At 41.0% G+C, this 144,179-nt stretch overlaps 7 protein-coding genes and 2 pseudogenes across 9 annotated transcripts; 6 read left to right on the top strand and 3 right to left on the bottom strand.

The window, feature by feature from the left end:
* The first annotated feature begins 28,720 nt into the window (after nucleotides 1-28,720).
* LOC113105261 (E-selectin-like) lies at nucleotides 28,721-31,397 on the top strand. Its single transcript, XM_026266316.1, has 5 exons — nucleotides 28,721-28,880; nucleotides 29,762-29,864; nucleotides 30,313-30,684; nucleotides 30,983-31,067; nucleotides 31,159-31,397. Exons 2-4 carry the CDS (start codon nucleotides 29,831-29,833, stop codon nucleotides 30,997-30,999), a joined length of 423 nt encoding a protein of 140 aa, XP_026122101.1. The 5' UTR covers nucleotides 28,721-28,880; nucleotides 29,762-29,830; the 3' UTR covers nucleotides 31,000-31,067; nucleotides 31,159-31,397.
* A 5,063-nt stretch (nucleotides 31,398-36,460) lies between these two features.
* Nucleotides 36,461-71,509, bottom strand: LOC113105345 (butyrophilin subfamily 1 member A1-like; annotated as a pseudogene).
* Nucleotides 56,898-59,806, bottom strand: LOC113105399 (E3 ubiquitin-protein ligase TRIM39-like). Its single transcript, XM_026266438.1, has 3 exons — nucleotides 58,250-59,806; nucleotides 57,888-57,929; nucleotides 56,898-57,771 (listed from the first exon to the last, which is right to left on the bottom strand). The coding sequence occupies exons 1-3, from the start codon at nucleotides 58,269-58,271 to the stop codon at nucleotides 57,179-57,181; spliced, it is 657 nt and encodes a 218-aa protein (XP_026122223.1). The 5' UTR covers nucleotides 58,272-59,806; the 3' UTR covers nucleotides 56,898-57,178.
* A 4,990-nt stretch (nucleotides 71,510-76,499) lies between the features above and the next one.
* Nucleotides 76,500-78,246, top strand: LOC113105344 (zinc finger BED domain-containing protein 4-like). Its single transcript, XM_026266384.1, has 5 exons — nucleotides 76,500-76,531; nucleotides 76,901-77,631; nucleotides 77,725-77,863; nucleotides 77,966-78,157; nucleotides 78,242-78,246. Exons 2-5 carry the CDS (start codon nucleotides 76,936-76,938, stop codon nucleotides 78,244-78,246), a joined length of 1,032 nt encoding a protein of 343 aa, XP_026122169.1. The 5' UTR covers nucleotides 76,500-76,531; nucleotides 76,901-76,935.
* Nucleotides 78,247-79,547: 1,301 nt separating this feature from the next.
* LOC113105398 (erythroid membrane-associated protein-like) lies at nucleotides 79,548-87,455 on the bottom strand (annotated as a pseudogene).
* A 1,121-nt stretch (nucleotides 87,456-88,576) lies between these two features.
* LOC113105397 (calcium-binding protein 2) lies at nucleotides 88,577-93,474 on the top strand. Of its 2 annotated transcripts, XM_026266437.1 has the most exons (8): nucleotides 88,619-88,752; nucleotides 89,411-89,455; nucleotides 89,613-89,757; nucleotides 91,225-91,255; nucleotides 92,046-92,189; nucleotides 92,273-92,382; nucleotides 92,852-92,999; nucleotides 93,104-93,464. In XM_026266437.1, exons 2-8 carry the CDS (start codon nucleotides 89,418-89,420, stop codon nucleotides 93,130-93,132), a joined length of 645 nt encoding a protein of 214 aa, XP_026122222.1. In that variant the 5' UTR covers nucleotides 88,619-88,752; nucleotides 89,411-89,417; the 3' UTR covers nucleotides 93,133-93,464. The 2 variants fall into 2 exon arrangements, with proteins under 2 accessions (XP_026122220.1, XP_026122222.1); XM_026266435.1 differs by having other exon boundaries at nucleotides 88,577-88,752; nucleotides 92,273-93,474.
* Nucleotides 93,475-94,626: 1,152 nt separating this feature from the next.
* Nucleotides 94,627-106,968, top strand: LOC113105396 (transcription factor p65-like). Its single transcript, XM_026266434.1, has 11 exons — nucleotides 94,627-94,771; nucleotides 97,069-97,107; nucleotides 97,449-97,585; nucleotides 97,673-97,818; nucleotides 98,731-98,822; nucleotides 98,912-99,046; nucleotides 99,854-99,958; nucleotides 102,772-102,987; nucleotides 103,268-103,345; nucleotides 103,516-103,608; nucleotides 105,434-106,968. The coding sequence occupies exons 1-11, from the start codon at nucleotides 94,765-94,767 to the stop codon at nucleotides 106,000-106,002; spliced, it is 1,617 nt and encodes a 538-aa protein (XP_026122219.1). The 5' UTR covers nucleotides 94,627-94,764; the 3' UTR covers nucleotides 106,003-106,968.
* Nucleotides 106,969-108,322: 1,354 nt separating this feature from the next.
* Nucleotides 108,323-112,284, top strand: drap1 (DR1-associated protein 1 (negative cofactor 2 alpha)). Of its 2 annotated transcripts, none has more exons than XM_026266433.1 (7): nucleotides 108,323-108,583; nucleotides 109,068-109,192; nucleotides 109,519-109,612; nucleotides 109,713-109,832; nucleotides 110,217-110,307; nucleotides 110,833-110,924; nucleotides 111,580-112,284. In XM_026266433.1, the coding sequence occupies exons 2-7, from the start codon at nucleotides 109,087-109,089 to the stop codon at nucleotides 111,671-111,673; spliced, it is 597 nt and encodes a 198-aa protein (XP_026122218.1). In that variant the 5' UTR covers nucleotides 108,323-108,583; nucleotides 109,068-109,086; the 3' UTR covers nucleotides 111,674-112,284. The 2 variants fall into 2 exon arrangements, with proteins under 2 accessions (XP_026122218.1, XP_026122217.1); XM_026266432.1 differs by having other exon boundaries at nucleotides 108,325-108,583; nucleotides 109,120-109,192.
* Nucleotides 112,285-114,745: 2,461 nt separating this feature from the next.
* LOC113105394 (mitogen-activated protein kinase kinase kinase 11-like) lies at nucleotides 114,746-140,203 on the top strand. Its single transcript, XM_026266431.1, has 10 exons — nucleotides 114,746-116,158; nucleotides 128,815-128,995; nucleotides 129,767-129,915; nucleotides 134,434-134,609; nucleotides 136,387-136,630; nucleotides 137,206-137,313; nucleotides 137,424-137,574; nucleotides 137,655-137,761; nucleotides 138,860-139,237; nucleotides 139,580-140,203. The coding sequence occupies exons 1-10, from the start codon at nucleotides 115,357-115,359 to the stop codon at nucleotides 140,179-140,181; spliced, it is 2,898 nt and encodes a 965-aa protein (XP_026122216.1). The 5' UTR covers nucleotides 114,746-115,356; the 3' UTR covers nucleotides 140,182-140,203.
* The last annotated feature ends 3,976 nt before the right edge of the window (nucleotides 140,204-144,179 follow it).

Below are 144,179 nucleotides of genomic sequence, written 5' to 3'. Positions count from 1 at the left end.
TTAAAATATATAGTTGAGCATTATCCGCATAACAATGAAAACTAATATAGTATGTTCTAAGAATATTACCAAGGTATAACATGTTTATTGAAAACAGCAGAAGACCTAGGACAGATCCTTGTGGCACTCCATACATTACTTGCGATAATTGAGATGCCTTCAATTCATCATAGATGTCATATTTTTCCTGGAAGGAGCACAATTGAGCAGACACAACTTTTTATAAAATTGTAGACATAAACTGAAGATTTGTAATTTCAGTAAATTTGCCAGTTCACTAGGGTAAAAATCCCAGGATGTTATTAGAAAAGAGTAGAGGTGTGACCTCGGTATCCTGGTCAAATTTGCCCATTGTCTGCCGTTGCATCATCCAGAAAATAAAGTGTAATTTCATTATTATTATGGTCTAGTTGTGGTTTCTTAATAAGTGGCTTAATCACCATCAGCTTGAATGGTTTTGGGATGTGACCTATAACGATGAGTTAATAATGTTGAGAAGCAGTTCCCTATCTGTCGGTCACTACGAGTTATGTCGAACGACATATAGGGTCTCACTTGGGAGGCCAATCATCTCTGAGTTTAAGAAAAAATGGCAATGAAAATTGGCTAGTGGATTTAACATACCTGAGCCACTCCCCGTTCCAACGGGTATAAATACGGCGACAGGTGCATCCACTCATTAGATTTTTGCTTCGGAGCAGAGTGGTTGTATTAAAGTTGTTATACTCCACAAAGCCATTCATCTGCTGTGTCGGGAAGCTTTTCTGGTTGCCGGTATGGCACAAACAGTTGTGTCCCTTTCAGGGTTTCAACTAAGAGAGCAGATTTCATAAAAGAGCAAATCACGTACGATTCACGCCTTTTTAAAGACAATGTTTCGTCAGCGTCCTTCTGGATGCGGTTGTTTCCTGTTCTCTGACAACGGCCACGATCGTTGTCTTCCATGTCTGGGCATTCAGCACACTGAAGGCGCGTTCGTGGATGGTTCATGCACGCACTGCGTGTGTGACCATGGCAATGCTGTGATCGCGTCTCCCCTTTCTTAAAGGGAAAGGAGCAGACCCCTCTGTTACTACCCATTCCGGTTTCTCTGCCACGAGCAGGGGACCGCTGGCTAGTGCTCTGGGAGATTTGAAGGTGACAGTGAGAGCATCTCCGCCGGGCCACACCCCACGGACCTCTTACCCCTTTCGCAGTGTTTGTCCTGTGTGGCTGCTGGGTGATTTTGCTGGGCTGTCTTATGGCAGTCTCAACGGGTCATTCAGTTTGCCGCCGGGGATCAGATGTTGATTGCAGCATCAGGGATGGGCTGTTGACCTCTGTGGATGAAGATTCGGCTGGGATGCCCCCCTCGGTTGTTGTCGCCACTGCCAAATTGGACCCAGAGTTGACAGCCATGCTTGCCCGGGCAGCTGTGAGCATCAGGATGGAGGTGAATGCAGCGCCCAGCCCTGAGTGCTCATGGCTGTTCGATTGGTTTGCGGTGTAGAGTGCGGCTCACAAACACGTTTTGCTCTGGTCTTTCTTCACGGATGTGCATGGGCAAGTGATGTAGTCGTGGATGGCCCCTTTTTACGGCTGGAAGCAGCACATTTCGTTCCTCCGTCCTCACTACCCTCGATGGCGGGGCAACTAGGGATGCGTCGACATTCCCCAGCAGGAGAGTGCGATTGCTGTGCACTTGTGTCCGCAAAACGCCCGCCACTGGGAGGAATAGTCTGCGCCTCTCACCCAAAACCGGGTGGCGGAAGTCACGATGCAGTCCTTCGTGGGCGATGTCCACTCTGGTGGTCCAGTAGTGCAGTTTCTGGTTCAGCCTGGTCTGTATGAGAGATATTGACAAAGTGCACTTTCTCGACGCTCCCATCTCCCAGGCTGTCCTGTGTGGTGACGATGTCAGGGGCTGTGCCCAGCAGTTCCCCCTGCGTCCTCCACACCAGCTCCACCCCGTACTGAGAGTTCTTCGAGGCCGTCGCGTTGAGCCCCGCGCAGGAGAGTGGTGCCCCCCGTGTCACTTCCGACTGCGAAGTCCTCTAGAAAGATGACTAAGCGGCCCTGACACGGGCAACTCGGAGATGTGGAAGACTGCTCTTCAGGAGCTAGCTGAGACAGAGGCACTCATTCCCCCAGAGGAGGGCCGGGTGGAGAATCCTCAGTTTTTGTTTCTTTCTGTTCCACACCCACTTTTTCATAAAAGAGCAATTTCCCTTTCCTCCGAGTTGCAAGGCTCACAGGTTGAGGATGAGCGACTCACTGTCTCCTCATTCTCACCCATGACGCACCCTTTCGCCAGCGGTCAAGAGGTCACGGTTCGGAGACGCAACAGCTCTCCACGCATCTCTGGCCAGTTCCTCCGGGAACACAAGGAGTGTGGCTGTGATGACTCGGAACGCGATGCCTTCTGGGCCATACGACACAGCTCCTCATCGCTGCACCACTGCGGGTATGTCGACTGTCCCTTTGGTGCCACTTGTACGGAGTTTGGGAGCGTGGCTTGCGCTGCCCAAACCATCATGCTGGCTCATTTGGATGGTCCGACTCGGATTCAGTTCGCCCTGTGACCTCCCAAGTTCAATGGGAGTCAATGGGTTCAAGTGTGCTCGAGACTCCATTGGCAGTTAGGGACGCCTCTGTCTTGCGCGAGGAGATTGCTGTCCAGCTGGCAAAGGATGCAATCGAGCCGGTCCCTCCAGCCGAGATGAGGGCATGGTTTTACAGCCCTTACTTCATCATGCCCAAGAAAAGTGGTGGCCTTCGGCCAATCCTGGATCTGCAAGTCCTGAATCGGGCCCTGCACAAGCTCCCGTTCAAGATGCAAGATTATCAAATGCGTTTAGCACTAGGACTGGTTTGCAAGCGATGGACCTGAAAGACGGCACAAACCGTTTCTGCAGTTTGCATTGGTGGGTCAGGCATGGCAGTACAAGGTCACAAGGTGACATTTCAGCCCATCACGATGCAGTGGATGGCCAGTCCCTGGGGAGACATGACCTGATTATTAGGTTCCTTAGGGGTGCCAGAAGCTTGCATCCTCCTAAGACAACCCTGATTCCCTCCTGTGACCACACTATTGTCCTGACAGGACTTCAGAGGGGTCCCTTTGAGCCGCTGGATTCAGACGAGCTTAAGTACGCTTCCATCAAGAGGGTAAGTGCATTCAGTAGAGTTCCCCGGTTGGCGCACCCTGGTTGAGCATCCTCCAGCACCCTCGGGAGTCAGACTTGGCGGAGCAGTCTGTTGCCAGGCCCAGTATTGGTGTTAGCATGCCCAGAGCTCCGGTCAACCCCTGTACTGGGCTAGGTGTTCATATAGCTTGAGTCCCTACAGCTAATCCCATATGTGTATTTTTCTAAGGTTTCCCTCTTGGCAAACCCGTGTCTTCCCTTGACAGACCCTCTTCTGGCAGCCATTCCAACCCTACTCTATGGTAGGACCTGCCTCAGAGACCCCTTCCATATGTAGTACTGCCCCCTGGGTCAGTCCATATCAGTATCTCCACATGTCACCTCCTACGGGTAGGATGTGGTCTCTGTAGTGACCTTTTCCCAAGGCTCGCTTCCCCATTGTTTTGTCAAGCTGAAAGAACAAATAGGGAAGATTTTAAGCAATCTTTCTCTGAAGGTTGAAATCTCTTCCATTAACTTTATGTGGGCGGAACAGCAGCGTGGCCTTCTCCAGCAGTGAGGTACTCACCCTTTGGCCCCTTCGGTACCAAGGTCAGTGAATTTGCGCTGGGGCTTTGGGAAGGTTACGACCTTAAGCGTAGCTTTTATGGCATGCCACGGCTTGCCGACAATTGCAGCACCACAGGGTTGTGACGGTGTTCAGGTTGTGGCGGTTTCCATAGGACCCCATATGTCGTTCTAGATAACTCGTAGTGACCGACAGATAGGGAACGTCTCAGTTAGGTACGTAACCCTCGTTCCCTGATGGAGGGAACGGAGATGTTATGTCCTCATGCCACAACCTTGAACTGGTCGCTGTTGCCGGGACACGTTCTCGCCTCCTCAGCATAAAACCTAATGAGTGGATGCACCTGTCGCCCTATTTATACCCTTTGGCACGGGGAGGGGCCCTGCTATGTTAAATCCACTAGTCAATTTTCATTGGCGTTTTCTCTTAAACTCAGAGATGATTGGCCTCCCAACTGAGACCCCATATGTCATTCGACATAACGTTTTCGTTCCCTCCATGAGGGAAAGAGGGTTACGTACGTAATCGAGACGTTCTTCTGCTACACTTAACAAGTCTTTCAGTAATTCAGTGGGTATATAATCTAATAAACATGTTGTTGGTTTAGATGCAATTACAAGTTTATTTAGCTCTTCTTGTCCTAAAGTTATAAAGCACTGAAGTTATTCTGTTGGCGCGATGAATGAAAATCAATTACAAGATGCTGTTGATTTTACATTTGCTATTGTATTTCTTATTTTATCTATTGTATCAATGAAGAAATTTATAAAGTCATAACTGTTAAACTGTGAGGGAATATTTATACGGTGACGTCTGATTATTTGTTAATCTAGCAACTGTGCTAAATAAAAACCTTGCATTGTTTTGGTTATTTTATATGAGTTTGTGTATATGCTTGGCCCTGGCAGTTTTTATGCTGCCTTCACACTGGCAGTTGAAATCCGCTCCGTAATACGCAATGCTCCCCCAGTGGACGTCGTACTACACCGCTGAAAAGCTTCGGAAGCTAGTAGAACAAAAATGGCGGAGAAATTAGAACGATTTATATTGTCTGTATCTGAATGTGCATGTCAGGTCAGCTAAATGTGATATAGTGGTATATAGGGCTGCAACAACCCAGCACGCGAGTGAGAGAGACCGAGTGTGTCCGAGAGCGGGGGGCACGATATTTAATTATTCATTTTAATTGTATTAACTGCCCTTATAATGTTAGAAAATCATGAAAATAAAAAATGACATGACAACTTATCATAATAAAATCATCAAGTTATGAATTCAGGTTTGTTTATCAGTACCATAGCAATGCCAACTTCCGCTGGAATTGTCGGATAGGAACCGTCCGTAGCCTTTCGCAAGAGTTACATTTTTTGAACGCATCCGGATGACCAACGGACAAAAAAATTTTCGCACCGCACTCGTTCGGACCCAGTTCGTAGCCATTCGCATGCGGTCTGCGAATCTCCATAGGAAATGAATGACTTCCGGCCGTTTCGTAGCCGTATCTATTCAACTGCCAGTGTGAAGGCGGCGTTAGAGCCTGTCTAAAGCTGGACATACTATTTTCCAACGCTAAAAAATTCCAAGTTTTCCTCCATTTGTGCACAAGACTATGAATTTCTTCAGACAATCACTATTACTGTTGTACCATGTATATTTTTTTCTATAGTATAGTATATTTTTCTCTAACCTTTTTTTTTATTGTTTCAACTTGACATAGACGCCACTGATAAACTACTACTGATCATGATGTAGAAACTTTCATTTAAAATTTCTGTAAACGATCATGAAAAGCGCTAAACAAATAAACTTGAATTGAACTGAATTTCAGATGAAACCGCAAACTGGACAGACAGGTGTTGGAGGAGCAATTTTAATCTATTATGAAAAGTAATGTGACAGTGCATGAAAATTAATATGGCTGCTTTTGTTAATCAACGTTGAAATTCTACTTGTGTCACCAGTGTTTATTTAGCAATTTGTTGCAACATTGACTGTTATCCAGAAAAGTGATAAATATTAAATAAACATAATTGAAACATATATTATATACATCCATAAATCTGATATCTAATAGTGCTTATATACTCATTGTGCTCTATGATTATTTCACTTTTGCTCTTAGTACCCACTATATTGTTTAGCACATCCAGCATGAACAATATCAACAAGTAATATGTTTCTCAAAAATTCACAGAAAATCTCTTTGAGTTCAGATTTAAATAAACATTGGAAATATTGGATAGCTATGATTGTTTTGAGAGTAAATCATTTAGAAAATAATGGTATGATACAAGTGCATGAAATTGTATGTTTAACCGGCTTAGAAGTGTGTTGTTGTTGTTGTTGTTGTTTTTGTTGTTGTGGTACAGGTTCTCATGTTAATATGTAATGTAATCAGACAATCTTGTCTACAAGTTTTTCCTTTGGACATTTCTGATGAAACATACTGTGGCTAACTGTCATTCTTCTGAGTTGTTTTACAGGTTTTACTAGTACTGAAATACCTCATCCTTTCAATCGTTAAAGCCTGTTCCAGAGTCAGCTAGCAAAAAAAAAAAAAAAAAAAGTCCTTTAACATTTCCCAATGCATGGCTTATAGTCAGCACATGATAGTGTTTATTTTAAATATGCATAGGAATTGTTTATTCCAAGTGAAGTAGTTAGTTATGATTTTAGGATGGCTTATTAAAGTAATCATTTTAATTAAAATGAAAAAAAAATTGGAATTGAACTGTTTCTTGTTTTATCCCTTTTCTAAAGAATGTGTGTGAGTGCTGGTAAAAGTGTAGGAGAGATTGCTTGGTGGAGGTGTGGTGGGATAGGGTCTAGAGGGCATGTTGTAGGATGGCTGGAGAGGAGAAGTATTGACATTATTGGGTGTGGTTGGTTTGAAGTCCTGTGTGTGGGGGGCTGAGAACTGACTACTGATCGTTCTGGTTTTGTCTGTGAAGAATGTGCTGAAATCATCAGCTGTTACAGAAGTGGAGGAAGGGGACAGAGGAAAGAATTGAATTTTTTGAAGAGATTACGTGTGTCTGGAGCACAACACAAAAATACAAAAAGAGTGAAAACAATACAATCAAATAAACTAATGTAAATGGTTATGATTATAAATTATAAAGTATGGCTACAGTAATACGTACCGAGTGCAGTGTTAGTTCAGTCAGGCCATGGAGGCAAGGCTGTGAACAGCTGATGTGGTCAACTGTCAAATAGCTCCAATCACTACCTCTCTCCTATTAGACACGGGACACACGGCTCGCAACCCTCCCTCTCCATTATAAGCATGAGCATATTACTGTGCACCTTCTAGCTATCATCTTCTTTGTTTCAGATCACTAAGGCTTCCAAAATCTTAGCTGGTATGGACCTCACTGCTGAGAGACACCCATCTTCATAACCAGGCTACAGGATAGACGTACCACTGCCACATCTACATGATCATCACTGTTTGCTTTAAAGACATTACTAAAAGTTTTAATTGGCATGTATTTCTAAACTCATGCTTCCGGGGGGTTAATGTTAAAGCTCTTGTATGAGTGGTTCCTGTCTGATAAATGAGTCAAACTTACCCAATCCATTTTGTATCTCAGTGCAATTTCCTACACCCAGGTGAAGTTGTAAGTCTCTTGATAAAAGCAGGTAAACTTATGCTGTCCTGAAAGTGCATGTTTTTATTAGCTCTGTTTGAAGTCATGTTATCTTGATTGATGATAATTTATTGCATCTTAATTGCAAAGATAATGTTATAACTATTAGAAAATGTCTTTCCAAACCTGTATGTGTTTATTTCTTGTGTTAAACACACTGGAACACAGTGGCTTTCATTGTCTGGACAAATAAATGGGGGTGAGTAAAAATGTGACTTTGATTATGGCACAATTAGCTGGTTGCGAAAATAAGACAAAACAAAGAGGAAAATGGAAACAAATCCAAGATAAATAATAATAAAATGATGCAGAAATTGAAATCGCTGCTTTAACTGAATTTCATTTAGTGAGACTGAGAGGTTTTGTTGTCAAGATGATTAACTCTGATCATAAATCATTCAAAGTCGTTGTACAGGTTTTCACGATAAGAGTGTCACATATTATCAAGCCAATCCAGCCTTTTGAGTTTTCCCCAGATTATGGGTTTTATTTCCTGGAGATTGTTCTACAGGTATCATACAGATTACACAATCCATGAGCTGTTTGCATATCCGTCCATCTATCTGCTAAAAATGTGGTCAATCCGAATGTGCTTTTTTTAATGAAAAAACATTTAATCTGACATATTGTATCTTAATTAATTCAGCAGATGATTTTATAGCAACTTACAAATGAGAAAGATCACAAGCAATTCTGTTTCTGTTTTGACTCTTCTGCAATTGACACGTGAGGAGCCAAATATGAATCACACACTTTTCTTTTAAGTCATTTTATGTGACCGTTTCATGGTCTTAAAACTGTGTTCATGACTGTGACTTGATTAACCAGTGGGTGATTGAAGGTGATTGTTTTAAGCACAGGGGCTTTGTGAGTATTGAAGACAAAAACAATGGTGCTTTTCACTGAGTTTGCAGAATCATTCTAAGGAAAAGACAAACAGAAAGTGGATAAATGAGAGACACACACTGTAAAACTAGAATTTGTCTTTGCAGCAGAAGGCTTTAAACAGTCTCCTCTTATCTAGTTGATGATAAAGTACCTTTGCACATACCTTGTAAAAATTGTATATGATTGAACATGGCATTGTATGTAATTTTGTATGTAATTATATCCGAACATACTATGAGTTTTATGGTTTTGGCAATCAAAAAGAATTAGAAATCATTAAAAAGATAAAACACACAGATCATACATTACTATGATCATATTTTATAATATTATGATATTCATATGATGTGATAATATTTAATTTTAATAGTTTTGTTTGTTATAAATAAACAAAATTTTAGGCATGGTGATGGTGTTTTGTCTGTGTGTGTGCACCATCTATATATTGGACATGTTTTATTTAAAGGCCATCTATAAATCTTATGAGTAAACTGCCAATTTTGGTAGACACTTCAGGTTAGTTTTGTTCTTAATAGAACAAAACCGACTTTAAATACTTGAGCTACTTGAACTAGAACAAATTGTAAATATTGACCAGTTTTCTTCTAATAAGAGAATTAAGAGAATTATTTCTGATTTCAAAGAGGATTGAGTGTGATCTGATGACTGTTGTGATGTGTTCACAGTGGAGTGGGATGTTCCATGAGACGCATCAAGGGAATGAAATTAAGATTCTACAGTCATTGCCCCTGTGGATTCAGAAAATACCATCTGATCTGTGACACTTCTGCTGGATGAAGTTGAGTTTGTAACAGAAGATTCTAATATTTGCATTGTTCGTGTGATTTGGGACGATGTAGATTGAAGTAGTGCAGAGGCAGTAGAACTTGTTTGAGACATTCCTGTTTGCAGGTTGCTGAAAGACATAGAGCTCTATTTTAACGATCTAAATGCAAAGTGTAAGGCGCACTGTGCAGGTGGACTCTGGGCGTGTCCAAATCCACTTTTGCTATTTTAACGACAGAAAAATGCTCGGGTGCATGGTCTAAACAGGTTGTCCCTATTCTCTTAATGAGTAATGGGTGTTTTTTGGCTGTAACGTGCAATAAACCAATCAGAGTCTCATCTTCCATTGCCTTTAAGAGCCAGCTGCACTCGTGATGTAACGGATTTGCGATTTACACGCCGGAATTTGGCAAGTGCAAAGACAGAATGCATCTCCGAGATGAAACGGAGCCGTTCGTGTGCTAGCAAATAGATAGCCTTATTCTGATACATGCAATGACTATACATTATGACATGTAGGCATATATATATATATATATATATATATATATATATATATATATATATATATATTATTAGCCTACAAAACATTCTTATGCATTGCAATCCTTTAAGTTTTAATATTTGGCATGTTTGTGTACGCACGTTGCGGACCTGCCTATTGTAACACGCTCTTTAAATAACAAAGAAGAAAAACATTGCGCCAGACTTTAGACCAGGTTTGAGTTGGTCGATGGTGCAGTCTACTTTCAGCTCCTTAAAATAGCATTACACCAGTAATGCACCTGAACACACCTCTGTTTTTGACCAGCATGCCCTTGGGTGCACAAATGAGCGCAAATGCATTTGCTAATTAAACGACGTGGCGCTGGGTGGGAAAATGTGAACGGTGCCAGACAGAAACCATCAAACACACTTGTGCTGCGCCTTGCGTTGTATTGCGCTGGGTGTATTATAGAGCCCATATTATCTAATTCATTATTGTATTGGTAGAGTGATGGTGAGTAAGAAGTGTCACTGAGAGAAGTGTTCATCAGTTGTGTAGTGGCTTGAATATTACTTCTCATTGTGAAGTGATTTGGTTCTGAGCTCGTTTTGAAGATGGATGAACTCAAGTCTGGAATTGGTGTCGATTAATTTGATGTGATGGAGACTTGAGTATGGTCTGATGATTTAAGCTGTTGTGTTTTCATCACATCAGAGTGTAATGTTCCAGAGGATACATCAGGGGATGGAAATGAAGAGCCTGTAGTTGTTGTTGTATGTGCAATCATTATTTTTGATTCAGAAAATACCGTCTGTTTTTTGACACTTCTTTCGGTCGTTGGCTCAGGTTTTTTGGGTACCATTTAATGTTATATCAATGACACAGACTCAGAGTCATGCAAACCATTATTCTATTATCACCACTATTTTGAAAACAGTGGTGGTTATAGAATAATGGTTTGCATGACTCTGAGTCTGTGTCATTGATGTGTTTGTGCTAGTTTTTGTCACGCTTTCTGTTGAACTGATCCCATGTGTAGTGGCACGGGTTAATGGCTCCATTGTTTGAGCTGCAGTGCTTTAGTAGATTATTGGTGAGACAGAAGTGTCCATTGGTTGTGTATTAGCTTGAATGGTGGAGTAAGTCTTGATTGTACTTCTGAAAGTGAGGTGGTTTGGTTCTAAACTTTTTGTTAAGATGGATGAACTCGAGTCTAGTGTTGTTGTTGGGGAAATCACTGTAATTGTTGATTCTGAAAATGCTGTCTGTTCTCTGTTGGTTGAGGTTTCAGTTGTTGGCTCAGGTTTTTGGGTAACAGTTAATGTTCTAGTGGTCCAAGAATAGGATATGTGTGAACTTTGGTCATCCTGAGTATTGGCATCAGTGGATGTAATGGGTTCATTTCCATCCTCATGAGTCAGTGTAGATTTCCCAGGTGTCATTGATGTGTCCATGCTAGTTGTTCTGGCACTCCCTGAAGAACTGATCCCATGGAGTAAGGGCTCCATTGTTTGAGTTGCAATGCTTTGAGAAACAGTAATGGAAATGCTTGGTGAAGAACTGGTAGTAAAAGTCAAGTCGGTTTGGCACCACTTCACTGAAAAGCAGGAGTTCAAGATTCCTGTAAATTAAAAACAGCAAATACTTTGTGATAGACAGTTGTTTCTTCTTGTTCTTGAAGGTTCTGTAAGTATTGTAAGTTATATAATGAAAAAAAAATATTATCTGTTATTAAAATTCAGTATGAAATTTAGGTAAGAATTTCTATGAAGCCCGTATTTATAATACATTATAAGGGTATTCTTAAGGCATTATAATTAAAAAAAAAAAGTATAATATGTTATATCAATTCATGAATAATCTTAACAACAATTATAATAAATCATAATGCTTATGTATGTTAAAAATTTAAGAGTATGATTATTTATAACACACAATGAACACCATATTAAATCTACTTCATTTACAGTATAATGGACTGTATCATATCTTGACATTCTTTATTTAAGATCTGCACAGTATCTTACTACAGCTTGTGAGTGGTTAGATGTTGAGTGTTATTTGAGTGTTTCTGTGGAGCTAATGTTAATTGATGTGAGCTTAATATTCGAACTGAAAAAAAATCTCTCATTAGAGCATTAGTATACTCTAGAATGGTAGAATAAGATGATGTACTTGCAAAGACACTTCTAGTCAGTTTATCTGTTGTTTGACCATCAAAATAAAGTGTTAGCATATATTTACAGTAGCAAACATACTAATACTCTTATGAGCACTATTTTATATGTAGTTGTAGATTTACTTATCAACAGCTGTCTAAAAGGTACCATAAAAATAATCAAACCTGAAACGAAAGTACTCACCAGCCTATGATCCAGTACCCTGTGATCATCACATTGCCTGCACTTGAAACACAAAGTATTCACCGTGCACTTGAATCACAAAATAAACACTGTGCACTGTATGCAGCTACCTTTGTCTCCTGTGCATATCCTGACAAAAATGTTGTTACTGTTGTTATTTTAATGCACGCATAAGAGCAGATGAAGGAAAAGCAGAAAGCTCAATTTTATCACATTTTGCTCACTAAATCATTCCCATTTTCCTATTTTTCATTACTTAAAAAGAATGGTAACACTTGAAATTAGGAAACGCTATTGACTTGTTAGAATGCATATTGCTAGTGTATTGACTGTTTTTAGTACTTGTATTAATGCGTTGTTCTGACCATATTCTAGATCTTTTAACCCTAACCTGAACACAAATACGACAACAACCACCTTACTATCAATCAGCAGTAATTTAGGAGTTTATTGAGGGAAAACTTAAGTAGTTAATAGTCAGTATGTGTTCTCTAAAGCGTTAACATTATTATAAAAGTTTATTTAAACTTTTGACTGGTCATGTACACTGGAATGTTATAGAGGACATTTCGACTGGAATGTTATAGAGTCCTTTTGATGTAACTGATCCACCACCGGTATGTAAGCGTGTCGTCCTCCTGCGTCATCACGTCTCATCTGACACAAGCGCATTGATCACAACTCACCCCAGAAGAGCATGAATGCTGCATTACGCCCCATGGTATCCTGCAATGCTAACAAAATCGGCAAAGCAAATATTTTACCATGTCAACACATGCATTTAATCTTGTTTGTAAAACTAGTGTCTCAGGCTGGAATTTTGCCTGTTGATAACATTGTTCATTTGAACACACTGATGTTTCAACTGATTTGCTGAATTTCACATCTCAACCAATGAGAGCATTTGTGGAAGGCCTAAGACTGCAGCAACGCTCACAACGCTCCCAATTTAAGGTTATTTAGGCTAAGCATCAACATTCACAAACCAATGTTCACTGTTATTTATTACAGAAAAGAATGCAACATGCTTGAAATCACGACTTCATAAGTGGGAAAAAGCAATGCTTTAAGTGGGCTGAGTCAAAGCATCAGGGTCTGGGTGAAATGAACAACAAAAATGTTGTGAAGTTGTGTCCGGTCTTGAAGAAGAAACTCTGTTGACTAACTGTTTAAGACTAGTCTAGGTCGTTTACGCAAGCAGCCCCAGCTGTTTAGTGAATTCACCTCGAAGCTGAAAGACTTGGAAATAAAAGGCAAAAATATAATGTATGGCTGTACAATTAATCAAATGACTGTTATGGATCAGTCGGAGGCTGAGGAGTAACAGAATGAGGATGTTTATTAATACGGAACCAAGCAGAGGAGCTATTCCTCCAGAGCTAGTTTGATTTCCTATGTCGTAATTTACCTCCGCCGGGTTGAGTTTCCGGGAGAAGAAGGCGCATGGATGGAGGTGGCTGGGGTTCCCCTGCTGCTGAGAAAGGACCGCTCCCACTCCGGTGGTTGAGGCATCCACTTCTACCACGAAGGGCCGATCGGGATCGAGGTGGACCAGGAGTGGGGCGGTCGTAAAGGCCTCTTTCAGGGTTTGGAAGGCTTCTGTGGCGGAAGGAGTCCAGGAGAGAGACTTAGGTTTCTGGTGGAGGAGACTGGTAAGAGGACTGGTGATGGTACTGAAGTTGCATATAAACTGTCTGTAGAAATTGGCAAAGCCAAGGAACTGCTGCAACTCTTTGATGGTGGTCGGAGTGGGCCAATTCTTGACTGCGCTCACCTTCCCCTCGTCCATCCGGATGCCACTGCTATTGATGGTATAGCCAAGGAACTCCACTGAGGGCTGATGGAAGGAACATTTTTCGGCCTTGAGGTAGAGCTGGTAGTCCCTCAGGCGTTGCAGGACCTCCGCAACATGGCGTTGATGTTCTGCCAGGCTCCGGGAGTAGATGAGGATATCATCGATATATACCAAGACGGACTTGTGGAGGAAATCCCGGAGCACCTCGTGGATGAAATCCAACTTAGTAAACACAGTGGCACCACGGAGATGTTCCAAGGCAGCAGGGACGAGGGGAAGTGGGTAACAAAATTTAACAGTGATGTTATTGAGAGCTCGGTAGTCAATACATTGCCTCAAGCCTCCATCCTTCTTCTCTAGAAGAAAAAACTTGAAGCAGCAGGGGAGGTAGATGGATGAATATACCCTTGGGCCAGCGCCTCCTTGATGTATTCCTCCATGGCCTTCTCCTCGTGAATGGATACGGGATATATCCTTCCCTTTGGCACTGGTTCACCAGGCAGCAGATCGATGGCACAGTCCCACGGACGGTGTGGAGGCAGCTTGGAGGCCCTTTTGGGGCAGAAGACGTCGCTGAAGGGGGCGTAGCATTGAGGAATGGTGATGGAGTGATTTTCAACTGGGCTCTCGATAGACGTGGAGTAGACTGGGAAAGGTTCAGGGGAAGGTGTGACTGGAACTGGACAACCGGAGATACAGGATTGGAAACAAGCCTCGCCCCACTTCAGGATCTCGCACGTCTTCCAGGAAATCACGGGGTTGTGCTGCTCCAGCCACGGACACCCTAGAATTACCTCAGCGGTGGATTCCTCCAGAACCAGCAGATGGATCTCCTCGTGGTGGAGTAGTCCAGTTTGGAGGGATATGGGACCCACACTAGCGGCCTGCCGGTGATTGTGTGGACCTGGTAGGCTGACGGCGTGGTGAAAACTGTGGTGAGTGGTTTCATTTGGTATCGTGAAGGTGGCACTCACCATGGGACGAGGAGGACGGACAGGGCATACTGCTATGGCATGCCCCGGGGCTGCACAGTAGAGGCACAGGTTCTGGGCCAGCCATCTTTGACGCTCCGCCATAGTAAGACGGTAGGAGTCAAGGATCATATTATAGGATTATAGCATACAGGAATGGTCTATGAATATTAAAGCACAAATGACTGCTTTTAAAACCATTAGTTTTAACCTGTAAAAATCTTGACAGAAATATAACTAATAGTAACACTAATAATACATTTTTTTAACATAATTTTTAAAGTCTTTTGCATGGTATTATGGAATTTTTCATCTAATTTCATTATTACAATTTAAATGCTTTTCAAATGTAAACTGTAAACCACTGTCATGCAACATTTTACAATTTTATAAATTATTTAAGTTTTATTAACTCAATTGATTAGACATGCTTTTTGGTTGTTTATTTAATCAAACCATTAAAATTAAAAAATAAATAAAAATAGAATTGAAATCTAAAAATAGATTTCAAGAGCCCTACCATAATAAGCCCAGTGCATGTGGTGTTGTTTATAGAGGACTTCATCAAGGTTAATTTAGAAAATAAAGACATCTGGTTTTAGTTACAAAACACAAAATAACCAGCTGATAGTTTTCCACAAATATTTCTTTTTTTCTTTTCTTTTTTTTTTCTTTTTTTTGTAATATGTTGTACACTATATTTTCCAACTTAAACACAAACTTGTAATTCTGTTATGGGATTATAGCAATATTAATGTCAAATGACCGCAGTTAGCGTTAGCTTTAGCAATCAGGAAGAAGAAATGGAGCAAATAGAAATCACATTCTTAAAATACTCCTTTACTTACCCCATCAGATGAAAACTGGATCAAATCGATGTGATTAATAATTCATTATTCAGAGATCATGGAGTAGAGATGGTTTACCACAATAAATAAATAAATAAATAAATAATCATAATACTAATAATAATAGAAAAATTTTAAACCGTTTCAATTTTACAAATAAACACAGCACTTCAGCACTGAGAGAAAGATGAAGATGAACCTGTTGGGTGTGAATCTTTCGGTTTTGGAAAACTGGTATGCAAATAATGTAGACGTTCACAACAGTGCATTTGTTTTATAGCAACACAAACTCTGAGAGCAGCAGCTAACCATGCGAATGAGATTTTTGTGGCTTACCTGTTGTTTGCTTATTGTTTTGATGTGTACTTTATGATCAAAGATACATATATACTTAATTATATATCATTTAATTGTTAAATTCAATGCATAAAGTTAAAATGCACTATATCCATGAAGTGAAATTGTTAGCAATTCAATTCACAAAATATAAAAATAAATGGTTAAGATAATTTATATATGATTTAAAATGAATATGAAATACATGAAACATTGTATAACTTTATGAATGGTGTAATTTTAAGTTCCACATAGAGAAGTTTTGTTTTAATGTCATATTCATTCATCTTAATTTTTATTATTCCATTAAATGCAATACTTTAATTGATGCTTATTATCAAAGAAAAATTGCATAATTACTATGAAACGCTGTATGAGGAGCAATATAAAATGCACATTATATGAATGCATATTTAAACATATCTTTACTGCTTAATGTATATTCTGTTGTCTAGTTACAATTATCTCTTCAAATATCATACATTGCACAAAAAAGTGTAAATACAAAATTATGAAATAAGAAATTATGATAGCACTTAAAGCCTTTATATATGAAGCATTACATAAGTATTTGTAATGCATTAATTATGCCCTGTAATGCACTTTATAATGTATAGTGTGATCTCATGAATAATTGTAGTTATTAAACATTATAATACTTCATTAAGTGTTATATTAATTGTCAAATTAATTATTAATTCATTTTTAGAAAGTAAAATGTGAAAAACAAATCTTCACATATGATTTATAATATTTTTTGGTCACATGTATTAGCAATTTCTGAGTGATTTTTTAAAAGTAAATCCTACACCAATTTTTCATTAAATAAAGACAGATCTTGTGTATGTAAACTTAGCCAATAAGTAAAAATACTGCAGAACAGCATTTGAACATTTCAGAAAGCCGAGAAGAGAGTTAATGAGTAAATGGAGAATAAAGTCAGGGTGTGTTCAGGATATCAGCGTTCATACTGCACGCAGAAACACAAGCATTTCCTCATAGTCCACGAGTGAAAAACCAGATCGAGATAAAGACTGTAAGATCATTTACTGCGTGTGCTCTCTGATCAACCGTCTGAGCCGTCTGACTTTGCTCAGGGAAATGTCACGATAGGTATTGGGGAAAAACACAAAGAGAGGGTAGATCCAAATGCAGGTAAGGGTTTTATTTAAACAGAGGGGTAAATACAAAATAAACAGTCATGAGAGACAAATCAAACAAAAAGGGAACCGGATGAAACGGGGAACTCGGAAGAACGGAAAGGTAGAGGAAGTCTGGTGGAACGAGAGAATGAGACACATAGGGTAAGACAAAGCAAGACTGATGGACCTGAAACACAATGACATCAGACAAGGACTCCGTGACATAGACTAAGACAGACTGGGTATTTATACACAGAAGGATAATTGGGAAACAGGAGACAGGTGGGGTGAACAATCAATCAGGTAACAAGGAGGAAGGTGACCATATAAGGGAACAGGAAGTGATCTGGGACAGGCACCGTGAGAAGGAGGACATCTAGTGGAACCCCGGGGAACAACAACCCAGACACTGTGACAGTACCCCCCCTCTACGGAGCGGCTACCAGACGCTTAAAGACAAAACATGACACAGAGACCAGGAGGGAGGCGGACAGGTGGAGGCTCAGGGGGAGGGACGGAGGGCCAGAAAAGGAACACATGGGGGACAAACACCAGAAATGATACATAAAACCGGGAGATCAGGAGGGAGGAGGACCGGAGGAGGTACAGGGGGAGGGACGGAGGGCCAGACTAAACTAAAGAGAACAGACAGAAACAGAACTCAAAAAACACAAAACATAAGTCCATGAAGGACATGTTGAGGCGTCCACTAGGACGGAGCAGATGACCACCACAGCCGTGTGGTCAAGGCCAGAGCCCTCCAGGGCGGAGCGGAAGACCACCACGTCTCTGTGGTCGAGGCCGGAGTCCACCAGGTCGGAGCAGAAGACCACCACGTCCTCATGGTCATCACCAGAGTCCCCCAGGGTGGAGCGGACGACCACCACGTCCTCGTGGTCACCGCCAGAGTCCCCCAGGGCGGAGCGGATGACCACCACGTCCTCGTGGTCACCGCCAGAGTCTCCCAGGGCGGAGCCGAAGACCACCACGGCCTTGTGGTCACCGCCTCGGGAACTGTAACGGACACCGCCTCGGGAACAACATCGGGCACCGCCTCGGGAACAACCTCGGGCACCGCCTCGGGAACAACCTCGGGCACCGCCTCGGGAAAAGCATCGGGCTCCGCCTCGGGAACTGCATCGGGCACCGCCTCGGGAACGACCTCCGCCTCGGGAACAACCTCGGGCACCGCCTCGGGAAAAGCATCGGGCTCCGCCTCGGGAACGACCTCGGCCTCGGGAACAGCATCGGGCACCGCCTCGGGAACTGCATCGGGCTCCGCCTCGGGAACTGCATCGGGCACCGCCTCGGGAACTGCATCGGGCACCGCCTCGGGAACTGCATCGGGCACCGCCTCGGGAACTGCATCGGGCACCGCCTCGGGAACTGCATCGGGCACCGCCTCGGGAACTGCATCGGGCACCGCCTCGGGAACTGCATCGGGCACCGCCTCGGGAACTGCATCGGGCACCGCCTCGGGAACTGCATCGGGCACCGCCTCGGGAACTGCATCGGGCACCGCCTCGGGAACTGCATCGGGCACCGCCTCGGGAACTGCATCGGGCACCGCCTCGGGAACTGCATCGGGCACCGCCTCGGGAACTGCATCCGGCTCCGCCTCGGGAACTGCATCCGGCTCCGCCTCGGGAACTGCATCGGGCTCCGCCTCGGGAACTGCATCCGGCTCCGCCTCGGGAACTGCATCCGGCTCCGCCTCGGGAACTGCATCCGGCTCCGCCTCGGGAACAGCATCGGGCACCGCCTCGGGAACAGCATCGGGCACCGCCTCGGAAACTGCATCGAGCACCGCCTCGGGAACTGCATCGAGCACCGCCTCGGGAACTGCATCGGGCACCGCCCCGGGAACAGCATCGGGCTCCGCCTCGGGAACTGCATCGGGCTCCGCCTCGGGAACTGCATCGGGCACCGCCTCGGGAACGACCTCGGCCTCGGGAACTGCATCGGGCTCCGCCTCGGGAACAGCATCGGGCTCCGCCTCGGGAACAGCATCGGGCTCCGCCTCGGGAACAGCATCGGGCTCCGCCTCGGGAACAGCATCGGGCTCCGCCTCGGGAACAGCATCGGGCTCCGCCTCGGGAACTGCATCGGGCACCGCCTCGGAAACAGCATCGGGCACCGCCTCGGGAACTGCATCGGGCACCGCCTCGGGAACTGCATCGGGCTCCGCCTCGGGCACCGCCTCGGGAACTGCATCGGGAACTGCATCCGGCTCCGCCTCGGGAACAGCATCGGGCACCGCCTCGGGAACAGCATCGGGCACCGCCTCGGAAACTGCATCGAGCACCGCCTCGGAAACTGCATCGAGCACCGCCTCGGGAACTGCATCGAGCACCGCCTCGGGAACTGCATCGGGCACCGCCCCGGGAACAGCATCGGGCTCCGCCTCGGGAACTGCATCGGGCTCCGCCTCGGGAACTGCATCGGGCACCGCCTCGGGAACGACCTCGGCCTCGGGAACAGCATCGGGCACCGCCTCGGGAACTGCATCGGGCTCCGCCTCGGGAACAGCATCGGGCTCCGCCTCGGGAACTGCATCGGGCTCCGCCTCGGGAACTGCATCGGGCTCCGCCTCGGGAACTGCATCGGGCTCCGCCTCGGGAACTGCATCGGGCTCCGCCTCGGGAACAGCATCGGGCTCCGCCTCGGGCACCGCCTCGGGAACTGCATCGGGCACCGCCTCGGGAACTGCATCGGGCACCGCCTCGGGAACTGCATCGAGCACCGCCTCGGGAACTGCATCGAGCACCGCCTCGGGAACTGCATCGGGCTCCGCCTCGGGAACTGCATAGGGCACCGCCTCGGAAACAGCATCGGGCACCGCCTCGGGAACTGCATCGGGAACTGCATCAGGCTTCGCCTCGGGAACTGCATCGGGCACCGCCTCGGGAACTGCATCGGGCTCCGCCTCGGGAACTGCATCGAGCACCGCCTCGGGAACTGCATCGAGCACCGCCTCGGGAACTGCATCGGGCTCCGCCTCGGGAACTGCATAGGGCGCCGCCTCGGAAACAGCATCGGGCACCGCCTCGGGAACTGCATCGGGAACTGCATCGGGCTTCGCCTCGGGAACTGCATCAGGCACCGCCTCGGGAACTGCATCGGGCTCCGCCTCGGGAACTGCATCGGGCACCGCCTCGGAAACAGCATCGGGCACCGCCTCGGAAACTGCATCGGGCACCGCCTCGGGAACTGCATCGGGCTCCGCCTCGGGAACTGCATCGGGCACCGCCTCGGAAACAGCATCGGGCACCGCCTCGGGCACCGCCTCGGGAACTGCATCGGGCACCGCCTCGGAAACAGCATCGGGCACCGCCTCGGGAACAGCAGCTGCCTGTCTCCTCCTCCGCCCTCTACGATGGGGAGTCGGTGGCGTTGAGTCGGCCATCTTGTGCTGTGGTGCTGGGCTGGCGGCCATCTTGGGCTGTGACGCTAGGTTGGCGGCCATCTTGGGCTGTGGGGCTGGGCTGGTGGCCATCTTGGGTTGTGGGGCTGGGTTGGCGGCCATCCTGTGCTGTGGTGTTGGGCTGGCGCCCATCTTGTGCTGTGGGGCTGAGCTGGCAGCCTTGTCTGGACACTCTGGTGTGGTTGTTGCATTCCACTGGGCACGATGGTGCAGGTAATTGGTAAACCCCCAAAAGTCCAGTATCTCTAACCCCTTCATCTCCCATGAAGGTAAAGGATCATCCAGGCAATTATTAAATAAATCCTTTAGTGCTGCATCATTGTAACCTAGCCCGACTGCCATAGTCCAAAACAATTGCGCCAGGCCACCCACCTCACTTCCCTCTTGATGAAGGGTGATTAAGTTCTGGTATCTCCCCCTCCGTTCCTCCATGGTGGCTGGGGAACCGATTCGAAATCCCACACCGCTGGATCTAGGCATGACGGAGTCCTTCTGTCACGATAGGTATTGGGGAAAAACACAAAGAGAGGGTAGATCCAAATGCAGGTAAGGGTTTTATTTAAACAGAGGGGTAAATACAAAATAAACAGTCATGAGAGACAAATCAAACAAAAAGGGAACCGGATGAAACGGGGAACTCGGAAGAACGGAAAGGTAGAGGAAGTCTGGTGGAACGAGAGAATGAGACACATAGGGTAAGACAAAGCAAGACTGATGGACCTGAAACACAATGACATCAGACAAGGACTCCGTGACATAGACTAAGACAGACTGGGTATTTATACACAGAAGGATAATTGGGAAACAGGAGACAGGTGGGGTGAACAATCAATCAGGTAACAAGGAGGAAGGTGACCATATAAGGGAACAGGAAGTGATCTGGGACAGGCACCGTGAGAAGGAGGACATCTAGTGGAACCCCGGGGAACAACAACCCAGACACTGTGACAGGAAATTGATTGATAAGATCAGTTTTATACACCCACTAAACACAGTAAAGGTCATCTGAGGAAGATCCCAGGATTACAGTTAGATACCAAACTGTGTTACACAGATATAAAACAAGTCAGATTTCTGTAATGGTCCGAATAAACAAATATAATAAAAATAAAACAACTGAATAAATATGTTTTTGCTATGAACAGATTTATATGAAAGCCCATTTCTGCCACTGACATTTCTGCCACAGAATTGCAAGTCATAAAGTCCAAAAGTTGCATAAAAAGAGTCAGATTTGCGATTTTAGATCTTGCAATTCAGACTATAACACACAGTTATGACTTTATAACGTGCAATTATGAGTTTATATATAGCAGCTCTGAGAAAGAAACTAAGAAAGAAAGAAAGTTGCAACTACCTTTTTATATTTGTATTCAGTGGCGGAAACAAGCTTTCATAGATTTATGCAATAGCAATCTGAATAAATGTATAAAAAAAAAAAGTCAATCAAATCAAATAAATGCAAATAGTAAACTATTTTAAGTGTTTGTTTAAGTGCATCACATTAAGTTTATTAGTGTAATCCAGATGCTGATAATTGAAAATATGGCGATATTAAATGTAGTTATTTTGTAGGTTATGCTGGGTGCTGAAACGGTCTGATGTTCCTGTTGGGTGATGTTCATCTGCTGGTAAACAGGTGTGTTGTTTTAAGCTCAGATGTTTTAAATGTGAGAGCAATTATCTGCCATTCATGTTAACTAGTGTTGAAGAATAACTGTAATCTAACCATCAGTGCAAGCAGAACTACACCCTCAAACCAGTTCAAGCCAGCAACATCTGTGCTCACAACTAACAGAAGAATTCACCCAAACATTTACATTTACCCCCCTACTACTCAACACAGAGATGTTTTGTTACCTTTGGCTTTCAATCCAGAAAAGCACTTTTTGTTCCACAGATGAAAGAAAGTCATACAGGTGTGAAATGCAGAAGGGTGTGTGCAAACGCTGAAGCTTTGAGATGAAACACACTGTTGGCTGAACTCTCTCTGTAACACATTCGGTGCATGTACAGTAGATACAGAGAGAGTCACGAGTGGTTTGGAAACAGACGGGTAGTTTTATGCTTGTAAATAACTTAATTAAAGAAATTGCTAGAGGTTTTCACAAATAATAATAAGCAACACATTTAATCAAACGTGAAAGTAGAAAGACTGAAGTAGTGTTTTTTTCTTGTAAAGCATGCTTCAGTAATCTTGATTTACACTCTTAAAAATAAAGATAGAAGAGACAGTTTCTTTAGAGAACCATCTCTTTCTAAACTTTGTATAATCTGAAGAACCTTCTGTCATATATTAAAGGTTCTCTACGGAAACTTTTAGACAAAAACGGTTCTTCATCGTGACACACCTTAAGTTTTAAGAGTGTGTGAAACCACACAGATGTTTCACATGCATATCATTTTTCTGGTATTGTTATGGCACTTCACTGTGCATCTCAAACACTTCACCTGAGGGTAAACACTTGTAAGTGGGCATACAGAGTCAATAGACTCTTAAGAGGTTCTTAAGAGGAATCACCTTTGTGACAAATATCTGCATAGCAGTACTGATAGAAACATTTTCTGTTATTGTCATCAGCATGCTTCATTTCATCTTCTGTTCTGGAAGAATATGTCTGAACGATATGTCAAATATTTCTGTCTCTTTATCCCTCTGATAGTGTCCCTTCATACAGAAGAGAAAGGATAATAAAGCAGTGTCTTAGCTCTGGTGGTTTAGATACGAGCTGGTGTGTAGGTGGATGAACGTGCTGTGGATCACGCTCTCGTCTTTAAACCTAACAGTGATTCGTCATGCAGTGAAATACTAGAGACAGTTCTCGTCCTCTGAGGCTTGACGCTTGACGTCACTGATTCTACTTACTTCAAAATGTAATGTTTAATTCAATGTCTTATTTCCAATTTCTTAGTAATTATTTGTGAAATTTACTAGAAATGTTACTAATCATTTTGTTGTTAAGAAAACTGGTTGCTAAGTAAATCCTACACCAAAGTGTTTAAAGTGTAATCTTAACATCTCAACACTGTCACCATGTAACAATTATTGTAACACTTTATTTGAAGGTGTTCTTGTTACGTTACATGTACTTACTATTATAATAACCATCAATTACACATGATTACATGCAAGTAACCCTGATCCTAACCATCCAGTGAGTACATGTAGTTATTACTATCACTCAGTAATTACATGTTTAATTACACTGTAACAAGATCTCCTTAAATAAAGCACTCCCCAATAATGTTGTTACTGTAACAGACTCGTTGAAGGATGAAGCTCAGATGTTAATGGTTCTCCAGCAAATGATACAATTAAATCTCCTCTTGATATTAAACTGGTTTCACCTGCCGTGGTTTATTCATTCGATCTCAGGAAGGAAATAAATAAATTCACCTTATTCCTCATTCCTGGTCACCACACACTGTCTCATGCTGCGTGGGACGTGTGTGTGTGTGTGTGTGTGTGTGTGTGTGTGTGTGTGTGTGTGTGTGTGTGTGTGTGTGCGCAGGGAACATCTCTGGGTGTGTTTGTAGGTGTAGGACTGCTCTGCTAAACATAGCGTTCATCTGATCTTTAATCAGCAAGGATTTCCCCCTCTCTCAGATGAAGTTTATCAGAGCTGCTCGTGTATGAGTCAGGCGTAGGTGACTCTTCCAGATTTCGGAAGATCATTGATACCTGTGGTGTATTAAAACAAGGCAGACATTGTTTTCCATTTACTGACTTTCAGATTCTGGGCTGTTAGTTTTGTTGTTGTTTTTTCGCATTTTGCTTTCATGTTTAAAAAATAAAAAATAAAAAAAAGGAAAGAGACATTTAAAACATATTTTTAAGTGTTTATGATTTATTACACTTTTTCTATTTGCATCTGTCTATTTCAGTTTCAGTACATATTTCACATGAGACGGTTTTCTCACAATGAGTTTCAGCAGCTCTTACAGACACCAAACCTAGCAGTGTTATTCCTCTCTACGGACTAGATGTAAAACAAGGAGTCTGGATGATATTCAAATAAAAAGAGGATATTAAAGTGACTAATCTTTAATGTAAGTTAATATGAGTCATTGATCTTGGGATTATCAGGTTTTTTGTTTTTCTCATTGAAGCACACAGAGACAAGCCACATATTCTCAAAGTCACATTCACTCAGATAACGTTATCTTTTCTTGTTTTCCGTCAGATGACATAATTAGTGAAATAGAGATTTTCTTGCTCTCAGATCTCAGATCAGCCTTTGGTAAGTTCCCGTGACATCCTGTCAGGTGTCTTTGATGTTCACTGAGGATGATCTGTGTGTTGAAATCTAAAAAGTGCACATTAATTTTCTCACTGGGACTGATTTGTGATATTTAGACCCCTCAGACTCGTTTATATCCTCTTGTTTCCCTGGGACAGGATAAATCACAATACCTGCACGTCTCTCAGCCGCTCGACAGGATCTGACTGAGATTCCACACACACTGAGCTGTCTCTCCTGGTCAACAGCATTCTTGTCAAGCGTTTAGAAGAGTCATGGTCTTAAACTCGTGCTGTCTGCTGTCTTCACGTCACTGCTCGGGGTCCAGACACCAGTGAAGATTTGAGAACCAAAGAAGAGATGAGAAGAGAGGGAAAATTCACAGTCAAGATGATCTTCTTTCCCCAGAAAATGTAATTTAGTAAGAATATACGTGTTCATTTTCATTAGAAGTTCAGTATAAATCACCAGGTTGATAATTGAGAGTTTGCACATTGTTGTAGATATTATTGCTGCTTATTGGGTGTGTTGCTCGAATATTTTGTCTGTCTTTCGGTTAAAATAGGCTGAAATCTATAATTTCCCAAATGTCAGATGTTGGTGATGATATCTTTGAGTGTGAGCTCATCAGGTCACGTGATCATCCTCGAAGCGGAGCGGTGTTTTGAAGTGTTCAGAGCGCCCTCTAATGGAACAACACTGATACACACTCACCACACTCCGCGCTTCCAGAGCCACCGGAGAACACATCTAGACTCATTTAGAGCTTACTTTATAGATGCCACATCAAAATACCCATTTTTATTGTATTACACTGAATTCTATATTCTATACTTATTGTACTTCTATTCTGTGAACCCAGTTCTTGAAAAGTAAAAGAAAAACACTTATTTAAAGGGTTAGTGCACCACAAAAAAAGGAAAGTCTACAAGTAAAGCTATGAGGAAAGTGCATGTTTATTGTAGTTTGGCTAGTCTTGAGTGTTTTTATTCATGGTCTGTGAGCGCGTGCCACACCACTTAATGTTTGACATCTGTTTGATCTGACTGGCTGGAATGTGAGTTAGTGACATTAGAAGACTGTGGCTTGTGCTCTTTAAGTGTGGGTGTGAAATAATGCAGTCTAGCTTCTGTGAGACACTTCGACAGACACATTGTGACAGTGGACATTCCTGTCATTTGTATCTCTTGACAGAAGTGGTTAAACTGTCACGAAGTAGATGTTTTTATTGTGAAGCTGATGTATGACACAGAAGCAGCAGCGTCTGTGGCTCTGGGGCTATACTCTGACAGAAAACCGTTCACTAATGCTTGTGTTTCCAAGGCAGGAATAACATGTGAGGTCAAGCAGGTCAGCGCAGAATGAGAGTCTTTATACAGTATGATGGTTTTTAAACACCCAGACCTTCTTACCTATACTAACATTCAATATCATCACAAAATCACAATAAAACCACACATTTTAAGACAGAAGTTTATATTATATTATATTATATTATATGATATTATATTAACCAATATTCACATTCTACTTTGCTGTTTCGTAACTTTTTTATAGTTTGAATAATCTTGTTAATCTTATTTTGTAGCACAGAAGTAAGCTATTTTGTGTGAGTGTGCAGGACTAAGTGTATGTATGTCACATATACCAGTGTGTTCATGATTATGATAATAAATTACAATAGCATGCTAAGGAAAGCAGTGCAGTATCACACAGTATAACAGACGGTTTGTACCACTAAAACAACTGGAAGTGAAAGACACTGGAAGTCTAGAAAATGTTTTTGCCCAACAGAATATCATGGTTCCCTATTGATGCTACACTCGTACTAACAGTGACTCAGTGCCCGAACCGACCCATTATTCAATGGCGTGCTCCTGTCCTCTGCGACAGGTGAGGATGTGCATGTCCTTCGCTCAGAGGTATAATCTATGCCGAGCACAGAGCGAGTCAGGCTTCTACAGCCGGTACTTCCTCATCCCCAAAAGATGTCGGACTCAGACCCATCCTCGTTTTAAGACATCTGAATGGGGTCCTGATGAAGCGCTCATTCAGAATGATCACTTTGAAGCAGATCCTCGAGCAAATACGCCCAGGGGACTGGTTCTCTTCCCTGGATTTCCCTGTGCCTTCGAGGCAGTGACTTATCAATACACAGTCCTTCCTTTCGGGCTGTCCCTGGCTCCCCACACTTTTATCAAGTGCATAGATGCGTCTCTCTCTCCTCTGAGACAGATGGGAGTTTGCACACTGAATTACCTCGATGCCTGGCTCATTTTGGCCGAGTCAGAGACAGAGCTTGTGGCTCACAGATGCCTCCTCCTCTACCATCTAGAGTGTTTGGGATTTAGGGTTAATTTCCGAGAGCTTGTTGTCCCCCAGCCAGCGTATCTCGTTCCCTGGGACAATTATCAGCTCGTCCTGTCAGCTCGAGGGCCATAGTCTCACCGAGTACGCTCTGGCCATTCAGCAGCTTACACAAACCTTTACACCCGGAACGGTTCTGGGACTCAAGGGTTCTGTTTCAAAACATGCTTCAGGTAGGTCTCATGGGCTCATGTCCAGCTCTGATGCTAGGCCTGCCCTGTGTCTAGCAGCACGGTCGCCACATGATCAATCTGAGCCAGACGTGTAGTACACAAAAAATGGCAAAAATAAATATAAAAAAAACTGCAATATACTTAGCATTAAAAAAAAAAAAAAAAAAAAAGTGCAATATGTTAGGATTAGTTAAACGCAGGCATGTACTGGCCATCGGGACCCGGTGGGCCGTGGTCTGGTTGGGCTGGTGCGTTATGTATTTCGTTTTTAAATCATTATTAATTGCAAATTAATTCGTAAGTTTATTGTTGTATAGTCCAGAGTCAAGTTCTAGCCTTGAAAAGCGGCCGCTTTACAACGGCAACGAAATTCAATATGTTAAATAATAAAATATCTAAGCGTAAAGGAGGGGCCGAACGTTGAGAGAGAGAAAACGACAAGCACTTGAGGCAGATGCCACCAAATGTGTCAAGATGAATAAATTATTTGCTGGAAGGCACAGTCAAGACTTGAGTGAAGACGTCAGCAGGGAGGGACTTGACTGCTGAGGTGAGACAGAAATGTAATGATACACGGAGGCTACTGCATTGTTTTGTTACAAAAAGTTCAAAAAGATATTCCAGCTGTAATATGCCACCACTCACTGATCTATATAAATGACATTTAAAATTCTCAGCTCTTAGGTTCAGTCCATTTTATTACAAAATTCAGACAATACCGTTTTGGCGCTAGAAAATGTGACGTGACAGATCGCTTTAGCGCCTCAGTTCAAGTAAACCGACCTTTTACTTTCTGTTTAAAGATACAGTACAACTCACAGAAATGTATATATGCCTCATAAATAATATCAATCAATCAGTCATCAGTCAAAACAGCAGGAGAACAATTATGTCACAGAACGTTACATTTACCTCAAGCTATTTAAACACCATAGCAGGTTAGTTGAGTATTTTGAGTATTTTGCTAAATATGTGCACACTATAGTACATATTTTTTATATTTTCACCTGTCATTAAATAATTATTATAATGAAAACTGCATTATATTTATATTTTAACTAGTTATTTTCAACCTTTAATAATACCAGCTGATGCTCTATGTCTCTGTATATTTACAGCATTTATGTGAGATATCGTTTTTTCAATTTGTAATCAATTGAGAAAAAAATCTGTTAAAGTGGCAGGCAGAAGCCTTATACCTGCTGTCAGTCTGTGTCATTACTGTGAACAAAAGACAAAGAGAAATAACTCACTGCTCTTGAAGAACAGCTTTAACAAGGATATATGTGTATGTATATGTGTGTGTGTGTGTGTCTCTTTGTGTGTGTGTGTGTCTCTCTGTGTGTGTGTGTGTGTCTCTCTGTGTGTCTCACTGTGTGTGTGTCTCTCTGTGTGTCTCTCTGTGTGTGTCTGTGTGTGTGTGTGTGTGTGTGTGTGTGTGTCTGTGTCATCAAGCTCTACTGCCACATCCAGCTGCTGAAGAAACAGAGACGACGAGACGGGAACACGGCCGCCGTCTGCTAACATCAGTAACACACACACACACGCACAGAGAGAGAGAGAGAGAGATAGAGAGACACACACAGATGACTCTCTCTCTGTGCACTCTTTTACGTGACCGGTGTTATCTGTTGTGTAGTTTGGCTGATGGATCTGGACTGGTGTTTCTGGAGGTGTGTAAACCGTGTGTGATTCTTGACCTCCTCAGACCTCCAGGTCAGTCTGATCTCACGCGTCTGGAGTGTGTTTCTGCACGTCTGGAGATCAGTCTCACAAACAACACGTCCTGCTCATAATTCACACTCAAATCAACAGATATATAGCAAATCATATTTAGCATAAACAAAATGATGCCTGGCTTTAATAACCTCTTTGCTGTTTAATTTTTTTATTTAATTTTTTTATCTCCAGTAATATCCGAAGGGCTTTTCCGTGGAAGGATGTTTCCACCACATGATTAAAGATAAGAAGGGAAATTGAGACTATTTATTTCACAAATATATATATTTTTTTTGTTTTTTTGTCAATCGTATTCATTTGGAAAAAAACAATCAGTTTGAATGAGGAAAGCAAACAAACGCAATCCCTACATCATCTGCTTGACTGGCTGCTTTGACTGGTCAGTCATCTGTAACACACCATCAAACTACAGGGGATAAAGCAAATGAGTGTCCCTGATACTCAAATAAATCCTAAAAAAGATGATGCTGCATTTAATTAATTTGGTTTAAAGGTGTGGAGTAACTATGATTTACTGCTATTTCTGCTAATATTTTAATCAAAACAGTGTTTATACAGTGGTACTGATTATAGTTATGGATTGCCATGCGATTGTGTTGGGTTTTAAAAGACACCAAGGTTTTACAGCCCTGTTTATTTTTCTACTTCACTTTCTAGACAGTTTTTCAGCGTATATCGCGAAGGCCCTGTGTTTACCATGTTATCAGTGTGTGTTTTCTGGCTGATGTGTTATTGTTCATGCAGATGCTGTTCGAGTGCAAGCTCATGTGTGACTTAAGTGTCATGGAAATCTCTGCTCTCTCTCTTTGAATGTTATTTTCAATGTAAAATATGTAAATATATATATGTGGGTTTAGAAAGTGGCAAGATCACACACAAGCACTATTGTCTTTTGAAAAGAGCAGTTGGAGTATTTGTGGGTCATCATGAGGATTGATTTGACCTTCGTGCTCATATCAGGTGAGTTTCATTGGTCTTGGAAATTATCATTTCCCCCAAAAAAAAAATTTACCAAAAATTTTAATTGTGAGGGAAAAAAAAGAAATGTTGAGTTTATTATGGGTTTTCATAATTTCTGAATTCCATTAAAATTTTCCTCGGAACAGCGAGGAAAAAAATGTCAGAAAGCATCCAGACGTTCCCTCTGAAAGATCATTCAGTAGATACCACTTGTAGTACAAGGGATGACTAGATATTTTTTTTTTTTTTCAATATAGAAATAGTATTAAAACCTAATTTTAGTTCATATTAATGGTGTCCAAAAATGGTAATGTTGTACTTTTTTCACCTGGGATCGTTGATCTAAAGAGAATTCCAAAGGAATGTTGCTACTTTAAACTTTACTAATGCATTTCCCTATTTCCTAAACATTCTAATGCTATAAACGGATCATTGTCTCTCTCCGCAGCTCTGAGCTCCAGTGTGAACTCTGATGTGTTCACCTTAGTTTCTGAGAAGATGAACTGGACCGATGCTCGGAGCTACTGCAGACAGCACCACACCGATCTCGTCACCTTAAATGACCGGACGGACATGGACGAGCTGTTACAGTCTCTTCCCAGTGGTTTAGTCAGTTTAATGTGGATTGGGCTCTATCGGACGGATGAGTATTTTCCCTGGGTCTGGGTCTGGTCCGATGGGAGCAAAGACCTCTTCACATCATGGGATCCTTCACAACCGAACAACGTGGATGGCGTTCAGTACTGTGTGTGCACGTCTCCGAAAGGATACTGGAGCGACTGGTGGTGTACAGATAAATTACCATTTCTGTGCTACACTAGTGAGTTCTGAGCAGACACAGTCAATGTCAAACCATTGCACTTCATTTAACTGAAAACAAGTCATGTTACCTGTCAGATCTTTACAATAACACCATGGTCAGTCTGTGAGTACCAAGGATGAACGAAGTGCTATTCATGCATCAAAAAAGATCAATGTAGAGTATATTTTAAATCAATGTAGAGCATATTTTGCTAAAGACTTCTAAAACAAATGATAAATTTGTTGTTTTTTGAGTTGTTTATACTGAATATATGTTGATATTGGCCTGGTTGTTTGCTTCATCATGTGTCTTACAGAGAAAAGAGACAGATAGTGAGACTGGAGGTAAAATCAAGCCAAAATGTGAATGATCCTGCAGTGAAGAGTAAGATTTTAGCAAAGGTGAGTTTAATATACTGTAAATTAAATCTATGACAATGATGATAAACTTAACAAGAGTACTGAGTGATAAAAGTCTGTTTCTGTCCTTCAGTTTGAGCAGACACTGAAGGAAAATGGTCTGACAGATGCCAAGCCCTCGTGGAAGGAGTCTTCTGGAGAACATGTCTTTCACAAGATGTGGTATCAGAAGAGTGATGCTTTTAATGTGTCCTGCAGGAGAACCACGAACTGAGCGGCTCATAATCGCTTTGGTGTAGTTTAGCAGTCTGAGACATCTGTAATGTGCACTTCTGTACTATTAGGCTTTTTTTGTATTAAATTCAAAAATACTATTATTGGGAAATTCTTCATAATAACTAGAATTAAAAACACAATCATCCTTCGATCTTATGCTGATTGTCCTTTTAGCTGTGTTTTGAATGCTTCTTTTGCATTGTTAGAGTTGGTTTTTGAATGTTGCAGGAGTGTAAAGTTCTAAGCAGAAAAAAAAAAAAACTAAATCAAATTCAAAATAAATGTAAAGTGGAAAGCAAGATTGACACATGCAGGTCAACACCTGTCCTGTAGAGGGAGCTCAGTGAAACTAAACTAAACAACAATTATCTGAGAACTACACTGAAGAGCTGTGAAAGAGTCAATAAAACAAATATTTGAGTATATTTGAAAACCTCAAGAACATTGTGCTATTCTGAGTGTGCTACACACAGCTGAGAGGGCTGGACAAACCACCTGCAGATAAAAACACTCTTTCCTCTCAATACGCACCAGATACTTTCTTATAAACATGTCACAAGGACTAAATAAGAGAACAAATGATTGCTCGTGAATTAATCTCAAATCATACTGCACTGCTTGCTTCTTAACATTAAATACCTCTTTTGCACAATATCATGCACAGATATTATGTAAAGTACTTGTAAAGTCTGTTTTAGGTTAAGTGTATCTATATTCAATTATTTATAGCATATGCACAGTTAGATCACCGCTTAGATTAACACATAGATAGTTAGCAATGTAGATCTAAAAATTGTTCTTTACCTTTATTTATATAGTGCTTTAAACAAAATACATTGCATCAAAGCAACTGAACAACATTCATTTGGAAAACAGTGTCTCAATAATGCAGAATGATAGATAAAGGCAGTTCATCATTGAATTCAGTGATGTCATCTCTGTTCAGTTAAATAGTGTCTGTGCATTTATTTGCAATCAAGTCAATGATATCGCTGTAGATGAAGTGACCCCAACTAAGCAAGCCAGAGGCGACAGCGGCAAGGAACCGAAACTCCATCGGTGACAGAATGGAGAAAAAAACCTTGGTAGAAACCAGGCTCAGTTGGGGTCAGTTCTCCTCTGACCAGACGAAACCAGTAGTTCAATTCCAGACTGCAGCAAAGTCAGATTGTGCAGAAGAATCATCTGTTTCCTGTGGTCTTGTCCTGGTGCTCCTCTGAGACAAGGTCTTTACAGGGGATCTTGTCCTGGTCTCCGCTTCTCGGTTCCGGTTTACCTAATTAATGCAGCCTAAAAATCCTTTAACAGATTTGGATATTAAAAGCATATTAGTATGTTATGTGTAAGCCAGGTTAAAGAGATGGGTCTTTAATCTAGATTTTAACTGCAAGAGCACTGTGTAACACCGTAGTCTTGTGAGACACAACATTTCGTTCCACTGTATGTCCACACGTGTAGCAGAATGAACTTGAACTTGCCTAACCTGAATAATAACAACAGTGTAAAAGTAAAAAAAAAAAATTTGAAGAAACAGGTGAAGTTCATGAGAAGCCCAGGTCAGGCAGACCCTGTAAGACAACTGTTTGAGAGGATCATTAATTGGTTCGACAGTCCAGGGCCAGCCCTTTTTCAACTGCAGCAGAGCTACATAAGAACCGGTCACCAGAAACCCCTGTATCTACAAGAACAGTTTGTCCAAAATTAGAATATTGTGAAAAGGTTCAATATTGAGCAAAGAAGGTCAAGATGCTCCAGGATTGGCCAGTCCAGCCACCAGACATGAACATTATTCAGCATGTCTGGGGTAAGATGGCTTTGTTTCACATAACAGTGAAAGCTAACAATGATTTCTCCCCATAAATCATGTCTTTTTATTCAATTACAAACATCATAATCATATATTTCTTACACAACACAAGCTCACATGCTGCAGGGCAGCTCCAGTCATCATCAATTCTAAATATCCTCTTTTAACAAGGTCTGTTTTATTTTTTATTTAAGATTTAATAACATGCAAGAATTTTTTTTTTTTTTTTACACAATTGCAGGTGTTTTGAGTTGATTAGCTAATTGGCATTTCACCATATTCTAATTTGTTAGTTGAGATTTGTTATGAATTGGTGGGTTTTTGTTAAATGTGAGCCAAAATAATCAAAATTAAAAGAACCAAAGACTTAAACTACTTCAGTCTGTGTGCATTGTATTTATTTAATACAAAAGTTTCACAATTTGAGTTGAATTACTGAAATAAACTTTCCCACGACTTTCTAATTTGAGATATACCTGTACATGTACATATACATAAATAAAAATCGAAACATGAAGATATATAGTATATATAACTGTAAAAAATTCATTTCATGATGAACGCAGTAGGCAGTAAGCACACGTGACTCATCATTCCTGAATCTGCGCTCGCTCTCATCTCATGTTTACGACTGAATACAAATGATCATCATAATTAATGGTGAACTCGGCTGTATCAGGGAAAAGACATCAGCACAGTCCAGCACAGAGAAAAGAGAAATACTTTCAGGCAGCCTGTGAAACTCTTTTGACTCTTGATGTTAGTAAAGTGTTTTAATCTCTGTAATAATTCCCCCACCACCAACAACCCATCTGACTTTATATTGTAGTTTCCATGACTTAAAATGTATTTTATAAAACAACAAGGCTACTGGTTAATTACAAATAATAATATGGTTTCATTGAATAACTCTGTTAAAATACATAATGTAATACAAAATAAACAATTTACATTATTACAAATGCCTGCAAAGAGCACCAAAGGCCTGATAACTGCTGCTGTTACACGTACAGGACGATCAGATCCTTCTTTAATATTGACCAAACATTTCATTCAAATATACACATCTTTCATTTTTGGCAACCTTTTTGCGATAGAAATGCTACAGCCTCTTTAATATCTTCAGAAAAATATGTAGACATCACAACCCTTACCAAAAGTATCCATGGTTATCGTAGTAAAACTGCTCTATTGTATTTTATGATTTCTGAATGCTTGACTATAGAATCAATCAGACAACTGTATTAATAAAATCATAATCATAGGTAACTGTCTAGACAACTGTAATTTATAAATAATACAATTTAATTATAATTTATTTACTTGTATGTGTTTGAGCCCTCATAGTAGGTTTTTTGTTAATATATTGTTAACTTTCATTTATTATAGTATGTTGGTGTGATCATATATCTAGTTTCAGTCCAATGTAGTTCCCATTTCCCCATCCTGCGCCCCGTTGTTTAAATAACAAATGCATTTGTGCGCTCATGGGTGTGCTGGTCTAATAAAGAGGTGTGTTCAAGCGCATTCTTGGCACGTTGCTATTTTGAGGAACTGACAATAAACTGTGCCATAGCCCAACTCAAACCTGTTCTAAAGTCTAAAGTCAACGGCGCAGTTGTTTTTTTGTTATTTAAAGAGCATGTTAGATGGGTCCACACTCTGTTTATTACACACACAAGGATGCATAGCAGCACACAAACATGCCAAATATTAAAAACTAAAGGACCTCAATGTAAAAGAATATGATTGTGTTGGCTACATAAATATAAAAATGCCTAGATGCCATAATAAATAGTCATTGCATGTGTCAGAATCAGGCTACCCATTTGTTCGTGCACGAGCAGCTCTGTTTCATCTCGGAGACGCGTTCTGTCTTTGCACTTGCAAATTCCGCCGGGAAATATCAAATTCACCATGGCACGAGCCAAACAGGCTCTTAAGGGGAAACGGAGATGATACTCATTAATGATGGGACGTTCAGATCATTTTACCCACTCGGACCTTTGAGTCTCGTTCAGCAAAATCAACAAATCTTTTTTTTCCGAGTCATTATGTTAATTTAGTTCATTTTATCAAATATAATTAAAATGTTACATGTTACTTCCCTAACGTCTACTAGTACTACTATGCAAACGTTGATCACACCACAAACAATACAAAACTATAACGCTATAATAAACAGAAAAGATGAATTCATTGTTGACCTGGGTCTTCAGTCTATGACAAGCTCACCTCACCTCTTCTCTGATAAATCTTTGAGTTTGAGTTAACCAATGCAGTCTGAGCCGGAAAGAGAATGGCTTGGTTCATCTCATGAGTCTTTTGGGTTTGAGTCGTTCCTTAATCACGTGACAGACCCATAAGCTTTGACCATAGACTGGAGTTACCCTGGCAACAAATCTGTGTGTATATTATTACTATTATTATAATATATTTTTTGCCTTTATGATTTTAAGTGTAATTCCTTATTGTTTTAATGTTTGTATTGTTTAATAATAATAGTAAAACACTGTTGAAAGGCTTGAACCTACATTCGTTCTTTTGTCAGGTGACGTGACAGCATTGGATAGAGGCATTAATTCACAAGCTTCCTTACAAACGGGTGCATCATCTTTATCATCATCATCATCATCATTATTATACTTATTATACTTATTATTTACTGTTACAGTTACTGCATTTCTGGTCTCAAATTGTAGCTTGTTTCATTTTACAGTTTATAAAACTGTGAATATCTGTCATGATGGTTATTTTCTATACACTGAATGTTGTAACAAAGGTAATAAAGAGTTGGTTATTAATGAACACATATGATTATGGTGGGTATAATTTCCTTGATTTCTCTTCTTTGAACTAAATTAATTGGATAAGACAGTTTTTCTGTCAACTTAATCTGGAATTTTATCCTCAATTACTTATTTTCCAAATTAGCTGGTCTCCCTTTTCCTATTGATCTGTAATTATAATATTGCTAGAATCCCTTACAATTTATCTTAATTTCATAAAGGCATTACTTGTATGGTCATTCATTTTTAAGCACCCCTCAGCGGTACTTCATTTGAAACAATCAAGACATTTTATATAAGAGATTCTTTTTTTTTTAATAACTGGTTTGATTTTTTTTTTTTTTTTTTTTTTTTTTTTAGCGGTTCAACAGTATATCCAAACTATTTAATCTTCCAAAAACCTTAAGGCTGTTTAATCTTTTTATTTTATTTTCTTAAATCATTTGTTAAGTATTATTTTTATTTATTTTATTTTTATTTTTTTTATGTTTACATTTGTAAATTAAACTTTGCATGTAATGCCATTTCTTTGTATGCAATATTGACATTCTCTGTAATTTATATTTGGTACCTTGGCATTAATAAAAAAAAATAAAAAAGAACCAATCAATTCTGTTTCCGGCTCATGCTGCATAGACTGACCGCTTTCCCGTCTGCGCTGTTATTACTCAGTAAAGGCTGACTGGAGTCTGCAGATGGTTCTTCAGGGTTTTGTACAATCCAGAATTCTAATCTCGCTCTGATCACCAGCTCCAGGATTGAAGAGAGGACGGACTGGTCCAGAGAATTTGGTTTTAATGGTCAGGAGATGTTTTCTCTCTTTGATGTTGTAAAATGACAGCTGACCGCCATAATCCAACAGAACTCCCAGTCGCTCAGGTCTCGGAGTCAGAGAGAGTTTAACTGATGGATTAGTGTTGATTTCAAAGCCATTAGGACCGTCTGAATACAAGAACCAGAAACCGTAGAATGGAGTAAAACCAGATCTGTCTCTTGCAGTTAAATTTCCATCTTTCACCACACCAATTAACCAGTAGTTTTTGGGAGGAGTATTTTCTTGTGCCAGTTCTACCTCCCAATAGTGTCGACCGGAGGAGAATCTTTGGGCTCCAAAAGCACATAAATGAATTGGAAATTCATCCCCAGTGCGTTTATAATCTGGACTGTCCCTCACAGTTTTACAGTCCTGAGAAACCTTCAGATCTGGATGTAGACGCTCTCGGTCAATAGTGATCTCAACTGTGAAAAAAAAACAAAAAAAAAAAAACAATGAGAAACAATTATTAATCCTTGTTTATATGAGATGATATTTACACATATATGATAACATGTATGCACATTTGAAGGGGAGGTTTAATGCAATTGCATGCATTCTATTGCAATTGCAGAGCAAAATATGTTTGTTCACGTTATTTCAGTTTTATAAACAAGGCCCAGTTTGACACTGGATTTGCATATTTGTTGATACTCAAAGATGGAGCGGTCCCAGCAATAAAAAAAAGTTCCCAGCCAAGATTCAGAACAACAGGTAGTATGTATAAAAGAAAAAAGAAAAAGAAAAAGAAGAAGAAAAAAAATGGTATGTAAATGTTTGTCTCTCTGCCCACGTCATGCCTTTAGGAGCTCGGTTGTTTTCAGAGAAAATCGTAAAGCTGTATCTTTTACACATATAATAAAACTAAAGACTCTTTGGAGATATAAAGGAGGCAATTCTACTCTACAGGTACTCAAGATTAGCATGAGATGACTGAAACGGTGTTATGTCTCCTTTAACTGAGATGATGTCATACCTGCATGTTTCCTCAGTTCTTCTATGTTTATGTCTCCCACGGCTAAAATGAAAAATAAAAAATCTGAGATTTTAGAGGGAAAATAAACTATAGCTAACAACATCTACATTTATATGAATCACACAAACGTAAGTATAATAGTTCAATATGAGAAGAGAATATTGCTTTATTATTCTATGTTTATGTCTCTCTCAACTAAAATGAAAAATATATAATTTGAGATTTTAGAGTGAACAAACTATAGGTAAAAACATCTACAGTTAACTAACAAAAATAATTAGAGGAGTTCAATATGAGAAGAGAATATTGCTTATGTGACAGCAGGACTGTTGACTGCAACTGAAATATATATTTATATATTACTGAGATGGACATACTCATACCTTCTTGTCTCCTTGGATCTTCAAAATCTACGTATGTCTCAACTAAAATGAAAAAGAAATAACGTGAGATATTAGAGGGAACAAAATGCATCTGAAAATGTGTTTTGTTGTTCAATTGATTCTGTTTCCACACAATTATTCTACTCTGTCAACAAACCTGTTATATTCATCTTTTTTCGGCTACAACACCAATGTTTATGTAATGATTACCAACGTAGGAGGGGAAGTTCTCTCAACCTTGCACAATGTTCCATAAAAGTTCTCTAAAGGAGACGAAAGTCCAGAACCTTTACAGAACATTAGGGACATTCCTAAAATGTCCTCTTTTGGTTAAGAAAGTGCTGCTGTTCAATGCTCCTTAAGACTTTAGGGGGACGTTCCATTTTGGTTATTTTATGGTCACATTAAGAACATTACGAAGAGGAAATTTGGGACGTCAACAGAAGGTTCTCACATGGTCCTTTTTTAGACTTTTAGTCAATATATAAATAAATAGTCATGGCCAAAAACATTGGCACCCTTGCTAAAAATGATCAAAGAAGGCTGTGAAAATGCATCTGCATTGTTAATCATTTTGATCTTTTATTAAAAAAATTCAGTGCATCTTCAGTTCACTACTCTCATTTTCTGTAGGGTTCAGGTCAGAGGACTGGAACGACTATAACAGAAGCTTGGTTGTGAGCTCAGTGACCAATTTCGGTGTTGTTTTTGAGGTTTTTGTTTGGGTTACTGTACAGTTGGTAGATCCAAGCATGGTCCATTATGAGATTTCTAACAGAGTCAGTCACTCTCACATTTCACTGCTGGTTATATATGCTATATATAATTTTATATGTGACGAATAAAAATCTTGAATCTTGAACTTACTGATTTTTTATCTGTTGGTATTTGATAGAATCCATGATGCCACGTATCTAAACAAGATGTCCAGGACCTCCGGCAGAAGTACAGGCCCACAACATCAGAAATACAGCAGTATATTTCATTCTACACATGGGGTGCTTTTATCTTCACCAAACAACAAATCTTGAGTGTTTGCTGCTAAAAAAGCTTTTTTTTTTGTTTCATCTCACCATAGGAGCCAGTCCCACTTGAAGTTCCAGTCATGTCTGATAACTGAATATGCTTTAGTGTGTTTTTGGATGAGCTAGGAGAATTTTTCCTGAAGCCCTCCCAAACAACATGTGTTGATGTAGCTTCTGTTTGACAATTGTTTTCAAGGTTTTCTGAACCAGAAACTCAACTATTTCCTGCAATTCTCCAGCTGTGACCCTTGGATAGCTACTCAAACTGACCTCTTCACTGTGCATTAGGACGATATAGACACAAGTCCTCTTCCAGGCAGATTTATAACATTTTCTGTTGGTTGGAAATTCTTAATTATTGCCCTGATGGTGGAAATGGGAATTTCCACTGCTCTAGATCTTTTCTTAAAGCCACTTCACTAATTTGTGAAGCTACATTATCTTTTTTTGATAATTGAAAACATGAAAAAAATATGACCTAAATAGGACAAGAAAATAACATTCTAGGCTGCTCCTGTAAATGTTCTGGGAATGTACAGAGGCCAATAGGGAATATCCTATAGGAATGGTTTCCAGAACGTCCTGAATGTTCCATGAAGTTCCTCCAAATTACATCCCCATACCTTTAAAGAACTCATCATGACATCATGACCGTCTCAGAACATTCTGGGGATGTTACTGCCATGATCCGGTCACTGTACATCCGTTTATTCACCACACAGACTTTCACACGACACAGTACACCCTGGACTTCATTTCCCATAAACCCCTGCCTAGGAATTCATTATTGAACCACACCTGTTTCCTATAAGTGACACTATAAAGGTTGCACTCATCCACACTCACATTGCGAAGTCTTGTTTAGTTCTGTCTGGCATTTCCGAGCAGTTTCCTAGTGTTTGTCTTGGGATTGTGTATACTGACTTTGATTCTCTGCCACCTGCCCCGACCTTTTCCTGGTACTGTTTCTGATTTTGGATATTCTCTGCGTACCTGATGCTGTTCTATAAACATTGCCTGTTTGACCATTCTGTTAATAAAGTACTGCACATGGATCCGAACGTCTCTGACTCATCGTTAAGTTACTAGGTGCCGTCCTAGACACCAGTGAGGATGTTCTGGGAACGTAATATTTCTAACAGGATAGTTACAGTTCTTATAAAAGTACAGCTAAGAACAAACATCTTTACATACCGTCTTTCATCACTTTCTTCATAGTTTTGTCCTCACAATCTAAAATAAAGATAAAATATCAATGCAAAGTTTTATTAGCAATCTGCTTCACAAATACTCCAGACTTTGAAAACCACATTCAATTACATTTTAACTCTTTCAGGTCAATAGAAATCTCACCTCTGAGGAACAAATACATAAAACAAAAATGAATATGAATTAATCCTCATGTATATGATATCATGTAGATGATTTTTACACATGGTCATACTCAAACCTGCATGTTTCCTCTGCTCTTCTATAATTCCATCCCTCTCACCTAAAATTAAAAATAAATAATGTTAGATTTTAGAGGGCAAAAATAGCATCTGAAAATGTGTTTGTTGTTTTATTAATTCTATTTCCACTCTCATCTACAACATTATTCAACTTCTGTTCTCCTGTTCTTACTGAGGCCCCGTTTACATGTAAATGTTTTTTTTTTTATTATTAAAACCGAAGATATTTCCCTTCGTTTGCGCCCTTCGTTTACACGCAAACTATTCTTTCTAAAAACTCTGGCCAGAGTGGAGATTGTGAAAACCTTCGTTTTCATGTCCGCGTGCAAACTGAGACAAACGGGTGTTTAGGCAGCCAACGTCACAGTATGTGCCAGAGCTCGCACCTACGTCAGAAGTGCGACCCATGTTTACATGTGATCTTCGGGATTCTGATTGGCTTATGTGGGCTTGAGCTTCTCGTTACATCGCCACCTACAGGTTATTTGTATATTTCCTCTGTCGTCTGCCTTGCTTTACACACCAACACGGGTGCCAGTATTGTGACATTTTACTGGTCTCTAAAATGTAAAGTTCAGATCATGTCTTTTCTTTTTTTTCAAGCTAGTTAAATTCATTTCAAAACCTGAAGAATGCCTGCTCGAAGGGCTACCAGGGAATTTGACATTTTGCGAGCCTTGTGTTTACACATGGACATACTCATACCTGCATGTTTCTTAGAATATTCTATATTTATGTCTCCCACAACTAAAACAAACTAAAAATAATTTAGATTTTAGAGAGGAAAAAACAGCTAACAACATTTAAAGTTAATGATTATAATTACAATAGTTCAATATGAGAAGAGAATATTGCTTATGTGACAGCAGGACTGTTGAAATATATATTTATATATTACTGAGATGGACATACTCATACCTTCTTGTCTCCTTGGATCTTCAAAATCTACGTATGTCTCAACTAAAATGAAAAAGAAATAACGTGAGATATTAGAGGGAACAAAATGCATCTGAAAATGTGTTTTGTTGTTCAATTGATTCTGTTTCCACACAATTATTCTACTCTGTCAACAAACCTGTTATATTCATCTTTTTTCGGCTACAACACCAATGTTTATGTAATGATTACTGACGTAGGAGGGGAAGTTCTCTCAACCTTGCACAATGTTCCATAAAAGTTCTCTAAAGGAGACGAAAGTCCAGAACCTTTACAGAACATTAGGGACATTCCTAAAATGTCCTCTTTTGGTTAAGAAAGTGCTGCTGTTCAATGCTCCTTAAGACTTTAGGGGGACGTTCCATTTTGACTCTTTTATGGTCACATTAAGAACATTACGAAGAGGAAATTTGGGACGTCAACAGAAGGATCTCACATGGTCCTTTTTTTAGACTTTTAGTCAATATATACAGTGTCACAGCAAAGGGTCTGAATACTTAGGACCATGTGATATTTCAGTTTTTCTTTTTTAATAAATCTGCAAAAATGTCAACAATTCAGTTTTTCTGTCAGTTTGGGGTGCAGTGTGTACATTAATGAGGAAAACAAATTAACTTAAATTATTTTAATTTTTGAAACTAAATTATCTTTTGCTACACATCAGAAATATATTCTTTAGTTTTTCTCATTGTGATGGATGATCAAGGGAATTTGGGCTTTGTTTTCCCTGCTCTTTATATTTCTGTGAAACAGGAATCCATGGCTGGATAATTGCATATTTATAATCACACTGGAGTGCTCAAAACTGTGAATATGAATGGGAATATACTTCAGAAATATTTAACTCATAAGAATTTCTAGGGGTGCCAATAATTGTGCCCAATGAGTATTTGAGAAAAACCTTTATTTCATAATGATATTTCCCCCATTTTGAATTATTATTATCCAATGAAAGGATACATTTTTGTGATTTTTTTTTTTTTAAATAAAAGATAAAAAGGATTAACAATGCAGATTCATTCTCACAGCCTTCTTTGATCATATTTACCAAGGGTGCCGATATTTTTGGCCATGACTGTATATATTTGTGGACCATTGGATACCTAGCATTTTGAACCAATACTTTTTTAAGTATAAACATTATTCAAAATTTAATGTTAATAAAAGTTGTGAAAACATGAAATAAATATGACCTAAAAAGGACAAGAAAAACATCTTCACATACCGTCTTTCATCACTTTCTTCACAGTTTCTTCCATACAATCTAAAAAGAGTAAAATATCAATACAAAGTTGTATTACCAATCTGCTTCACAAATACTCCAGACTCTGAAAACCACATTCAATTACATTTTAACTATTTCAGATCAATAGAGATCTCACCTCTGAGGAAAAAATATATAAAGCAAAATTTCATGAATTAATCCTCATGTATATGAGATGGCTCAAACCTGCATGTTTCCTCTGCTCTTCTGTATTTCCATCTCTCTCACCTGAAATGAAAATTAAATAATGTTAGATTTTAGAGGGAAAAAACTGCTTCTGAAAATGTGTTTTGTTGTTTTATTAATTCTATTTCCATTCTCATTTACAACATTATTCTACTCAGTTAACAAACCTGTTATATTCACTTGTTTTCTGCTACAACAAGCACATAGATGTTAATGTAATGATTAGTTACAGTTCTTATAAAAGTACAGCAAAGAACAAATGTCTTCACATACCGCCTTTTAACAGTCCATGTGTAGCTTCTTCCACACAATCTAAAAAGAGAGTAAAATATCAATGCAAAGTTTTATTACCAATCTGCTTCACAAATACTCCAGACTCTGAAAACCACACACACACACACACACACACATATATATTATTCTTATTCTTATTATTATTATTACTATTATTCTCTAGATTTAATTATCACCACAGCAAAACCATATTGCCCTGTTGCCCAAGAATGGTTGCCAAGTGGATGGGAGACCTGGGAAAACTAGGTTGCTGCTGGAAGAGGTGTTAGGTTAGTGAGACCAGCAGGGGGAGCTCTGTGTGGGTCATAATGCCCCAGTACAATGTCAGGGTCCTGACGGCCTCCTAATATTCCCTTCTACAGAATTGGGTCTATGACTCTCTCTCCTCTGGAGACCCCCGCCATAGGATTTTAAAGCACTTTGGGTGTACAGCAATACACAATGAAATCCCCCCCCCCAGTCCCACTAACACACTGTGACCTGCCCCAGACACTTTGTGCAGTACTTGTCTGCTCACTACCTCATTCAGCAGTTAAGTGACCTCATTCAACTCTTCTGTCTGTTTAAATAAAGAACTGCTCTATGAGATTTTTGACACTTTAATCCGACTGAATAAGCACTACACTACAATCATTATATCTGCACTGTTTACTTCACTGGTTTGCACTCTATCTACCATGTGCCTTGTGCTGCTTTACTTATCTTTCTTTTTACATATGATAATAATAATAATTTGTTTTAAAAGAAATTAGAAAATATTTGTTCCCAATTTTCCCCCACAGTCAACCATTTCCTGATAGGATTAATCTTATTCATGACTGTTTTAATGTTAAATTAATTTAAGGTTACTTACTTTGACCAACTGGTTTCTTCCCTACAAAACAGATCAGAAATATTAACACATGACATGATGGATGTATAAAACCTGAAGATGAAGTCTGTTAGTTACCTGTTAGTTTCTCTCTGTATTTGTACAGGATAAAGCCAATCAAACCCAGAAGAGCAAATATGAGAAGAGTGAAGAACAGAGCTTTCCATGGACCTGATGAAACAACTGAGAAACAGAAACCAGATGAATCAAAACTCCTTCACAAAGCAACATATACAAATTAATTACAGTACAAAGTACAAACATAACATATTTTTAATTTGAACTGATTAGATGGTTGAAAAATAGAGGGAAAGATGTCTAAAAATAAATCTGACAGAGAAAATAAGACCAGCAACATGCATTTGAGAATATATGCCGATATGTTATTTGAACAAATTGTAACTAAATAAAACTTAAAGAGACCTTAAGATAAGGTCACAGGAACAAAATTACTGCATTACTGCATTACTGCAAGTATAAAAGTCCTTGTGTTAAAGAAACCTTGGTCATTTCCTTTCCAGATGATGTCCTGTACGTCAATCCTACTTTCTTTGAACTCTTCAGTAACGATGGACAGTGAACATGAGATCTGTTGAGCATCTGAGAAAGAGACGGCCATCCAGCTCTGAACAAGGAACATCCCGTCTGGTCCAAGAATGTGAGACGTTCCACCAGGACGGTGAACACTTCTGTCATCACACATCCACGTAACACTGGGCTCTGGATACCAGCCACTGGACCTGCAGCTGATGTTCACACGCCCATCATCAAGAGACTTTGGAACAAGGACAGGAGTGGATCCTAAAGCTGAAGGAGAGAGAGCAGATATACTCCAATCACGAAAACCACATAGAGCAAGTATATGTTTTAACACACTATCTAAAGCTAAGTTGGGGCAAATTTGTTGTGCCATGTACCTGGTGGTAACAAGAGGTGATTTGAGTCTCTAAACCAGCAATTTAATGAATTTCTGACATGTTGAAGCTTAGCTACAAACTGACTGTTTTTCCCTTACTGCACCTGCATGAGAAGAGAGATGAAACCATGGCAACACAGCATGTGGTACAGATGGAGTGGTTATCATTTATGCTGCGGTGCCCAGGGAGCAGTTGTGGGTTCGGTGCCTTGCTCAAAGGCACTTCAGTCGTGGTATTGCCGGCCTAAGACTCAAGCACACAACCTTAGGGTTAGGAGTAAGACTCTCAAACCACTAGGCCACGACTTCCCCATTTACATAGTCACATGTGCTCACATGTTTTTACTTCTACTTTTATTTAATTAATAAAAATAAAAACATTTGTAAACCCATACACAATTACAGAGAAATGCAACTGCATTTTGTTTGTAAGCTGGCTTGAACCTTTATGACAGACAGTAATTGGACTTGTGGACATTCTTACTGATGCCATGTAACAATCCCAACTATATCAAAGCAGCCCAAGAAACCTATCTGGGGTTCCTCAAGGCTCAGTACTTGGACCACTTCTCTTCTCCATCTACACGACATCTTTAGGATCTGTCATTCAGAGGCATGGCTTTTCTTATCACTGCTACGCTGATGACACCCAACTCTACTTCTCATTCCAGCCAGATGACCCGACGGTAGCTGCTCGCATTTCAGCCTGTCTGAGTGACATTTCTAGCTGGATGAATGACCATCACCTTCAGCTTAACCTTACAAAGACTGAACTACTGGTGATTCCAGCTAACCCATCGTTTCATCACAACTTCTCTACAGAGCTGGGTTCATCAACCATTACTCCTTCGAGGACAGCCAGAAATCTAGGAGTTGTGATGGATCATCAATTAAGCTTCACAGACCACATTGCTACAACTACCCGGTCCTGCAGGTTTGCCTTATACAACATTAGGAAGATTAGACCCTTCTTTTCAGAGCAAGCCACACAACTTCTTGTCCAAGTTCTTGTTCTCTCCAGACTGGACTATTGTAATGCTCTCCTGGCTCTTCCTGCATGTACTGTCAAGCCTCTGCAATTGATCCAGAATGCAGCAGCGAGGGTTGTCTTCAATGAGCCAAAAAAGCTCACGTTACTCCTCTCCTCATCAGGTTACACTGGCTACCAGTAGCCGCTCGCATCAAATTTAAGGTACTGATGCTAGCCTACAAGACGACCACTGGAATGGCACCAACTTACCTAAACTCACTGGTTAAATCCTATGTGCCCTCCAGAAGTTGCCATGTGGTGCTTTACTCATTTTCAAGAAACATCTAAAGACTCATCTTTTTCGCCAGCACTTAACCAATTAATACTAGCACTTTTTCTTTTTTTTCTTGGACTTAGACTAACTGAGACTTGTCATGGCACTTGTATACTGTTGTTGTTCTCTTGTTGACATGACTGCTTTTATTGTTCTCATTTGTAAGTCTGCTAAATGATTAAATGTAAATGTAAATGTACTTAATAGCCTGTATCCACTACAAACTTTATCTTCATAGAATGGTCTTGTTATCTCAGTATAAATATGCACTAGACACTTAATCCTGTCTGTAGAACTGTCACAATTCATATTGTTTATCTGCACTTAAAGCAGAACTTCACAGTTTGATGTTGACATTCATGTTGCTTTGCCACATGAATTGCATTTAACTTTAGAAGCTACAGCAGACAGTCAGACGCATTTGCTATGTGCTTACTAGATCCACATCTGTAACAATTATGCTGTGCAGTTGCACACCTACCCTGCTTAATTTTGTCTGTGTTTTAATGAGGTTTCTTTGAACTCACCGCATGTACCAAATTAGATTAGATTAGACTAGATTCAACTTTATTGTCAGAGGGCAGAGTTCAGTAAGGAGAGAGCTGTAGGGAAAAAGCTGTTCCTGAATCTGCTGGTCCTTATCTGGAGGCACCTGAAGTGCCTCCCGGAGGGCAGAAGGTTAAACAGTCTGTGGTCAGGGTGAGAGGAGTCCTTGAGAATCCTGCGAGATTGATGTGGACAGCATTTCCTCTGGATGTCCTCAATAGCAGGAAGTGGTGTCCCTGTGATGTGTTGGGCGGTTTCCACTACCCTCTGCAGTGCCTTTCAGTCAGCCACTGAGCAGTTCCCATACCAGACTGTGATGCAACTGGTCAGGATGCTCTCAATCGCACACCGGTAGAAGTTCACCAGGATGGCTGAAGACAGCTGGTTCTTCTTCAGTGTCCTGAGGAAGAAGATGCGCTGGTGAGCCTTCTTGACCAGGCTGGAGGTGTTTGTGGTCCAGGGGTCTCATTTATAAAACTCTCCTTAGATTTGATCCTAAAAATGTACGTAGGCACAAAAGTTTTCAGGTTTATTAAATCATGTGTATGCCAGAACCCGCAAAAATCCCATTATAAACCCCAGTCAGGGCAAGATTGTCCATACATACTGTACATAACCTCGCTCCTCCCCGAAATTACCATGTTATCACCATATTTAACACCGTTAAAAGTTCAAGACATTACGGAAACATGAGATACGGACTATAAATGCTATTTGTGCTCTACACAATCTTTATTGCTAAAAATCATCCAGTTTTTAGCATAAATATATAACAAATAAAAATCCCTAAAAACAAAACTGTTTAAAATAGTTATCAGATAAATATTTTAGAATATAGTTTGTCTCATTGCTTTCCACTGGCCGAATAGTATTTTATTTGTTTTAAACAATTTAAATTTAATTTAATTTATGCAGTTTTGCTGATAAGGTGAACATCTTTTAGTTATTTTCAGCCTATATTTATTGCGGTGTAAATAGAATTGTCTGACTTGATGAGTCATTGACAACGTAGCCTATTTTTAAAATAAAATGCAAATTAACATTTTCTTCAAGTTGTATCCTTCAAATATGTTGTAGAGATTATGCACAATAATTCATATTTAAACTAAACTGCAGATCTCATGCTATGTGAAAATATTTTAGTGAGAAAAATGATCAATTATGTGAACTTACTTCGATATTATGGAGGACATTGCTGGATTCAGTGTTCCAACAGTCCATTCTCTGGTTTGAATAGGTCCAATGGCAATAGCTTATAGCACTCCTCGCTTTAATTAAAACAGCATGCAACAGGAAAAGTGATCCACTAAATATGTCTGAATCCTTTTTTTTTTTTTTACTTCTGTGTAATGACTTTATGTATTTTCAGTACTTATCTCCATTAATGAGAGTGAAATATGTAATGTAAATATGTATATTGAAATGAAAACAGATTTTAAATCGTTCCTTACATCATTGATTTTCTCATGCCAGGAAAAAGAGTGTGTACGCATGGTCCTGATAAAATAAATCCTGATATGTGCGTACAAAATTGGATGAGTAATTTCTATGCCTATTCTGTGCGTACACAACTTTTGTAAATGAGACCCCTGGACAGTTCCTCAGAGAAGTTGGAGACACATTCAACAATCATCCCGTTAATATGGATGGGGTCATGTGTGCTTCCTTCCTTCTTCCTGAAGTCCACATTGTCAAGGCACTATGCAGTCAGGTTCTGTACCTCCTCTCTGTAGACGTCTCATCATTGTCTCTGATGAGGCCAATTACTGTGGTGTCATCTGCAAATGTAATGATGGAGTTGGATCCATGCACAGGCTTGCAGTCGTGGGTGTAGTGGGAGACGAGGAATGGGCTCAGCACACAGCCCTGTGGTACGCCTGTGTTGAGTATGATGGTGGTGATGCGGGTATGGCCTGACCTAACATGCTGAGGTCTGTTGGTCAGAAAGTCCATATTCCAGTTGTAAAGGGAGGTGTTAATGTCCAGGTTACGGGTTTGGTGGTCAGCTTGGAGGGAATGACTGTGTTAAATGCTGAGCTGAAGTCAACAAACAACATCCTAACATACGTGTTGTTATTGTCCAGGTATGTGAGTTCAGAGTGTAGCACTGTGCATACTGCATCCTCTGTGCATCTAAATTATAAGCATATTTATTTCACACATTTATTTAAAAAAAAGCCATTGTCAATCTATCAGCCCCGTTTTCCAAGATATCAGCATCAGCTGTCAAAACACACATATGGGTTGACCACTAGTGGGAAGACTCGCAATTGTTGTGTTTAATAGTAGCTAGATAAGCAATCCCCATCAGGCATCATAGTAACGTTAAGGTGATACAGTAAAGTCTGTTTCTTACATAAAGCATTTGTAAGACTTGAAATTTAGTGCACACATTATGGGGATGAGTTTTACATCAACAGTCCTCAATGAGAGTTTGAGGAGGAGTAATTTTAATGTTTGGCTGAACTGTGGCCAAACATTAATGAGGTGTAGATGCTTAGAAAACAGGCTACTCACCAGTTATTTTGAGAGCCACCTGTTTACTGTCATATTCTTTGTCTCCACTCACATAACAGCGAAATGAACCTTCATCCTGAAGTGTGAGTTTCTCCAGCCGTAGAGAGACGTCTCCATCCTTCAGTCCACCAGACTGATCTGACCATGGCTTCAGTGAGCTTCGGTTCCTGTATGATTCCTCCTGGACGTCCTGGATCTTCCCATGATTATAGAGCAGAACAGGGTTGTTGAACTGATCGTGACGGTACCAGCGGATCTCCAGAGCTTCAGCGTTCTCCGGAGGAGAGATCCAGCAGGGAAGAATCACTGTAGATCCCACATGAGCCACTACAGGATCACCAGGAACCACTAAAGTCAACGACACTGAGAAACAGACAAAGACACAGACTTTTAAATATTTATTATCATTGTTCCACATAACTTTGTGATTAATTTCCAGTCATTAAAAAGGAATCCACACAATCATAAAATCTGTGTGAGAACAGATTTCACCATTTACAGCAGATTTACCAGAAAACATATTGTTTTGAAAGTGACTTCTGTGCTTCATACATCGCTTCAAGGGATGGAATGATTACTGGTTTGATGATAAATCATGATAAAACTCCCCAAAGTTAGTATTAATGTTTCATATTTAATTCGTATTAAAACCATATTTGATTAACGTAATTTGAATACATTCAACAATAAATGCTGTCCAGCATAAAGCACAGTTTTCAGTAACAGTCTCACAAGCACACGGCACGCAGAGTAGTTTAGTTTCGAGTGAAAACATGGTGGAAAAGTTGGGAGCATTTAAGTGCATAAGGAATTATACAAATTAATTAATTAATTTATTTATTATATAAATGTCCCTCTGAAGGGTCTAACTATCGTTTTCATCTTCGCTCCATGTAATAGCTAATAAATCAGTGTTCTTAATCGTAATGCTGCTGTGTCTACAGAGGTTACGGGAAACAGCTGTAATTCTGCTGCTCCATCAGCGCCACCTGCTGTCAGAGAGTGGATCTACAGACACTCACATTCACATGAAGCCTTGTGCAGTTTCTGTCTGCATGCCCTGCTGTAAATTTTGACCACTTATGAAAAATAAGCTTATGTGGGGATTTGGGATTTGGCCATGCTATTTTGCAAATGTACTTATAACTTTAAGGTGATTCTAAAAGTAGACCTTATTTTTGTCTTTAAAATTCTTTAAAATCCTAAATATGTTTGATATGATCGTAGCGGCCCTGTGTGTCAGCAAACTGTGAGGTGCAAGTTTTGATTTGTGAATGCCTCAGATTACCAGATAAACCACACCAGATATTGGAACCAACTGAGGTCTGGGATAGATCGGACTATAACTCCTGTAGTGTGAGACCAGCTTAAAGTGAAGTTTGGACCAGTTCTCCTCTCTCCACACAACATACTCCTCAGCAAAGGTGAGCCTAGCCTTTTGATTCTCTCTGCTGATGAGACGCTGTGCTTTTTCAGTATGACTCCTTAACATGCTGAGACAGATCCTAACCCAGTTCAGCACTAAACTGACGAGCACTTCATCCTGTCCTCTCATGCATTTGTCTTGCTTGGACCACCAATCTTCTTGGGGGACTTTAATGAATTTGTGTCTTTGTAAACCTGCAATATTCTAGAAATCACAGATTTGGAAAACTGATCAGCAAAGCTCTGAGGAGAGGCGAGCAAACAATCTTATTATATTGGACTTATTATTCAGCTGTGCTGTTTTGGAAAGTGGGCTGTTTGAGTCGGTACACTGTTCATCCATTGATTAGCCATGATTTTGCGGTTGTGTTATTGTTGGGTTATTTGGCTTCAGCTGGTTTGGTCAATATCTTTGTGTGGAAACTAATGTCACACTGTTTATAGAGTTTGTCTATATGTCATTATGATGTTGGCGAATATGACTGAATGAATATTGTTGACTTTTTGGGAAACATACAAACATGAATGAAGAGAGTGTGGATGATGTCACTGTCTTTGAAATGGTAAAAGAGAACTCACCGCAAAGGCTTTAATAAACAAAATGTAAAGTCTTTCAAGTTAACAAAAGAAAGATGTAAATAAAATTAAAGGACTGATTTCATAGATGAAATGTCTAATGACAAGAAAAGTAAATCCCATAGGAAAGAAAAATCAAAGGTGAGATTGTCACAGTGTCTGGTCTGTGTTTCCCTGGGTGTCCACTAGTGGTCTCACTTCCCCTTAGTCATCCCACTGCAGGCACTACATTTCCCACAAAGCCTTTGTCCCTTACATCACTGTTAATTGCACCCCGCTGTCTCCACTTTAATCGTTTTCACCTGTCTATATGAACCAGTATGTAAATATATAAATACAATATTGTATTTATCTTGTTTATCATGGGTCACATAATATGCTGCCAGATCTTAGCCAGATTTGGGCCACATATCACCTGACTGATCTGGGCCACTCCTCCCCTAAACAGTCGGTCCTCATGTTGTTTGCTGGATCCCCGTCGTGCCGTCATTGCCACACGTGGCCCAGCTCTGGCTGAAAGGGTACATGCCATTCCCGACAGGAGGCCAGCAGTGCCAGCTTGAGGACACATGTGGGGCAAGTCCGTTTGCTATGTTTGCAGTCTTCAGGACTTGTACAACTCCAGAGTGAAGAAACGGCCAAGGCTGAGTTTCCCAAAAGCTTCGTAAGCCTTAGAAGTTTGTAAAAATGATCGTACGACTGATCTTAATATTACGGTCTGTTTCCCAAAAGCATCGTAACTTAAGTAGCACTTGAAAATCATTGTAGATCTACGGGTGCTCTGGAGTAATCCTAAAGCATAAGTGCATCGTAACAGATTTATGTGAGGACAATCAGCAGAGAGCACCTTTAACTTGATTCAAGTGCAATGTGATCATGATATAAGGATTTTATTGTGCTTTATTGTACACTTTGTGACTAATTTTCTTTATTTTTTTTTATAAATTTATGAATTATATAATTAAAAAGGGGCAGAATTTTTTTCCATACATATTTAAATTAAATGACTGGAGAAAAAAAAACGAATAAGAGAAGTAATGCTTCAAAGACTGGGGGGAAATATGTCAATGACTTGCTGAAGTGCCCGAAAACCAGCTGTATCGGACCCTCTCTCTATATATACTGTATATAATGTATATGATATATTATTATGTAAAGTATAATATTATACACTATAATATAATATTGTATTGTATTATAGTTATTATATCCAAGTTGTCTGTCTGTAACGTAGCATTAGGTTAACATCAATAAACGATTGTTTACTACAATTAGGACTCATTCTATAAAGTGAGATTTCAGCACTTGACAAACGGACAGCGACTCCTAAAGTAGCTCTTAAAGCACAGCTACGTGCGATTGCTTTACGTGCATTGTTGGGAAAACGTGAAACAATAACGAACGATCGCAAAATTACTCGAAGAAAACACTCTTAAGAGCTAAGATCAATCGTTATCGAGAGACCCGGCCCAGGTGACATCATCACAGACCCCTGTCACCCCTGACACGACCTGTACTCCTCTCCTCAGACAGATGCTACAGATCCAGTGTTTCTCACAGCTTTACCTTCCCCTGCCCCCATATACAGTATATTTACATGTATATGTATATGCAAATTCATGTTCCGTCAACAGGAGGCGCTTTAAGAGAGAGAGAGAGAGAGCAGATTCTCCGGTAACGCTGAGCTCACAAATGCTGCTTTATCAGGCATTACATTCAAGATGAAATTAAAATATCATCGAACGTTGTCTAAATACAGTCGGTTTCCTTCTGAAATACAGTGATATAAAAACAGTTTTTTTTTTTTTTTTTTTTTTTGCAAAGTACTCATGTTTAGTCAAATCTATTTGTGACGGTCAGTTTTGATATTGTGAAATAAAATAAATCAATAGAACATATAGACATGAAAACAGTTGCCATCTCCAGTTCAAACAGCTAACATATCCTATCAATCATTACCTGTGTGATGTAATTCATATCTGTAAATCATTATAGGCTACATATTTAATTACGGCCTCCAAAGTATTATGTCAATACATATTATGCATATATTTATCTATTCAGTTCTATATAGAGTAAACAAATGCACACATCTTTACATAGATCAATCTACAATCTACTGTTCCAGATTCATACTTATTATTTATTGTTAGGTCTTACTAATTTTTTTTTTTCATTCTCTCTTTCCCGCTCATATCAGATGTGTGTGTGTGCGTGTGTGTGTGTCTGTGTGTGTGTGTGTGTGTGTGTGTGTGTGTGTGTGTGTGTGTGCAGGAGCAACTTAAAAACAAACAATTCCTCGTGTGTTTTCGCACACCTGGCGAATAAAGCAAAGCTGATTCCTCCCTCAGTACAAACTAAATGAAGAGCTTTGGATTGTGTAGAATATTTAACCCCAAAGTCTGAATGAAATCCGAGCGTGTTTGTGTTCTCACCAGAGGTTTCTATGAAGAGATTCACCAGTAAAGCGATCATAATCGACATCATGCCTGTGAAAATACAGACAGACACCAATCATACAAATACAATACTCTGAGGGAGATGTTTTGCAGAATTAGGGATGGTAATGAGAGAATCAGTCGGACTGCCTTGCATTCAATGAGAACACAGACTCACCTGAGATACAGCTTCGTTCGTTAAATCACAGTAATCTGCTTGTTTTAGACTCGATGTAGACGCGTTCAGCACAACAACAGTCAAATATAATCAACAGAGTCAAATATAATCAACAGAGTCAGATATAAACGATGAAACAGACGAAAATCAGCGAGAATCCAGACGTGCTCCCGATTTTTCTGTTTTACTTTCGCTTTCTGAAATAATGAGACAATGTCTCTGTAAAGTCATATACGAAAAACCCCTAATACTCGATGTGATTGTTAAATGCGAATTTGTGTAATAATTATTTACGGCTTGAACAAATATGTGCGTGTGTAAGGTGTTATTATGAGGATTTAATAGAATAGAAAACAGATCTTGGAGTGACACGTGACGTCAGGATTTGTCCATTTGTCTTTTAGTGTCGGCTTGACTGTACAAAACACCCAGAGGAAAAGGCATGGAATATGCGATATACAGGTCAATAGTACGACAGTATGGACGTTCAGATCCTCAGTAGGACATCTCCAGTGGAGGACAGAAGCTTCATGCTGTTTCTGAGGATGCTGAGTGAACAGCTTTTGGGTTTTAACTTATGAGTTTGCATTTAGTTTCAAACTTTTTAAATGAACAGTTGGAGCTTTAATGTTGTTCAAGGGTTGTATCTGGGGTTTGGGGAGGATTTATTATGTATTTTTATTTATTTATTTATAAATCCAATGTTACAGTAGTTTGGTCACAACTCTTCAATGCTTTTATCCTGGTCAGCCATAATCATGACAAGTTACAATCATCATAACAATTATTTTTTCACTTATAAGCCAATTTTATCTTGCAGTGTATCACAGATGATAGAAGATGAACAAAGTTCTTATGGGTTAGAAACGACATAAGAGTGAGTAATTAATGACAAAGTAAAATCATTTCTGACAGTTAACATAATTTAAGAACTGATCGATCATCGAACTGATTAAGATAACGTTAGAATAAAATAAAATTGACATCAACTACAAATCATAAGATTTGACAACATGTTATGTTGGACTAATTTAAACACTTTGTCAACACAATACATTATGCATGGTGCATGCAGTTAATATAGTTTTACTATTTATGTGCTCTTAAACTATCATTTCTAAAAAATGAGTAAAACAAATAAAATTGTTAGATAGACAAGGCAGAAAGCGACACAAAGAAGATGATTAGAAAAATATCAATATAGAGATAAAATCTAATCTAAAATCTCTCCTAGGGCACTAACAGAGAATTTTGAAATCGGCAGTGTGTACAAACAACAGCTTTCACCGGAGACTACTGAGAAGCTAAGAGGCCTCTGTCTGCTGCTGAAGCCGAACCTTGAGACCGCGGTCTAGTCTACTGATGCTACCCGCACCAAACACAGACGCCGGCGGTGTGAGGGGGGACAGAAGCACGGCAAGCGTGGAGGCACACGAGCTAGGCTAAGGGCCCACCTCTACCACGGGTACCCGGATCACATCTCTGTTATGATAATATCTGCAAACAGACCAATTCTGAAACTCGCCAAACTGGTTCAAACACTCCTCTCAGTTTGACCAGATGATGCCTCAGTGCACAGACTGAGACATGTTTAAAGAGGCAGCTGATTACAAGCCCCTGCCACAGACCTGTGATGATGACAGATCCCTCCTGGATGCACTCAACCACTTTTATTCACGGTTCGGCATGCAGAATGACACACCTGCACAAAACCTTCCCAATCTCTCCAACACACCTGACCCACTCCAGTTTGTATACCTTCCAAATCACTCCACGGGCGATGCCATTTCCTCCACCCTCCACCTGGCTCTTACCCACCTACAAAATAAAGACTCCTGTGCTAGAATGCTGTTCTTCGACTTCAGCTCAGCGTTCAACACAATAATCCCACAACAGTTCATTAATAAACTAACCTGCTGGGCCTAAATACCTCCCTCTGTAATTGGATCCTGGACTTTCTAACCGGAAGACCTCAGTCAGTGCATGTTGGCCACAGCACCTCGAGCACTACCACACTGAGCAAAGGTGACCCACAAGGCTATGTGCTCAGCCCGCTGCTCTTCACGCAGTTCATGTTTGCCACAACCCCTCGATCACTACCACAATGAGCACAGGTGCCCCACAAGGCTGTGTACTCAGACCGCTGCTCTTCATGCTTCTGACCCATGACTGCACTGCCAAGTTCAGCTCAAACCACATCATAGAGTCTGAGGATGACACATCTGTGTACAGTAGGTTTAATCAGCAACAGTGATGAAACACCATACACTGTATAACTTCATTGTTGTGTGTTTGTATTTATGTAGCACCGTGGTCCTGTGAGACACAACATCTCCTTCCACTGTATGTGCACACATGTAGCAGAATGACAATAAAGATCAACTTGAACTTGATGACTGGTTAGTTAATTAGTTCAAATGTCAGTTAAATGTTTTGTTGTTGTTGTTGTTGTTTTTCTTTTAAGAACTTTATTCCAAAGACCCCAAAGTACAACAATCATCTATTTTTAAAAGTGTCTGCATAAGGCATCTAGGTTTTAATCAAACATGTTAATCCATCAATATACAGTGAAAAAAAAAGTTTTTAAGCATATTTTTAGACCCTTTATAATAAATTGATAAAGTCATACTGTTCATGCTGTTGTTCAAAAAACAGAAAAGACTCAAATTCCCATCTATGGGAGGAGAGTGTTAAAAGCAATCACATGATTTACTAATTTTTATGCTCATCAAATTAATGGTATTTGCACCATTATTTAATGCCCAAAAAGCATGTTTTAAAGCAGGTGGTAATTTATAGATTGAGCTGGTCATTATGGAGTATGTTCTATTACATCTGTGTTCTTTAAAGTGACTAACCATTGCTTTTACATTTATACATCTTTTCCCCAAAGTGACTTAAAAATATGGAACATCACTGGAAATGTCAAATGAAAGCTGTCAACATCTCCAAGTTTATGAATGGATTATTACATGGATTATTACGTGTATATTATCTCAGCCGAACAGATGGAGGCTGAAAAACATAGCATGTTCAACCATTCGTCTCTGTGTTTAACGGTGCTTCTGTTCTCTTCCAGTCATCTTGGTTTTGTCTCCGCTCTGATAAACTCTTGTGTCTAACTCTTTGCCCATGCAGGGCGATGAAATGATTCCTTCTGATTAAACACTGCAATGGTCAGTCAGGTGTCTGCGCTGTTATTACTCAATAAAGGCTGACTGGATTCAGCTTGTTCTACAGGATTTGGACCATCCATGATTTTAAGTGGACTCAGATCACCAGCTCCAGGATTGAAGAGAGGAACAATTGATCCAGAGAATCTGCTGCTGATGGTCAGGAGATGTTTTTTCTCTTTTATGTTGTAAAATGACAGCTGACCTTCATCATAATTCAACAGAACTCCCAGTCGCTCAGGTCTCGGTGTCAGAGAGAGTTTAACTGATGGATCAGTGTTTGTGTGAAAGCCATTAGGACCGTCTGAACACAAGAACCAGAAACCAGCTGATGGAGTTAAAGCAGATCTGTCTCTTGGAGTTAAATTTCCATCTTTCATCACACCAATTAACCAGTAGTTTTTGGGAGGAGTATTTTCTTGTGCGAGATCTACTTCCCAATAGTGTCGACCGGAGGAGAATCTTTGGGCTCCAAATGCACATAAATGAATTGGAAATTCCTCTCCGGTGTGATTATAATCAGCACTGTCCCTCACAGTTTTACAGTCCTGAGAAACCTTCAGATCTGAATGTAAACGCTCACGGTCAATGGTGATCTCAACTGTGAGGAAACAATACATTAGAAACAACTATTAACTTGTGTGTGAGTTGATGCTTACACTTATATGCATGTGTTACTGAGACTATATAATATATGCTTAAATAAATAAACCAAACCTGCATGTTGCCTCAATTCTTCTATAGTCATATCTTCCACAACTAAAATTAAAACAAACCTTTTTAGAAAGTCAACTACAGTTGTAAAAGGGGACAGAATAAGCATAAATACTTTATGAAATATTTCAACTTATGGAGGGTTGTACATTTCATTCTAGTAGACATTTATAAGAAATTATGTTTCTAATAGTTTGTAAATCAAACAGTGAGGTCCAAAAATCTGATACCAAACTGAAAATCTGGGATACAAAAAAATCTGCTTTGTGATATAAATTAAGCAAACCTTTTTTACACATTTTTAATGTGTTTGTGGATAGTAACAGTTACTGGTTCACTTCAATTACAGTTACAAGAACTTTTACCTTGTTTTCCCAGAGTATCCATAATTACTTCCTCCCAATCTAAAATGACAGAAAATATAATTGGAGGGACACATTTTCTTTCACATATTCACTTCTAGTGCCATTAATGTTTAATAAACTACCCACTGAGTTCTAATGTCTTAGGCTCAGGGTCAAAGGTCATTTCTCAGGATGTCATTACACATTTAGGGCGCCCAGCTCATTTGTGTAAAACTATTTTGTCAGTTTATTCAGTCAATCCAGCAACTAGTATTCGTCCTTTTTATGCATCAGATGGTTTTAAAACAGCAATTTCTTCTTTCCAGTAGGGACATTATTTATGGACAGGGTGGCAACACTGAAATAAAGCAATGCCATATGTAACCGGCAGAGTAGTCACTGTCTGGGTGAAGTTTGTCCCTCTGCAGCTACGGTAGCTTTGGTGTGTTTCTGTGAAGCTGCTTGTCTTAGGTTAGGTATTCAGCAGTTAATAAGCAACGTATATCTTGGTGTGAGAGGCACCAGGTGTAGTCAAGAACCGTTAAGCCTAGATCTGGTTAAAGTTCTCTAAAGTCACACATAGAAGAACCATTTTTGCTTCCACAAAGAACCATTCAGTCAAAGAACCATCTCTTTCTTACCTTTTTATATTCTGAAGAACCATCTTTTGCCACAAAGAACTTTTTGTGAGACAGACATGTTTAAAGGTTCTTTATGGAACTGTCTAGACAAAAAAAGGTTCTTCTATGGCAGGGGTTCTCAGAGCTCTCCATGAGGTGCCCCCAGCACTGCACGTTTTGTATGTCTCTCTATATCTGACACACATCCACGTCAGGTCTTGCAGTCTCCACTAATGAGAAGCTGAGTTGAATCATGATAGATGAGAGACACATACAGAATGAGTCCTCCAGCACAGGTTTGAGAAACACTTCTCTATGGCATCGTCAACCACCTTCATTATTAAGAGTGCATCAATGCATGGTTCATGTTGATTTCTGGCCTGATACTGAATTCTGGTTACATATAATGTTTTATTGCAATAATATCTATATATCAGAGTTTGACATTGACACCTGCCAACCCATGACATGGATAAACAGTTTGGAAATTTGATTTCCAAGTGTGTGTGGAAATGAAAAGCCCCTATTCACTGATTAGTAAAGCGAGCATCAAACGGTTAATTTCATCTTCAGTTTTGTGCAACAGATTAAGAGTCCTCTAATGTTAATGTGTTTATTGCAACTCCGGTCATCTCCCTTTCATCAAGCAACCTTGGCTTGACACAGACCATACTGGGGCAGCGCTTAGACAGGGCTTACTTCTGTGTAGGCTTTGTTTCTCTATGGCAAATACTAGGTGTTTATTACAGAAATATGTATGTACCTCAGATCTGCAGCCACATTACACTTTTAGTCCATTTATTTTTATTAAGCTGTCCAGTTATAAAAATCTGTTTGGCAAAGCTGCGGGATCTTTATATTTTTGTGAAGCACAGAGCAGTATGGGTTTACTGTTAATATCAAGCTATTGTACCAGGTAATTAATGCAGATCTGAGGTTCATATTTCTGCAATAAGCACCTAATATTTGCCATAGAGAAACAATGCCTACACATAAGTAAACCCTGTCCATTTGTTAGTCTGGTTGTTTGATGAGAGAAACATTAATTCTTATATTTTTGGGGAAAAAAATCTGTTTTCAATATTGAATCAAGAAACGACTATATACAGACCACACATACTGTTTTTTCTTGCAATAATTTTAATATTTGTATAATGGCATATTTTTAATCACATGACTGCAAGCAAATATTAATGATACCACTACTACTCATTTAATCAAACAGACATAATATTTTGTTTAGAGCGCTATATAAAAATAAAGGTGTTTATGTCTCTATGAAATATAATTGTTTTCCCTAATATTTAATCATTGACTATAGCCATGCAAGGGTTCATCTGATTAGTGACTATGCTTGGATGAAAAATTGTTAATTTTACTTACTTGGATCTGCTGGATTCTTCCCTGCATAACAGTTCAAAATATCATGAAATGACAAGATTTTGGATAAATTAAAACTGAAGACTAGATATTTTGATTATAAAATCTTTCTGCCAGATTGTACCTGTTAGTCTGTTTCTGTATTTGTAGAGAAACAACCCAACCAAACCCAGAAGAGCACAGATGAGAAAGGTGAGGAAAAGAGCCTTCCATGGACCTGATGAGTCTGAGAATCAAAATCAAATGAATGTAAACACTTTTAATATATATATATATATATATATATATATATATATATATATATATATATATATATATATATATATATATATATATATATATATATATATATATTATATATTATATATATATATATATATATATTACAACTAATTATATTCACAAAAAAATTTAAAAATTTTTTTTATTAAATTAAAGAAACCCCAAGTTAAGGTAAAAAAAAAACATGCTGGAAACTATCATAGGGCTGAAGTTCAAGCAACCTTGATCACTTTGCATCTGATAATGACTTGGTTACTAGTGTATCTGTGGTTCTCTGAGATAATTGGAACAAGCATTGCATCCATTTTAACTGATACAATTGGGAAAAACTTGTTTCTCCAAAAAACGGCTATTTTATTTAAGTTATTTTTATAAGCTGATTGAATTTTGTCTTGTGCACTTCACAGTCAAATAGCATTTCATCCCACCAAAACAGTATGGGGTGCCATCTGTCTAAATAAGCCAGCTCTGAATGAAATGCAGTGCAATGCAATTGTGCCATGTTAAAAGCGATGTCCTACTAGCCCCAGCTTAGAATATTCGCTTACCCTAACAGGAAGCATGGGACTTTCTAAGGGGCATTTCTTTACCCAGAACTTTATTTATATCCTGATTCCTGCAGAGGAAACACACCAAGTACCAGCCCAAAGTCCCTAGTTCCTGGGTAAAGTTCCAGCGGTGGATATGTAGCTTTAGAGTGAAAGCACAACTTGACCAAGACCAAGATGCTCAAGCCACAAGGTCTGAGAACAAGTCTGTTTAGACGGAGAAGACCCATGCCTGAAGGGCAGGGATGTCCAAGTTACACGACCTGGCTGCTGCACAGTTGCCACCAGTGGAAACTCTGGGTTGGCAAATATTCCCTTTGCCTGGGAAATTAGGTCCTTTCCCAGGAGAAATGGCCAGGGGGATGCTGACTGTAAATGTGCCATCTCACAGAAACACGTTGTTACGCCAGAGTGAGGGCACTAGAAGAACTGAGCAGCTGTCCTCCCTGACTCATCAGATAACTTGGGAGCAACGTCATACAGGCACAAACTAGCCAAAAATAGTCATTCATCGAAGTGGTTCAGGATGCACACTTCCTTCTATCTCAGAGGGTGAGAGGGTTACATTCACACACTTTGCAAAAGTCTGCAGTGGCAGGGACAGTCTGAACGGAAGGACAAGGTATTGGCAAGCCAGCATTTTGAATGTAAAACTCAGGAATAGTCTTATATTAGGGATCTTTCATACCAACTAACAAAAAAAAAACAATCCTTTTGGCAAACCTGCAAAAGGAATTGTTTCAGTGTTAACATTCTGAATGCTTTATCAGGCCAAGGTTCAAAAGTCTTAGATGGAGGATGGGCCTGAGGCCATCATTTGTTTTTGGAATGAGTTAGTAGCATCTGTAGCACTATGAGCTGGAGGGACGTCTCCACGTCTTCCCACGCTAGCATTCTCTACATCATTAGTGACACACTGATTTTCTGTTGAACACTCCAAAGCTACATTGACACAATCTGTAATGTATAAATAAAGGTGACTAGACTTGACTTTGGTCTGTAGAATGTGAGCATCCCTGCCCCAGACCAAAGTTTGGACCATGCCCCTTAAGCAGAGATATCAGCAGAGAGTAACCTCATTTGATTGTTTACAGGACTTAACTCAACACATCTGGAATGGCTTCCCAAGTTTGACTCAGGTTGTCAAGGGGCCAAAGTGTTTTGAGCAGCAGATCGCTGCACTGAGGCAGAAAGTTGACTTGCATGTTACTGTGAAGTGAAGAATTGCTCTCTTTGCAAAGGTATTTTTTTATTATTATTTTGTCTGCTAATAAAAGCACTGGGTAGCATGGCTGCATGCACATTTAGTGGGACAGCCCCATTGTTTACTACACACACAAAGCGTCCAAAGCCTGACATGTAACAGATGGTTTGAAGTCAAACGTGAGGGAGGTCCTGCCACAGTGGGACATAGCACTCTCCTTTTCACCCTTGATGTGACAGTGGGCAGTATTATGTTGCTTTGGGTTGAGGCTAAGCAGATGATGGTGCCGGCTTCGTGGGCTTCATTGGTGGAAGCCTCTGGTGATTTTAAGCAGCTACTGAGCTGGATTGCTTGGGCAGTAAAGTGCTTCTGGCCTGCAGTGAATTGCTCAGCAAACCATCCACCAAAGGAACAAACGGACCAGTGGGGGAGACTAGGAAGTCGAGGAAGGCAGCTTTGTCAGCCTCCTTGATCTTAGATATAAATATAGGTGGTGCTTGAAGACCATCAAGTTGGCCATTGTCTTTGTTATGCTCACAGGTAAGCAGACAGGTAAGTTGCCCTGTGCCTCTCCCTGAAAGAGACAGGATCCAGGCCAAGCAGAGATGTGCATTGATAACCTCCTTGCAGGGGGAAGCTTATATTCCCACTATCAATGGAGGTAAAAGTGGCAGAGGCTGAGGAGCAGACGTAGGCCCTCTGGCATCTGTTGGGGGCACCCCAGCAGGTGATTGTCGAGGTGACTGCTGGAGGACTCTTCTGGGGCCGACCACTCTAGACCAAGCACCTCAACAGACTTGGTTAGGACATGGATGAGCATCCTATCTAATCCGGTCCTGACTTCACACAGTTCCTTAGGCAACAGGGTGGAAGAGTCCTCCATGCAGCCCAACTACTCCATCAGAAGTCACCAGTGACATGGTATCATAGGCTAAACCATCCTTGGATCCTCCAAATGAGACCCAGCCTCTCACGTCTGAAGAGTGTGGGGTCATTTAGGCACACAGGACCTGCGTTGGCATGAACTCAATTGCATCAACCAGTTAAACCATTTGTTTCTTCCTGCAAGGATTTTTGGAGGAAGACAAAAGCAGAGCATGAGGGGTGGGAATGCCTACTTTAAAGAAAGAGATCCGTGAGTGGAGGTGTGAGAGCATACTCTCGCAGTGAGAGCAACTTATCTCAGTGAGCATGGCTTCTGCATAAGCTTTCCCCACACAGGCCACGCACTCAACATGCTAATCTGGGATATTTTAGGGGTGCCTTGAAAACACAACCATATTGATAAGGAAACTACATATATCGTGGCATGAGGCAAGTGAATTTGTTATCTAACCTGAAGATATGATGGCTTGTACATCAATCCTACTTTCTTGAAACTCTCCCGTTCTAAGGGAGATTGAACATGATACCAAATGAGCATCTGAGTGAGAGATGGCCATCCAGCTGTGGACAGAGAACATTTTGTCTGTTCCACGACTGTGAGATGATCCTCCAGGACGAAGAACCCTTCCATCAACTGATGTCCATTTGATGTTGGGCTCTGGATACCAGCCACTGGACCTGCAGCTGATGTTCACACGCCCATCATCAAGAAGCTTTGGAACAAGGACAGGAGTGGATCCGAAACCTGGAGAAGAGAAAGATGTTCAGATCTCTATCCGTCATCTTGAAGCAGCTGAACAAGTACATTACATCATTATTTATTTAAACAATAAGATTTCTTCTCATCAATCAAACTGAAAAAATATTATTTCAATGTATTTAATGTTTGGCTACACTATTGCTTTATTGACGTGTAAATGCTTGCTAACCTTTGATTTTGAGTAGCACCTCTTCTTTGGCATATGCACTTTCTCCACTCACATAACAGTGAAATGAGCCTTCATCCTGAAGTGTGAGTTTCTCCAGATGTAGAGAGACGTCTCCATCCTTCAGTCCACCAGACTGATCTGACCGCAGAGTCAAAGAGCTTCGGTTCCTGTATGATTCCTCCTGGACGTCCTGGATCTTCCCATGATTGTAGAGCAGAACAGTGTTGTTGAACTTATCGTGACGGTACCAGCGGATCTCCAGAGCTTCAGCGTTCTCCGGAGGAGAGATCCAGCAGGGAAGAATCACTGTAGATCCCACATGAGCCACTATAGGATCACCAGGAACCAATACAGTCAATGACACTGAGAAACAGAGAGTTAAATAAACTATGTATTAATTAAATGTACACACTGAATTAAGTACACTATGCAGATACCACACAGCATGTGATAAGTGCCATATTCAGACAAAGAAACACAGACAACAGACAGCAGAATTATTAGTGTTATTAGATTAAGGCAGATTAGATTAGATTAGATTAGATTAGCAGAGTTATTAGATTAAGGCTGTCTATGTAGGATATTTATGCAATGAATATACTGTTAAATATTGTTTATAACCGCCTGTATAGCTGATGTGTGTGAGCTAATAAGGCACGCTGAGTGGATTGAGCGCGCAACGGCGGAGTTTGTAGTACGGTCAGATACATCAAAAACAAGTAAACCAATGTAAAACAATGCACTAGTTACTTAACTGGAGTGTGGGGGAGAGAGAGAGAGAGAGAGAGAGAGAGAGAGCATGCACGTGCACTTCTGTTGTGTGATCTTTGATGCTTACTTAGCAGCACACGCTTTAGACAATTTATAGGGGCATTTCTTTTCAATCTTAGGTGTTTCTGCATTAGATGAGTGGCTACGGAATATAAATCGCAGCACGTTTCAGATAAAAAAAAACGAAAACAAAAAAACGCAACTTCTATTATATATACCTATAAAGAGTAGTTACATGCATTATTACAGCAAAGCGCATCATTACAGTACTAAGTCACTCTCAGTACAGAAGCTCTGATGCTATTAAATTACAGATGATGAACCATGGAGCAAAAGTGACAAAAACTTCATTTAAGTCTGGGGTAAAAAATTGAAGGTGAGGTTTGCATGAACCTGCATGACAGCATGCCCAGGAGACTACAGACACACCCCCATATTTCACTATCGAAAGTACCAAAAATAGAAGTATAGGAATCGGGCGAGTACTAGAAAAAGTGGTATTGGTGCATCCCTAGTCTAAATATTAATTTAATATTTTAAAGGTGTGGTCACATTTACTCTTGTTCAGCAAATTGTTGTAAGAATTTAAATGAGAATCTGTAATTTCTCATTTTTTGAGATTTCCCACTCAGACCCTGAACTTGCGAACTGAATATACACCTAATGGAAACGTGTCAATTTCGCAAAATTGCTCTAATATTGCTCAAATTTTTTGGTGGTTTTTCAAGCAATCCAAGAAAGGAATAACTCACAAAACTGCAATAGATTTTTTTTTTTTCACATTTAGAGGACAAATGGCTTGTGTAAAAATTCAAATGATCATTCTTCAATGTACTATAACCTCCTAGAAACACTTCACATGTGGCTGCTCTCCAATATAAGGGGCTTCCATGCATCCATGCTACATTTCAGCTATATTAAACTCACTGTGTAAATGCATCCAAATACCACTTCACCTGCTTCTGTTTCTTTGGCAGTGGAAAGACCAATTTTGTTCATACTGATTTCATTTGATTGGTAAAAGCCCTATAAGGAGTTATTATATTAAGTTCAACTATTAATAAAATGTAAGAATTTATATGATATATAAGAAAATAAAAAATTATAAAATTTTAATATCTCAAAAAGAAAATTGTGGCCAATGAAAATTCTGAGAGGCTAAATTTGGATAACTACTAGCCACAGTAACTGGTGAGCACAAAAGTTCCCTCTCATAGGTTCACTTCAATGCTCCCATGACATCATCGATATGGAACACCTCCAGTGTGATGAATGTCTGAAGCCCTTATGTCATCACGCCAATTTATTGGCAAAACAGCATTTAGCACCGCCTCCAAAGCGTAGTTAAGCTATATCAGAATGCTGCATGATATTTCATCAGATTTCATTTCCTTCAAGAAGAGAATCATTTTTCTTCTGTAGAAAAGCTTTTTTCATTGTGTTCTCTGCTATTTTCCTTCAAACGCAGTGGTTTTAATAGTGGAGAGGGTGTTGATGAGAACCAAGAACAAAAAGCTATATGCGTGATTTCCAGGCTCTGTCATCTCACTATGATGATATGAATACACAAATATCATCCCCAGCTGCTCTGAGAGTCACTTCATTAGTATTTTACCAATTAATTTGACAAAAATACCATTATATCCCATTCACAACAACTGCAACTCCTCACAGCAACCCGTCAAATAAATGTTTAGTATAACGTAAAGAAACAGAAATATTTTACTATTTAGTAGTCTTATCTGCTGCCACTACTACTAAATATGAATAAATCTTTATTTTTAAAGGAATAATCACATTTATTTTTGACAGTAAACTTCTGTTGTTCAGCGCTTTGTTTGCCAAAAAATAAAAAGGATTTCTGTTAATTAGGAAAAATTTAATTAAAGGGGTCATCAAGTCAAGTCAAGTCTCGGGAGGGAGTTCAGCTTCCTGACAGCCTGATGGATGAAGCTGTCCTTCAGTCTGCTGGTCCTGAGACCAAAGAAGCTGTGTGATGGGTGGGTGAGATCACCTGTGATGCAGAGGGCTTTGCGGGTGAGACGGGTTCCATAAATGTCCTGGAGGGAGGGGAGAGAGACACCAATGATCTTCTCAGCTGCTCTCACTATGCGTTGCAGAGTCTTTCGGCAGGACGCGTTGCAGGCGCCATACCACACAGTGATGCAGCTCGTCAGGATGCTCTCGATGGTGCCTCTGTAGAAGGTGTGCAGGATGGGGGGTGGGGCTCTGGCTCTCCTCAGTTTGTGGAGGAAGTAGAGACGCTTTTGTGATTTCTCGGCTGTGTTTTCAGTCCAGGAGAGGTCCTTTGTGATGTGCACACCCAGGAACTTGGTGCTGCTCACTCTCTCCACAGTCGCACCGTTGATGGTCAAGTCAAGTCAAGTCACCTTTATTTATATAGCGCTTTAAACAAAATACATTACGTCAAAGCAACTGAACAACATTCATTAGGAAAACAGTGTGTCAATAATGCAAAATGACAGTTAAAGTGATCATTGAATTCAGTGATGTCATCTCTGTTCAGTTTAAATAGTGTCTGTGCATTTATTTGCAATCAAGTCAATGATATCGCTGTAGATGAAGTGACCCCAACTAAGCAAGCCAGAGGCGACAGCGGCAAGGAACCGAAACTCCATCGGTGACAGAATGGAGAAAAAAACCTTGGGAGAAACCAGGCTCAGTTGGGGGGTCAGTTCTCCTCTGACCAGACGAAACCAGTAGTTCAATTCCAGGCTGCAGCAAAGTCAGATTGTGCAGAAGAATCATCTGTTTCCTGTGGTCTTGTCCTGGTGCTCCTCTGAGACAAGGTCTTTACAGGGGATCTGTATCTGGGGCTCTAGTTGTCCTGGTCTCCGCTGTCTTTCAGGGATGTAGAGGTCCTTTCTAGGTGCTTTCTAGGAAGTGTTCTCGGTTCCAGTTTACCTAATTAATGCAGCCTAAAAATCCTTTAACGGATTTGGATATTAAAAGCATATTAGTATGTTATGTGTATGCCAGGTTAAAGAGATGGGTCTTTAATCTAGATTTAAACTGCAAGAGTGTGTCTGGCTCCCTGATGGTCAGAGGAACGTGCTCAGTGTGTGAACTCTCCTGAAGTCAACAACAATCTCCTTCATCTTCTCCACATTCAGACAGAGATTGTTGTCACTGCACCACTTGACCAGGTGGCTCACCTCAATCCTGTAGTTTGTCTCATCTTTGCACACATCATTGGGGGGTCTATGAACAGCATTCTAACAAATGAGTTCTTTTTGTCCAGATGGGTGAGTGCTGAGTGGACGGCAGTGGAGATGGCATCATCGGTCGACCGGTTGGAACGATATCCAAACTGGAAGGGGTCCAGGGAGGGGGGGAGGGCAGACTTGATGTGGTGCCTGACTAGCCGTTCAAAGCACTTCATGAGGATGGGGGTAAGTGCAACAGGACGGTAGTCATTGAAGCAGGATGGAGATGGCTTCTTCGGGACTGGGATGATGGTGGTAGTTTTAAAGCATGTGGGAACAACAGCCTGACTCAGTGAGATGTTAAAAATGTCTGTGAAGACATCAGTGAGTTCTGCTGCACAGTCTCTCAGTACACGCCCAGGGATGTTGTCAGGACCCGGAGCTTTGCCGGCATTGATCCTGCTGAAGGATCTCCTCACGCTGTCTGGGGTCAGCATCATCACCTGGTCACCGGGAGGAGGTGGAGTCTTTTGTGCAGTGGTGCTGTTTTGTTGCTCAAAGCGAGTGAAGAAGGTGTTCAGCTCGTTCAGCAGAGAGATGTTGTTGTCACAGGTCCGTGGTGGGGGCTTGTAGTCCGTAATGGTCTGTATCCCCTGCCTCATGTTCCTAGTGTCTCTGCTGTCGCTGAATTGTTGAGCTATCCTCCTGGAGTGCTGTCTCTTAGCCTCTCTGATGCAGCAGGACAGGTTGACCCTAGCTGTTCTCAGGCCCACCTCATCTCCAGCTCTGAAAGCAGCGTTCTGCATCTTCAGGAGTCTGTAGACCTCCCCTGTCATCCACGGCTTCTGGTTGGCCACACTTTAATCTGTTTGTAAACTGGTTTGGCGACTTTAATGAGTGGTCTGTATGCAGGGCATTAGCATGACAGTGATGTAGTCTGAGGCTCCGAGGTGGGGGAGGGAGAGGGCTTTGTAAGCTCCTCTCTGTGTGGAGTAAACAAAGTCCAAAATGTTATTACCTCGTGTTGAAAGTTAATGTGTTGGTGTATTTTTGGAAACACACTCTTTAAGTCAACATGGTTGAAATCCTATGATGAGAAAAGCATCAGGGTGTGCTGTCTGCTGCTCACTGGTGTGCAGGTACAGTTCATTAAGTGTGTCGTTCCTGTTGCCGTTGATGTTGTTCAGAGGAATTGTTTCGGCCTTAATTTTGGCCGCGGAAGCATGGTAGCGGGCCTCGTTCTGAACGCACTTTATTTAGAGAATCGTTTGCCTTTTCTTCAGTTTCATTTATTTATTCATTTATTTCGAAATTATTATATCAAACAAAATTTGTTCCAAGGAAAAGAATTCTACAAACAAAGCACATGAAGTGGTCAAAAAATTATGTCTGACCCACTTCCCTTCTTCCGGCGTTCTGCCATTCAGTTTTCCGCCCCTTATGACGTTTACAATTTCTTAATTAGTAAACTGAACTAAATAAACCAAAAACCAATAATATTTAAACAAATAATATAAAGAAAATACACTTTCTTAAATGGCTACAACAGGAATGTACCCCAAAATGAGCCTTATAGCAGTATATTCCCTCGGCAGATAGAACGGCCGGCACTTAATAATCATAAACTCCACCAGGGGTGAGCAGTGTTTGCTGATCACAACAGCATCGCGGTACCACGAGTCATTGATGTAAACACAAAGTCTGCCGCAACAGGTTTTTCCTCCCGTGATAAGAGCTCTGTGCAAAGACTCAAAGAGTCTCAAATCCAGAGAGATATTCTTTATCAAAGTTAAGACTCGTCCACACCCCTCTAAACATCTGGTTTGAACACACCCCACATCTCTATATCACTGTGTGGGAAGATTGGCATAACATCACCCAAATGTTCATACAAGGAAAGAAGGAGTAACTTTTATTCTCTTAAAAATGCCGTCATGTTGTGGAGATGTTGTGTGTTTTGTTGTGAAAGCAAAACTACTTTGTTTGGTTTTCCAAAAGAGGAAAGGACTAGAAATCAGTGGTAACGATTAAGTTGTATTTCAACACTGTTCCAGAACAGTTCAACCCTAATGATCAGATGAGTGCAGCACATGAGGACTGTTTCCTGTGAGAGCAGTCTTCATTGTCGGTGTCTGTTTCTATAGAGTGAGGCAATAACAACTTCACAAGAACAGTGTGGTCTTCTGACTCACGGTCAAAAATAATAGGATTAAAATTCAGACATGTGGCTCTTAATTTCTTTATTTATATTTAATTTCACCATTTGTAAACAGATGTTAACTGTTCATTATTTCAGTATAATCAATAGCATTTGTATTAAAACTATATTCACTGAATGTCATTTAAAGAGAGAGAGAGAGAGAGAGAATTAAACAAAGAATTAAACTGAATTAAAGAGATCTGAATCGATACCCAGCCCTAATGACAAACCCTGTGTATCGGGGTAAAACCAATCAATCTACAAGGCAGGCTGCAATCCTCACTTTAAATGTCTCTGAACCACTGGTCATTGAGCTCTTACACTGACAGTGGTCATTCTGGCTTCACAGTGCATTGGTCGGCAGAGAGAAAGAAATCTGCTTGACCTATAATATAACCTTGTGGTCATGTCACCTTAAATCACCTTCCACAGACATATATCATAAGTGATCCAGTGCCATAGTGTCCAATACAAAGTGTTTACATACATCAATTACTACTCGATACATAAGAACATTTGCTGAACACATAGGCTTGTGTGGACTGAAATATCTACATTTAAAACTGAATGAAATTTGTGTTTGTGTTCTCACCAGAGGTTTCTATGAAGAGATTCATCAGTAAAAGGATAATAATCGACATCATGCCTGTGAAAATACAGACAGACTCAAATGAAACAAGCTCTGAGGGAGATTCTTCCAGAATAAATGATAAGAGAGACATATTTGATCATTACTGTTGTATTTAATGAGAAAACAAACTCACCGGAGACACAGACTCGTCTGTTAAAGAATCACAGTAATCTGGTTCAGGAGATCTAGATGTGTTCGGTATAAAAGAAAACAGACAGAATCCAATCGTGCTCAGTGTTTCCCTGCTGTTTTACTTTCTCTTTCTGAACCAGTCTAACCATCCTTCAGCAAGCAGAGGAATAACGCTTCATATTTAGGTGTTGTTTTGTCATTTCTGTGCAATGATATTTGAGATGTGAATGTACACAGGTGTGTGTGTGTGTGTGTGTCTCAGATCTCGTCGCTTCCACATGTGACGCGTGTAACGATTTGCCTATTTTTTCCCTCTTAGATCAACTGTATAGGCTATACAACTATATACAGCGTATGTAGGCCTATATACAAACATTAAGACAAAAAAAAACATTAAATATGAAATATGCGCTATATCAAAAATGACGATAGTTATTCCAGAAGCTCAGTAGCCTATCTCTGGTGATGAGGCGGTAGACTTCTGCTTCTGCGTCTGATTAATGAATGAACAACCCCAGGGATCATTCAGACTGATCTTACGGCAATTCGTTCATATTTACCAGGAAGCTAACCCCGCCCCTAAACCTATCACTGGGGTCTAGACGAATCGTACAAAATCGAATTAGCCACTTCGTATAATACGCTCGAATTGGTCGTGAGATAGCGTTGTTTTTTTATTTATTGCTAGACGGTGAGTAGTAACACTGCTCCATTATAAGTGATCGGATCATCATAACCAGAGCTCAGGTGTTTACAGTAAAGATCTTTCAGAGCTGTATACTCCAGTATTTTTATTAAAAGAGGCCGTGCCTTGGAACTGTAATTGAATACCCCTGACTGATAATATTTTATAATATCTGTGTCTGTGTCATGGTAGATCGGATTTTATTATAGAATTTAATTAGAGAAGAATTAAACAATAGCATATAAGTTATAGACTGGATGTACAATAACCTTACATCTTAACACCTTTTTTTTTTACAAAGCGGATCATAGATTATTTTTTGTCTATAGCTTATTACACAGCTTCGTAATTAGGAAGATTTCAATATATTTATTTAGAAAGCCATTAAATGCATGTTATGCATGGTACTATTTGCAGAAGTAATGTGTAACACTTATGTAGAGGGGCGTAGATTGCGCGGGGGACGTAACATCACGGAAATTCGGCCCCCGCACTTTCTCGGGCAGGTGTTTTCAAGAGCTGGGGTGAATAAATATAGATTTAAACTGTACAGGATAGTCTGCGAATGACTTAATGTTTTTTTAGGACCGAGAAGGCGAAATTAACATAACGGAGCGCTAAACTCTCCTGCAGTGTGTGTGTGTGTGTGTGTGTGTTTCTCATTCATACTCAAAGCCGGAGGGTGCTCTCGCGCAGAGTCACAACAGGAAACTCCTAACATGGACAACAGCGTCCAGCTAACGCTGTTTGAAAACAGTTGATTTCGGGTTTGTTTTTTTCAAGTCCAAAAAAATCTTCAGCTGGTGATAAATAAAGTATATGAACAATGCAGTGCTAGTTGAAATAACATTTATTACAGTATATAAACTATTCTGCCTTATTATTTGATAAAAAGTATTTGAAGTATATAATCAAATCATTATTATTTGTTATTGTCCCGAAGTTATATATTTCTAAGCCAATAAAAAGCTAGAAATTAGAGAAAATGTAAAGTTGCCTATAGTATCCACTACCAATCAAAAGTTTTTGAACAGTAAGCTTGTTAATGTTTTTTTAAAGAAGTATTTTCTGTTCACCAAGCCTGCATTTATTTGATCCAAGTAGCCTACTGGAGCCTAATCAGTGGAATTTTCTCATTTTAATCTATTTAAAATAGCTGTTTTCTATTTCAATATATTTAAAAATGTAGGTTTATTGAGATTTCAAAGCTGATTTCTTTTTCCATCATTGCTCCAGTCACACGATCCTTCAGAAATAATTCTGATATACTGATTTGCTGAAAAAAAAAAAAAAAACTCTTATGATAATGTTGAAAACAGCGGAGTATAATTTTTCAGGTTTCTTCAGTTCAGATGAGCAGCATTTATCTGAAATAGAAATCCCTTGTAAAGTGATGTCTTTTTAGTGTATAGTGTGTTGAAACTTTTTTAGTTTATTTTTTATTTCACATAAATGCTGATCTGTGGATCAAAGAATGCTGAAAAAAAATTACTCATCTGTTTTAAATATTGATAATCAGCAAATTGGCATATTAAGAATGATTTCTGATACTGAAGATTGGAGGAATGATGCTGAAACTTCACCTTTGATCACAGGAATACATTACATTTAAAATATATTCAAATAGAAAATAGAAAACAGTTATTTTAAATAGTATAAATGTTTCAAAATATTACTGCTTTTGCTGTAGCCTACTTTGGATCAAATAAATGCCGGCTTGGTGAGCAGAATGTCAGGTATGGGTAAAGGAGGAACTCAGGTGCAGACAGGGATTCTCAAACAAAGGGTTTATTACAAAAAGGGGAAAACAAAACCCACGAGGGGGAAAACACGGAGCAAGGTAAAGACTAAATAACTAAAACAGGACTGGACTGACAAGATAAACAAGGACTCTAAATACTAACTATAAACACTCACGGTAATACAAGGACTTCAGCGGGTACAGCACAATCTCACACACAATCACAATTGTAGGACACAGTTGAGGTTCAATCACAATGACAATGAACCGACGCAAGACAGAGCACACTAGGAGATCTAAATAGGGGTACTAATCAAGACACGACAGGTGTTACAGATAGGGCAATCAAGACACGACTAGGTTAACAAGGGGGCGGGGCAAGGGAACGAGACAACACAAGCACATGGCCCAAAGACAAGGCCATGCGCTTTTACACAAAACATGGGTCTGTCATGATCCTGCCTCAAGACTAGGAAAAATCAAGGACACGAGGGCAGAATCATGACAGAACCCCTCCCTTAAGGAGCGGCTTCCAGACGCTCCTCAAGGGAACATCAAACACGGGACATGACTGACATGACAGACTGGGACACAGACACAAACCAACAGGACATGACAAATAACAACAAAGGCAAACATGAATACACGACGGCAGGGTTAGGGTGACAAATAAAAAAAAACAAACAGGGAAGGGGAGGAGGCGGGACCACAAAGTTCATGGGGGACAGACCAGGGTGAGTGGGTGGGGCAGGAGTTTTAGGAGGACAGGACGAAGGCTGACGACGGGGGGTACGGGCAGGTCTGGGTGGTGAGGGGCGGGGAGGGGTCTCGGGACAACTGACCGGGGACATGACGGGAGCAGACAAGGGACGCGGGGCAACACTTACGGGACGCGGGGCAAGACTTACGGGACGCGGGGAGACGACATCTACTGGACACGGGGGGACAACAGGACACGGGACACGGGGCAACATTAACAGGACACGGGGCCACATCAACGGGACACGGGGCCACATCAACGGGACACGGGGAGACAACGGCTGGACACTTAGGACTTCTGGGGACAGGGTCAGGGGACAAAACAGGACTGACGGGGACTTCTAAAATTTGGACAAGACGGGACAAATAATCAGAAAAAGCTTTAGCAGCTAGGATAATAGGCAGCTCCTTATGGGATGAGACCGACTGTACAAGAGTCTTTGCTGCAGAGTCGGCCGCGGCTCTCTCCTCCGCTCTCACGACTGCAGCTCTCTTCTTTGCCGGCTCGGGCACGCCCACCGCTGCTGGCTCGGGCACGCCCACCGCTGCTGGCTCGGGCACGCTCACCGCTGCTGGCTCGGGCACGCCAGCTCTCTCCGCTGCTGGCTCGGGCACGCTCACCGCTGCTGGGTCGGGCACGCCAGCGCTCTCCGCTGCTGGCACGGGCACGCCAGCGCTCTCCGCTGCTGGCACGGGCACGCCAGCGCTCTCCGCTGCTGGCACGGGCACGCCAGCGCTCTCCGCTGCTGGCACGGGCACGCCAGCGCTCTCCGCTGCTGGCACGGGCACGCCAGCGCTCTCCGCTGCTGGCACGGGAGGAGACAGGGTCACAGGACCGGCAGGCCCCCTCTTCCTCCTCTTCCTCCTTGGGCGCGGTGCAGAGGCCACAGCTGGGTCAGAGGCGGGTTGGGGGAGTTTGGTCTCGGGCAGGGCAGTCTCGGACGCCGAAGACTCAGAAGTTGACTCCCATGAAAACCGTCTCCCTCGTTTCATGGGGAGACTGCTGGCTGAGGAGGGCACCTCAGGACTCTGGGAGGGGCTTGCCTGACCCCCCAGGGTTGCCACGGCCAGGACACGACCCTCCGGGATCGCCGGCAGCTGGGTAGGTGGGGACCTCTGGGGCTCCTCCTCTCGCCCGCTCACTCCGGAACGACCTCCCCTGGTCCCCCGGAACACCACAAGGCGAGAGCCCTCAAAACAATCTCGCTGGCTGGCTGATGCCATCCAGCATTGCCTCCTGTCTGCTGAGTTCCTTGGTGGTCGGTTCATTCTGTCAGGTATGGGTAAAGGAGGAACTCAGGTGCAGACAGGGATTCTCAAACAAAGGGTTTATTACAAAAAGGGGAAAACAAAACCCACGAGGGGGAAAACACGGAGCAAGGTAAAGACTAAATAACTAAAACAGGACTGGACTGACAAGATAAACAAGGACTAGGGATGGCTGACGCGAAACTAACGTTTCGACACAGTGTCGAGATCCCGAAGCGTAGATGTTTCGAAACACTGCTCCGAACTGTGATTCAAAACACCCATGTCACGTGACTATGGCTAAACGAAGCTTCTGCGCGTTTCATAAGTGTCTCGACCGACAGGTGGCACGCTTGCCGAGTCTGCGTTTGATTGACAGGGGCGGGAACAAACCACACAATCGCACATCTGTCTCAACTGCCACAAAGTTTAAAAGAGGAGTTAATGCACCTTCACCTCGTGGGTTTTTGTGAGAGGAGAAAGGTTTTGAGATAGCGTTTACGATTTATTGACATTTATAGTGCGATTTAGTTAGTTATATTTAGGTTACATTTAAGTTAAATATATTTACTGATAAACTAAAGACAGTGACAGATAGTTAGGATAGATATAGTGACACATTTATATAGGCTAAGTTAGATATTGACAGATAGCACAGTAGTTAGAGATATAGAATTTAGATAGATTCATATATATATAGATAGATAGATTCATAGATATATAAATTTATATATAGATTCATATATTAATATATATATATATATAGAGAGAGAGAGAGAGAGATTCATATATATATATATATATATATATATATATACTTTCATAAATATATAGATTCATAGATAGATAGATAGATATAGACATTAATAGAATAGATAGAAATGGAGGCTCCACAGAAGAGATGCCGTAAATCTGTGGTGTGGGAGCATTTCCATTTGGAAACCCCAAATAAAGTGAGATGTATGTATTGTGATAGGCAGCTAGCCTACTTCAACAATACATCATCCATGATGCGCCATTTGAGGAGCACTCATCCTGCCATTTTGCAGTGTGCAGAGGATGGTAACTTTCCCCCTGTACCTATAGGCCTGCTACTGACACTGCTGGGCCATCTAAACAAGGTATACTTTATTTGATATAATATGTACTTCATGTAACACTGTTTAGAAAGTCCATAGTTTTAACTAGACTTAGGCTTGTGTCCACCAGCCTTACAACGTAACGTCAATCTTTTCCAAAACTCCCAAACAGCTTCACTCTGAATATGTAAATGTAACATCTCACAAACTTAGTCACTGTATTACATAGATATTTTTATAGGCTTGAAGACAACATTTTGGTTTTCCTAATTGTTGTAATTTTATATTGTATTTGATCTGTCTTTGCACACTGAGCATAAACTTTTCCAAACTTGAAAAAGCTTTTATTTTTTTTGAAATTTAGTTCTGTGAAAGTACTTTTAATCTTTTATCTTTATTTTCTTTTAAAAGGCAGACAGAGGGAATTGGATGAGGCTCTTGTAGACATGGTGGTAAAGGATTTGCAGCCCTTCACTATCGTGGAGGATGAGGGTTTCATGGCTTTTGTGAACAAACTTGATCCAAGCTATGTCCTCCCATCCCGGAAGGCACTTAAAACGATGGTAACCGAAAGGTACAACATTTCTAAGGAGAAGACAATGGAGGACCTAAAAAAGGCAGATTTTGTTAGCCTTACAGCTGACATGTGGTCCTCCATTAATATGGACGGATACCTTGGTGTTACTTGCCACTACATAACACCAGAGGCAAAGCTGGCAACTGTTGTACTGGGTGTAAGGAGGTTTTACCAAACACACACAGCCCAGCATCTCATGGAGGCTAAAGCTTTGCTAATGGCCGAGTGGGGAATAACCACCAAAGTTCAGTGTATGGTGACTGATAATGCATCCAACATGATCTTAAGTGCCCAGCTACTGAACCTTCGGCATGTCCCATGTTTTGCCCACAATTTAAATTTAATTGTAAAAAAGGCCCTAGATCAAACCCCACTCATCAATGAAATACGACAGAAAGCCAGAAAGACAGTGGGGTTATTTAGATCCAGCTGCAAAGCAAAGGACAAGCTTGTGGAGATGCAGGGCTTGATGGGCAGACCAGCTCTGAAACTGATGCAGGAGGTGGACACAAGATGGAACAGCACTTACGACATGTTGCAGCGCTTGTATGTGCAACGAGAGCCAGTGGGTGCAGCGCTATCAAATTTAAACGGTGATACTGCTCCGCTGACAAGTTTTGAGTATAACATTATACAAGAATCATTGTCACTACTGCAGCCTTTCAAACTCGCAACGACAGAGTTGTCAGAGGAACAGAGAGTGTCTGCTTCAAAGCTCATACCACTTTACAGGATGTTGCAGCACAAGCTATCGCAGAAAAAAGGCCAATCAGCACAGGAATCAACTGCACAATTAGGTAGGCCACAATGACCATACTACTGTATGTAATGTATTGGCCACAACTGTCATATTATTTTTTATCAATATAACCAATATGGTTTGCTTGTGTTTTGAACAGGCACACACCTGCAAGAAGGTCTGCACTCAAGATGTGGTGGGTACGAGTCATTCAGAGCCTTGGCTCTGGCTACACTGCTGGACCCAAGGTTCAAAAATGTGGGTTTTGGAAATCCTGCCAAAGCCCAGGAGGCTGAAAAGCAGATCACACTGGAGTGTGCTTCGCTGATGCGTTCAAACACAGCAACTCCTGGTAAGCAGTTTCACTCTTCATCTGACATTATGGAGTTATGTCATCTGAATAATTATGTGACTTATACTTCATATATGCTGTCAGTTTAGACTTAGTAACTAATTGTTGTTTTTACTTTCATTCAGAGCCACAGTCAACATCAGGCCCATCATCATCATCATCATCAACAACAACATCAACAACAGAAACCCAGGACAGTTTATGGGAACTTTTTGATAGTCGTATCCATGAAACCCAGGCGACACACAGTGCCACAGCAGATGCCACAGTAGAAGTTAAAAAGTACCTAAAAGATGCATTTTTGCCAAGAACCCATGATCCACTAAGTTACTGGAAAGAGAGAGCTGTGATTTTTCCTCATTTGTATGTCCTTGCTAAAAAATATCTATGCATGCCAGCAACAAGTGTCCCTTGTGAGAGGATTTTTTCTAAGGCTGGAGAAATTATCAGTAAAAAAAGAAGTAGGCTAAGCCCTTCCACAGCAGAGCAATTAATATTTTTGAATAAAAATCTTTAAAAAAATAAAAAAAATTAGACCATTGTGGATTTATTTTTTTTATTCATTTTTCATGACCAAAATAACCTAGTTATTATTATGATATAGGATTATATAGGATATTATTATAGGATTTTAAAATATCACCACATTAACGAAAACAAAATATTTTTATTTATTTTTAAATGGCTTGTTGTCAGAGTTGTGTCAGATAACATGGGCAATTGGCCACTAGGTGTCACCGTGGAGATGGGTGTCGGTAAAGTTTCGAAGCCTCGAAACAAATACGGCACTTTGCTTCAACTGTTTCAGTGTTTCATGAAGCCTCGCTCTGCCCACCACTAACAAGGACTCTAAATACTAACTATAAACACTCACGGTAATACAAGGACTTCAGCGGGTACAGCACAATCTCACACACAATCACAATTGTAGGACACAGTTGAGGTACAATCACAATGACAATGAACCGACGCAAGACAGAGCACACTAGGAGATCTAAATAGGGGTACTAATCAAGACACGACAGGTGTTACAGATAGGGCAATCACGACAAGACTAGGATAACAAGGGGGCGGGGCAAGGGAACGAGACAACACAAGCACATGGCCCAAAGACAAGGCCATGTGCTTGTACACAAAACATGGGTCTGTCATGATCCTGCCTCAAGACTAGGAAAAATCAAGGACACGAGGGCAGAATCATGACACGGAAGAGACTTCTTTCAAAATATTAAAAATCTTACTGTTAAAAAACTGTTGACTAGTAGGCTATATAGATTGCAGAAAGGTTATATCGTAATGTTATACATATATGTATGTATGTATGTATGTATGTGTGTGTGTGTGTGTAACTTCTGTCCCCTCACTTCTGAAAAGATGGCTACGCCCCTGTGTAGATTTTCACAACACTCTGATTGTGTCTAATTGACAGATACAGAATAGCACAGAAGAGCGCCACCTACAGACACGTCAGGACACATGGAGTTTCAGAAATCTCTCAATAACCAATTGCAGTCACTTACTATCATTCTTAAATACTGAATCGGCTTGTTTTGGTCATTTTTATTGGATGAATAAAGTCCACAATATTTAGATTACTGATTTATTTATTGATTCTTATCAAAATAACAATAGAGATCAATCACTCGAAGTGAATCATCATGTCTCATCCAGTGTAGACAGTATGATTATGATGGTTTCTGTTGGTGTCTGACGTGTTGACCTGCGCTGCTCTTCTCTGGTCTAGAAACCACACTCAGTAAAGGCTGACTAGAGTCTGCAGCTGGTTCTACAGGGTTTGTACAATCCAGGATTTTAATCTCGCTCTGATCACCAGCTCCAGGACTGAAGAGAGGACGGACTGATCCAGAAAATTTGGTTTTAATGGTCAGGAGATGTTTTCTCTCTATGACGTTGTAAAATGACAGCTGACCGCCATAATCCAACAGAACTCCCAGTCGTTCAGGTCTCGGAGTCAGAGAGAGTTTAACTGGTGGATCAGTGTTTGTGTGAAAGCCACGAGGACCGTCTGAATACAAGAACCAGAAACCAGCTGATGGAGTTAAAGCAGATATGTCTCTTACAATAACATTTCCATCTTTCATCACACCAATTAACCAGTAGTTTTTGGAAGGATCAGGTGGAACTGCCAGTTCTACTTCCCAATAGTGACGACCGGATGTGAATCTTTTGGCTCCAAATACACATAAATTGTAAGGAAATGCCTCTCCAGTGTGTTTATATCCAGGAGCATGCTTCACAGATTTACCGTCTTGAGAAACTGTCAGGTTTGGATTTTCACGCTGACGATCAATAGTGACATCAACTGGGAGGAATCAAACAAATAAAGCGGCAATTAATAGACTTATACTTGTGTGTGAGATTATATTTATACACACCTGCATTTATGTAAACATATATGTGCATGTATTATTGACATCAAACCTGCATGTTTCCTCAGTTCCTCTATATCTGCAGATTCTCCCACATCTAAAACAAAAAATAAACAATTTGATGTTTTAAAGGAAACTACAGTTGTGATCATATAACAGATACCTGTATACAGATCTAGCAGACAACGAAGCAGTAAAATGGCATTTATGTAAACATCTATGTGCATATATTATTAAAATCAAACCTGCATATTTCTTCAGTTCCTCTATATCTTCAGCTTCTTCCACAACTAAAACAAAAAATAAACAATTTGAAACAACAGTTGTGATATAACAGATACCTGTATACAGATCTAGCAGACAACGAAGCAGTAAAATGGCATTGATCTGGAAATCAGTGTATTTTGTTGATGTGTGTGCGAACAGTTAGGGTTAGGGTTTATTTATTCTGTTATTCTACCTTCCACCAGACCTGTTATTTTCATGCTTCCTTCTAATACAACATTTGAATGTTTATTTAATTACAGTTCTTATAAACGTATAACACAGAACAATCAATGTCTTCAGATACCTGCTTTTTCCTCCTCACAACCTAAAAAGAGAGAATATATGAATGTAAGATTTCATGTAAACCCCATTAAATCATGACTGTGTTCAGATGTTAAAAGAAGTTCACTTACTTTCTTTAGCTGGTTTCTTTCCTGCAGAGCAGATCAAAAATAATAAGTCATGAGATGCATTAAACACCAAACCTGCTGAAACCACATCTGTGAGTAGACTGTACCTGTTAGTTTGTCTCTGTATTTGTAGAGGATCAACCCAACCAAACCCAGAATTAGACACACGAGAACAATGAGAACGCTGAGGAAATGTGCCTTCCATGTACCTGATGATTCTGATGGGTTTGAGAAAGAAAAATATATAAATAATATTAAGTTTAAACATCATCATTAAATGTCTAAAATAACTTCAATGCCAGTCGGTTCTTCACAGAATGCTGCACATGTCTAAATGAACTGTAGTTTGTACTGACCTGTGATGCTGAGAGCCACCTGTTTACTGTCAAATTCTCTGTCTCCACTCACATAACAGTGAAATGAACCTTCATCCTGAAGTGTGAGTTTCTCCAGCCGTAGAGAGACGTCTCCATCCTTCAGTCCACCAGACTGATCTGACCATGGCTTCAGTTAGCTTCGGTTCCTGTATGATTCCTCCTGGACGTCCTGGATCTTCCCATGATTGTAGAGCAGAACAGGGTTGTTGAACTGATCGTGACGGTACCAGCGGATCTCCAGAGCTTCAGCGTTCTCAGCAGGAGAGATCCAGCAGGGAAGAATCACTGTAGATCCCACATGAGCCACTACAGGATCACCAGGAACCAATACAGTCAATGACACTGAGAAACAGAATCAGAAACAGAAACAGAATCAGAATGAGCTTTATTGCCATGTATGTTCACAAAATTTGTTTTCGTGACGGAAGCTCCGCAGTGCAACATAACAGCGACAGAACAAAAAAACACAATAAGGAATAAAAAATACAAAAAAATACAAATAGGTGGGTAAGGAATGACAATATACAAATGACAATGTTTGACAGGTATATTACAATGAGCATTTATGTATGTACATGTATATTATGTGCAAAAAATGTAAGTGTACGCCAAGTATGTGTGTTAGATAAATAAGTGTATGTGTATATAAATATAAATAGTGTAGTGTGTTCACAGTTATTATAAGCTGTTCATAAGATGGATTGCCTGAGGGAAGAAACTGTTCCTGTGTCTGGTTGTTCTGGTGCTCAGTGCTCTGTAGCGTCGACCAGATGGCAACAGTTCAAAGAGGGAGTGTGCTGGATGTGAGGGGTCCAGAGTGATTTTGACAGCCCTTTTTCTCACTCTGGATAAGTACAGTTCTTGAATAGAAGGGAGGGTTGAACCGATGATTCGCTCAGCAGTCCGGACTACCCTCTGTAGTCTTCTGAGGTCAGATTTAGGAGCTGAGCTGAACCAGACAGTTACTGAAGTGCAGAGGATGGATTCAATGATGGTGGAGTAGAACTGTTTCAGCAGCTCCTGCGAAGGAAGTACAACCTCTGCTGGGCCTTTTTTACGATGGAGTCAATGTGAATGTCCCACTTCAGGTCCTGAGAGATGGTGGTGCCCAGGAACCTGAATGACTCCACTGCAGTCACAGGGCTGTTCATGATGGTGAGTGGGGGGAGTGCAGGGGGGTTTCTCCTGAAGTCCACGATCATCTCCACTGTTTTGAGGGTGTTAAGCTCCAGGTTGTTGAGACTGCACCAGACAGCCAGCTCTTTTACCTCCTGTCTGTAAGCAGACTCATCACCGTCCTGAATGAGGCCGATGAGTGTGGTGTCATCTGCAAACTTCAGGAGCTTGACAGAGGGGTCCTTAGACGTGCAATCATTAGTGTACAGGGAGAAGAGCAGTGGTGAGAGTACACAGCCCTGGGGAGCTCCGGTGCTGATTGTACGGGTGCTGGATGTGTATTTTCCCAGCCTCACTAGCTGCTGCCTGTCTGTCAGGAAGCTGTTGATCCACTGACAGATGGAGGTGGGCACGTAAAGCTGATTTAGTTTGGGCAGGAGGAGGTTTGGGATGATCGTGTTGAAGGCCGAGCTGAAGTCCACAAACAGGATCCTCACATTAGTCCCCGGTCTGTCTAGGTGTTGCAGAACATAATGCAGTCCAATGTTTACTGCATCGTCCACAGACCTGTTTGCTCTGTAGGCAAACTGAAGAGGATCCAGCAAGGGCCCAGTGATGTCCTTCAGGTGGGCCAGTACCAGTTTCTCAAATGACTTCATGACTACAGACGTTAGAGCCACAGGCCTGTAGTCATTTAGTCATGTAATTTTGGTTTTCTTAGGGATGGGGATGATGGTGGAGCGTTTGAAGCATGAAGGGAATTCGCACAGCTCCAGCGATCTGTTGAAGATCTGTGTGAAGATGGGGGCCAGCTGGTCAGCACAGGATTTCAGACAGGCTGGTGTTACACAATCTGGGCCTGGTGCTTTTTTTCCTTTTCTGCTTCCGGAAGACCTGGCGCACCACATCCTCGCTGATCTGAATTGCAGGTGTGGGGGAGAGGGGGGAAGCAGGAGGTGAGAATGGTGAGAGCGCTTGATTGGAGAGGTGTTCAGGATGGGTTGCAGGAGCTGTTAATGGTGTGAACGGTTGTTTGGAGAGGCATTCAGGGCAGGTGATGGGTGTTCTTTCAAACCTGCAGTAAAACTCGTTCAGATCGTCTGCCAGTCGTTGATTCTCCTCAGTGCTGGGGGGTGGGGTCTTGTGAAAGTGAAAGTGACATGACATTCAGCCAAGTATTGTGACCCATACTCAGAATTTGTGCTCTGCATTTAACCTATTTAAAGTGCACACACACACTGTGAACACACACCCGGAGCAGTGGGCAGCCATTTATGCTGCGGCGCCCGGGGAGCAGTTGGGGGTTCGATGCCTTGCTCAAGGGCACCTAAGTCGTGGTATTGAAGGTGGAGAGAGAACTGTACATGCACCCCCCCACCCACAATTCCTGCCGGCCCGGGACTCGAACTCACAGCTAGGGGTGTGATGGTTAGTATATAACCGTGAGACCGTCATTAGAACTCTATAACCGCCAAAACCGTCATTAAAATATTTTTTACAAACATTTTTTATCAAAAATTATTTTCATTTTTTAGATAGGATCATAAGATGCGCAATATATTGGGAGACATGGTCTTTACCACTTAATGAAGTTTTGTAAATCGTCAGACATGATATTTACCACTTTACATTAAATTTTGCTTTGTAGAAAACCTTTCTTAAAAACGAATTTCGTTTTGAACAAATTTTATCTTAATTTTAATAAATGTTTCATCAACCAATTGCCTGTATTTTAATAATTATATATTATAATAAAAAAAAATGTTATGAACCGTCACATTTGTCTCACGTCATAACCGTCATCACCAATTCTGAAACCGGCACACCCCTACTCACAACCTTCCAATTGGGAGTCCGACTCTCTAACCATTAGGCCACGACTTCCCTAACTTGTAATTGGTGATCTTCTTTAGACTTTTCCACACTGATGCAGAGTCATTGGAAATGAACTGAGTCCTTATTTTTTTCAGAATAATTCCTCTTTGCCACTTTGATCTCTTTTTCCAGTGTGTATTTAGCCTGTTTATACAGGACATTGTCCCCCTTCACGTAAGCATCTTCTTTTGCCTGACGGAGCTGTCTGAGTTTTGCAGTGAACCACGGTTTGTCATTATTGTAAATTAGTTGAGTCTTTTTAGGAATACACATATCCTGACAGAAACTGATATATGAGGTTACAGTCTCTGTGAGTTCATCCAGATCGGTGGTAGCAGCTTCAAAAACACTCCAATCAGTGAGGTCAAAACAAGATTGTAAATCCTGCTCTGCTTCATTAGTCCATCTTTTTACAGTCCTTGATACAGGTTTAGCTGATTTTAGTTTCTGCCTGTAGGACGGTATAAGATGAACCAGAAGGTGATCAGAACGTCCCAAAGCTGCTCGTGGAACAGAGTGAAATGCATCCTTTATTGTGGTGTAACAGTGATCCAATATATTACTGTCTCTTGTGGGACATGTAACATGCTGTCTGTATTTTGGCAGTTCACGGGAGAGATTGGCTTTATTAAAGCCCCCGAGAATGATTAAAACAGAGTCCGGGTGTTGTTGTTCTGTCTCTGTGATCTGATCAGCGAGTTTCTGTAAAGCTGAGCTCACATGCGCTTGAGGATGGATGTAAACACTGACCAGAATGAACGAGTGAAACTCCCGCGGCGAATAGAACGGCTTGCAGTTAATGAAGAGTGTTTCGAGATTTGAGCAGCACGTCTTCTTTAACACAGTTACATCTGTACACCACCGTTCATTGATGTAAAAGCATGTCCCACCGCCGCACGATTTCCCAGTGGATTCTGATTCACGATCCGCTCTAAACAGCTGAAAGCCCGGCAGATGGAGCGCGCTGTCCGGTATGGCGTCATTCAGCCAGGTTTCCGCGAAACACAGAGCAGCAGAGTGTGTGAAATCCTTATTTGTCCGAGAGAGTAGAAGGAGTTTGTCTGTTTTGTTAGGTAGAGAGCGGAGATTTGCCAGATGGATGCTAGGCAACGCATACATGCCAACCCTCCCGATTTTTCCGGGAGACTCCCGAATTTCAAAGCCCCTCCCGAAAATCTCCCGGGCCGACCTTTCTCCCGAATTCTTTCCCGATTTCCACCCGGACAACAATATTGCTACACCATCCGTCACTGGGCGCCATTTCAGACCGAACAATAATAAGGGGCCTTTCACATATCGCTCATAATGAAAGCGACGCGGTGCGACGTGCCCGTTTTTTCAAGGCGCGTCCGCACTGCATCGAGTTAAAAACGTTTAAACTTTTCAGAATGCCGCAAGCGCACCGCGGGTCATGTGACAAGAACTAACCAATCAGCTTCATCCTTTCCCTTAACAACGTTGAAAGCTAAATTCAGAACAGAAAAAGAAGCAGAAGAAGAAGGGGGAAAGGAAGAAAGAAGAGACATGGCGAATAAAAAGAGAAAATATGCCTGGAAATTCCTAACTGAATGGAAAAAATTATTCACGTTCATCAAGGACAGCTCGAATGGGAAGGGATATGCTGCCTGCAAATTTTCTATATCAGACTTCTCCATTGAACACGGTGGCCGAACGGATTTAATTGTTATTGTACACAATATGTATGTATAAATTATGTACATATAAATGAATTATACTCTTCTTTACGTTTGTTTGTGTGTGTGATTATATATCAGCCCCCCCCCCCCCCCCCCAAGGTCTCAAGGTTGGCAAGTATGAGGCAACGGCGTTCAAAATCCACGTTTTCTGAGTCTCACGAGCGCGCCAGCTCTTTTTCCCCGTCTGCGCGTCTTGAAGCGTGTGATCAGCGCAGCTGCTCCGCCGACAAGAATGTCCAGCAAAACATCAGAATAGTCGAAAACCGGTGATATATCGGGAGATGTGTGTTGCCGAATGTCCAGCAATTCGTCCCTGGTGAAACTGATTGCAGGAATATAACTAAAGACAGGACAAACTAACAAAAACATATGCGGAGCTCGTCACGGAGGCAGCCATCCTGTATCGGCGCCAGCGTTAAGTAGGGGTAAATGTACTATACCTTAGTCTTTATTTACTTTATTCACTATAATGATTGAAACTATGCAGCATTTATAATCAGCACACATTAGAGATACAGGTAGGGACTGTCAATCATTAATGAATCAGTGTTGCGTTTTGCCCTTTAGACCCATGACCTACACAGTGAGTATCTTACAGTAAAGTTTGAGATAAGAGAAGGTGTCTCAGATTAATCTAAAACACTCATTCAATTCATTCTCTAAGCAATCTAATGCTGTAATATCCCAGTAAAACTGACCACATACTCAATAAATACAAACATTTTAATACCATCAGGTCTGCATGGAGTATTTAAGCTGTAAAACAAGTGTTTTTGTGGTGTTCTCACCAGAGGTTTCTATGAAGAGATTCATCAGTAAAAGGATAATAATCGACATCATGCCTGTGAAAATATAGACAGACTCAAATAACACAAGCTCTGAGGGAGATTCTTCCAGAATAAATGATAAGAGAGACATATTCGATCACTACTGTTGTATTTAATGAGAAAACAAACTCACCGCAGACACAGACTCATCTGTTAAAGAATCACAGTAATCTGGTTCAGATCATTGGAGATCTAGACGCGTTCATCACAACAATAGAGTCAAATATGAACTAAAGCAGTCCGAATCCAAATGTGCTCTTCCTCAAGTTTTATTTTCACTTTAATGGTAGTTTATGGCCCTCGATAAAACACACACCTACACGCAAGCGCGTGCGCGCGCGCGCGCACACACACACACACACACACACACACACACACACAAACACACAAACACACACACACAGCGCGCGAGCACACACACACACACACACACACACAGCGCGCGAGCACACACACACACACAGCGCGCGAGCACACACACACGCACACACACACACAGCGCGCGAGCACACACACACACAGCGCGCGCACACACACACAGCGCGCGAGCACACACAAACCCGTCATCAGAGGTTCAGTAGCTCTACATATCCCTGCTAAAAAAAAAAAAAAAACAATAAAAACCATTGCAGGTTTCCACTACAAATACCATTACAAACCATCAGCTTTTAACCATTAAAAGCATTTTAAAAAGGTTTTCTGTGCTGTGTTTTGGACAGGTTCTGTTAGGATGTAGGGTTTTACCAAGCCACCAACAGAAGGTGACCAGTAGAGACCTATAGGGACCGTTCATGTTTCCATTACACCAATACAAGTCCCACTGTATCCAGCAGAACCATTACAAATCTTGTCTTGTTTATTCAGCAGATGTCCTCGATTGTTAAAGAATGATTGAGAAAGAGCAGAGTACATTCACTGATGAACTGTGAGAGATTTAACTTTGAGTTTAGCGTGATGAGACACTGATGATACTATATCATACATACTATACATGTTTGATGGTCAGCTTTGGGAACATTGTGTTTTGTTTGACTCCAGAATGGCACAGAAATCTGAGAGAGCGCCATCTACAGACAGATAAGGACACATTCAGTCCATTAATGTCCATTAATCAATCAATAACTGAGAAATCTGCTCTGTTTTTCTATTCAATCAAAGTTTCATCTACACTGTACTTTACAACCTAAAACACTAAATAAAAAAATAAAAAACAGAAAGTTTTGTCCCAATTAGACACGTTCATGAGAAATAAGGAGTGTGAGGACATTGACTTATAAACCTATTGATTTTCTGTCCAGGATGTTCAGGTAGAGAACTAGTGTACTTTAACACCTCCAGTATCATTACTGAATAAATGAACAGGTGCATGTTTGAATCGGTCCCTGTATTTGCTCTTCTCTGTTCTTCGTGTGTTGAGGTTTTGCCAAAGCCCTTGCATGAGCAGGTCTTTCTGGTGTTTTCTTTGGCTGGACCCGTGTTTCCTGTTTTAATCTGGACACGTTTAGCCATTTAATCACCTTTAAAGTCTTCTGACGCAGAGACGGAGGCACAGACTGAGCAGGAGCTTCAGATCCTCAGCGTCTCTGCTGGAGAAGCTTCATCTTCATCTGCTTCGGGATCTGACAGTGAAGTAGAGGTTTGTGTCGAGTTTAACCGGGTCTGAGTGTGTAGACTGAGCTTTAATGTGGTTTCAGACTCAATCTGTAGTTTAGGATGGATTTAGTCGGTCATTTTTTGGTTTGCAAATTACATTGGTGCTTTTCAAACGCAGAATGTATGCTGGGGGGAAATCCTATATGGCCAAAGAAAAAATATATCTTGTAAATATATGCTAACTATATGTTGTAAAGAGTGAAGCTTAATTGAGTACTTTTATTAAGCTTAAAATATTTAGTTTCAACCTTGATTTGATTTGAAACATAAAACCAAAAGAATGGATAAAATACAAAGCAATTTTAGCTTATACATGTGCAAAAAGAAGTAGGAAGCGTATCTTCATATACTAGAATATTAGGTGACAAACGAATGTTTTTTTGTTTTGTTTTTATTGATCAATATGTAGGACAATATATATATATATATATATCTTAATGCTTTTAACTTTTAGAAAATGGCCAAGAAATACATTTAGACTATGCAAACACAGAGACAGTAGTTTATTAAACCTCTCAAGATGAACACTTCTGAAGTGTTTGTGTGTAAGTCATTGCTTGAACTGTTTTTCTGTAAATCAGGTGATGCTGTCATAGTGGTCACACGTATTCTGATGTCCTGACTGTGTCTCTCATCTACAGCTGTAGAATGGCCCAGAAAGCAGACAGAACTCCATCTACAGACAGGTGAGGGATGTAACTCATGTTAGACCTCCACCAAAGAAGAACGGTGAAGAATGTCCAAACCCAGACTGATTCAATCATTCTTCTTTATGTGTATTTGAAACAGTGTTTTAGTTTCTCACACATCTGTGTTTTCTTCATTAAACTCCACCAAATCCAGCCAAACAGCTGAAGGCTCCGCCCCCAAATCTGCTCTCCGCAAGACAGCGTCCGGCGACGCCACCAAGAAGAAGAAATGCAAGAAATCCAACGAGGATGCCATGAACAAGGTGTACACTAACCTGCTGAACAGCGTCTTCGGACAGGTATCTCAGACTCCGTCACTTCTTACTACACCTGCTTCAGCTCTTTAATCAATCACTCATGCAGGAACGACAACTACATACAGGCATCTTCCTCTTTCACTCTGCTTTCTAACATCGCTTCATGTGATCACAGTCTGACAGGCTACAAAAAGAAAGAAAAGGCCATGAAATGCCAAGTTATTTAATAAATCTGAGTGATGAACAGATCAGAACTGAAGTCATCCCTTATAATGATGAACACTAAATATACAACAACCTTCAGACATCAATAACATCACTGATGTCAAACCTAGTCACATATCTGCAGTTTCCTTGCTTAAACGTGGGGATGTGATTAATTGTGCTGAAATCTTTATTTGGGACAGTGCGTGCAGTATGACACAGCAGAGTAAGTCATCTATGCTTTGCTTGTTCACTGCTGAGATGTTGCTCTGATGACACCAGTATTTCTGCTGATTTCATGATGAAATGTCTTTACTCTTGACTCTTGTGTTTTGTGCGTCTCAGAGCGTGATGTGTGTGGTGGGTCTGTTAAACGCTCGTTAACCCCTGTAATCTCTCTCAGACTGTAATAATAGCCCATGACGCAGTTGAGTGTCACTCTTCATTTACTCTAACAAGGTTTAACGGGGCTTAAGCGGATGGGACGGACAGTGGTGGTGTTCGATTCATGACCTGACTCGTGCTCGTGTGTCTGTGTGCTTCCTGTCTGCCGTTCATTTCTGATTCCTTCTTGTAGTGTTGAACACAAATGAGATGTGAAGTTTGAGTTTTTATCTGTTTTAAATGTTTCAGGTTACTTTTATATGAAATATTAAATCTGTTCCCATTCTTGGGAAATAATTTAAGATTTTAATGTTTATGTTTTTTGATAGACAAACTCGATTTTTTTTTTCTACCCAGTGAAATTAACAAACTTTATATTCAGATCAACTGACGATGATTAAAAGCTCATTTAATACTCAGTTTGAGTCACCATCTCTATTTCCAGTCTTTGAGAGTTTCTGGCTTTAATCTGTACTCTATTCTCAGTTAAGAGTGTTTGCAAAACTCATCAGAACTCAGTTAATGTCTCTCTTTGTGTTGGTCATCAGATGTGATATTACAACTGATTAAAAGTTAGAAAGAAATGTTTATTTATTTTATTTTTTTACATTTTCAATTGTATTTAAATTCAACATGAAAAGAGATAAATGGAGTAAAAACACAACGAAATATCAAAATAGCAGCATTTATGCCGTGTAAAATTGGAAAATGAAAAAAAAAACAGAAAAAAGAGCGAAACTGACTAGAAAACATTTTCATACGATTGTTTCTTTAATCTGAACGTGTCCTGATTGATTCGGATCAGATCACCAGCACTTGTAATAACTATATAAGACTAGTTATTATAATAAAAGCAATAACAATAACTATAATAACAGCACTTACAACTAATGTGATCTCTCTGTGTGTGTTTTCTGTCAGGAGCGAGAGCTGTCTCAGCCAGAGCTAGACGGTGAGTATCACACCATCTGACCACATCACATCTCAGATCATCACATTACAAATATCACATCACAAATCATCACATCACCTAAATCATTGCACGATCATCACAACACAAATATTACATAGCAAATCATTACATCACATCAGTCATTGCATCATATATAATCAAATCATCACATCACAAATCATCACATCACATCATTCATCACATCATTCATCACATCATATATAATAAAACATCACATCTCAGATCATCACATCACACGACATCAAATCACAAATCATCACATATCATCAAATCACAAATCATCACATCACATCTCAGATCAATTATCACATCACAGATCATCAAATCACAAATAATCATTCACAGATCATCAAATCATAAAATATTACATCACAGATAATCAAATCACAAATAATCACATCACAATCAAATCATTACATCACAAATCATAAATCATCACATCACATATCATCAAATCATAAATCATTGCATCTCAGATCATCAAATCACAAATATCACATTGCAAATCATCACATCAATCATCACATCATATATCATCAATTCATCTCATCACAGATAATCACATCATATATTATCACATCTCAGTTCATCACAGATTGTCAAATCACAAATCATCACATCAAAGCTTATCCAATCACAAATAATCATTCACAGATCATCAAAACCTCACATCTCAGTTCAATCATCACATCACAAATTATCATGTCGCATCACAGATAATCAAATCACAGATCATCTCAAATCATCACATCACACCTCTGTGTTCCAGAGCTGGCAGAGGCATTCAAGGAGTTTGATTACGATCAGGACGGCTATCTGAACTATAAGGATCTGGCCGAGTGCATGCGGACGATGGGCTACATGCCCACAGAGATGGAGCTGCTGGAGATCATCCAGCAGATCAAGATGAGGCGTCAGTAACTGTACACACTGATATAATAAACTCAAGTAGCATATATCAGCCTCTCAGGTCACATGGTGTTTTTGTGTGTTCAGTTGGAGGTCTGATGGATTTTGATGATTTCTGTGAGTTGATGGGCCCCAGGATGATGGTGGAGACGGCGGATATGCTGGGACTCAAAGAGCTCAAAAGCTCCTTCTGTCAGGTACAAGCACAACCACAAACCCTCATCAGTCACTCCATACACCCACAGGTTAAACTGCAGTATACACTGTTCAAAAGAGTTCAAAATCAATCAAGACTAAAACAGCTGCTTTACATTAGAAAAATATTTCACAATTGTATTTTTTATTTTAAAAAGCACAAGAGAAATCCAAACCCCCCTCTGGAAAAAGCTACTAAACCAAAGAAAGGTTTAAGCCCGAGTGCATTCAGTGTTCAGGTTCATGAGCTGGACGTGTGTGCACAGAAGTGCAGATTTAATTAGATGCCTCATTTGCATATTTCAACATAACATTTCAGAAAACTCGTAATACAAACAACAATCAGTCAGCTGTAGTATGGTATACTCTATTTTGTTAACCCTATCCAGCTGTAATGTCTTGCTCTGAGTGTATTCGAGCAGTTTAGTCTGAGTAGTGAATGAAGCGTGTGTGTTTGCTGTTTGTGCTCAGTTCGACGCTGACGGTGATGGGAAGATCTCTCTGGATGAGATGAAGGAGGCTCTGAGGACGCTGTTAGGAGAGAAACTCAAGAAAGGAGAGCTGGAGGAGATCCTGAAGGAGCTGGACCTGAACGGAGACGGAACCGTGGATTTCGACGGTGAGAGATCTGCTCCAGACGCAGTGTAAAATATAAGCATTTATAATTCAGATATGTGAGGGAGCAGTGATCTGATGTTGTTGAATATGATTGGACTCTTCCAGAGTTTGTGATGATGCTGTCGGTGCGATAACACCCTCATCTACTGTCAGCGTTCCTGATCCGACAGCACGATCCGGGAAAACCGGGAATATCTGGGATCTTTAGAACTGTGTGCAATCATTCAGGGCCACAGTCATCTCCGTAATGAAAATGCATCTCTAGTTTTGTTCTACTCTATAGTATGGACTAATGCTAATTTAAATCTGTATATTTAAATATACGAATGGAGGTTGCCAAGTATTTTCTGTGAAATGAGTTGATGAATGTCTGGAAAAGCCATGGAAATTACTTCTGAGACAGTGAGAGACGCCTGATCATAGAAGACTTCAGTTTCAGGTCGAGAAAAGAGGATTTGTAATGATTTGTTAAAGTAATGCGTTGCAGTATGTAGATGACTGATTTTAATGTAAAATATTGTTTATGTATCTGATGTGTAAATGTATTTAGAGCTAATTTTATGCATAGATATTTGATCAAGTGTCAAGTTTATTTTTTCAGTTTTGTTAATAAAAAGTAAAAGTGTGAAAAAGCATGAGATTTTCTCTAAGTGTTCTACATTAAACATGTTTTTTTGAGTAGTTCAGGCTGAATATGTTTAGATGGCACAGAAGCGGAGCGTCTCGTCTGAGAGATGAGAGACACAGAGACTAAAGCATCAGAGGAAACCTTCTTCTCTTCTTCTCTCCGTCTGACAGTGATGTCATCAGCTGACAGTGTCATGGAAAGAGTCTGGAGGAATACGAGAGGAAGTCTTATCCTCTACCTGGAAGCAGAAGAGGCAGGATTATGAGCTCAGACCATCTGATCACACAGATTCACAGCAGAGCAGCAGTGCTGTTTAACCCCTCACACGCCACACACACCACACAACACAACACTCAGAGTTATCAGTGTAAAGACTAATGTGAGTGTGAAGCCCAGTTCTGCCAAACCATGCTTTAATACAGCACAAAAAGTCAACATTATGACTATATTATTGATTAAGCATTTCATAAAAAAAAATGTATCTCATATTTTTTTTATCATAATTATGGCGTTAATGTGTGTGTGTGGTATATTCATAAATGTTTTGCTGCATTTTTTTCGAGCGGTTTACAAATATTGCAAGATTATTAAAATACCATTTTAGTATTTTTACTTCAAGAGTTGGTGATAAACAGAGTTTGTGCGCCCTCTGTTGCCGGGAAATCCTGATCTTATGAACAAACTTAATGTTTTCGATTTCAGTTTTCAATATTTATAACAACTTACACATTAAAATGAAAAGTTAGCTGTTGTTCTCCGCTCATCTACTTGTTTTCTACAGATAACTTTAGATCTTTATTGATGTATTGATTGAACTGACCCTTTGACCCCTAGTCATCTTCTGCTGAGTTATAGATCTGAAGTAGACTGAGCGGTCTCTTGTGTAATGTTTCTCTGTTGGTCTGACGGTGTTCCTGCGGTGAAGTGTGTGTGTGTTTTGACTCATTTCTTCTGTGTTGTTTTGTTGGCGACGTAAGTGCGTCATCCGGGTATGACCGCGCGCGTGCGCGTGCACATCAACATTCGAGGCGGGAGCGCGCGGAAAACAGCGTCGTTCTGGGTGTCGTTCGTTCTACCCTGCAGCGCGAAAACGCGTTAAACGCGACGGAGAAGAACCCGAGCCGCAGCGACGCGCGACATGGACGGTAAGTGGAGCGTTGTGGCGCCGCGCTACTCCTTTAAACGGCTGGAACGGCCTGTTTGTATCCGCGCGGGAGGGAAAGTCCCGCCGCCGAAGTTTTGCTCTTGGTTTCGGCGGACAACCGGGCGTTCCGTTCCGTTCCGCTGATCGCGACGCTGTCCGTTATGGCCTCACATTATGGCCTACAGGTGTGTGTGTGTGTGAGAGAGAGAGTGAGAGTGAGAGTGTGTGTTTGTTTGAGTGAGTGTGTGTAAGAGGGACAGATTTGTTAGTCTTCCTCAGATAAAGTCGAAGGCTGTGCTGGTTAATTCTGCTGGTTAGTGGTGTGATGGGTAGGTTAAGGGCCTGATGGGTCACAGCTGGTTAGGGTTAACTCATAGGGATTGGTTAGTAAACATCACCTCCTCACAAACTAAACCTGCTCCTTCACCAGCAGAGGATGATGGGATATTGAGTGTCTCCACACACACACACACACACACACACACACACACACACACACACACTGACTGGTTTACAGTATTTCTTTAAAACACAGATCCTGTCGTACAATGTAAAAGGGCAGTTGTGTTTGGTGTATAAAGACTGGGTTTGTGTTCATTGAAGCTGGTGTACCAATTTAGAATAATAGAATATACTTTGTTACATTTTTTTTTTTCTATTCACTATAGCACTGACCTGTTTACTGTATCAGAAATCTTTATCTTAATCTAATTATGTTAAGACTTTCTTTTATTTATTTATATTGTTATCTAGTCTCTATTTTTATATTTTTTTCATTAATTTATGTACATCACTTTTTTATGATTTAGATATAAAATCATCTGGGGATATTACTGCAGTTCTTCTGACCTTTACTCGATCTGACAGCAGAAGTGTTTGTAGAGTTACTCTGACAGAGACTGAAGATACGGAGGAGATTACGTCTGAAACAGCAACACTTGATCAGATTGATCCTTTACAGGCCTTCATGTATAATTTTGTGTCATAAGTGTCAATTTTTCGAAACTGAGATGTATCCATGATCTGAAGCTGAATAAATGATCTCTCTATTGATGTCTGGTTTGTTCGGAGGACAATATTTGTCTGAGATACAACTATTATAAATCCGTAATCTGAGGGAGCAGAAACATCTGAGTAACTCCAGCTCTTCAGCAGTGATTCGGGACCCTGAGATGATTCAGGCGTGATGTCATCGCCCTGCTCTCATTAACCCCTTCAGTCCCGGTGTCTGTGCTTGTTCTTCGTGAGGGTGAAGTGTGTCTGTGGTTGATGTTGAAAGCGTTGCAGAGTGTTTACTCTCAGAGTGTGAGATGTTAACTCGCTTCATCCAGCAGACGGGTTAGTCTTCATAACCAGGTTTAAGTAGGTCAGAGTGTGTTTGCCGTCTCCCGCCCTTTCTGGATTTTCCTCTTGGGCCGTCTCATGCTCATGATTGTCTTTGTGTAGAGTCTGATTCATGAATCTTATGAAAACACACTTAAAGAAACAGAAACTGCAGAATAATGGGAAAGGATGTTTTCTGTTGAGTGTGACAGTTTTGTCAAATGTTATTTGACATGATTCTGTCATCTACAAAAGGTCACTCCATCGGATTCGTAAGTGTGTTTCTTCATCTGGTTTGTAGAAATGTAGCACTGCATCAGTGTCTCATCAATGGATGCTCTGCAGTGAATGGGTGCCGTCAGAACGAGAGTCTGATGAAAACATCACAATAATCCACAGCACTCCAGTCCATCAGTGAACATCTGGAGAAGACAAAACCTGAAACACATCCAGCATTAAGATGATTTTAACTCAAACACATAGAGTCTATAATCATAATAACACTTCCTCCAGTGAAAAAGTGTTCTGGTCTGAATCAGGAGAGAAATCTGCACAGATCAAGCAGCGTTTAAACAGATCTAAACTAATCTGTGAGAGACAACAGCAGGTGCAATTTTTATTACTGTGATGTTTTTATCAGCTGTTTGGACTCTCATTCTGACGGCACCCATTCACTGCAGAGCATCCACTTACGAGACACTGATGCAGTGCTACATTTCTCCAAACCTGATGAAGAAACAAACTCATCCTGATCTCAGATGACCTGAGGATGAGCATGTTTACAGCTAATGTTCATTATTGGCTAAGCTATGAACCGTGTATGAAGGCCAGAAGAACTAATGGAATAATATTTGTACTGTTAAAAGCTGATTTTCTGCAGGAATCTTGTGTAGCGGTGTGGTGTATCCCGAGCTCATGGTGGAGTCTGGTGTAGGAGTGTGTTATGAGCTGATCTGTGATCTGTTGTTGTTTCAGGACTGTTTCAGCAGTGGGGAGCGTCCCTGGTGTCCCAAGGTACGAGAAGACACTACACCAGCACTGTCTTCAGGATCTAGTCTCTCACTCATTTACCTTCAGATCTGCCTCTGAACAGTCCACATGTGTGTTGTGATGATAACAGAGCAAGCTGTGCACGGCTCACTGCACTTTCAGAGACTCCAGAGACACGGTTATTCACCAGGGATGCCTTAAACTGATCACAGACCCTAAACAACTAACAAAGAGACTTAAACACATTTAAAACCCTACCACCAACACTAGCGCATGAGCTGTAGATTATTTGAGATGAACTCCCAAACACGCAGCATGCTGTACAGTAACTGTGTGTGTGTGTGTGTGTGTGTGTGTGTCTGAAGGCCATCCGTTCGTGGAGATCATCGAGCAGCCGAAAGCACGAGGGATGCGTTTCCGTTATAAGTGTGAGGGTCGATCGGCCGGCAGCATCCCTGGAGAGAAGAGCAACGACACCACGAAAACACACCCCGCCATCAAGGTCTGCTCCTCTCACACACGCACACACACACACACACACACACACTCAACACCCCGGGTCACATGACTCTGTGTGCTCTTCTCATAGGTGCACAACTACAGCGGCCCGCTGAGAGTCAGGATCTCACTGGTCACCAAGAACCAGCCGTACAAGCCACACCCACACGAGCTGGTGGGCAAAGACTGCAAACACGGATACTATGAGGCGGACCTACAGGAGCGCCGGATACACAGGTGTGTGTGTGAGAGAGAGTGTGTGTGTGTGTGAGAGAGAGAGAGAGAGAGAGAGATGGAGAGTGTGTGTGTGTGTGTGCGAGAGAGAGAGAGAGAGAGAGAGAGTGTGTGTGTGTGTGTGTGTGTGTGAGAGAGAGAGAGAGAGAGAGAGAGAGAAAGATGGAGAGTGTGTGTGTGTGTGTGTGTGTGTGATGAGCTGAGGGTTTCCCAGCAACCATTTTGGATGAAGAACCCAAATACAACACACACACGTGACAGTCGAGCACTATTGAGAGACGCATAACGTAGTTTTTAACTGCATGAGTCTGATCATTACTAGGTTTAAACTGATGTTGTGGAATTAGCAACAGAGGCTTTAGATGAGATGCAGAAGAAATAATTCAACTCACAACAGCATTTTAAGTACAAAAACTGGACAGATGCCTTGAGATATCTCATCTGATCAATGTCTTGTCTTATATGTGGAGTAATTGACTTCAGTCCAATGAGTTATTAGGAAATAATGCACACCTGAGGAGTTTGTTCACTAATGATTCGTTCGGAGTGTCTTGTGAAGCGATTCAACAGGTTGATTGTAAAGAATCGACTCATTCAGTCGCTCTTGTGTCTCAGAGCAGATGGTGATTTAGTTCAGAATAATGAAGAACAAATGCAGTGGAGTAGAAATCATGATCTCATGCATTGTCTGGAGTTTCCCCAAAATAAAGAAGTACAGTTACAGTAAAACACTCCTCCACTGCCAGGAACTGATTTAGATTCAGACTCTACTGAAACGATGCTCATGAGTGGATTGGAGGAGTAATCTTTGGTCAGTACTAAGTTTAGCGCTGGTCCTCAGAAACATCAGAGTCTGTCTCAGACCTGAGCGCTGCCTCTGCTTTCATCCGTCTGAGACGCTTCTCTCTCCTTCAGTTTCCAGAATCTGGGGATTCAGTGCGTGAAGAAGAAGGATGTGGGAGACGCAGTTTCCTGTCGCCTGCAGACACAGAACAACCCCTTTAATAGTAAGAACCACACACCACTGATGAAGAGCAGCCGTTGTGAAGGGATGGAGTGTGTGAGTAAGAGTGTGTGTGTGTGTGTGTGTGTGCAGTTCCTGAGCCCAAGATCTGGGAGGAGGAGTACGATCTGAACGCGGTGCGCCTGTGTGTCCAGGTGTCCATCACGCTGCCCAGTGGAGAGCTGTTTCCTCTGGAGCCCGTCGTGTCTCAGCCCATCTACGACAACCGTGAGTCTGACCGCTAGCACGCTGAGCTAGACTGACCGCTAGCAGACCCGATCTGACCGCTAGCACGCTGAGCCCGACTGACCACTAGCTGACCCGATCTGACCGCTAGCGGACCCGATCTGAGCGCTAGCACGCTGAGCCCGACTGACCGCTAGCTGACCCGATCTGAGCGCTAGCACGCCGAGCCTGGCTGACCGCTAGCTGACCCGATCTGAGCGCTTGCACGCCGAGCCCGACTGACCGCTAGCGGACCCGATCTGAGCGCTAGCACGCCGAGCCCGACTGACCGCTAGCGGACCCGATCTGAGCGCTAGCACGCCGAGCCTGGCTGACCGCTAGCTGACCCGATCTGAGCGCTAGCACGCCGAGCCTGACATACTACATAATACTACATAATACATACATAATACTGACTGACCGCTAGCTGACCCGATCTGAGCGCTAGCACGCCGAGCCTGACTGACCGCTAGCTGACCCGATCTGAGCGCTTGCACGCCGAGCCCGACTGACCGCTAGCGGACCCGATCTGAGCGCTAGCACGCCGAGCCCGACTGACCGCTAGCTGACCCGATCTGACCGCTAGCACGCCGAGCCTGACTGACTGCTAGCTGACCCGATCTGAGCGCTAGCACGCCGAGCCTGACTGACCGCTAGCTGACCCGATCTGACCGCTAGAACGCTGAGCATGACTGACCGCTAGCGGACCCGATCTGACCGCTAGCACGCTGACCCTGACCGACCGCTAGCTGACCTGATCTGAGCGCTAGCACGCTGAGCCTGACCGCTCTGACCTCTCTCTCTCCTCAGGCGCTCCCAACACGGCCGAGCTCAAGATCTGTCGGGTCAACAGGAACTCTGGCAGCTGCCGAGGAGGAGACGAGATCTTCCTGCTGTGTGATAAAGTGCAGAAGGGTGCGCAGAACACACACAAACCACACGAGCATCACTGACACACTGTTATAGCTTTATTAACTCTTTCCCTGCCAAACACACAATATCCCAGGTGTCTGTGTTTTCACTGTTATACGCTAGGGGGCACTATCACACATCTCCTCAAGTAGTCTAGAGTCACTCGATCAAAAACACAGAAACTAGCACCTCATGTGTAAGTGTGTGCATATTAAAAATAATGTGATTATCAACACTAACCGCATATATATGAAACCTGCCTGATGTTTTGGCCGAACTGATGGAAGCCATCTACTGCAGCTTTGCTTTGATGTTACTGGATATGATACAGATGTAGTGTTTAATATAAATGCAGTTTTTTCAGCTTTTTGCTCAAAATGGTGTGTTTTTTTTGTGATACCTACCTACATTCAAGCATTGATTAAAAAAACAAAAAAAAACAATGCTTGAAGCTGGACTAAAACTTTTAGATTTTGTGTGAGGGTCTAATCTTTATTTTGATGTATTGCATGATCAGATAATCATAAAACAGAAGGCCATGAAATTAAGAGAAAATGATTTAAAAAAAAACGCTGGCCACATTTTTTCAAAAACACTGGCGGGGAAAGAGTTAATATCTTTCATTTTTACGTTTTGATGGGGGGGGGGTCATTTTTATTAGTTCCCTGATACATTTTTGTACAAAATCTATTACATTTTTATAAAAATGAGATTGATGCCTTGGCAACTAGACGAAATAAAGTAAGTGTATTTTGTATTTTAATTTTAATTGTAAAATTAAATAAGTTATTTATTTTTTTATTATATTTAAAATTTATTTAAACAAACTATAAAATAACAAATAACAAAAAATAAGTTTAAATAAAATACTTTTCTTGCTTTTTAGTAAAATAAAAAATAAAATGGAGTTTTTTTTCAGTAATATATCTGACCGACATGTTTAAATGAGGCTAATTTACATGAGAACCCAAATCATGTAAAGATATTTTATAGTCTAGATCTTGAATTAAGTTAAGTTTTTTGTTAATGTTTAAGAGTAATGTTTTTGAGTGTTTGTGAGTAATGTTTTTGAGAGTGATTGAGAGTAATGTTTTTGTGAGTAATATGTTTTTGAATGTTTAAGAGTAATATCTTTTGAGTGTGTTTTCGATAGTAATATGTTTTGAGTGTGTGTTTTGAGGGAGCGTTTGAGAGTAATATGTTTTGAGGGAGCGTTTGACAGTAATGTTTTGAGTGTATAATATGTTTTGAGTGTGTGTTTGAGAGTAATATGTTTTGAGTGTGTGTTTGAGAGTAATATGTTTTGAGTGTGTGTTTGAGAGTAATATGTTTTGAGTGTGTGTTTGAGAGTAATATGTTTTGAGTGTGTGTTTGAGAGTTATATGTTTTGAGGGAGCGTTTGAGGGTAATATGTTTTGAGTGTATAATATGTTTTGAGTGTGTGTTTGAGAGTAATGTGTTGTTGAGTGTGTGTTTGAGAGTAATGTGTTGTTGAGTGTGTGTTTGAGAGTAATGTGTTGAGTGTGTGTTTGAGAGTAATGTGTTTTGAGGGAGCGTTTGAGAGTAATGTGTTGTTGAGTGTGTGTTTGAGAGTAATAGTTTTTGAGGGAGCGTTTGAGAGTAATGTGTTGTTGAGTGTGTGTTTGAGAGTAATGTGTTGTTGAGTATGTGTTTGAGAGTAATATGTTTTGAGGGAGCGTTTGAGAGTAATATGTTTTGAGGGAGCGTTTGAGAGTAATATGTTTTGAGGGAGCGTTTGAGAGTAATGTGTTGTTGAGTATGTGTTTGAGAGTAATGTGTTGTTGAGTGTGTGTTTGAGAGTAATGTGTTGTTGAGTGTGTGTTTGAGAGTAATATGTTTTGAGGGAGCGTTTGAGAGTAATGTGTTGTTGAGCGTGTGTTTGAGAGTAATGTGTTGTTGAGTGTGTGTTTGAGAGTAATGTGTTGTTGAGTGTGTGTTTGAGAGTAATATGTTTTGAGGGAGCGTTTGAGAGTAATGTGTTGTTGAGTATGTGTTTGAGAGTAATGTGTTGTTGAGTATGTGTTTGAGAGTAATATGTTTTGAGGGAGCGTTTGAGAGTAATATGTCTTGAGGGAGCGTTTGAGAGTAATGTGTTGTTGAGCATGTGTTTGAGAGTAATGTGTTGTTGAGTGTGTGTTTGAGAGTAATATGTTTGAGAGTGTTGTGTGTTTGAGTGTAATGTGTTGTTGAGTGTGTGTTTGAGAGTAATGTGTTGTTGAGTGTGCGTTTGAGAGTAATATGTTTGAGAGTGTTGTGTGTTTGAGTGTAATGTGTTGTTGAGTGTGTGTTTGAGAGTAATGTGTTGTTGAGTGTGTGTTTGAGAGTAATGTGTTGTTGAGTGTGTGTTTGAGAGTAATGTGTTGTTGAGTGTGTGTTTGAGAGTAATGTGTTGTTGAGTGTGTGTTTGAGAGTAATGTGTTGTTGAGTGTGCGTTTGAGAGTAATATGTTTGAGAGTGTTGTGTGTTTGAGAGTAATGTGTTGTTGAGTGTGTGTTTGAGAGTAATATGTTTTGAGGGAGCGTTTGAGAGTAATGTGTTGTTGAGTATGTGTTTGAGAGTAATGTGTTGTTGAGTGTGCGTTTGAGAGTAATATGTTTGAGAGTGTTGTGTGTTTGAGAGTAATGTGTTGTTGAGTGTGTGTTTGAGAGTAATGTGTTGTTGAGTGTGCGTTTGAGAGTAATATGTTTTGAGGGAGCGTTTGAGAGTAATGTGTTGTTGAGTAAGTGTTTGAGAGTAATATGTTTGAGAGTGTTGTGTGTTTGTGAGTAATGTGTTGTTGTGGCGGTGTGCTGTAGAGGACATCGAGGTGCGGTTCTTCCAGGACTCGTGGGAGAGCAAGGGCTCGTTCTCTCAGGCTGATGTTCACCGGCAGGTTGCTATTGTCTTCCGCACGCCTCCGTACCGTGACCCGAACCTGACGGAGCCGGTGCGTGTGAAGATGCAGCTGCGCAGACCGTCTGACCGAGAGGTCAGCGAGGCCGTGGACTTCCAGTACCTGCCGGCCGACCCCGGTGAGAGCCCTGCTCACACACACCTATGTGTATATTAGTTCTTATTGTAAAATAACAAGCATAAAATAATGACAAGGATTTTTTCTCTACCCACTTTAGAGTTAATAATCCACCATTCTTAGTTATGTTGTGTTATCTTGAAAGGCTTTGTCTTTACTCCAGGGAAATGAGTCTGGCTGTAATGCTCAGACAAAGTGCAAAATAGTAACCCAACATCACAAAGAATGGTGATTATAATGTGTGTGTGTGTGTGTGTGTGTGTGTGTGTGTGTGTGAACAGATGAGCACAGACTGATGGAGAAGCGCAAGAGAACCGAAGGGATGCTGCAGAACCTCAAACTGAGCAGCATCATCACAGGTGTGTGTGTGTGTGTGTCATCATCACAGGTGTGTGTGTGTGTGTCATCATCACAGGTGTGTGTGTGTCAGTGTAGTGTGTATTGCTCTGTGTAATAATCTGTGTGTGTGTGTGTGTCAGTGTAGTGTGTATTGCTCTGTGTAATAATCAGTGTGTGTGTGTGTTTTAAGGATCCTCTGTGCCCGCAGACAGACGGCCGTTCAGTACAGCGAAGCGAACACTAGGCCTCTCTAAACCCCCAGCAGCCAGCGGTCTCTCAGCAGGTGACCAGATCTGACCCGACTCATGTGGAGGAGTGGGAGTTACTGGAGTAGTTACAAATGAGAGTGTGCTGAAAATATCCTCAGGTCATCAGAGATCAGGATGAGTTTGTGTCTTCATCAGGTTTGGAGAAATTTAGCACTGCATCAGTGTCTCATCAATGGATGCTCTGCAGTGAATGGGTGCCGTCAGAAAGAGAGTCCAAACAGCTGATGATGTTTTTAACTCAAACACATCTATAAGTCTATAGTCCATAATAACTCTTCCTCCAGTGAAAAGAGCATCTCCTGTCTCTCACACTAGTTTAGATCTGTTTAAACGCTGCTTGATCTGTGCAGATTTCTCTCCTGATTCAGACCAGAACACTTTTTCACTGGAGGAAGTGTTATTATGGATTGCTTTATTTCTCCAAATCTGATGAAAACACACACTCATCCTGATCTTGGACAGCCTGAGGACGAGGATCTGTAGTTTTTGTGGTGAACTAATCATTTAAAGGGGTCATATGACTGCGCTAAAAAGAACATTATTTGTTGTAATGTAATGTGTTCATGTGGTTTAAGGAAAAAAAACACATTATTTTCCACATACTGAACATTATTGTTTCTCCACTAAGCCCCGCCTTCTGAAACGTGTTGATTTTTACAAAGCTCATCGTTCTGATGAGTGAAGTGTGCTCTGATTGGTCAGCTGTCCAGTGCGTTGTGATTGGCTGAATACCTCAAGCATGTGACAGAAATGTTACGCCCCTCACCGTACTGTGCTGTGTCCCAGAGCAATGAGACAAAACCAATAATGTGTAGCATCCAGTGGAGACATAATTACTGATTATAATGACTTTTACTGTGTTTTTACACGTTGGGATCACGCTGCGTAAACACAAAACCATGTCTGCATTTGTGATCAAAACAACAAACAAGCTCTTCTCTACACTGCTCAAAACTCACGTTTGAATCATCAGAGACACATTCTTTAAATCTGAAACATACTAACAGACTGTGAGTCAGAAGACCACACTGTTCTTGTGAAGTTGTTATTGCCTCACTCTATAGAAACAGAGACTGACAATGAAGACTACTCTCACAGGAAACAGTCCTCATGTGCTGCACTCATCTGATTATTAGGGTTGAACTGTTCTGGAACAGTGTTGAAATACAACTTAACCACTGATTTCTAGTCCTGTCCTCTTTTGGAAAACCAAACAAAGTAGTGTTGCTTTCACAACAAAACACACATCTCCACAACATGACACCGGTGGGAACAGAGAGAATACAAGTTACTCCTCCTTTCTTCTTTCCCACACAGTGATGTAGAGATGTGGGGTGTGTGTAAACCAGGTGTTTCAGGGGTGCGTGCATGAGTCTTAACTTTGATAAAGAATATCTCTCTGGATTTGAGACTTTACAGATCTTCTTCATGCACCAAGAGAGAAAGAAAAACTTGATATCGCATCATATGACCCCTTTAACATTGTTTTTATTCTGTAAAGCTGTTTGTGAAAAGCACTATACTAATGAACTGACTTAAGTCATAGAGCTGGGTTATATTCAACAGCATTTGTGACATAAACAGTAAAACAGTGAAATATTCTTTATATATAAATCATCTGTTTTCTGTGTGAATCTGTGTTAAAGTGTAATGTATTTCTGTGATGCTCCGCTGTATTTTCAGCATCATTCCTCCAGTCTTCAGTGTCACATGATCTTCAGAAATCAGAATAATATAATGATTTACTGCTCATGAAACATTTCTGATTATTATCAGTGTTGAACACAGTTAATAGTACCGGTGCAGTGTGTAAAGCATGTGTGTGTGTGTGTGTTTCAGCGGCGTCTGCAGGTGTGTCGGTGAACTCCTCGTTCTTCTCTCCTGCTCCTGGTCAGCTGTTCACTCAGAGTTCACTCAAACCGGATCCGTCGAGCTCCGGTGACTCGTGGAAGTTCCTGCAGAGTCTGACGGTGGACTCCCAGCCCGCGCCTGCAGTGTTCCCGAACCAGAGCGTCCCGCAGGACTTCCCCACGGTCAACCTGTCTGACCTGCAGGACTTCCCCCTGAGCAGCTTCGTCCCGGCCGAGCCCCCAAACGCTCCGAGCACCGCTCCCCAGGACGCCTTCAGCGACGAGCTAACAGACTTCTCCAGCTTCTCCGAGGTGGACTTCCAGGCGCTGCTGGGCGAGGCCAGGGCTGTGGACGACCCCCCGGGGGGCAGCGGCTCCACCTGGATGTCCATCCCTCCCAGCATCGCCAGCCTGATCCACAGCGAGGGCCTGCAGGAGAACACCCCCCACACAGTCCTGGACGACCTGGAGGTGCTCAGCTCCATCGATGATGACCGCTTCATGTCCATCCTGTCCAGCTCAAACCAGGTGGGCTTCCTGTCCGGACACCCCAGCTAGAGCAGCTCCTGTTCCTGATGACTGACCGCTGTGTGCCTTACTGAGCCCCTCGGCCAATCACTGCGCAGCATCCACCGCCTCGCCGACCCATGAGCGCTCAGAACACTGACCACTGCAAACTGTAGACACTTTTAAAGGAGCATCGCACCATTTCTGTCTTTATTTAAACTGTAAACATGTGTTTTGAAGCCAGTTACGTTTTTATTTGATAATTCATCTTTTAAAGTGTAATCAACTGGAGAGATAAACATTAACAGTTTAGTTATTCTATTAAAAAGTAAAGGTTTTATGCCGTTGTTCGCTGGCCAACATAAACACAAGAGATTCTCTACAGAACAAAATCAAAGATTTCATAGTGATCTGTGCGAAATGGTAATACATTATTAGAAACAAACACTTAAGTAAGCCATTAAAATGGACTCGAGTAAATTTGGGACTGAGAAGAACTGATTTTAAAATAAATCGTTTATTAGATTTCAAAGAAACAGACGTGCTTTTTAAGCACTATTTTATTATTACTTGAGTGTAATTTAAACTAAGATGGAATTAAAATCATAAAATTGAAAGGACATGGCCCAACTTCGACTTTATTAAACGGTTTTCGGTAGATTAGATGAGCTCTGTGGTGACTAATGTTTTATTCACCATTGGATCCAGAAATCTGATGAATCTGCAGGATGAGCCCTAGATCACAGCGAGCACTAGTAAGGGGTCATGTTTATCTAGTGTGCAGTGAGATGAAGGCGCTCAGTGCTGTGTTTAGTTGTGCTGGTCTTCTGTTACACATCAGTTACTCTGAGGACCTCTGCTATCCCCGTCTGATCTGATCTGAGCGGAGGACCTCGAGGAGAGACTGAGGCGTTGTGTGGTTACTGCAGTTAAACCTCTTCTTTTGAGTGTTTGTACAAATCAAATATGCTTTTGTACTATTATTTGAGCTGTAATAAATGTATTTACATCTCACGATTCAGACTCCTCTCATTATTCTGAGCTTCTATCTCCGATGCGATGCAGATCAGCTGAAGGACATCACTGGATCCTCTTCAGATCAGAGATCTGTGCACGATGCAGTGAACACTGGACTGCTCTATACTCTAACACCAGACCGGGACTTGTGTGAGGATCATACACAACTGCCTATTGTAATATACCTGCACATACAATTGTATATTGTTATTCCTCACTTGTATTTTGTATTCTTTTATGTTTTTTTTTTTTTTTTCCGCAGTCATTATGTTTCACTGTGGAGCTTCTGTCACGAAAACAGACTCCTCTTAAGTGTAAACACCTGGCAATAAAGCTCATTCTGATTATTTTTTACCTTCTCGTCACAATCACAAAATTTTCATCTAAAAATGTTTTTTTACTTTTTTTTTTCTTCTAATTGAATTTAAGGAAGGAAGGAATTTATATTTCACCATTTGGACTTTCTTGCAACTGTGAGTTTATCTCTGAATTCAGACTGATTTCTCATGCTAATTCTCACACTTCAGATTCTGAATTTGATTTCTGAGTACTGACTGGATCTCATGTGATTCTGTGTTTTGTGTCCGTCGCATGATAATAAGATAACGGAGACATTTTCTCTCACAATTCTGACGGTTTTCTTGTCGTTCTGCTTAAAAGCAGCCTTTTCTTCTCAGAACTGCGAATATAACCCCCCCCCCCTCTCTCTCTCTCTCTCTCTCTCTCTCTGAGTTTATATCATCAGCTCTTCAGTTCAGCACAGACCCAAGAACCGTTCTGTTAATGTTCCCTGTCGTATTAAAAGCGCTAAAGTCTCTTTTTTTTATTATTCAGTATTAACAATACAATGCAACAACATCTGTTTATGCCAAGGTTGATGCACAAAATACACTACTAAAACAGACAAACAATAAGCACAAAATAAAATAAAAATAAAACGAGACCAAATTACATAAAAGGATGCAAATTAAACATATTTAGAGAGTCTATATTATATTATATTTATATTTAGAGATCGGTCTTAATAGCCTTTCTATTTTTAAGACCTTGCTAAAGTCTCACTGTTGTGTTTGTGTTTTTTTAGCAAAACTCTGCGGCTCCCACCCACTTCCGCCTTAACACTTCCGGTTTCCGGCTCTTTTTCTTCTTCTACCACTTCTCGGTTGTTAATGTTGGTTCATTACCGCCACCTCCCGTGATGGAGTGTGTTTAAGGGAAATAAAAACAACAACAACAATAATAATAATAATACATATTTTTCATCTATGTCTAAGTTTTATAATAAAACTGTGTTTTATTGTAAGTTTTTTGGGTGTCCGACTTTGTAACATTATTTAAACACCCGGAAGCACATTAATCACCGTAAAGCAGCGAGAACTCGCGCAGGTGGAAATCCCGCAAAGATCCACCGTAAACTGCCGATAAAGTCTCAGAAACGCCCGGACGGTGATCGGTGATGGCGCTTTAATGGTTTGAGCGACGGAGCTGCGGGAATCAGCGAGCTGAGCTTCATCTTCATCAGTTTGACCGCAGACTGCGACGGAACCGAGCCTGAGCCGCGTGTGTGTTCGACATGCCGAGCAAGAAGAAGAAATACAACGCCAGATTCCCTCCGGTGAGACTGACACACACACACACACACGAGCTTCTGGTGAACACGATGAGCTTTAGATCAGCAAACACGGGAGAAACGCACTCGGTTACCGTTAATGTTATTCAGCTAGCCGCTAGCGCGCTAACTCCCGTGTGTCTGCGATAAATCCGCTTTAATCGAGCCCAGTGTGACTCTAGTCAGTCGTGAGGGAGTGTAGTCGATCATATTTACTCGATAAGAGTCTTTTAGTGAGGGCTACTGTAAAGCTCTGGGGTTAGCATACACGCTAGTAACCTCTCTCTCTCTCTCTCTCTCTCTCTCTCTCTGTTGATCAGTGTGATGTGTGTAGCTGGATCAGTGAGATCAGACCATCTTCAGCTGATCTGTTCAGAGTGTGTTTGTGTCAGACATGTGCTCGTGTTGACATCACACACACACACACACACACACACACACACACATCACGCCTGACTGATCTCTGCTCCTCTTTCACTCTCACACACAGATCAAGCTCCAGAGACTGAATGACTGCACAGTCTTTGTGTTTGGTTTTGCAGGCCAGGATCAAGAAGATCATGCAGACGGATGAAGAAATCGGAAAAGTCGCCGCAGCAGTTCCTGTCATCATCTGTATCCTTCGATTCTCACGCTTTATCTTGGGTTTTTTGGGGCTATTTTGCTGGAGGAGACAAAAGCTGAAAAATATCCAGCATTAAGATGTTTTATCTCAAACACACAGAGTCTATAATCATAATAACACTTCCTCCAGTGAAGAAGTGCATCTGCTGTTGTCTCTCACATCAGAATCCAGACACTTATTTGTTCAGAGCTGTTTTGGCTTGTGAAAGGTGCTTGATCTGTGCAGATTTCAGAGCAGTAAAGCGTCTGTCCGCTGCATGCGTGTGTGTGTGTGTGTGTGTGCTCAGTGTCTGCTCTTTCCTTGACTGTTGTCTGAGCTCGTGCTCTGGAGCTCTTCCTGGAGTCTCTGCTGACCAAAGCGTGTCACGTCACACAGTCACGCAACGCCAAGACCATGACCACCTCACACCTGTGAGTCTCAGCCATCACCTGTGTGTCGTTCCAGCTGCTCTCGGGCCCAGTCCCTCATGTGTGTGTGTGTGTGTGTGTGTGTGTGTGTGTGTGTGTGCAGGAAGCAGTGCATCGAGCTGGAGCAGCAGTTTGACTTCCTGAAGGATCTGGTGGCGGCGGTTCCTGACATGCAGGGCGAGGGAGAGGAGAACCACACGGAGGGAGAGAAGATCCCACGCAGGTCAGGAGAGTGTGTGTGTGTGTGTGTGTGTGTGTGCGTGCGCGTTTGGAAGAGTGCAAGAGAGTGCTTGTGTAAGAGTGCACATGTGAGAGTGTATGTGCGTGAGGGTGCAAGAGTGAGCGAGTGTGTGTGTGTGTGTGTGTGTGTGGGGTTTCACAGGTCAAGTGTGTGCGTAAGAGTGTGCATGTGAGAGTGCAAGAGTGTGTGTGTGTGTTAGAGAGTGCATGAGTGTGAGTGTATGTGTGTGAGTGCAAGAGTGCGCATTTGAGAATGTGTGTGTGTGTATATGAGTGAGGGTGTGAGAGAGCGAGAGAGTGTGTGTGTGTGTTTGGATGAATTCACAGATGAAGTGTGTGTGTGTGTGTGTGTGTGTGTGTGTTCCAGAGGTCGTAAGCCCGGCTCAGGTCGTAAGAACGGAGGCACTGGAGCCAAAGGCAAAGACAAGAAACTCTCAGGCACCGAATCCGAGCAAGAGGTAAATGAGAGCTGTCCGCTGTGTGAGAGTCTATCCCACAATGCAATGCCTTCTTTACCCATGTACAGAACTGGATTAAAGATGCATCGTCTCCAAGACACTTCTAGAAACCTTCCTGTAAAGCTCAGTACTGTCAGAAGTTTTAGGCCCTTGTGTCCTTGGTGTTAAAGCAGCTTTCTCCTCGGTGCACTTGAGCAGATCTTCTCAGGAGGTTTCTCGAAGCGTCTGGGAGACACAGTTCCTCTGATTGAGTCTGTCTCAGTGTGTTCAGGTTCTTCATGTGACTCCAGACAGACTGATGAGGATCAGATCACACACACTCACTGCATGATTAGAGTTAACTGAGATTCACTCCTCACACACTACAGCAGAAGATACACACGACTGACTCTGAACCAGTTCTAGCAGCTGATTACACTAGTGTTCTGTGATTTTGGCCACCTCTGTATGTCAGATCATGTGAAACATGTTATTATTGGTGAACGTCCAGCTCAGTGAGAGTGGTGTGTTCTGTGGTGTGTTCAGGATGATTCAGAGGACAGTGAGACGGACGGAGAGGAGGACGAGGACACGTCTCAAACCAGCACAAACACACAGCCGGCAGTGTTCTTCCACAGGTACAGCTCTCTCTCTCTGTGTCTCTCTGTGTCTCTCTCTCTCTCTCTGTGTCTCTCTCTCTCTCTCTCTCTGTGTCTCTCTCTCTCTCTCTCTCCTCTCTCTCTCTCTCTGTGCTTCAGTGCTATCAAAAACATATATTTAAAGTGCCCCTGTTATGGGTAATGAGAGATTCATATTTTGGTTTTGGTCCACAACAAGTTAACATGCATGCAAGATCAAAAAACACTTTTATTGTCTTAAAATATGCATTTATTTTTACATTTGCATTTATTTTAAATAACTTCTTTGCTCAGTGACTCCCACATGATTCTTACGATTCATCTGTGTGACGCTAAACTGCTGTGATTGGTCTGATTTCTCCAGTCGCTAATGTTTCAGTTTGACGTCTGCTAAAGATTGGTTTTAAAAGCTCGTTTACATGACTCGGAGTCGACTCTGTTTTGAGAGAAAACTTCATACACTTTCAGGTTTCACACTGTGCAGGACGTCTTCATTCACTCGGAGCTGTAGCACACGGGACATCTTCACAAAACCATAACAGGGGCACTCTAAAGACTTGTGTTAGACACACATTAATCAAACGGTCATGTCTCCCTCTCTCTCTGTGTGTGTGTGTGTATGTCTCTCTCTCTCTCTCTCCGTGTGTGTGTCCAGCGCGGCGCCGGGGTCTCCGCAGGCGTCTCTGATGACTTCTGTCCCTCTCCCGCTCCAGACGCAGGACGAAGACGAGGAGGACTACGACTCCTAGCTGCTCTTCTCACACACACATCCTCCATCACACACCTCTTAGGTTTTTTAATCTTATTTTATTGAGGCTGTTTTATTGAGTCGGCCTGTCTTTCCTCCTCTTTTTCTTTGGATGAACGGCCCAGAAGCGAGTCCCGTGTGTCTTTGGTTGTCCTCCGTCTTCGGTCCTGTTTTAAGAGCATATCACTCGAGATGTTTTGGTTGGTTTTAGCAGCGGATGCTCCTTGAGTTTTTGTGTTGGAAGGGAAATACAGAGCGGACAGTTCTGTTCTTTTGCTTTTGTGACTTCTGTTTCTGGTTTTTGTCCTTTTTAAGCTAGTTTTACGATTAAAGCTTGTGTCTTGCAGCGATGAAACTGTCCAGCGGCGCTTTCATGCAGTTTTAACTGGTTCTGTTCCAGGTTGTTCATCGGATGTTGGTTTGGTTTGAGAGCACTCTCGGTTCATTTCCCCGTCGATGCACATTTGTCTCTGATTTCCCCTTTGTTTTATATCTTTTAGTCTCTTAATGTTTGTGACGCTGGAGAGAGTCTCGTGACTTCTCTCGTCTGTTCGCTTTTAACCTTCTCTTGATTTTGTATGAGTGAAATAAACTTTGAGGTTTGAGTAATGAGCTCTTCTTTCCTCATGATTTTATCACAGTTTAATAACACGAGGAACTACACCATACACCACATCTCAGTCAGCTCAATAACATCTAGAAACACATCGCTGCTGTCCAGATTAAATAAACAACTAACATTGGAAAAATAGACATTTATTTAAAAAAAACTAAAGCTAATAAAATTACTAAAAACTTAACTGAAATGAAGTTTTAAAATGTATTTCATAATATAAGCAAAAATTAATATCTCGATGGTAAAACAAAAGAAGTATTAAATACATATATTTGCATTAGTTTGTTTTCCATGTTCAAATGATGAATTTGACTTAAAGCACTAATTAAAGTACTTTTTCTTATTATTAATCATTATCCCTGATGATGATTCTCATCTGATTTATAAGGTTGCTTTATATTTGGCGCCAGATGAACTAAACGGAATGTTTACTGTCGACGCACCACGTAAACACTGACGCAACATCTCATTTACATATCGAGCAGCGCAGCCAATCAGCGGATCGTGTGTTCTGTCGTTCCAATAATAATAATAATAGCGTAAACACAACCGCGGTGCATGATTCATTTATACTCCTCACATGAAGAAGTTTGGATCTGAACGGGAAACAACTACAAATGTTTTTTTTTTTTTTTTTTCAATCGCTCACTGTTCTCTGGTCTGGTTACACACACACACACACACACACACAACCGAAAACGGAGAAAATAATTAAGTACGGTTGTCTACTAAATAATTATATATAACAATTAAAGTAGAAACAGGAACTCCTCCAAAAGAAAAATCGTCTGTGATTCTCAGAGGAAATGCGGCTTGATAAACAGCCTTTTCACACTCAAATAAATAAATAAATAAATGCTTAAATGTCTAACCCAACCTTGGGTAGTTTTATTTAATTTAACTCCACTATTGTTTCTAAATTACTGTATGACTAGCTTTAAAATAACCCAAAATGGGTGATAAATTAAACATCAGATGCATAATTACTAGAGGCATCAGGAGTGATCAAAGATGGACATTTATTAATGAACAACCACATCTTATTAATACATGTTTATTTACATAATATATTCATACATGTTCATTTCCAACGTTTGGGTTCATTTTAAGCAAGATATATAGTCATAGTTAATTATATTAATTTATTTTTTTTATTATAGTCATTTTTAATTATTTACTGTAAGTAATATAAAAGTGTGTGTGTGTGTGATCTTGAAGACGAGACTCGTTCTCTTTTCTTCAGTAGTGTCAGTAATCAGACAGTATCTGGTGGTTTTGTAGATCTGGAGACCTGTGTTCAGTCAGATAAGTGTTTTTGTTCAAATAACAATGAATTTGATGTGAAATATTTCAGTAGAAGGACCCCTGGAACAGTGTTTTCTTGTTAATCATGTTAATCATGTAAATTGAGCAGCTTTAGGAAAACTCTTTTTCCCGGGTGTGTTTCTCATGTGTGTGATTTCTGTAATGAGTGTGTTTGAGCTGTGTGTGTGTGTGTGTGTGTGTGTGTGTGTGTGTGTGTGTGTGTGTTATGCTGGAAAAAGACACGGATGCAGAGGAAGACCAGAGAGCTGCTGTTTCCTCTGGGAGCTCAGGAATCATGGGTAATAATCAACTCGTGTTCTGCTGGAAAATACATATGATGTTTAATATTAATATATGACAGACAGACAGCTTCTGTAACTCAACAGTGATAGGCTTTCCCACTGAACACACTGACTGCTTCAGAGGGGCATGTTGTCACACTGTATGGCAATTTACAAAGTATAAAAAGCATTTTCCCAGCATGCATCTGTATTTAAAATGTATTAAACCTTAAACAGTCATTATCAGAAACACCATATATATATATATATATATATATATATATATATATATATATATATATATATATATATATATATATATATATATATAGTATACTATATGGAATTATATAGGCAATGTCAACATAAAAGCAAACTAAAACTTTTTCATTAATTGTACTATATTTATGTATTGCAAGTAATTTGGGGAGTTTAGAAGGCACTCGTCTTTATCAGCTGCTTTATAAATTTAAATAGTATGTTAATTTAAATGCATTTGTCAAACTAAACCTACAAAGCAATGCATGTACATTTTTTTTTTTTTTTTTGGCAATTATTATTTTCTAATGTATGAAATGCACAAAATTCATATATTACATATCCACATACATTTATATAGACTGATCCTTATTAAAGTTATGATTGTTATTTTTATTATATATGTTTTAGGGGACAAATACAAATTGTGCTTTTGTGTGACTTTATTTACAAAAACTAAAATGTATTATTTTTTTTATCAGTAAAGTAAAACAGCAGAAGGATTCCAGCACGCAGGGGAATAAATAACACGACATATAAACATAAAGATCTGTGTACACACACCACACACACACAGAGAGAGAGGAGAGAGAGAGAGAGCGGCCAGGAGAGGGAGGAGGAGAGTCGACAGTCATCTGATTCTTTTCCTGTCCCACCCTCCACCGGACAGACGGGAAGAGCTGACGGCGCTCGAGCTCCACACACCGCCTCTGAGAGCGACTCCGAGCCGCGCGAAGCAACACGGACGACGCGGAGCGGCAGAAACGACGCGACGCGACGCCACTGAAACAGCGAGGCGCGATCAGCCGCGCAGACAGAAGTTCCAGAACTTGAGCAGAACTTGAGAAACTGATCAGACCCGCGATGATCGGAGAAACATGACGACGCCAGCGCGTTTCTGAGCGCGTTTGTCCGCGAGTCGGAGCGGCTTTTCCTGCTATTCTTCTTCTGAGCGCTTCCTGCTCGGGCAAAACCACCAACAGCTAAAAATACTGAGCCCTCAATGGAGCCCTGAGCACAGACTTCAGCTCTCCAGGGCCGATGCGTCTCCAGTCGCTCGGGGGTTTTACAAGGACTTGATCTCTGAGATGTTTTCCTCTCATATGTGATGTTTTGGGGGGTAGATGCTCGTGGAGAGACTGATTTGGTGTTTAGATGGGGATCGATGACTGATGGAGACGCTTCCACCGATGATCCGGGCGTACAGGGTTGTGACAAACCCACATGAACTTCAACATCACACTTCTTCTGATTTCACTCAAAGTGCCTTGTAAACTCTCCATGGAGCCGCTGAAGAACATATTCTCCCGCGGCCCGGTGTCCGCCTGGAAGAGTCTGGATCAGACTCAGAAGGGTAACTTCACCAACCCGGTTTGGACCGCTTTGTTCGACTACGAGGCTTCGGGGATAGACGAACTCACACTGCGTAAAGGAGACCTGGTGGAGGTCCTGTCTCTGGATTCGGAGATATCCGGAGACGAAGGATGGTGGGCGGGAAAGGTCAACAACAAGGTGGGAATCTTCCCCTCCAACTATGTCTCCTTCAAGCCCAGTGGATACGGTGAGCTGCAGGGCTCGGGTCTGGGACCGGCCGTGGTGAGCGAGCTGGAGCCGGACACGGTGGACTTCAGCGAGCTGAGTCTGGAGGAGGTCATCGGGGTCGGCGGCTTCGGGAAGGTCTACCGAGGGACCTGGAAGGGCGAGTTGGTGGCCGTGAAAGCGGCCCGTCAGGATCCAGACGAGGACATCAGTGTCACAGCACAGAACGTCCAGAACGAAGCCAGGCTCTTCGCCATGCTCAAGCACCCCAACATCATCGCACTCATCGGTGTGTGCCTGCAGGAGCCAAACCTGTGTCTGGTCATGGAGTATGCGTCCGGTGGCCCGCTGAGCCGTGCTCTGGCCGGACGGAGGATCCCGCCACATGTGCTGGTCAACTGGGCGGTGCAGATCGCCCGAGGGATGCTGTACCTACACAACGAGGCCATCGTCCCCGTCATCCACCGAGACCTCAAGTCCAACAACAGTGAGTTCACATCCTTCTGTTCGAGACATGCTGTTTCCAGCAAACCTTTACGTATGTATGTTATTTAGATTCATGCTGTATATGATACGTTCATGACCTTGCATTTCTATACATTTTTTAATAGCCACAAAAATTTAGACTTGCTAATGATTTTAAAGCGTCCATTTCTTTTATTTTTGTCAGGCCGTTGCATTTCCTGGGAATTGAACCCATGCACTTGCATCTTTATTGCCACTCTGCTTTCCGAGCTCCAAAAAAAGTTTTTGACTATAAAGCATCCATTTATTTTGTATGTACATTAATATATTTAGCAGAGACAATTATATTTATTTTTTCTGAAGCAGTTTACATTGCATTCAGTCTACATTATCTGGTCAGTTCATGCACTTCCTGGGAATCGAATCCCATGACCTGTGTTTTTATTGCCACTTTTATTTTTGAGCTTCATAGAAGTTGAGGCTAGTGAATGACCATAAAGGATCCAATTCTTTTATTTTGACACTGCATTCAGTCTACACACTTCGTCAGTTCATGCATTCCCTGGGAATCAGACCCATGACATTCTCATTGAATTACAAGAATACTCAATTTTCCTTTAAAATACCATATAATTCCTTTTTGAACCCATGACCTTGCATTTCTATTGCCAAACCATACTTTTAGAGTGCCAAAAAAAGTTTAGACCAGCTAATGACCATAAAGGATTATTTTATATTTACATTATTGCATTTGGCAGACACTTTTTGTTTTTCCAACACAGCTAACCCAAACATTGTATTCAATCCACACATTTGGTCAGTGCATTTATTCCCTGGGAATCGACCCATGACTTTGCTGTTTCTATTACAGGTTAGACCAGCTAATGATAATGAAGGATCCATTTCTTTTAAATGTACAAAAGTGTATTTGGCAGATGCTTTTTTCCAAAGCAACATGCATTGCATTCAATCCACACATTGGTCAGTACATGCATTCCCTGGGAATAGAACCCATGACCTTCTTGTTGAGCTGCAAAGAATGCTCAATTTTCCTTTATAATCTAATTTCTGTTAGAGTCCATCTCAACACTCCCATTTTTCATCCAGTATGGTCTGTTCTTTGGTCCATTCAGCTGCTGGTGGTGTTGTGTTTTGGTTTGGGATTATTATCAGGCCCACATGGAATCTCGCCCGCAGAACTCATGGGAAAGGGTTTGCAGGTTCCGCAGAGTTGTAACGCCCTTCATTTACAGAGCTCTACATCCTCTGCCTGTTGCATGTGTGTTTGGTTTGGTATTGTGTCTAACTCGAGTGTGCATTCAGCTCTGCTGGTGTAAATTTAGCTCTACTTAAATCCATTCCACAGAATTCCACCCATATTCTTATTACAATTACATCTCGGTCTTGATCGTATGTATTGGGGTTATCTGGTTGCGCTCCAGGACTCTGAGAGAATCGCCTGTTTCGGAGAAGAGGATATTCCCATGGCATGTATCACACAGTTGTGAAGAGAATGCTGTTGGCCTGGCTATCAAATGACTCACACACACACACTTTACCAAGTTGTGAAATTTGATTACAATACCACTCACAGGTCAAATATCATATCAGGACACAGACATACGGAGCTGGGCTTAGTTTTGCATTGATCATTTTATCGTATCATGTTTATTTGTTGTGTACTGAAATCAATGCTACCTGTAGAACTGTATGGTCTTGATTTTCCTTGGACCAAAGTAAATGTATTATTCTTAAATTGAACTGTTCTGATCATCAGGATGATCTGTTTAGATAATGCAAACATGGAAAATCACTGGCTCATGATTAATACGTTTAACATATTTTGATCCAGCAGTTGACCGTGTTTCATAAAAGCATAATAATAAGAATGAACAGTAATGTTTAATATATACATATTAAACTCTAACATGAATTGCAGCTGTGTATATTTCAGCATTAGTGAAGACTTTGATTGCATCTCATCTGATCAGAATAAAGAGTCAGAACTTTAAATATTCATCTCGTAAACACAGAGTTGTTTAATGAGAAGTCAGTAGTTTAGTTAGTAGTTTCTTCAATCATTCGTTTAATGTGAACTCTGTATTAATATACATATTACATCTGAACATCTGTTGATTTCCAGCGTTCTCCGAGACTTTGATCACAGAATATGGAGTCAGTTTATGAATGTTCATCTCGTAAGCACTATACGTATACAGAGACGCACAGTGCTTTTTAAAAGCGAGTATTTGTAGTCTTCCTTCCTCAATTTTTCTTTCTTTTCCTCCAGTCTCTCACACCTTTAACCAGTGTCTGTTTGGTTATTGTCCACCCACGTATATCCCATGATCCTTCACTTCCCTCCCGAGTCAGGGAGAGAGTGTGTCCGGTGGGCTGGAAACCACCTCAGTAGCATAAAACACACTTTTTTAATGCCGGCTCGCAACACACTGCAGCGGCTGTAGCTGCGATCTTATCTCTCTCTCTCTCTCTCTCTCTCTCTCTCTCTCTCTCTCTCTCTCTCTCTCTCTCTCTCTCTCTCTCTCTCTCTCCCTCTCTCTCTCTTTGTTGTTTTTTTTATTCTTTCCGAGCTCTTTGTCCCAGACCTGCCCTTACTTGTCTCTTGAGCTCTGTCTTTCCAGATCGCAGCATCCTGTGTTTTTCTTTCTTCTTTCGTCTGTTTCTCTTTTTTTTTCTCCCGGCTAACTTCATTTTTCGCTTCCTACTCATTTTCTAAAGACAGCCTCGCTCTGTTCCTGCGCTCCGCTCGATGACGGAGGATCATGGCGCTCAGTCTCTGCCATGCATTTGATCAGCAGTTCCTTCACTTCTCATTATTGCATCACTCGTTTCATCTCAAGAGTTTGTTTTTCAATTAGTAGTTTAATGAAGCGTTCTGTATTCCAGGGTTTATTTAATCAGTAGTTAAATGTAAAAGAGTTTCTTCTTTATTCAGTAGTTTAGTGTGAACAGTTTCTTCTTTAATTGGTAGTTTAGTGTAAATAGATTAATGTGATAAGTTTATTCTATAATCAGTATGAATAGAAATACTTTCTTTAATCTGATAGTTTATCTGGTTTCTTCTGTGTTTAATCAGTTCATTCTTTCATCAGTAGTTTGGTGTGAAGTTACAGTTCAGTGTATTCTGGTTGAATCGTGAATTAATCAGGTTATAGTTTGTGCTAGGAAGCGTCACCTGTGATTGTGTCCTGATCCTCATGTGTGTCGTCTTCAGTCATTCAGATCCTCGCTCAGCTCATTCTGTCCATTTCTGTCTGATCCATTATGATCTGATTGTTGATCTGATGCTAGAAGCTCGGCTTGATTGTGGTCTGGCTGTGATGTTTGTCCTGCGAGAGGATTCGGTGTCCTATAATCACATTCAGTGAGACGTCTGAAGATTTCGCACCCAGACGTGGCTCATTTGTGTCTGCGGTCCAGAAGCATCTGGTGTTTTCCAGGTGAGTGAGGAAAGAAGATCACTTTACAGGAATCTAGCTAAGCCAAGCCAATTTGATCTGTATAGTGCTTTTCACAATACACACTGTTTCACTGCAGCTTTACAGAAAATCATGACGGTATAATATCTGTACTTTCACTCTTTGAAGCAGATAGAGCTGGACGGTAATATAGTTACATTATGTTATGATATAAACAATCACACAGTTGAGATCTGCTGCCTGCTGAGTGTTTGCAGATGAAGGATTTTGACACAGACAGACATTGTAATGATAGTAGAAGACCTTTACCAGAATATTCATTCCTGTTAGATTTTTGTGTGTACAGAGAATCGTGTGTTGTGTTTTGCAAAAAGTGTTTCCTTAAATTGAAATCGGAGTCAGAGGCTGATGATTAGTGTATGGATTTGCAGATTTGGTGTGTGCTTCCTCTGTTTGAGTGTCAGCTCTCAGAAACTGTGTGTAAGCCGTCGAAAACAAGTGTAACATAACACTGGGATGTGTTTGGTGAGTAAGTGGTGACAGAATTGAAAAAAATGCACGTCTAAAACTTTTACTCGTTCTGTTTCCTGATATATTAATATTTGATCTGTTTAGGCATAGAATGATCAGTGCGGTGCTGGGAGAGAGAGAGATAGAGTGTGTGTGTGTGTGTGTGTGTGTGTGAGAGAGAGAGAGAGAGAGAGAGAGAGAGTGTGTGTGTGTGTGTGTGAGAGAGAGAGAGACAAGGAGGAGCAGCTCATGGCCTCGCCGTCTCTTTATTTTGGAAAGGCCGCATCCGGAGATTGAGCAGCAGATTTGGGGAGGAGGCAGGTATGATCTTGGCACAGGATTCCCCTTGTTCCAGCCTCAGAAATATTTCCCAGCATGCACTGGGAGTTCAGCTTTTTCCCAAAGACAGCGGCGCTCTGGAATGAGCATGTCAAAGGGGCAGAGTATTCCAGAAGCACACACACACACAATGAACCAGATCATTTGAATGTGTTTTGTTTCCTAAACGAAATGTGCAGTTTGCCCCCGATACACTACTGCACTCTCCATTGTCATTATAAGTCCACGAGTGTTAGTGCTTAAAGTCGACATGACGTATAAATGAATCAGTTTCTAAATGCCTGTTATTGATTGTAAACAGTTTAGCCTTGCATGTTTCATTTTTAAACACAGATCTGTTACGTGTGCATGATGTTTACTGACCAAACAATTCCAGTGTTAACTCTGAGATGCTATTATAGCTTTCATTAATATTTTTAGATATATTTTTTGTTCATAAGATAAATAGTAAATATATATATACAGTAGATAATCATAAATATAATACTTTAAAATATCATCTTTTTCTTTTCTTTTGTTCTTTATTTCAGGCAAAGGGTTTTGTAATGGTTCTAGTGCTAATGTAAGTTTCAGCTAACATTAATAACCCTGGACACAGAATGATGCCACTGATATTCCTGAGAGCTGGACGGGGTCAGAGGTCACGTCAGCACCCTGCACTAGTTAAACTTCAGCCACTCACAGCAGCACAGCAGAGTTAATTAGTGACCCATTCAGAGATTTCAGAGAACACTTATGAACCTGCTCTCTGTTTGTGAGAGATTTAGAGGCTTTCTCTCAGATCAGTTTTAACTCAACACCACAATATTAGGGGTTGGGTGGGGTGAAGGGGGTTCCGGGGCATCGCTTGCAGGATGGGTGGTTGCCAGGGTGTTGCTATGTTGTTTGAGTGGTTGTCAGGGTGTTGCTATGTTGTTTGAGTGGTTGTCAGGGTGTTGCTATGTTGTTTGAGTGGTTGCCAGGGTGTTGCTGTGTTTGAGTGGTTGCCAGGGTGTTGCTATGTTGTTTGGGTGTAGATGGGGTGTTGCTATGTAGAGCTGTGCAAGCAAGACAAGATGTGGATGACTATAACATACAGTTAATCGTGCAGCCCTATTGCTGTGTGGTTTGAGAGATTGCTGGAGTGTTGCTATGTGGTCTGAGTTAGGGATGCACCGAAATGAAAATTCTTGTCAGAAGTCGAAATCGATCAAAATGAAATGAGGGGTGAATACTGAACACAGTTTTTTGCATTTTCAAAGAAAAAATAAATTACAAAAACAACAATTTAAAAATATTTATTTGACTCCTAATGACTGAATCATTCATGTATTTTTTTTCTGTACAAATAAATGAAGTCTTGCTGAGCAGAAGAGACTTTTTTAAAAAGCATTAGAAAATATGAATGTGTACATTTTATAATAAATGTATTAATAAAGCTGTTGTAATTATTACTAGCTTTATCATTGTCTTTTTATTTCAGTTTACACAACAAGAGTAAAATTACAAAACTAAAATTTATGGATGTTGATGAATTTTTTTTTCTTTTTTTCTTTTATTTTAGCAGAAAACCTCCAGGAAAGAAATCAGTTCTTCTTTTTGTTCACAAAAGCAGATTTATAAATGATTCTCATTACAAATTTGGGAAGCTGTTTGTCTCACATACTGCATCGTCACATCCATGCCTTGTATAAAAAATAAAAAATTCCTGAGCAACTGACGAGTAACACTGTTTCAGCACAGATTTTGAACCCTGGCTATCGAGCAGATAGTGCCGTGCAGTTTACATTGTTTACGCTCTACACTGGTTGGAGTTGCTGTGTTGTTTGGGAGGTTGGTGGGGCGTTGCTATGTGATTGGGGGTTGCTGGGGTGTTGCCATGTGGTTTGGGGGGTTGCTGGGGCGTTGCCATGTGGTTTGGGGGGGTTGCTGGGGCGTTGTCATGTGGTTGGGGGTTGCTGGGGCGTTGTCATGTGGTTTGGGGGTTGCTGGGGCGTTGCCATGTGGTTTGGGGGTAGCTGGGGCGTTGCCATGTGGTTTGGGGGGGTTGCTGGGGCGTTGCCATGTGGTTTGGGGGTAGCTGGGGCGTTGCCATGTGGTTTGGGGGTAGCTGGGGCGTTGCCATGTGGTTTGGGGGGGTTGCTGGGGCGTTGCCATGTGGTTTGGGGGGGTTGCTGGGGCGTTGCCATGTGGTTGGGGGTTGCTGGGGCGTTGCCATGTGGTTTGGGGGTTGCTGGGGCGTTGCCATGTGGTTTGGGGGTAGCTGGGGCGTTGCCATGTGGTTTGGGGGTTGCTGGGGCGTTGCCATGTGGTTTGGGGGTAGCTGGGGCGTTGCCATGTGGTTTGGGGGGGTTGCTGGGGCGTTGCCATGTGGTTTGGGGGTAGCTGGGGCGTTGCCATGTGGTTTGGGGGTAGCTGGGGCGTTGTCATGTGGTTTGGGGGTAGCTGGGGCGTTGCCATGTGGTTTGGGGGTAGCTGGGGCGTTGCCATGTGGTTTGGGGGGGTTGCTGGGGCGTTGCCATGTGGTTTGGGGGTAGCTGGGGCGTTGCCATGTGGTTTGGGGGGTTGCTGGGGCGTTGCCATGTGGTTGGGGGTTGCTGGGGCGTTGCCATGTGGTTTGGGGGTTGCTGGGGCGTTGCCATGTGGTTTGGGGGTTGCTGGGGCGTTGCCATGTGGTTTGGGGGGGTTGCTGGGGCGTTGTCATGTGGTTTGGGGGTTGCTGGGGCGTTGCCATGTGGTTGGGAGGTTGCTGGGGCGTTGCCATGTGGTTGGGGGTTGCTGGGGACGTTGCCATGTGGTTTGGGGGTTGCTGGGGCATTGCCATGTGGTTTGGGGGTTGCTGGGGCGTTGCCATGTGGTTTGAGGGTTGCTGGGGTGTTGTTATGTGGTTTGAGGGTTGCTAGGAGGTTACTATGTGGTTTGGGGGTTGCTAGGTGATTGTCAGCAGGTTCTGTGTGAGATCTCTGTGTGTAGTGGTTTCTGACTGTCTGAAATGTGAGAGACTGTATGTCTCTGTCTGGTGTGGCCTGGATTCTGCTGCACTGGGGGTTTTCCCTCAGAAGAACGAGTCTTTGTCTTGTAGGATGTACAGGAGTCACTGGCAACCTCAGCGAACACACACACGCACACACACAGACGGGCGGCTGTGAGAAGGTTAGCTGATTGATCATGTGATCGCCGGCTCTTGCTGAGATGAGTTCTGGGAGCCGCCTCTCACACAGTAAACAGCCTCTGCATCCAAACAAACCGGTCACCGTGGTTACCATCGGCCGGTGTCGCCGTGGCATCCAGCATGTGGTGAAGACGGTCGCATTCCTGAAGAAAGCCCAGAGTAATTACAGAGTGATTTCTGAGCAGAGCAGATGTGCAGAGACTCGCACTGAAGCACATGAGAGATGAGAGACACGTTTACAGTCTTCTTGCACTGTTGCTGTTTTCACTGAACACTTTACCGGCGATAAAGAGTACGATTTGATCTGTTAAATAGTCAGCAGGACACAAAAATGGTCATTTGACAACCAATTTACTTGCATTTGATTTAGGTAGACTTTGATTATTCAGCTTTTAGTTAAAATATTGACTTATACATATTCTAACAAATTAATGTAATCACTTCAGCTTTTGAAAATCATATTATGTAATTATAATTATTATACAGTTAATTTACACAAATGCATTACGCAAACAAAATGAGAAACTCTCATTCACCATTTAATTATCTATATGAAAAAATGTGTGACATGTCATTCTGCAGAATTTTTGTAGATATGGATTAGAAACAAAATAAAGGTATGTGATTAAGATGCTTTACTTTTGGATAAATTGTTTTATTCATTGCATTATCTCTCTTAAGCTTATAGGGTTATGATAATCAAAACAGTACTGAGCTAGACCAAGCTTTGATCTCTGAAAACCAAACCATCACTTTAATGAAATCATATTTTCCTGCTGATAAAAATGTCTTATAAACTAGGGCTGGATGATATGACCAGAATTTATATCACAATATATTTCTTAGTTTCAGTCGATCCAATATAAATCCGATATAAACACCATAAAAAAAACAGCAAAGAACAGCCACAACAGAAGTCTGTACCTACAAACTTATGGAAAATTAATTTGCTGAGTCCATGAAACCTACTCCTGTTAAACTATACAATATTTTAGGGTGAAAAAAATGGCACAAATAAATACATTTTCACCTTTGTATTTGTATTTAGTCTTCATACAAACAAGAAATGTGAAATCTTAACTTTTGATCAAATTAAAACATCCTTGCTAAATGAGAGAATATTTTCTATAATTTAAATATATATATATATATATTTAAATATATCTCTAAGCTTTTGAAGCTTTTTAATGGTATGGTGTATAATGTTACAAAAAGCTTTTTATTTCAGATAAATGCTGATCTTTGGATCTTTCTATCCATCGAAGAATCCTGAACAAAATGCATCATATTATTCTGATTTCTGAAGATCATGTGACACTGAAGACTGGAGGAACGATGCTGAAAATACAGCGGAGCATCACAGAAATACATTACACTATAACAGATATTAAAATAGAAAGCAGTTATTTCACACATTAAAAATATTTCAAAATTAGCTATAGCTCCACACTGTAGAGCTGCGTTATAACAGAAAATCAAGTTATAATTCTAATCGAAAGCCACACAGACGCTGGTATAAGTAAATAAACGTGATGTGACTGGACTTTACTGGAGTACTGAATAAACATCCACTTCGCTGTAATCAGATGCTTTCTGAACTGCTGCTTTCTCACCACTGTCAGCTTCTGCTGTTTATTTTGTTATTAAGAGGAAAGTGCATATATTCACATATTCATCCAAACATGACTCAGCAGCTTCAGGTCGGGCTGTGTTTGCTCTGAACTGAAGCGCTGTCTTCTTCTCTTGAATTACTCTTACTGTGTGTTTTGGAGGTGTATAAGGATGTCAGATGTTGCTTGAGCTCTTCGGCTCGATCTCTCATACTGCAATACAGGAAGTGCAGAGAGCAAGACTCAGACGTGCTGATTTTACAGAATCATTTCTGTGTGGAAATCTCAGTATGAACGCTTATCTTTGTATTCTGTGTCTGATTTATGAGGCTTTCCTGTGAGAGTGTTTACTCTAGATCTGCTTCAAATATACTGATCAGCACAGGGAGATTTCCTTCTCCATTTACATTCATGCACATGAGAATAATGTCTGTCTTTGTTATGTCTGTGCATGTTTGCTGAACATTTTTATCTGTTTAATTAGTCTGTGCTCATGATGACTTTGGCTCTTCTGTTCGATCTCTTGCTGCTCTGTGATGAATTGCTTTTGTTTCTCATTTGTAAATGTCTTTGGATAAAAGCATCTTCTAAATGTGTCGGTGTACAGGAACGCATGCCGTGTTGACCCAGTGTATCTAGTAGCTCGGACAGGATCTCTGATGAGGTGTTGTTAGTGAGTGATGGTTTATAAAAGACTCCACAGTGAAGCGTATTCTTGAAAAACGTCTTGAAGTGAACTTAAGAAACTGACAGATTCTGTCGTTTTTATTTAGAATTGTGTCAATTTCATTTGCGTCACTTCCTGTAGAGAGCAGATCGACGGAAACCAGCCTTACCGCCACAGAGGCATGTGTGTGTGTGTGTGTGTGTGGGGGTGTGTGTGTAAATGCGGTCGGTGGCAAAGAGACAGACGGATTCTTCTATCTGGATTGACGGCAGAGCGGCAGTTTCACTTCTTCTCGTTCTGCAATTTTGTTCCACATTTCCATTATCATCCAGAACACAAATGTGTGTGTGTGTGTGTGTGTGTGTGTCTAAATATTTACCACTTCAGAAACTGGCAAGTTTAAGGTCTGCTGACTGTGTGTGTGTGTGAAACGCAAAGCTCTCTCTCTTTTTCAGCCTTTTTCAACAGCTTTGACGTCTCTCTCTCACTCACACACACACACACACACACACACACACACAAACTGTCTTCCTACTGAGAAAGAGACAGGCAGATCTCTTTTTCTTTGTGTATTTTTTAAATGTCTAATATAGTGTTTCCACGGTATCAATATTTCAGTATTTGGTACCTATACCAGTGAGCATCCACGTTCTCTACCCATTTAGGTCCCAAATCAAAACACAAAAACATGCTAACTCAAAAAATCGGACTTTACTTTCATTTAATCCAAACTGTGTACATATTATATATTTTTAAATGGGTCATATGATGTGATTTCAACTGTTCCTTTCTCTTTGGAGTGTTACAAGCTCTTGGTGAATAAAGAAGATCTGTGAAGATGCTTAGACTAAAGTCTCTAATCCAAAGAGATATTCTTTATCAAAGTTCAGACTCGTCCACATCGCCCTAAACACCTGGTTTAAACACACCCCACATCTCTACATCACTGTGTGGGGAGATTAGCAGAACATCACCCAAATGTTCATACAAAGAAAGGAGTAACTTGTATTCTCTCTGTTCCCACCGTCATGTCGTGGAAAGTGAAACTGCTTAGTTTGTTCTTCTAAAAGAGGATGATAACTGCTTGGTCCTACCTTGAGCTGATCCATGCTGATCGCTGAGGAAATACATCAACTTCATGCTGTGGGTCACAGGATCTCACCGTGGACGAAGCCCAGGGTCCAGGGTCATCACTCCAGCCGTGCCGTACTCTAACCAGCCGAACGTTCCTCACTCAAGACCTCAGTGTGATCTGTAGACTAGCCTACAATGGGTCTGTGCTCAAAGCCTGCTTCTATAAATTGAGACCGTTTAAACTTCACAAGGACAGTCTGGCACTTCTGACTCACAGTCTGTAAATACATTTACATATTTAAAGAATGTGCCGCTGATGATACAAATGTGAGTTTTGAGCAGTGTAGAGTAGAGCTTGTTGTTTGTCGTTTCTCTAATCACAAATGCAGACATGATTTTATGTTTATGCAGCCCCATAAGCAATGCAATGAGTAAAAAGACAATAAAAGTCATTATAATCAGTAATTATGTCCCCACTGGATGCAGCCAATGTCTTGTTTGTAATGGATTTTATTGGTTTTGTCTCATTGCTCCGGGACACACATCACAGTACGGTGAGGAGCGTAACATTTCTGTCACATGCTTGAGGCATTCAGCCAATCACAACGCACTGGACAGCTGGCCAATCAGAGCACACCTCACTCTTCAGAACGAGGAGCTTTGTAAAAATCTACTATTTTCAGAAAGTAATAGAGGAGAAACAATAATGTACAACACGCATATTTAAGATTCACAATTCATTTAAAAGCCTCTAGTGTGTAAAAATAGTAATATCATCTTGCCTTTTTTTTAGCCTAATAAAAGTTCTAGGTGCATTAAATAGTTAATAATAAAAAAAATGTCATTCTAATGCCCGTTATATTATCGTTAGCCGCGCTTATGTTAGCGATTAGCTTCTCTAATAACTGCTAGAGCGTGCAGAGGTTTCCCTGGTAACGGCTGTAATCAGATGAACTCATTTGTGTTCTGCAAGTGAACATCGCTTGATTGTTCATCCTGAAGAAGCACGAAGTCACTTTTACAGACTTTTAAATTAAATGTTCCCTTCTGGTGGAATGACCTCCCCAACTCAATCCGAGCAGCTGAGTCCTTAGCCATCTTCAAGAATCGGCTTAAAACACATCTCTTCCATCTTTATTTGACCCTCTAACTTTAACACTCACTATTCTAATTCTATTCTTTAAAAAATCTAACTTCCTTTCTAATCTTTTTGTATTCTATTTTCTTTTCATTAATTATGCAATTGTGTGTGTGTGTGTGTGTGTGTATGTGTAAAGACCTCTAACTAGCGTGCTCCATTCTTTTTTTTATTCTATCTGTTTTCTTTTTATTTATTATATTAGTTAAAATCCCATGCTACGTATATTGTGTTAACCTAACTGAGACTTGTTATAGCACTTATATATCATTGCTCTTTTTGTTGTTTTTGATTGCTTCCACTGTCTTCATCTGTAAGTCGCTTTGGATAAAAGCATCTGCTAAATGAATAAATGTAAATGTAATGTAAATGTTTAACACAGTACACGATGCAAGGTTTTTAAATATGATTAATTATATAAAAAGAAAACATAGAATAGATAAATAATAGAGCAAGCTAGTGTTATTATTATTATTTTTTTAAGTAAACAATCAGTAAGTATATGAATAGAGTGCAAGTCTAAAAGGAGCATGTTTGTTTTTAGAATAGTATAGCATGATTGTTTAGAGGATGTGAAAGATATTCTGTTTGTATTTATTTATATATATGTGTGTGTGTGTCCTGCTGTCATTGTGTGGTCTATGTTTGTATGATGCACATTGTTTTTGGAGGGAAAACATTATCACAGTATTTCTGACATCTATCTCTATCTCTATCTCTCTGTGTGTGTGTGTGTGTGTGTGTGTCAGTTCTGCTGGCAGAGCCTGTGGAGCAGGACAGCATCGAGGGTAAAACCCTGAAGATCACTGATTTCGGTCTGGCGCGTGAGTGGCACAAGACGACGAAGATGAGCACCGCAGGAACCTACGCCTGGATGGCCCCGGAGGTCATCAAGTCCTCCACCTTCTCCAAAGGCAGCGACGTCTGGAGGTAAACATGTCTGCTGTGAGATCAGCGTTAATGAAAACTACAGAAAAACACTCATTTTCATTGTGGTTGCCAGATTTCAATCTCCTACTGTAAACATATAAAAACGTAATGTTTGATTAGTAATATGCATTGCTAAGAACTTCATTTGAACAACTTTAAAGATGATTTTCTCAATATTTACATTTTTTTTTGCTCCCTCAGATTCCAGATTTATGTTAGTTGTATCTCAGACAAATATTATCCTCCGAACAAACCACACATCACTGGAGAGATCATTTATTCAGCTTCAGATCATGTATAAATCTCAATTTCCAAAATGTTACCCTTGTGACTGGTTTTGTGGTCCAGGGTCAAATATATATATATATATATAGACAGATTCACTGCTTGCCCTCAAAACCACACTTTCTTCTGCAGGGAACATCAGATGCTCTTGATCCACCCGGCTGTGTGTGTGTGTTTGTATATATATTGTGTGTGTGTGTGTGTGTGTGTAGTGTGTGAGTGAATGCTGTAATTAGATGGCTATATAAAGCGGCTGTGGGCCTCTCTCTCTCTCTCTCTCTCTCTCTCTCTCGCTCTCTCTCTCTCTCTCTCTCTCTCTCCCTCTCTCTCTCTCTCTCTCTCTCTCTCTCTCTCTCTCTCCCTCCCTCCCTCCCTCCCTCTCTCTCTCTCTCTCCCTCCCTCTCTCTCTCTCTCTCCCTCCCTCCCTCCCTCTCCTCTCTCTCTCTCTCTCTCTCTCTCTCTCTCTCTCTCTCTCTCTCTCTCTAGTTATGGTGTGTTATTATGGGAGCTGTTGACCGGAGAGTCTCCCTACCGAGGGATCGATGGTCTGGCCGTGGCTTACGGAGTCGCTGTGAACAAACTGACCCTTCCGATCCCGTCCACCTGCCCGGAGCCCTTCGCCCAGCTCATGTCCGGTGCGTCCTTCATACTGTCATACACTCAGTCATGCATTTTCTCTAATGGCCAATGAAACATATGTCTTTCAATAGATGCTTGTTTTTTAAATCTTTATCTAAAATTAAAATTTAATATAAAAATAAAACCCCAAACCATAAAACATTTCTGTTGAAATAAAATACATTTTAATAATAAATTATGTATTTAATAAAATTATTATAAAAATAAAACCAATTTTAAATAACTTAAACTAATTTTATTTAAGCTAATATCAAAGTAAAATGCACCTGAATGATAGAAAATAAAACATTAAAAGTTCTTCAGTTTATTTTAAGCTCGATGCCAGAAAACTATGGAAGCCTGTTTCCACCACAGCTGAGAGAAAAAAAAAAGATTTCTTAATTCATAATTTCTTAAGGTTTTGGATTGGAAGAAGCATTTCCCCATCTTCCCGGTTTCAGACTGCTTTGAGGCAGAATTCGTAGCTACTTGCTGATATCTGTTGGTCTGACCGGCGTCGAGAGGGTCAAGCGGTTGTTGAATGACTGGCATCTGTTGTGAAAGCTCCTTGGTGAAATTGGTTATTGCAGTGCACAGATTTAGTTCCTCATCCGGCCCGTTTACAAATTGCGAACAAACCATTGTGTGGTTACCTTTTGTTTGGTTCCTCCAAGGTGCTGTTTCATTCTTTGCTCCTTAGTTGCTTCTCTGTCCTCCTCTGTTCGCAGCAGTAATAAAAGTTTAGTAAAAGATAAGTTTAAGTTCTGAAATCAGTCGATTGTCCCTACACCCTCTGCAGAATTGAGCCAATAAGCGTTTATCCATGTCTCTCTCAGAAACTCCTCCTCTCCTCACGGCACATTGCAGTGCCACCTGGAGTCTCTGCAGATACAGACGACTTCTCTCCATGATTTTGATTAGTGTCCATGAACTTGGCGTAAAGTTCCTCACCATCCTGGACGGTGCCATACGCCGACTCCAGCTGCTGCAGATACACATCAGGCAGCGCATCATGGCATAGATGTTTCACCATGGCACAGGCAGGGGGCAGCAGGCTATCACAAATTAGTCTGGTGCGTTGAAGATCAGAGATGGCTGGATCACGCAGCACTAATTCGACACCAGACCGCCAGGTGTCATAGTCCATTTCATGGGTTGACCTGGGCACTTTACCAGAGAACGGTCTCAGCCGATGGATGGCATGGAAGGATGTATCACTGCTCTGGACCACAGGCTCCACAACATAGTGCTGCACCTCAGGAGGGTTAAGGTCACCAGGTGCAACTGATCGTCCCCCGGCGCTGTTCATACCAGCACTGTTAGAGGCAGAAGCAGGTGGGGAGAGAGAGGTTTGTAAGGGAGCATACACTGGGCCAAAAGTTTGACTTGGTACAGGAGGAGGTACAGATGGCTGTGGAGGTCTTTTTGGTTGGTCAGCTATCTTTTGTTCCATTTTAGGGGCATTTACACCAATGGGATGAAGTTGTGCTATAGCTTGTTGTATCTGAGACATCATTTCACCAAGGACCATTGAATAATCTTTTCCAGACATTTTAGCAATTTCTTTCAGGTCAGATAAATAAGTATCAGTCTTTGAACCACCCAACTTTGAAGTGTAAATTTGGGATAAATTCTTAATATGGAATTCAGAAATAAATTTATACGGCCGTCGTGAAGACAGTTTTGCTACTGATGCTCCAGATGTGAATTCAACAACGAGCATATGATGAAATTCGGATTCTCTATCATTAATAATGTCATTGCGATTAATGTCGCCATATTGATCAAGAAAATCTATAACTTCAGAAGAGCTCTCTTCAACTGGCCCATCCACTAAGACGGCATTAGGAATTTTTATCCCGAGTTCTTCGAAAACTTCCATCGCAAAAACGGACTGGTGAGTCTGAATGAAAAAAAATGAATTACTGTACAAACCAGCTCCTGGCTTGCTCGCCAAGATGTAATGGGTCTTTGAGACTTTCTAGCCAAATTATATCATTATGATATATGTGCATATGGGAATGAAGCGCTAGTCTATGGAGACGTGTGCGGGGGACAGGCCAGTAGGGCGGCTGTTCAGTAGATGCTGCGTGGATGGTAGTCTCCTAGCTGTAGTAATTCAGCTCGCCATCATTCATCTCCAGACAGAGAGAGAGAACCTGGCCTGTAGTGCAACAACAGGACAAGTAAATAACAAGGCTAATTTGGAACCAAGTTTGCATTATACTTTAGCTAATTCCACACTCAAATATAATTTCCATGTGTATGCAATTCTAAATCATTACAAAATCATTAAATGTACATACTACAAATAATAAACATTAATTGCCTGACAACACAGTCAAAAGTGCACTATTAAAGTTGTATTGCCTGCACAAAGTTCAAATAAATAATCCAACAGTACTGTGTAATCTGATTTTCTTAATGCAGACTTAGTGCAAACAAATCTATTTGTAAACCAAAAACAGTGTTCACAACAGCATAAAAGGAATCAAAAACAATTGTTTTTGATCAGCCAATGGCAATGTTAAAGCTAACACTAATGCTAATGTTCAGCTCTGCTAACGTAATATGTTAGCCTCTAGCGTGTAGTTCATTCATTCATCCAGATTACTCACCAGTTCCTCGATGTAAACATAACCTGATGGCGGTGACGAATTCCCTGCAGCCAGTAAGCTGTTCTAAAAGGTTACAATGATATGCTTAACTTAAAAGCATGAATTGAGCATAAGAGTTAATCGTTTGTAGGACACAAACCTGTCCACAGCTGTCGATCGGCTTCCCCACACCTCTGAATGAGGAAGACGCCGCAGTCTAATTAAACACTCGTGCTCAAATGCGTGATTGGCTAAGCACAGTCAAGTGACTGGGGTCACGTGATTTTAACCTGAGTTACACTTACAAATCATTAAAATGAACATCTATTCATTGAGTTTATACAGTGCCCTCCACTATTATTGGCACCCTTGGTAAATATGAGCAAAGGTGGCTGTGAAAATAAATCTGCATTGTTTATCCTTTTGATGCCTTTGACAACATTCTAATGAATCATTAAACCAAAACAATTGAAAGTTGGGGAGAAAATCTCATGATGAAATAATAGTTTTTCTCTGATGCGTGTTTGGCCACAATTATTGGCACCCCTAGAAATTATTTTGAGTAAAATATCTGAAATATATTACCATTGATATTTACATCTTTTTAGCACATCATGAAATTGTCCATCTATGACTTCCTGTTCAACAGGATTATAATTATGAGGAACACAAAGGCCAATTACACCTTAATCATCCATCACAAGGAGTAAAACCAAAGAATATAGTTCTGATGTACAGAACAGGATTGTTGAGCTTCACAAAACAGAAAAGAGCTGTAAGAAAAGAGCTGAAGCATTGAAACTCCCCATTTCCATCATCAGGGCAATAATAAAGAGGTTCCAGTCAACTAAAGATGTTTCCAAACAGCCCCTACATCAGCACATGTTGTTCAGGAGGGTTTCAGGAAAAATTAAAAAACAAACTCCAGCATATTCAGTTATCAGACAGGACTGGATCTTCAAATGGTGCTGGCTTCTGTGGTAAGACCAAACTACAAAAAGAGCTTTTGAGCAGCAAACCCACCAGATGGGTTCAGTACAAACAGAGATAAATAGCAGCCTATGTCCAGGGTTAAATACACTGCCGGATCTTTAATGTTGTGGGCCTGTTTTACTGCCGGAGGTCCTGGACGTCATGTTCTATCAGATACCAGCAGATAACTAATCTAAACCTGACTGCTTCTGTCAGAAATATTATAATGGTCTGTGGTTGGATCTTCCATCAGGACAATAATCCAAAACAAACATCAAAATAAAAAAAACACATAAGCACATTACAATGACTGTGGCCAATATGAACTAGAGAAAACATTTATTTCACAATGAGATTTTTCACTTTTGCATTGGATTAAGTCATTATTTTGAGAAAGTTTATCATTATTTCGAGAATATTTCATAATATTGAGAGTCTTTTCTTTGAGAAGGTTTCGTAATATTATGACTTGAGAAATATTTTTTATTTTATTATTTTTTCTCAACTGTGGCAGCAACGGACTTACATATAAAACCTGTTTCTTGAAATACACTTTAACTGACTTAAAATAATGAAAAAATAATAAAAGTTTTAATTTTTCTATTTGCCAAGGCAACATTTAAAATTTTAATTTAGTTTAACTTCATTAAAAAAACTTCATGAGAAAAAAAAAAAAAATATATATATATATATATAAGAAAATGTATAAGAAAAAATTATAGACATATTTAAAAGGGGGTGAAAAAGAAACCGCAAAAGTACTGAAACTGGACCCAATTTTCAAATGAAAACAAAAATAAAATTCAAGGGACTTCAAAATATGAATAAAACCCATGACAGTATTTAATGGGATTATATAAGATTCCAATTTATTGTCAGTGTGCAGAGTAAAGAGACGATGAGAGATCAGAAGTTGTAATATTCTGTTTGAATAACAGTGTGTGTGTGTGTGTGTGTGTGTGTCAGAGTGCTGGGATCAGGATCCGCACCGCAGGCCCAGCTTCTCCTCCATCCTGCAGCAGCTGATGGCTCTGGAGGAGCAGGTGATGCACGAGATGCCACAGGACTCCTTCCATTCACTCCAGGAGGACTGGAAACTGGAGATCCAGGACATGTTTGACGAGCTGCGGGCCAAAGAGAAGGTGCATGATGGGATACATTAGAGCCGTTTGTGCTGTAGATCTGCTGTCGGTCACACACAACTCCTCCTCCTCAGCAAACACATGCATGGACTAGATCAGCTCTTAAAATGAAATAACTTTTTACAATGGCATTTCAACTCTCTTACCATAGTTTACATACATTTGTGAAGGGGCCTGGGACCCACTGGGGGCCTCCGCACAATTAAACGATTTAAAATGAGCTAAGACAGCTAAAAATCTAGATAAAGAAACTTGACAGCCAGTTACTTATTTTTATACATTTTTGTGTGATGTTTAATTAAGAACAACAATCTTGGAATTCCTGGATATATATATATATATATATATATATATATATATATATATATATATACACACACACACACACACACACATACAGGGGCTTGTCATATAATTAGAATATCAGAAAAAAGGTTTATTTCACTAATTCAATTAAAAAAGTGAAAGTTGTGTATTATAATAATTCATTACACACAGACCAATATATTTCAAATGTTTATTTCTTACAATTTTGATGATTATTACTGACAACTAAAGAAAATCCCAAATTCAGTATCTCAGAAAATTTGAATATAACTTAAGACCAATACAAAGAAAGGATTTTTAGAAATCTTGGCCAACTGAAAAGTATTGTGAAAATTAGAATATTGTGAAAAGGTTCAATATTGAAGACACCTGGTGCCACGCTCTAATCAGCTAATTAACTCAAAACACCTGCAAAGCCTTTAAATGGTCTCTCAGTCTAGTTCTGTAGCTACACAATCATGGGGAAGACTGCTGACCTGACAGTTGTCCAAAAGATGACCATTGACACCTTGCACAAGGAGGGCAAGACACAAAAGGTCATTACAGAAGAGGCTGGCTGTTCACAGAGCTCTGTGTCCAAGCACATTAATAGAGAGGCGAAGGGAAGGAAAAGATGTGGTAGAAAAAAAGTGTACAAGCAATAGGGATAACTGCACCCTGGAGAGGATTGTGAAACAAAACCCATTCAGAAATGTGGGGGAGATTCACAAAGAGTGGACTGCAGCTGGAGCCAGTGCTTCAAGAACCACTACACACAGACGTATGCAAGACATGGGTTTCAGCTTCACATTCCTTGTGTCAAGACACTCTTGAACAACAGACAGCGTCAGAAGCGTCCCGCTTCAGAAAGGACTGGACTGCTGCTGAGTGGTGCACAGTTATGTTCTCTGATGAAAGTACATTTAGCATTTCCTTTGGAAATCAGGGTCCCAGAGTCTGGAGGAAGAGAGGAGAGGCACACAATCCACGTTGCTTGAGGTCCAGTGTAAAGTTTCCACAGTCAGTGATGGTTTGGGGTCCATGTCATCTGCTGGTGTTGATCCACTGTGTTTTCTGAGGTCAAAGGTCATCACAGCCGTATACCAGGAAGTTTTAGAGCACTTCATGCTTCCTGCTGCTGAACAACTTTATGGAGATGCAGATTTCATTTTCCAAAAGGACTTGGCACCTGCACACAGTGTCAAAGCTACCAGTACCTGGTTTAAGGACCATGGTGTCCCTGTTCTTAATTGGCCAGCAAACTCACCTGACCTTAACCCCAGAGACAATCTGTGTGGTATTGTGAAGAGGAAGATGTGATATGCCAGACCCAAGAATGAAAAATTTACATTTGAAACGGTGTTTTGGTTCATGTTTATTTTATTCTGAGTAATGAATATGGCTTTGGTTTTAGTTAAGGATGATAACCCTGAGAAGCGCTGATCTAGTGTGTGTGTGTGTGTGTGTGCAGGAGCTGCGGTGTCGTGAGGAGGAGCTGAAGCGTGCGGCGCTGGAGCAGAAGTCTCACGAGGAGTTCCTCCGTCAGCGCGAGCAGCAGTTAGCGCAGTGGGAGCAGGACGTGTTCGAGCGAGAGCTATCACTGCTCATCATGGACCTCAACCAGAACCAGAAACCCAACGTCAAGAAGCGCAAGGGAACCTTCAAGAAACACAAGCTGAAGGTGAAGAACGGAGAGAAGATCAGCATGCCGCAGGGTGAGCTTCACCTCATATAAAGCTGATTGTGACAGCAGAATGGGAATAAGTGAACATGCAACAGAACACAGAAAACACACACTTCTTCACATCGTTAGTAATAATTAACCATGTTGTACTCAACAGTGAACCGTGTTAAAATCATACCTACACTGTTAATTAAACACCGTACAATAGAAAATAGTTTTATATTTCTGAAATGTTATGTTTAAAAGGTTCATATGTTGCTTTTGTAAAGATCATTATTTTGTGTATTTGCTGTAACAGAATATGTCGACATGCTTTAATGTTCAAAAAACACATTATTGTTCAAATACTGTACTGCTCCGTCTCTCTAAAACACAGGAATAAATCTCTGAGTTTGGATGTGTGTAAGGGCCGCTGAAGTGGAGGAAAAACTCTTTAAAGATCTGTATTGTAATTGACATCTACAGACACAAATAGACATTGCAATGAAACGAACAGTTAAATCTGAAAGAAGGCATGGTATAGAAGCAGAATAGAAACAGGATCTCTGTGGTGTGATGCGGTTGTTGTGATCTGAGTGTAGATGTCACTTGTTTTCTGCTGTTTAGATTTCATCCATAAGATCACGGTCCAGGCGTCTCCGTGTTTGGAGAAGAGGCGTAACTCTCCGGATCTGGGATCGCCGTCCATCGGTCCACGCTTCCGAGCCATACAGCGTGAGTTTGTACATCTCACTGATATGGATTCCAGAAAACCCAGTGCATGGTGAGTGTCTGTCAGCACATGGTGGCGCTGTTGTGTCTCAGATGTTGTCTGTGTGTCTCAGTGGGTCCCAGTGAGAGCAAGTGGAGCTCGGTTTGGCCGCTGGAGACTCTTCCTCTCAAGCAGACCAACGGAGAGAGGAAATTCACTCCTCATCTGAGCCCCAAAAGCCCCAAGAGTCCAAAGATCCTCCGTCTGAGCACGCAGGAGAACAGGTACATGTGTGTGTGTGCGTTACATCAGAATGTGTGTATGAAACCACTGAGTCTGATGTGTGTGTGTATTTGTGTGTCAGTCTGTCGATGAGAGCCAAACTCCTGGAGGTGGACAGTAACGAGAGCGAGGAATCCAGAGCTGATTTTGAGGAGTACAGACCCATCACACCAGAGTCCAGCCACAACGGTAACACACACACACACACACACTGCATTATTACAATTAATGACTTAATGAATGTTTGGAAATGTAAACTGATATTTCCTACTGACACACTACAGCAGAAGATAGACTTGAAACCAGTTTCAGCAGCTGATAACACTAGTGTTCTGATGGTTTTGTGTGTATACTGTATATAACACGTTACAAGTAATGCGAGTTACGTAATCAGATTACTTTATTGAGATATTAGTAAAGTTACATTACTTTTAAATTAGCAAGGAAATATATTTTACAAAAAAGTAACGCAAGGTTTGTTTGTTGTTTGTTTTTGTTGTTTTTTTTTACTTTTCCTGCTCCGTGTTGAGAGAAATTGGGATTAAGTGTTCTTCAGCCTGAGGCTTCTTCATTTCACTTAATTGTAAATAACCTTTAAAGATTATTTATTATTTTATAAAGCAGATTATTCACCAGGCTGTCACTTCTAGTTGGACGCGTGTGGACTCGAATGCCGTAGCATGATCCATCACAGAATCAGTGCTAACAGTTCACAGTTAAATCCAAATCCTACCTTTTCTTGTAACCTGCTAAAATCAATCATGGTGATGAACGTCATCAGAGATGTTTAATCCTCAAGCATTCTGAGCATTATTCCTGCTGGCGTTCACATCTATCCACAAGTCTTTACTAAATGCAGTAGCCTATATGAGACAGAATACAGGTGTTACTGTAACTATTTTACAAATGGTAATCAGCAACCAAATATTGATAATGTGAAAGTTACTGCCTTTTCCCTTGTTATGACTTGTCACTTCAGGCAGAGTACAGTAACTTCATTATAGGGGCAAAAATTAAGTTTGAGCTCACAATTTTTTAATGTAGATAATTTTCCAGTTTCCAAATCTCCAGTGTCCTACCTACAATACTGTACATTTGGCTGGACAAATAAAAAAACATTAAGGTATTTTTTCTTAGTTTCACACTCTAGCGAGACGCCTTTTAGAGCAGCATTACTTTCCATAAAAAGTAACTGGATTTTATGGAGTAATGCACTATTGTAATGTTATATAGACTCTGGCCAGCTCTGAGTGTAAGTGAATGTTTGATGTTCCTCGTGTGTCTCAGAGGGCTCTGAGAGCGAGGAGGGCTCGTCCCCGTGTGGTTCTCCCAGACCGGATGCCCCCGGGCCGGTGTGTCGAGTGAAGAGCACACACCGCGCTCTGCTCAGCAGCGCCGCCCTGCTGGCGTCCGTGGCTCTGGGCCGCTGTGTGGAGCCGCAGCACCCGCCCACTCCACCGCCGCGCACCTCGTCCCGGACACACCTCCCGGAGCCCGAGGTGGGGGATCTGATCAGCTTCAGTATGGACTCCCTGCCGCGGGGCCTTCTGGACTCGAACCCACGGCACGACCGGACTCCACACGCTAACGGAGACGCCGAGGGACCGCGGCAGAGCGGGGAGCGCAGGAGGAGGAGCAGCTGCGGACTCAGCTCCTCACAGCTCAGTAAGACCACTCCGCTTCAGTTATACAGCTTCATTGCACTCGCTGCACCATGCTGGATAAACTGAGAATCATGAATCAAACAGATTTGATGAAGGGATTGAAGCATTTTGTGCTTTCGGTTTGAGTTTGCTTGACAGACACTGTGCCGAAGCACAGTGCCCCAAAACACAACTTTAGAGACCTTTTATGTTAGAATAAGAAGATTAAATCTATTTTAAAAATGACACTTTTTGTCCAGAAGACCTGTTGTTTCAAATCGACATGTGACCATGATAAGTTTTGCTAACGCGATATTGATGATATCGTTGCATGCCTAATTCTCCTCTCTGTCCTCCGTTCTAGTCTTGGATCTCCCGCTGTGTCAGGACACGTTTGAGGCCGAGGACAAGTCTCCGCTGCCCTTCGCTCTGTATCCAGACCCTCGCTTGTGGAGCCCTAAAACCCGGCGTCTGGAGGTCAACATCATCCCTCGGCCGCGTCCGTCCCCTAACCGACCCCGCATCGACCCGTGGAGCTTCGTTTCGGCCGGCGTGACGGACAGAGCGGCCGCCCATAGGGTCATCAGCAGCCCCACGAGCCCTCGACTGGCCTACCAGCCCTCGCCCACAAACCCCTTCACAAACTGTGACCCCTTCCCTTCCCCGGACTGTGACCCCTTCATTCTGAGGGTCGACCCTGCTGTGAACTCGGACCACGCCTCGACCTTTGACCCCTTCTCCGCCCCGTTCCCCACCTCGCGCTCGGCGCCCTGCTCCACCAATGGCAGTCCCAATCTGTCCCTGCGGGTGGCGCCGCTGAACCCGGCCGACTCTCCGCTCTTAGACCTGAGCTGGATGGGTGTCAGCCGGCCCCTCGACGGCCCCAAAGAGAGGGTCCATCCTCACCGGAGCCTCGGCCTCAGTCCGTTCAGATCCTCAGCGCCGCTCAGAGACGACCGCTTCTGAACCCTGTCCCGCAAACGAGGGTCCATGCCAGTTCTGGGAAGCCAAGCGCAGGGGATGTGACACACCAGTATTGTTGATGTCCTGGAGTCACTTCCTCTCTGATTGTGTGATCTGTCGGTGCTGTCTCAGGGTCGTATCGGCCTCTAGTTGATCTTAAATAGATCCGCACTTGTTGCATCGCTTTAATCAGTCTCAAAAGTGATGCAGTCAGTGCCAAAAGATTTCAAAATGATTGCTAAAGCACAGATTCTTCTCTGTTGACCATTAAGGTTGAGTTATTATGCATTCTGGGAACGTTCCATACACTGGTGGCCAAAACCATCAGAACACTAGTATTATCAGCTGCTAAAAATGGTTTTAAGTCAGTTATGTCTATCTTCTGCTGGAGTGTGTCCAGTACTGTTAGAAGTTTGGACGTTGGCACAGTTCCTTTGGATTTAGTCTGTCTCAGTTTGTTCTGTTTCTTCATAGAAATTACTGACTTAAATTGACCATTACTGACCATTTTTTAGCTGGTACTAGTGTTCTAATCATTTTGGCCTCCACTGTAGTTGCCAAAGATTGGAAGAAGTTCACGTCTGATGTTGAGTTGTGGTTTTTATGTTGAAGCCGGTCAACAAACGAGCAGAATGGATCTAGTAATTCACATGATGCATGAGAAACGTTCTGCTGACCTCGCTGGAGGTGTTTGGGCAGGGGAAGTGCACTTAACCCATTTTTAGGTTGACTTTAACCAACTGAAAGGATGTCTCAGCAGACAGAAGTAGAAATAAAGATCAGCCAATAATAGTCAAAATCAACATGGAAACCCAAATGTAAACCTCAGATCACTTCCAGTAAAATAATATTTAAACATTCTTAAAATGAGATGCATTGAGAAGAAATACATTTTGTATTTCTCAAACCTCACACTGTTGTTATATTTATGGCTAAAACATTTTGGGAATGCATGGAGACAAAAGTTCATACAAGCATGCTGGTTTTAGGTTGGATTTCCAGGACAAAATATCTAAATTAATACACATTTCCTGGAGATTGATAATTAATTGTCATTTTTTATTTTATTTTACTCTAACCCAAGTTTCCCAGACGAGACTTAATGTAATAACGCAATGCACTGATTGATCTTAAACATGTCAGTGGCTGTGTTTTTTCTCGAGGTGCACACCAGTAATGTTTTTTTCTAAGGCAAGTTTAAAACAAAATGACTTCAATGTCCTAATTAAAATATGGCTTGATTTAAGCTTAAGTTCACTTCATTTGATCATTTTTATTGGAAAACTAGACTTTGTTTCTCAAATAAATCCATCTCTGAGAATGGTTAAGTAGTTTTACTGTAAAATATAGACAGAGAAAATCATTATTGCATTGCTGGACGATGGCCTCCTTTGGTGCTTCGCTCCGTCATCGAGCACTTGTACAGCAGATTTACAAATCTCAGATCAAGTCTCGTTTTTTGTGAATTTCGTAGAGTGAATCTGGTGTCTGGTGATCAGTTATCAATCTGAACTTTGAGATGCATTTTTAAAAATGTAGGCGTATACATTTTCTATCCTTTATTAAAAGTTTCCATAGATCTGTGAAATTTATCCATTGAATAAACTCAGAACTGGAGTTTATTGTGAGATGAATTCACAGTTAGGACCAGTGCCAGAATTGCAAAGTAAACTTCAAATTTAGGAGGAGAAAAAAAAGCTAAATTGTGAGATATAAATATATTTGAATTCTGAGAAGATGTAACTATATACTTATAAATATAAACAAATATATAAACAAATATTATACACTTGCAATTTGGAGTTTATAAATTGCAGTTGTGAGATACAAATTCATAATTGTGAAATATGTCATAATTGTGATATAAAAAGTTGCAGTTATATTTAAAAAAAAGTTTAGTTGTGGTGGAAACCACAGACTTCCATTGAATTGTGAGCTATAAACTAAGAATTCAGAGAAATGAAGCCTGAATTAGAAGATTGAAAGTCACAATTACCCTTTATGTTTTTATTCTGCGGTGAAAATAAGAAAATATATGGGATATTTCTGCTTGACATCTTTGTCTTCAAAGAGCGCTGCTAGTTGTGTTCAGATCAGATGGTTTCTGCTCATGTGTGATGAAGATGATCCGGTTCTGTGTTTTAGCCACCATCTGTTCACTCGTACTGTACATCGTACTGTTTGCAGATCCTGCTCACAGTGAATAAAGCTAATCGCAAGCTATTAATATATTTATTACTGAGGCCTTTAACACACTGGATTCGAGAGATTTTAAAGGGTCAGAGACACAGTCCACGTTAGGATGCTTTATTAAATTGTACATGGAGAAATATCTTTTGGTTCTTCACTGGAGTCTGTGCAGTTATGGGTGCCGCAAAGGGACAAATCTGTGTTTTACAATGTGAGAAATACAAACAAAGACTTGCCTCGAGTGAAAAGAGAAATATCTGATCTGTTTTTCCTGGGAATTCTTCTTTTATGCTCATTGTTTTTTAGATTTATTTGACCAAAACACTCCAGGCGTCTCTCAGGACAGACGGATGTTCACGTTTATCTTCCACTACCTGCTAAAAACACACAGATTTGAGGAGAATCTTCTATGCGGGAGGAAGAGCTCTTTTTCATGTTGATTCATGTTTTATTGTAAGCTTATTGCAATATATTCAGTCTGGTGAAGCCCGTATAACATCTGTCATGTGTGTGTGTGTGTGTGTGTGTGTGTGTGTGTGTGTTTTTCTCAATGGGCTGGGCCTAATCACTCCATTACTGTGTGTGTGTGTGTGTGTGTGTGAGAGAGAGAGAGAGAGAGAGACAGAGCTCGATGACGAGTGTGTTTCTTTGTTAAAGAAGGTGTGGATGTTTATTTTGCTAATTGTAATGGGTTTTAACCTGTGGAACTTTTAAGAAAAAAAAAAGAGATAAAGGAGCAAGACCAAATAAAATTTAACACGACTCTAAACCTGTGCTTGTGTCTGTCTGTCTAATGTGATTCACATGTGGGGAAAGATACTGGTTAGTTTGTGAAAACTGCAGCGGTTTAAAGCATGGTAAAGATTCTGGGCACATGAAACACATCCAAGTCATATTTCACCCCAAAAACAATAGAAATATGGAATTTTTAAAGGATTTGTATTAACATTATTATCATAAAAGAGCAATCTTGATAACAACATTTTTTTGATGATTTATAGACCAATATCAAATCTTCCTTTTATAGGGAAAATTATTGGAAAAGTAGTCTTTAATCAGCAGAACAAATACTTAAACTCAAATGGATATGGACAATTTTCAATCTGGTTTCCGACCACATCACAGCACTCATTAAGATAATAAATGATATTCGCTTAATTCTGGCAAAATATCGGTGCTGGTATTGCTAGATCTGAGTGCTGCGTTTCACACTGTCGATCATAACATACTACTGGAGAGACTGGAAAACTGGGTCGGGCTTTTTGGGATGGTACTCAAATGGTTCAGGTCATACTTAGAAGGGAGAGGCTATTATGTGAGTCTAGGAGAGCATAAGCCTAAGTGGACGTCCATGACATGCGGAGTCCCACAAGGCTCAGTTCTAGCACCGCTCTTGTTTAGCCTGTATATGCTTCCACTAAAAAAATTATGAGAAAGAACCAAATTGCCTACCACAGCTATGCTGATGATACCCAGATTTACCTAGCCTTATCTCCAAATGACTACAGCCCCATTGACTCCATCTGCCAATGCATTGATGAAATTAATAGTTGGATGTGCCAGAACTTTCTTCAGTTAAACAAGGAAAAGACTGAAGTCATTGCATTTGGAAACAAAGATGAAGTGTTCAAGGTGAATGCATAGCTTGACTCTAGGGGTGTGTGTGTGAGAGAGAGAGAGAGAGAGAGAGAGAGAGAGAGTGTGTGTGTGTGTGTGTGTGTGTGTGTGTGTGTGTGTGTGTGAGAGAGAGAGAGTGTGTGTGTGTGTGTGTGTGTGTGTGTGTATGTGTGTGTGTGTGTGTGTGTGTGTGT

This window comes from Carassius auratus, chromosome 7 (assembly GCF_003368295.1).
Source record: "Carassius auratus strain Wakin chromosome 7, ASM336829v1, whole genome shotgun sequence".
Taxonomy (NCBI): domain Eukaryota; kingdom Metazoa; phylum Chordata; class Actinopteri; order Cypriniformes; family Cyprinidae; genus Carassius; species Carassius auratus.
Note: the sequence above shows the minus strand (reverse complement) of the source record. Positions and strands in the feature narration are given on the sequence as shown.

What these genes read in the sequence shown, in the direction of transcription:
- LOC113105399 (XM_026266438.1), bottom strand. Translation starts at nt 58,271, where the DNA reads ATGGATACTCTGGGAAAACAAG. An exon ending in GGATACTCTGGGAAAACAAG is followed by an intron (nt 57,930 to 58,249) that starts GTAAAAGTTCTT and finishes TTTTAATTTTAG; the next exon opens with TTGTGGAAGATATGACTATA. An exon ending in AGAATTGAGGCAACATGCAG is followed by an intron (nt 57,772 to 57,887) that starts GTTTGGTTTATT and finishes GTTTCCTCACAG; the next exon opens with TTGAGATCACCATTGACCGT.
- LOC113105397 (XM_026266435.1), top strand. Translation starts at nt 89,418, where the DNA reads ATGGCCCAGAAAGCAGACAGAACTCCATCTACAGACAG. An exon ending in AGAACTCCATCTACAGACAG is followed by an intron (nt 89,456 to 89,612) that starts GTGAGGGATGTA and finishes CACCAAATCCAG; the next exon opens with CCAAACAGCTGAAGGCTCCG. An exon ending in GTCTCAGCCAGAGCTAGACG is followed by an intron (nt 91,256 to 92,045) that starts GTGAGTATCACA and finishes TCTGTGTTCCAG; the next exon opens with AGCTGGCAGAGGCATTCAAG.
- LOC113105344 (XM_026266384.1), top strand. Translation starts at nt 76,936, where the DNA reads ATGGTGGTAAAGGATTTGCAGCCCTTCACTATCGTGGAGGATGAGGGT. An exon ending in TGTATGTGCAACGAGAGCCA is followed by an intron (nt 77,632 to 77,724) that starts GTGGGTGCAGCG and finishes TCACTACTGCAG; the next exon opens with CCTTTCAAACTCGCAACGAC. An exon ending in GGAATCAACTGCACAATTAG is followed by an intron (nt 77,864 to 77,965) that starts GTAGGCCACAAT and finishes TGTTTTGAACAG; the next exon opens with GCACACACCTGCAAGAAGGT.
- LOC113105261 (XM_026266316.1), top strand. Translation starts at nt 29,831, where the DNA reads ATGAGGATTGATTTGACCTTCGTGCTCATATCAG. An exon ending in GACCTTCGTGCTCATATCAG is followed by an intron (nt 29,865 to 30,312) that starts GTGAGTTTCATT and finishes CTCTCTCCGCAG; the next exon opens with CTCTGAGCTCCAGTGTGAAC.
- LOC113105396 (XM_026266434.1), top strand. An exon ending in AGCGTCCCTGGTGTCCCAAG is followed by an intron (nt 97,108 to 97,448) that starts GTACGAGAAGAC and finishes GTGTGTCTGAAG; the next exon opens with GCCATCCGTTCGTGGAGATC. An exon ending in AAACACACCCCGCCATCAAG is followed by an intron (nt 97,586 to 97,672) that starts GTCTGCTCCTCT and finishes CTCTTCTCATAG; the next exon opens with GTGCACAACTACAGCGGCCC.
- drap1 (XM_026266432.1), top strand. Translation starts at nt 108,542, where the DNA reads ATGCCGAGCAAGAAGAAGAAATACAACGCCAGATTCCCTCCG. An exon ending in GGAGAGAAGATCCCACGCAG is followed by an intron (nt 109,833 to 110,216) that starts GTCAGGAGAGTG and finishes TGTGTGTTCCAG; the next exon opens with AGGTCGTAAGCCCGGCTCAG. An exon ending in CCGGCAGTGTTCTTCCACAG is followed by an intron (nt 110,925 to 111,579) that starts GTACAGCTCTCT and finishes GTGTGTGTCCAG; the next exon opens with CGCGGCGCCGGGGTCTCCGC.
- LOC113105394 (XM_026266431.1), top strand. Translation starts at nt 115,357, where the DNA reads ATGAACTTCAACATCACACTTCTTCTGATTTCACTCAAAGTGCCTTGT. An exon ending in GAAGATCAGCATGCCGCAGG is followed by an intron (nt 136,631 to 137,205) that starts GTGAGCTTCACC and finishes TCTGCTGTTTAG; the next exon opens with ATTTCATCCATAAGATCACG. An exon ending in ACTCAGCTCCTCACAGCTCA is followed by an intron (nt 139,238 to 139,579) that starts GTAAGACCACTC and finishes CCTCCGTTCTAG; the next exon opens with TCTTGGATCTCCCGCTGTGT.